The sequence below is a fragment of the Lithobates pipiens genome, unplaced genomic scaffold (assembly GCF_037356315.1).
Source record: "Lithobates pipiens isolate NorthernLeopardFrog02 unplaced genomic scaffold, aLitPip1_a1.2 Scaffold_18, whole genome shotgun sequence".
NCBI classification, from domain to species: Eukaryota; Metazoa; Chordata; class Amphibia; order Anura; family Ranidae; genus Lithobates; species Lithobates pipiens.
In genome coordinates, this window is record NW_027507758.1 from 526954054 (window position 1) to 527098232 (window position 144179).

General features: G+C 44.1%; 1 protein-coding gene across 1 annotated transcript; it reads right to left on the reverse strand.

Annotated features, from left to right (window-relative positions):
* Positions 1-1015: 1015 nt before the first annotated feature.
* NTSR2 (neurotensin receptor 2) lies at positions 1016-71963 on the reverse strand. Its single transcript, XM_077488800.1, has 4 exons — positions 70917-71963; positions 45473-45749; positions 3044-3134; positions 1016-2157 (listed from the first exon to the last, which is right to left on the reverse strand). Exons 1-4 carry the CDS (start codon positions 71547-71549, stop codon positions 1956-1958), a joined length of 1203 nt encoding a protein of 400 aa, XP_077344926.1. The 5' UTR covers positions 71550-71963; the 3' UTR covers positions 1016-1955.
* Between the last annotated feature and the right edge of the window lie 72216 nt (positions 71964-144179).

Here is a 144179-nt window from a genome sequence, read left to right on the forward strand (position 1 = left end):
CTCTGATCCCAAGTTAAGGACTGTTCAATGGTTGAAGTTTGCAAATAAAATCAATTCAAGAGGATCTCTTGTCAGTCTCAAGTTACTGGGTCATCTACCACAGGACATCCCCTAGATGTGCAACAAGAAGAAGCGCAAGGTAATGGTAAGCCCAAAAATAACCAGCAGCTCCTTCGGGGATTAGTGCTACACTAGTAATGTCAGTGATCTGCGATTTTTATCGGGACTGAGACATTGCGTCAGTCAAATCAGACACTTTTGGGACCATTGACATTTATACAGCGATCAATGCTATAAATAGCCACTGATATAAATGTCACTGGCAGGGAAGGGGTTAACACTAGGGGCGATCAAGGGGTTAAATGTGTTCCTATGTGAGTTCTAACTGTGAGGGGAATGTGGCTGAGTAGAGGAGAAGAGAGATCATTGTTCCTACTTGGTAGGAACACACAATCTGTCTCCTCTCCCCTGATAGAACCCAGATCTGTGTGTTTACACCCACAGATCCTGGTTCTCGCTCTGTCACGAGCAATCGCGGGTGCCGGCGGGCACGTGCATTGGCTCCAGGGACACACTGTGGGCATGCGCGCCTGCTATAGCTTCTTAAAGAGTCGGTGTACGGCTACGACGACTCCTGCAGCAGTGCCATAAAAATATAAGGTTTCTCCTGAAAGGTGGAAAACCTTTCAGCCTAACCCTAAGTCTGACAGGAAGCCACCCTAACCACTGCAGCAACTGCATAGTTATGTAATGGAAATAGTTGGCCCAGACAAACTAAGTCAAATTAAACATGGAAATATACTTTAAGCATATGATCTTTAAACCAGGGTAAATTGTTCAGCTCCCACAATGCACTGGAGGCTTTTCCAACTGATCAAAGGTTGTGCTGTTAGTAGGCATACAGAGGTGGGCGTAGAGTGTTTGGAGGTACTGGCACCATTGAGCTATGTGTCTTCACATTGGTTGCCCTACATTTGGACATTAAAGACTCCAAATAGCTCACAAAAAACATAAGAATGGTACAATAAATGTATTTGTAGGTGTGACCAGCGATCATTGTCCCAGTATCATTACACACACAGATCCTGGGTTCTTGCTCTGTCACGAGCGATCGCGGGTGCCGGCGGGCACATGCATTGGCTCCAGGGACATGTTGCGGGCACGCGCTCCTGCTATAGCTTCTTAAAAGAGCCGGTGTACAGCTACGACGACTCCCGCAGCAGTGCCAACCTGCCACAGTATAACCACGGCGGCTGGTCGGGAAGGGTTTAATCTGACTTTAAAGGTTGTGCTGTTAGTAGGCATACAGAGGTGGGCGTAGAGTGTTTGGAGGTACTGGCACCACTGAGCTATGTATCTACACATTGGTTGCCCTCCGTTTGGACATTAAAGACTCCAAATAGCTCACAAAAAACATAAGAATGGTACAATAAATGTATTTCTAGGTGTGACCAGTGATCATTGTCCCAGTATCATTAGTACATTTGCAGACATCCAGCTGTGTGTAACAGACCACGGAGCGATGAAGGAAGTGGATATATCCCAGTAAATGGAATGTTATATAGACTAGTACACTATATCTTTATAGGATATGAAAGTCCACCCAAACTGAGACAGATATTGGTAAGTTGATTTCTTCTTCTGGCTGCTTATTTCTGATAAGGGACGCTAGCAGAAAATTATCTGTACCCAGGTACATAATCCCCACCCACTCGTTATAACTAGTATGAAGGGGGTCCTGCCTTTTTTGGTAGACTGACCTTGTAAATCATCCACATAACCAAACCCCTAAGTTGGGTCTGAGCAGCACAGGTGGACTTCAATATAAATATGACCTTAATGACTGAAATGCACTAGTGTACCATATAAACACTTAATATAACTCCTTATGTAACAATATTTGTTCAGTTTGCTCAGAAAATCTTTACGCCATACAATAGACAGAGGAGGAGACATCAGTCCGGTCTGATGTGCGAGGAACTCGATTTTATGGAGAAATTGCCATTTTGTTTACTGCAGGATGGGCTAAGGGTCTCCAGGAAGAGTTTTCGGAAAGAAGAGGAGACCACATTATAAAGGACTGGATTCACAGCTGAGCTGATGTAGAAGAGAGTGTTGGTCAGCATATAGAAGTAATGGTAAAACGTGTAGAGGGACCTACAGGAGGAGAGCGACATGACAGTTATATGGGTTTTTATAATAACATACAATGACTCACAGTAGCATAAACCAATTCACTTTCATCAACGTGACATGGGAAAACATGTACATACTTAAAGGAGAATTCCAGCCTGAGCTTGTTTGGCTGGGCTTCTCCTAAGGGTCACAGGAGTGCAATTTGTTTTGCACTCCTGTGACCCGTTTTCAGCTGACTTCACACAAATCAGTCCAGGCACCGCATCATCTCGACTCTGCGAGTCTGTGTCCACCAGGTGCCTGGACTGATGGCCTTCTCAGTCTCTTAGCGAGCCGCTGAGATGGCCGCTCCCCACCCCTCCACAGCTCAGCGCTCCAGTGAGCATGGAGGAACAGAGCAGGAGAGCTGCTGATTGACAGGCAGCAGCTCTCTGCTCGGGGAGCCGAGAGAACGGAGCCATTGGCGATGTTCGATGGCTCGGTTCTCACCGCAGACACCTGGGGACAGATGCAGCATCATTTCGATAAGTATGATTATGGGGAAAATGGATTCCCATACAAGTCCAGCCAAAATATTTTACTTTGTCTCATTTAGAACAGGAAAGGATTGGAGCCTTTGGGTTTTCATTGCTGTCGGTCTTCCTACTGGTAAATGATAAATGGCTTATCCGTCTTCCTAGACACCTTTTCTTTTAAATTAGAGAGTGATGGTCTGAATAAAAAGAGTTTCTGCTCTGCTCTGTAAACTCTGTCCCCTTTAATAAATGTTTATTTGTAAATATGCATTTAACATAAAAAATAAAATATATTGTTTAAAAACATCTAAATGTTTTTTTTGACAGGTTGTGTCATTCTCCTGACTGTGCTGTGAGACACATTAAATAGGAAGTTATCTAATAACACTTACCCAGACCATTCATCATCTGGGATGTAGCAGAACATTAGTCTTCTGGCATGATATGGTAACCAGCACACAATGTAGGCTATCACAATGGCTCCTGTGGGTTAGAGAAAATATTTTGTTAGACAAGACGTTGTATGAGATGAAGCATAAAAAGATACCTAACTACTGCTGGCCTATTTACATCTGTCACAGATTAGGCTGCCCCGTTGAACCATATAAACTCTTCTGTTTTATTGATGTAACAACTCATGCTAGCCAATTCATAATAAGCTTTATTTCTATTGTTATAATTGTGTATTATAAAATCACATCAACAGCACAAACAGCACACTAGCTTAGTGATTTGACACTTCTGCACGGCATGATACTATCTGCATGGATAGATTCAACATTAAAGGTTACAGATTTCACCATGTACACCACCTCCTTCAGATTCTGAAATATTACCAGGGACAAATTTGGAATTTGAAGGTGTAGACAATCAATAAAAATGTATATTAGAAAATAATATTATTTGTTATACAAATATAAAAGGAAGACAAGTAATATAAAAAAAAGAGCACAATAGAGCTCAGTAGTGGCTATACAAAAGAATAAGTGCCTCTACATGTTTCACCACAATCGTGGCTTCTTCTGGAGCTTTTGTAGGACCTTATTACATTACCACTCTTTAAGAAGGTCACGGTTTCCGAGGAATCCTCAGAGCCCGTCAAGAGCTCTAATGAGGTGTCTGTGTACCGAAAATAACCCTGTATTCACACCCTATTATATCCAGAAGTTCGACAAACTAATGGACTGACATAGGTATCCTTCCCAAGATGCACACTTCATACGCTAGCAACAAACTTCAGAAAAATGCCACCTGAATTTATTTTCTGACAGGGCCAATGTTCCTTTGTTTAGTATCAATGTGATAACTATAGGCCAGAGAAGATCAAAAACAGCTCCTCTGTCCCACAGGGAATAACCCTTTTAACTTGGTTTCATGAATATACTGGAATCAGGGTAGTCGGCCACAGCCACTATCTGCATGAAGTTTGCATGTTCTCTCTCTGCTTGTGTGGCTTTCCACTGGGTACTTATGTTTCCTCCCACACTCCATAGTTATGCTGGCAGTGTAACACTGGGCAACACTTACTGAGTTGCAGAACTTTATTTGTCCACAAGATTACAGTGCCAATTAGTCTTGCATAGCTATGACTGGACTGCAATTGCCAAAAACGGTGTGTGAGAGATGTCTTGAAGAAGGATCCTAATTAAAGCCCTTTATAGGCCCAAACTACAAGGTCCATAAGCACCTCGGGGCAGGAGGGACCCTATAAAAGTAAAATCCTGGAAAGTAGCCGGGCAGCTGGTGGAAGCACGCCAACTGGGAAGAAGTGAGAAGGCCGTGCTGTATTGAGCTTTGCTGGGCTGAGCTGTTCCAGGCGGAACTGTGCTGAGTTGTGCTGTGCTAAGCTGTGCAGTGTTGTTAGAGAGTTGACTGCTGTGCTGAACAGGGTGACCAGGAGACTGATTTGACCAGGAGCTGTGTTGCTGCTTAAGAGGGCCCCCCAATCATACAGACTACTTGCTGCCATTAGAGGACTGCCGCAAAGGAAACCGGTGAGAGTGAGCCCAAAGCTACCATTATCCCAGAACCCTTGATTTGCTTTCCACCAACTATCCTTTGAAACTACCCTTCACTTTTTGCCTTGCTGCACTAAGGAGTTTACCCACCTACTGAGCCTAACTTTACACCAGACTGTTGTTGAACTACATCCCCCTTAAGTCAGCTACAGTTTTTCTGTGCACTAATGTTTAAAGGGCCCGAACATTGCGACAGAAGCTCACCTTGAAGACTGCCCATGTCACTACATTCCTGAAGGCAGAACTGGGTTGCTGTTATTAAGTTCAAATCTCAAGCCTAGCCCCTTTTGTCTGATAGCCTTCAAGTGACTTAGCCTGTTACTTCTCTTTATAATCCTCCTGGTTCAATTGAACTCCCTTGGTCACCTCTCATTTGGAGAACTACTGTTTCCACACCTAGTACTGCAGTATAAGCTGAGTTTGACTTTAGAGGTACCTCTGTTGGGTCCATTGTATTTATGCTTGTGTTTATGTGCATTGATAATATTGTACTAATCTGCTTTGTTATATTTGTGATCCTAAAGTCATTGTAAAGTCTTGTTTTTTTTTCTCTCTAAAAATAACAAACATGTTATTCTTACCTGCTCTGTGCAGTGATTTTGCACAGGGTAGCACAGATCCTCCTCTTTGGCTCTCCTAGCCCCTCCCTTCTGTTGAGTGCCCCCAAAGAAAGCAGCTTGTTATGGGGGCACCCTAGCTGAGCAGCAACTCCCTGTGTCCATTGAGTCACAGTACCCCAATTCGGTCTTGCCCCTCTATCCCCTGATTGGCTAACTGACTTTGATGGACAGGAGTGGGAGCCAATGGCGCAGCTGCAGTGTTTTAGCCAATAAGGAGGAGAGTCTTAGACGACTGAGGAACTCATAGACAATGCTGGAGAGAGATGGGGCTCAGGTAAGTATTAGGGAGGCTGGGGCGGCTGCTGCACATAGAAGGTTTTTTATCTTAATGCAACGAATGCATTAAGATAAAAAAAACCTTCTGACTTTACAACTCCTTTAACTTGCCACTACAGTGTGCTTATCTTTCCAAAGAGCAATGTGTGCAATCTTTGTACATCTGAAAATAAAAAAAGATGCCTCTATGTGCAGAAGTAAAACTTTATACTTTACAAAAGGGTTGAAAACACTTACAAAAGGGTGGATGGGTAGGAGCACATCATATTAGTAATAAGGTAGGTTATCCGGCAGTCTGGTAGTCCCAAGGAGTTTTAGGGACATCTGGAGGTGTAATTCTATGGTAGCATATTCTGAAGTGGCAGATGGAAGCCACAACGCTCCCTGATACTGGCAAGGCAAGTAGGTTGTCTGAGACAGCATGGAAGCCGAATCCAGGAAGTAATGTCAACGGGACGTGATCAAAAACCAGCGTGGACAGCAACCCAGAAGTGATGTCATCAACATGCTTTTACACGTTTCGGAACAGCTAATTGGTTCCTTCTTCAAGCATTGACAAAGGTTACTAGAAGCAGAGCTTCTTATGGTCTGTGGGCAGGCTTTGGGTGGGACTATGAGCTGACATGAGCAGGAAAAAGGGAAGCACTAAGCTTATAAAATGACATAATGAATATAAAAACAGCGTACTGGGGACACAAAAAAGAAAAACAGAAGACTGACATACAGGGCAAACGGATGCAAAAACAGCAAGAGTGATGCGCAATGCAATTCAATTAGCTACTATCACTGCATGCAGAGTATGCAGAGCATAGCAGCTTAATAGCACCTCATTCGTTGTGTATGTATACATCAACAATAAACACCAAAATAGTGAACAATATACATCAATGGATCTATGGTATATTACATTGAATATATATGATGAGGAAGAGAATCATTAAAATATATATTCTAAGGAGTATATTAAAAAGTTATGAACGAGGAACCATATATAAAGGCAATATAAAATGCTGTAAATATATGTATGTATATATATATATATATATATATATATATATATATATATATATATATATATATATATATGCATGGCCATATGCACGCAAGCACATGGGCCAAAAAACATGTACGCATACATACTTACACATCTCAAAAACACATGGGATATTATTGTCCACTATGGGACATGTGGAATAAAATGATAAGCACTAACGGATATGATCAGCACTATATGAAATGAGTATGTTACATAGTCATTGTGAGGGAGAAAAAAAAGGGAAACAATACTAGAGTAACACACTAATCTTAAAATCCTTGTTTAACCCTCCAGGAGTTAACCCTGCCATTATGTCCAAAGAGAAAATCCATTACATTTCTCTTTGGCAGAGCTCGTGGAAGTGCTCAGTGGGAGGGAAGTCTCTAGGCATTACCTCAATAACCCAAACTCTCAAACATCAAGATATTTGTTATGGTACTCGAGGAAATATCTAGGGACACTGTGGGTGTCCAGTTCCTCAGTGATGAAACGGCGATGTTCGCCAAAGAGCTTCCGTAGTGGCCTTATCGCTCACCCTATGTAGAAAAGGCCACAGGGGCATGTCAAACAGTAAACTACATGGTCGGTTGAACATGTGTGAAAGCCCTTGAGAGGATATGTTTTTCCTTTTACACAGAAATCCTTCTGCCCATGTTTGACAAAATGGCAAGTCTTACACAAGGGTTTTCTACATTGATACATGCCTGTAATGGCTAAAAATGTTGGGAGGGAAGGTGGTGGATTCTTTCTCAGTTTACTAGGTGCCACCTTGCTTTTGATGTTAGGTGCTTTTCTATAAACAAATTTAGGCTTATATGACTGGGTGGGGAGGAGATGCTGGTCTTGTAGGAGCAAAGGCCAGTGTCTACGCACAATATTTTCCATCTGTTTATGACGAGAATGGAATTGAGTGATAAAGCATAGTTCGTCCTTATTTGTGTCTGTCTTGATAGGGAGACGTGGGAAGGAAGATATGTCTATGTAATGAGAGTAAGCTGTTTCCACAATTTCATCTGGAAAACCCTTTTCAAGAAATGTATCTTTTAGCAGCTTACGCTGGGTGTCAAAGTCTATACCTCTGGTACGATTCTTTTTAAGCCTACAGAACTGGCTTTTGGGTATATTATTGAGCCATTGGGGATGGTGGCAGCTCTTATAATGAAGGAAGGAATTGCCTGCCATTGGCTTGGTGTCAGTTCTGGCATGAATATCCTAACCAACAAAATATAACTCTAGGTCAAGCAAGGCCAATTTCTCCTTAATCATGACCAAAGTGAAGGTCAGATCCATGTTGTTATTGTTACAGTGTGCTACAAAATTTGAAAATATAGATGCATTTCTATCCCAGATAATGACCACATCGTCAATATACCTGCAATAAAACACGATGTTGGATGAAAAGGGATTGTTGTGCCAGATATGAGAGGATTCCTACTGTCCCATGGTGAGATTTGCATATGATGGCGCAATGTTTGCGCCCATAGCTGGCCCATTTACCTGTAGAAAAAACTCATCATCAAATTTAAAATAATTATGAGTGAGGCAAAAAGAAGTTGCCTCTATGATGAAGGCAGCTTGTCTAGGGTTCAGCACGGGGTCTTCATAGATGAAGGTCTGTAGGGCACATAATCCTACATTGTGAGTTATGGAGGTGTATAGCGTTTGGACATCGAGGGAGACCTGGTATGAGGGTTTCTAAGAATAAGGGGAAAGGAGTTCAAGCAGAGGTGTGCCATTCCTTATGTATGACGGAATTTATTGAGCAAGTGGCTGGAGGAATTGATCCATATATTATGAAAAGCCACTGGTAATGCTACCCATGGCTGCAACAATCGGTCGACGAGGTGGATTATCCAGGCTTTTGTGAACCTTGGGCAGATGCTAAAAGTAGGGGGTTTAGTGAATAGCCTTGACCAAGAAGGAGGCATCCAGCTCAGTAATGATATTATCACTAAGAGCATCTTTAAAAGGGAGGTGGCCTCTAGGGTGAATTGGGGTTAAGGGATCAGTCTTTAATTTAGTATAGGTGCTAGTATCAGACAAGAGCCTAGTTGCCTCTGCAACATAATCAGCTATGTTTTGTACCACTACCCCCTCCTTTATCTGTAGATTTAATGACCAAGTCATAATTATTGGTCAAGGTATCCAAGGCAATCTTCTTTAAGCGTGTAAGATTATGGGTCATCTTATTTCTATTTTTGGCTGAATTACACATGTCCAGAATATCAGCGTAGACAATGCGATAAAAGGCATCAATGTAGGAGCCTTTAGAATGGGTGAGGTAGAACACATATGTAGGCCTAAATTGTGTATTCTGGATGGGTGGTGAAGTCACAAGATGTTGCGTACACAAAATTAAGTTGCTCTCGGTGTCTGCGACAGGAAAAGAGGAACATGGGCGATGGTAACCGGAATCTGTATTATGAAAATAAAGTTCCTCCAAAAGGGACAAACTGGTGGGATTATCATCAGTCATAGCGATAGTATCATCAGGTAGAGGATCAGCAGGAATGGAAGGGACCTTAAGGTTGTTGTTCTTATGTTTAAACAATCCACATTTTCGTAATATAGATTTTTTCTTGTGTCATGATTTATACCCTAAGCTTTTTTTGCTATTCTCAATTAATAGTATAATTTTGCAGTCTGGGTATGTTTCATGTTGTGCACTATTGGCATTGTATTTGAGAAATGATTTATACACAAGGCTCTTATAAACAAAATGTACCTCCCTTTTACTGTGTGATATGATTAGCACAGATAAAATAGGCTCCTCGTGGTGCAATAGGTTTATAAAAAAAATAAAAATAAAAGCAACAAAAACAGAAGGTTAAAGCAGCAGGGAACACTGCTTTGAATACTAAAAGAGGAATAAAAGCTTTGTTAATTATATAGGGGTCCTAAACCATGATATTATGAAGCTTAGTTTGCTGTGATTATCTTGGTGGGTAGCCTTTTAAGGGTCAATCTAGATACATCCTATATTTACATTTCGGCGTGGTACAGTTAAACCCCCGTCTTATGTCTGTCAGTGGGGAGAAAGTACATGTAAATTCTAATGACCTAAAATTACCTTTTATTTGCTTACAGCACAGTGCATAAACTTGCCATTTTTACATTTTTTATGCAACTTCTTCTTTCTGGCAGCCTTTTTTGCAGCCACTTGCTGTCTACATGCACGCCAACAGTGGTTGCATGGAATATCTTGGGGGGGGGGGGGGGTTTCCTGATGGAGAAAACAGTTGTCCATGCCTGTTTACTGAGTTTTAAAATGGTTATTCAAAGTCTCAGAAGCCTGTGTGACAGGGTGACAACGTAGGTATACAACTGCATACCATTCAATGAAAGACAAAGGAGGACACATGGATGAGGATGAGAAGTGGCGCCTGTACAAGCAGTGGCAGAAAAGCTGACATGGTTACTCTACGCAGAATATATGGTTTACGTATACTTTGTACACAGCTGAAGGAGCGGGCTGACCACTCCTGTTATTATTATTATACAGGATTTATATAGTGCCAACAGTTTGCACAGTGCTTTACAATATTAGGTCAAACAGTACAGTTCGATACAGGAGGAATCAGAGGGCCCTGCTCATTAGAGCTTACAATCTAAATAGGATGGTCAAGTGATACTGTCAAGAAGGTCAGCCCAGCCACCTGTCCGCTACTGAAGGTTCGGGCTGCAAAGCCCCTGTCATGAATGTCTGTCAGCGCACGCGGGTGCGCGTTAACGCAGGTGGGCGCACGCGGGTGCGCGCCAACGCAGGTGGGCGCACGCGGGTGCGCGCCAACATAGGTGGGCGCACGCGGGTGCGCAGATGTCCTGGTGGGCGCACGCGGGTGCGCAGATGTCCTGATGGGCGCACGCGGGTGCGCGTTAATGCTATTGGGCGCACGCGGGTGCGCGCTGGTGTTGCTGGGCGCTCGCGGGTCCGCGGATCCGCGGGAGCGCGCGCGGGCGCGCGGGAGCGCGCGGGAGCGCGCCGTGACGGCCCTTGGCGCCAAAGGGGTTACTTAAGGGGACCTGTTGCCTTGCCTCCTTGCTGTCCGGTCTACAGCGTTCCTGTCGTGACCCCTCTGCTCCTGCTTACTACTTGCTCGTTCCTGTGACCCAGCTTATCCTGACGACCCCTTGTTTGCTGCCTGCCTCTGACCCCGGCTTGTCTGACGATTCTTCTGCCTGCTGATTCGGTACTTACCTGCCTGCCTGTTCCTGACCCGGCTTGTTCACCACGTTATCCAGTCTGCTGTCCCTCCACGGTGCCAGTCTTCCGGTATCCTGCCTTACCTGCTTACGGGTCTGCCGTGAGGAGCCGTACTACAGAACACCTCCCCGCTGCTCCAGCATGTGCGTCTTCTGCTGATCTCATCGCTTGCTGGTCGCTGTTCCTGCTGCATCTGCTCCTCTCCTGCACCCGGAGCTTTACACCTGTGTCCTGCTTGGCACTTGTGCCCCTTCCGTGCTCTAGAACCTCTGTATCCTCTACCAGGAGTTCCTGAGCCGGAGGAATACGAGTAGCCGCTCCCAGCATCCGTGGGCTCAACCACCAGGTACGTGACAGTACCGGACAGCCATGTCCGAGCCCACGTCGGGAGCCTCCCCGATGGATGAACTTTGCCGCCACCTTGCCGGTCTCACTCAGGCTGTGAAGAACCTACAAGAAGGGTACAACCGTCTGGAGGGTCAAGTTCAGGCTCTGTCGGCATCTTCACCACCTTCATCAGGTTCAGCTCCCCCTCCGTCCGTGGTAATGATGCCACCCGAACCAAGGGTCCCCACGCCTGAGAGGTTCTCAGGGGATCGAAGCAAATTCAGGGCATTCCGTAATGCCTGCGGTTTATTCTTCGCCTTGCAACCCCGGACTTTCTCTCTTGAAGCCACCAAGGTGGGGTTCGTCATTTCCTTGTTACTAGGGGAACCTCAGTCTTGGGCCCACCGTCTTCTCGAGCAGAAGCATGCCTCTCTTGATAACTTGGACTCCTTCTTCCTGGCAATGTCCCAACTTTATGAGGACCCTCAGTTGACAGCTACCGCAGAAGCGGCCTTGCACTCCTTACAGCAGGGCCGAAGACCTGTAGAGGACTATGTAACTGAGTTCAGGCGGTGGAGTGCCGACACCAACTGGAACGACGCCGCCCTGCGCTTCCAATTTCGTGCAGGTCTCTCTGAAAACTTAAAGGACGAGCTGGCCCGTGTGGGCATCCCAGAGACTTTAGAAGCTCTCATTAACCTCTCCATACAGATCGACAGGTGATTAAGAGAACGGAGATCAGAACGCTCTGCCGGTCCTTCCCGTCCAGTTTGGATGCTTCCACGAGTCCCCAGTTACCCTCAGCCAGCTTCCTCTGCTCCGGTGTCTTCTTCCTCCGATTCTTCCGAACCTATGCAACTTGGTCTCCTACGGCCCTCTCTCATGCCGGAAGAACGTCTGCGTAGGAGGACTAATAATCTATGCCTGTACTGCGGGGAACCAGGACACTATGTAAGGACCTGCCCAGCCAAGCTCCCTAAGTGCCAAGCCACTACCCCTGTACCTGTACCCACCTTACCTGATTATGCTTCTCATCTGGCTGTTTCCGCTCTCTTACAGCTTCCAGGAAGGAGTATTCGGGCCACCGCAATTATTGATTCTGGAGCCTGCAGTGGCTTCATGGACTTGACCTTTGCCATCAAGAACCACGTTCCCCTGCGTCCACGGGCGAAAGGACTTTCAGTACACTTGGCCGACGGATCTGTTCTTAAGTCCGGGCCAGTTACACAGGAAACAAGACCCCTGTTGACTACCATCTTGGAGAACCATCAAGAACTTTTATGCCTGGACATTATTGATTCTCCCTTATTCCCAATCATCCTTGGCATGCCCTGGCTGAAGGCCCATAACCCTCAAGTGGACTGGTGCACCGGGAAGATTAACTTCTCCTCTCCCTATTGCAACCAGCATTGCTTGATTAAGCCTACCGATATTCCCCCTTCTTTGTTGTGCCTGGAAGCTGACAAGGAGATTCTCCAATCTGTTCCTGAGGCCTACCACGAGTTTTTGGACGTTTTCAACAAGAAAGGTGCCGAAACTCTCCCGCCACATAGACCTTACGATTGTCCGATTGAGCTCCTTCCGAGGGCCGAAATCCCTTTCGGAAGGATCTTTCCTCTAACTGAGCTGGAGTTGGGCACCTTGAAGACGTATATTGACGAGAACTTGGAAAGGGGATTCATCCGACCTTCTACCTCCCCCGCGGGAGCCGGAATCTTCTTTGTAGAGAAGAAAGACCACTCTCTGCGCCCCTGTGTTGATTATCGGGAACTGAATAAAATAACTATCAAGAATCAGTACCCTCTACCTCTGGTACCTGAACTATTCCAGAGACTAGGGACGGCGGCGGTATTTACTAAGCTGGATCTCCGCGGGGCCTATAACTTGATTCGTATCCGAAGCGGCGATGAGTGGAAGACTGCCTTTCGCACCCGGTTCGGGCATTTTGAGTACCTGGTCATGCCCTTTGGACTATGCAATGCACCTGCTACATTCCAGCACTTCGTGAATGACATCTTCAGGGACTATCTTGACTTGTTTGTTATAATTTACCTTGATGACATCTTGATCTTTTCCTTTTCTCTGTCCGAGCACCGTGAGCACGTCAAGAAGGTGTTAATCAGATTACGTTGTCATAGCCTGTACGCAAAACCAGAAAAATGTGTGTTTGAACAGCAGAGTATTCAGTTTCTGGGCTTGATTATCTCTGTGGAAGGCATTCAAATGGACCCACAAAAGGTTTCCGCCATTCTGGATTGGCCTGCTCCCTCTGATAAGAAGGGCGTCCAACGTTTCGTGGGCTTCGCCAACTTTTACCGGAAATTCATCAGGGGGTTCTCTACCATCATCTCCCCCATCACGAAGCTCACGAAGCAGGGCTATCGGTTCCACTGGACACCCGAAGCCCAGGAGGCTTTTGTGGCCCTCAAGAAGCTGTTCACCTCGGCATCAATCTTGAAGCACCCTGATCCAGCTCTACCCTACATCTTAGAGGTCGACGCTTCTGAAATTGCGGTTGGGGCTGTTCTTTCACAGAGGCAAGGTTCCAAGGCCCTCCTGCATCCGGTGGCATTTTTCTCCCGCAAGCTTTCGGAAGCTGAAAGGAATTATGATGTGGGAGATCGGGAGCTGTTGGCTATCAAATCGGCACTCGAGGAATGGAGGTACCTTCTGGAAGGAGCAGCACACCCCATCCTCATTTTTACAGATCACAAGAATCTCGAGTACCTGAAGGTCGCTAAGAGGCTAAAACCACGTCAGGCCAGGTGGGCACTCTTTTTTACTCGATTTTCTTTTCATATAACCTACAGACCTGGGTCGAAAAATACCAAGCCAGATGCCCTCTCGAGGATGTTTTGCGGACCTGAAGGCTCTTCTCCCCCGGATACTATCCTATCTTCCGGGAATTTCCTTTTACTTCAGGAAGACCTGTTGGACCAGATTAAATGGGCCTCTCTCCATGCCTCTCCTCCTTCTGGTGTCACTCTGCAGGCAAGAGACAATCTTTTGTGGCATCTGGACAAGATCTTTGTACCCCAGGGGGTACGGGTAGCTGTTCTCAGCGCCTGCCATGACCATAAGTTGGCCGGTCATTTCGGGGTAATCAAATCACTCGAACTCCTGCAGCGGACCTTTTGGTGGCCACAACTGGCAAAGGACTGCAAGAATTATGTGGAATCCTGCACGGTCTGCTCAAGAAACAAGGGCAGCAGATCCAAGGTCTGGGGTCTGCTGAAACCTCTGCCTGTCCCTGAAAGACCATGGAGGATGATCTCCATGGATTTTATTGTTGAACTGCCTCTTTCTGAAGACCATTCTACCATCTTCGTAGTTGTGGACAGGCTCTCAAAGATGGCGCACTTCCTTCCCATGAAAGGTACCCCCTCCGCTGCTGAGACTGCTAAGATATTTGTTAGAGAAATTGTGAGGCTTCATGGGATCCCTGTGGACATTGTCTCTGATCGGGGGGTACAGTTTACTTCAAGATTCTGGAGGGCGTTATGTGGTTCCCTGGAGATCAACCTTTCCTTTTCCTCTGCTTATCATCCGCAGACTAATGGCCAGACGGAAAGAACAAATCAAACTTTGGAACAGTACTTACGTTGCTTCTCATCTTTTTCTCAAGATGATTGGGTCTCCCTCTTACCTCTCGCTGAGTTTGCCTACAATAATTCCGTCCACTCCACCACCAAGCAAACCCCTTTCTTTGCAAATTACGGATTTCACCCCCTGTTTCTAACAAATAATCTCCCGGAATGTTCGGTACCTGCCGTTCAGGAAACTTTGACCTTCTTCAGCAACAACAACAAGCTTCTTCGGGAAACAATGTCCAGAACTCAGGAATATTACAAACGGATCTTTGACAAAAAGAGGAGAGGGGAACTTAGCCTGGAGCCTGGAGATCAAGTTTGGCTGTCAACCCTGAACCTAAAGCTGGCATGTCCCTCCAGGAAACTGGGTCCAAAGTTCATTGGTCCTTTTCCGGTTAAAAGGAAGATCAACAGTGTAGCATACGAGTTGCAACTACCAGAGTCTTTCCGGGTCCATCCGGTTTTCCATGTGGCTCTTCTTAAACCCGCTGTCCCAGATCCCTTCGTTGGCAGAGACGTTGGTCCACCTGAACCTGTCCTGATCGACGGAGAAGTCGAATTCGAAGTAGAGTCGATTCTGGACTGCAGGAAGAGACGGGGACAGGTCCAGTACCTCGTGAAATGGAAAGGATACGGTCCTGAAGATAATTCTTGGGAGCCGGAAAGTAATATCCATGCTGAAAAGCTCATCCGGGCCTTCAAGGGAGCGCACCCAGCTAAGCTGGCCCAGTTGGGCATCCGGGGGCTGCCCCTTGGGGGGGGGCAATGTCAAGAAGGTCAGCCCAGCCACCTGTCCGCTACTGAAGGTTCGGGCTGCAAAGCCCCTGTCATGAATGTCTGTCGGCGCACGCGGGTGCGCGTTAACGCAGGTGGGCGCACGCGGGTGCGCGCCAACGCAGGTGGGCGCACGCGGGTGCGCGCCAACGCAGGTGGGCGCACGCGGGTGCGCGCCAACATAGGTGGGCGCACGCGGGTGCGCAGATGTCCTGGTGGGCGCAGATGTCCTGGTGGGCGCACGCGGGTGCGCAGATGTCCTGATGGGCGCACGCGGGTGCGCGTTAATGCTATTGGGCGCACGCGGGTGCGCGCTGGTGTTGCTGGGCGCTCGCGGGTCCGCGGATCCGTGGGAGCGCGCGCGGGAGCGCGCCGTGACGGCCCTTGGCGCCAAAGGGGTTACTTAAGGGGACCTGTTGCCTTGCCTCCTTGCTGTCCGGTCTACAGCGTTCCTGTCGTGACCCCTCTGCTCCTGCTTACTACTTGCTCGTTCCTGTGACCCGGCTTATCCTGACGACCCCTTGTTTGCTGCCTGCCTCTGACCCCGGCTTGTCTGACGATTCTTCTGCCTGCTGATTCGGTACTTACCTGCCTGCCTGTTCCTGACCCGGCTTGTTCACCACGTTATCCAGTCTGCTGTCCCTCCACGGTGCCAGTCTTCCGGTATCCTGCCTTACCTGCTTACGGGTCTGCCGTGAGGAGCCGTACTACAGAACACCTCCCCGCTGCTCCAGCGTGTGCGTCTTCTGCTGATCTCATCGCTTGCTGGTCGCTGTTCCTGCTGCATCTGCTCCTCTCCTGCACCCGGAGCTTTACACCAGTGTCCTGCTTGGCACTTGTGCCCCTTCCGTGCTCTAGAACCTCTGTATCCTCTACCAGGAGTTCCTGAGCCGGAGGAATACGAGTAGCCGCTCCCAGCATCCGTGGGCTCAACCACCAGGTACGTGACAGATACTGTAAGAGTCCAAGGCTTACTACGCATGCACCAATGGCGCGTTGCTACAAGAGGAAATCTGTACCAACTGAGCATGCGCCAAAGACGCCTTAGTGCGCTAACCAACACCTGTACAAAAGATGGAAAAAGGCAGGAAAATGCCCAGGATGTGCACAGGAAGTGACATCAACCTGATGGTAAAAGGTGGGAAAATGCCCAGGAGATAAACAGGAAGGGACTTCAAACTTCCTTATGCCCAGCCCAGACATTAACAAATTGCTGGATTATCTTCAGTCCCCCCTTGTTCCTGTGCTAGTGTGTGATCTGTCTGAACTTGTAGTGACCTGGAAACCTATTTGACTACTCTTGATTGCTGCTTGCCATTAACCTCGGATTTGTACCTTCACCATTCTACTTCTTTGCCCCTTTTGTACTCAGCTGCCAGATTGGAACCGACCCCGACTTGGATCTCAACTTGGATCTCAACCATTCTTGTTCTGATTAACCCTTTTATACTTTGTTGCCCAAACTAAACTAAGGCTTGCACGGTGCTCCGAACCCCTGGCACCCATGCCTCTCAGTGTCCCACCAAGTCTCTGTCTCCATCTCCAGAGGCTTCAAGGACCCGAAGTCCAAGGGAGACCTCCCCACTACTTCGGTCTCACATCAGGTACGTGGCTCTTGTGACAGATACAAAAATTATTCCTTTCCCACCCCATGCCACTGTGATCAGAGCGGCTGTGTGTGAAATGCCTTGCTCGTACACCCTCCTGTTAGCAGCGGTGAGCCTGTGAGAAGGAGACTTAATGATGCTACAGGGAAGAGAATCATGGGATATGCAGTTTCTGGCCTGAAGAAGCTATATACACTAGCAAAACCTGTTAAGAATAAGGTTTTTTTTTACAGTTATCCATTATATCCTTGAATAATTTGGTCTGATCTTAATGTTTATCATTAGGATTGCTTAACTGTTTCACCCTATGTACAAATAAAACCTTTTTATAATACATGCTATAGTTTCATTTGTTTTGGCACCTTTAAAGTCCCCTCTCTTCGAATTTTTTTCAGTGTTTATGCAGTGTATTTAGTATTTTGTATTTAGTATTATTGTGGTCTTGATTAATTGCCATATTATAGCCCAGTATTCACATCAGCTAGTTTAACACATTCAAACATATTAATTTTCAGTATCTCACAAAAGTGAGTACACCCCTCACATTTTTGTAAATATTTTATGATATCTTTTATGTGACAACACTGAAGAAAAGACACTTTGCTACAATGAAAAGTAGTGAGTGTACAGCTTGTATAACAGTGTACATTTGCTGCCCCCTCAAAATAACTCAATACACAGCCATTATTGTCTAAACCGCTAGCAACAAAAGTGAGTACAGCCCAAAGGGAAAATGTACAAATTGGGCCCAAAGTATCAATATTTTGTGTGGCCACCATTATTTTCCAGCACTGCCTTAACCCTCTTGGGCATGGAGTTCACCAGAGCTTGACAGGTTGCCACTGGAGTCCTCTTTCACTCTTCCATGATGACATCATGGAGCTGGTGGATGTTACTTTGCTCTCTTCCACCTTCGGTTTGAGTATGCCCCACAAATGCTCAATAGGGGTTAGGTCTGGAGACATGCTTGGCCAGTCCATCACCTTTACCCTCACTTTCTTTAGCAAGACAGTGGTTGTCTTAAAGGTGTGTTTGGGGTTGGTATTATGTTGGAATGCTTCCCTGCGGCCCAGTCTAAGAAGGGAAGGGATCATGCCCTTCAGTATGTCACAGTACATGTTGATATTCATGGTTCCCTCAATGAACTGTATCTCCCCAGTGCTGGCAGCACTCATGCAGCCCAAGACCATGACACTCCCACCACCATGCTTGACTGTAGGCAAGACACTGTTGTCTTTGTACTCCTCACCTGGTTGCCGCCACACACACTTGACACCATCTGAACCAAATAAGTTTATCTTGGTCTCATCAGACCACAGGACATGGTTCCAGTAATCCATGTCCTTGGTCTGTTTATCTTCAGCACACTGTTTACTGAACTGTTAATATGTTTATTTTATTTACATTTTTGTGATGTGGGAGCATGTGCAAGGTGTCAGCAGCAGCTAAGGTATTTTTTTGCATAGTGATTATTATATTTCTGGTATTTATTTTTGGGGCAGCACAGGAGTATTGGTTTTTAATTAACTAGATAAATCCTGTATAGTAATAACGGTAATTTATGTGCAGGTCAATGATACGCAGTCCACGTTATTGTATTGTACCCATGCTATGAAAGCCAGCCTCTTCTATATATTTTTAACAAAAAAATATATTCTCCTCACAGAAGCTAATTATGTATTTTCTGGCATTCTAGCTCATCTGTGCCCTCACAATCCTATGAGAATTAATTCTCTTGGTATTATTATCTAATTTTCAGTTCCAGTCTACAGAATCTCGTTTCGAGTTTCTGTAGAAAAAAAGGTCAAGATGCTCAATAAATTTCTTAGCAGAAAAAAAGCATAGTGTAGACTTTCTAAAAAGATTTTAGTTCCCAATCCTTCTCTGAATCGTTTAGATGTTCATTAGAATGACTGTATATGCAACTTCTTGAGGAGGGGGACTCGCCATGTTTGGAGGAAGAAAAATGCTGACTATGACCCTAAAAACACCATCCCTACAGTCAAGCAGGTGGAAACATGATGCTTTGGGGCTGTTTATCTGCTAAAGATAGGACTTTGCTGCACTGAGAGGCCAATGGACAAGGCCATGTATTGTAAAATCTTGGATGAGAACCTTCTTCCTTCAGCCAGAACACTAAAGATGTGTAGTGGATGGGTCTTTCAGCATGACAATGACCCAAAACATACTGCCAAGGCAACAAAGGAGTGGCTCAAGAAGAAGCACCTTAAGAGCATGGAGTAGTCTAGACCAGCCTCCAGTCTCTAGACCTTAATCCTACAGAAAATTTATGAAGGGAGCTGAAACTTCAAGTTGCCAAGCGACAGCCAAGCAATCTTAAGGATTTAGAAAAGATCTGTAAAAAAGAGTGGACCAAAATCCCTCCTGAGATGTGTGCAAGCCTAGTAAGCAACTACAAGGAATGGCTTACCTCTGTGCTTGCCAACAAGGGTTTCTCCACCAAGTACTAAGCCATGTTTTGCTTGGGGATCAAATACTTATTTTACTCAATGAACTGTAACTCAATTCATAACATTTTTTATCATGTGCCTTTTTTCTGGATTTTTGGTTAAAATTCTGTCTTTATCATTTAAAATACACTTACACTATCATTTAAAATACACTTACACACTTTTCAAAAATACAGACCCTTTATTTCTTTGTAAGTGGGCAAATTTACAAAATCTGCACGGGATCAAATAATTATTTTCCTCACTGCATAGGCCAGTGATGGCGAACCTTGGCACCCCAGATGTTTTGGAACTACATTTCCCATGATGCTCAACTATACTGCAGAGTACATGAGCATCATGGGAAATGTAGTTCCAAAACATCTGGGGTGCCAAGGTTCGCCATCACTGGCATAGGCCCTTATGTGTCGGGACACTGAATTATGTTTTACTTACTACCAACCCCTGTAGATTAATTGGCTGCCAGTTCTCTAATTAGAAACAGCCATCTTATTTTCACAATAAGGATGGTTTATTTTATTTTTTATATTGGAATCGGTTTACTTTAATTTATTTTCAGTGCCCACAATTTTTACGCAGCACTTTATGTATTGTACAATCATATCAGTCTTTTCCACCCAAACTGCTTACTAAAGAAGTTCAGCATGCACACTTTTCAAAATATTCCCACTTAGCTTGGTAAATTTGGTGAAAATTTACATTGCAAAGAATAGTCCCATTACATGCAAGAAAAAAAACAGTATGTATGCTTGCACATGATTAATGATATAGTATATGCTAGCAGAGCTTCAACTAATTCACTGTGCTAGGGGAAATTCCCTTGCCAAGTCATGTCTCCCTTTCCTGCTTACCGTTCACAAGACACGAAGGTCCAGACTCCATATTTTAAATGGACTGGAGACAGGGGCGGACTGACCATTCGGGCACTGCCCAAGATCCCCATGCCACTAAGGGGCCCCATCAGCCTCAATAAAACCAGGGACAGTATGTAAAAATTTGTGTTTTAAAAAAAAAAAAATCACAAGATTATAGCTGCCCTGCCTCTCCAGTAACTTTGTGTGTATGTGTATTCTGTGTGTGTATACTGTGTGTGTATGTTGTGTGTCTGTGTGTGTATACTGTATGTGTATGTGTGTATACTGTGTGGCCCCATAATCTATTGCCTGGGGGGCCCATAATCTTCTATTGCCTGGGAGCCCCATAATCTCCTATTGCCCAGGGGCCCCATAATCTCCTATTGCCCGGGGGCCCCATGAGTTGTCAGTCCGCCCCTGCCTGGAGAAGAGGGACAAGGATATGCTTCTGTAGAAAATATGGCTGCTGCGAACCTAGTAAAGTAACTTTGCCCAGAGTTAGGCTTTAAGGAATAAGTGCACATTCAAAGGGCACCTATGGCTTTACACCCTTGCACTATAGACCTAAACTAACCCATCCTCCTCCTCCACAGAGGCATACTTACCTCCATCCACAGCTTCTGGTGTTTGTTTTGCACCGCATGTCTGACTCCCCTGGCCACACCTGCGCATTGCTGACCAATAGACTTCTTAGGCTGTCTCCAAAGACAATTATGGGGCTGTAATGTGCAGGCATTGTCAGCATGCAAAAATTCACTGGAGGCTGTGGCCATCACCATGTATCTGTGGAGGAGTAGGGTTGCATGGTTTAGGTCAGGGCAAAGGTTCACAAAGAATAAGTGCACTTATTCTTTAAGAAGTACATAACTGTACATACTATAAGTGGTCCATACAATGAACTTGGTGTTGAGTTATTTACTTTAAGGTCATCACAGAGGACAAGGGGGCACTCTTTATGTCTGGATGAAAAGAGATTTACTCTCCAAATACGGAAAGGTTTCTTTACAGTAAGAGCTGTAAAAACATGGAATAGACTCTCTCAAGGGCTGTTTCTTTCCAGCTCAGTACATTGCTTTAAAAAAGGCCTGGATTATTTTCTAAATGCCCATAATATAACTATTATTATTACTATATTTAAAGGTAAAGTTGATCCAGGGAATATCGGATTGCCTCTTAGGGAATCAGGAAATAATGCTTCCCCTGATAGAGCAAATTGGATCATGTGGATATTTTACATAAATTGTGTATATGGAGGTTTTCGATTTGTGTGCGTTTGTGTTTTTTTTTGTTTTGTTTTTTCTTCTATGTAGGTTAAATTGGATGGACTTGTGTCTTTTTAAAGCAGACTAACTATGTAACTATATGCAAGCCCCAGCAGTCAGTAATTTCTCTCTCCTCTTTGAACTACTGTATTTTTCCTGGCAGCAGAAAATACTGACATAATGATAATTATAACACAGCAGGTATACCTGTTACACAGTACAGTGAAAAGCCGTCATACATTAACATCTAATAATTAATTTCATCTTCATAAGTGGGTCACCAGCTGCCTAGATACAGCATATATTAATCAGTAATACTAACAATAACCAATTAAAATAGTCTTGGCAAAAATATATATAAAATTACATAGAAATGCAATAGTTGCCACCATTGTAAAACCATTTCCAGGGATACTTCTGAGTTGAACGGACACTATGGGCTTAATTTACGGAAGACGTATACCGTAAGCTGTTCACTTAGCAAAATTAATGAGGTAAATCTGCGCTAGCTTCAATCATCCCATCATGTGCGAGGAACTTTTTAAAATTTTTGTTTTGTGTAATTGCGTTATATTCGCAAAGCTAATTTTTATCACATTCCCAAAGTTAAAGTTCACTCCAAAGTGATCATGTTTTACTCTTTTAGTGAATCAATCCTTGTTATCCAAGTTACCCAAAATGCTGTCTTGGAGGTCAATGGTACACTACTGTTCCATTGTATAAAATACATGTTTATATTTTAAATACTTATCTTTAAATATCTAAAATCAGTGCTGTGTTAAAACATTAGGAAACCAAATAAAATACATATGCTGTATGTAAACTGTTTAACCTGGCACAGGAGGTTTTTTTTAGGTTGCCCTCTGAGCAGGACACCAGTGTTAATTTTGGCAGCAAATTTTGACTTAGTTTTAGTCTTAGGACTAAAATGCCATTTTAGCTTTAGTCCCATTTTAGTCCTCTGCAATGTTTTAGTTTTAGTCATATTTAGTCGACTAAATCTCCAGTAGATTTTAGTCTACTTAAATCGAATGGGTTTAGTTACATTGTAATGCATTACTATATTTAAGCATTTCTCTACAATTTCCAAACTCATTATATACTCCTGGAGTGAAAAATCCAATAGGTTATTATTCATGATATTAAGGTTTGAACATGCACTACAGACACAGATTAATAATAACAATAAAAACTCTGCATGATGATGCCACTATGCAGTGCACATTTTACATGAACTTGTCGTCTTTAAGAAAATATATAATGTTTTGAGGGGGGGGGGGTGTTTATGTAATCTTCAGGCCTACATTTATTTTTTTAAGCATGGGTGCAAAAACAGCTCTGGCAGCAAAAGGGTTAATCCTGCACAGATCTGTGCTGCTCTCCCGTAGTGGACAAGCTGTGAAGCCTATTGACAAGGAGCAGGTCTCCTTCAGGGGGCCTCAGTATGAAGTGTTTTGTTGTGGCAGTGTGTGAGAGGGTTAACTACGCAGTCCAGCCCCCACCATCCTAATAGAACATCCCCCTTCAGGCTGCAGATAACAGCCATTAATAGTCTAACCTTCCTCTGACAGTTTCCTATCTACAAACACCGGGCTCCATCCAGAGGAAGCAGGCGGAGCTCTGTGGATCTAGAGCTTTGTTAAAGCGGGACTGTACTGGGGAAAAAAATATTAAAAGCCAGCAGCTTTAAATACTACAGCTGCTGACTTTTAATAAATGGACACTCACCTGTCCCGGGGTCCAGAGATGCCGGCAGCCGAGGCCGATCGATCGCTCGGCTCTCGGCTGCTGCCTCCACCATTCTAGGTGAGGGAATCAGGAAGTGAAGCGAATCGGCTTCACTTCCCAGTTCCCTACTGCGCATGTGCGAGTCGCGCAGCGCAGTAGGAATTGTCTGCGCTGTCTCTGGGACCCGTGTGTGTCCCAGCAGACAGCGCGGCAGGACAGGAAGAGGCATAGACTCCCACGGGAGTCTATGCCCAGAAGTGGGTGTAAATACCTGTCTTTGACAGGTATCTCCACCCCCCTCCCCCCTGAAAGTTGCCAATTGTGACACCGGAGGGGGGGAGGGTTCCGATCAGCGGAAGTTCCACTTTAGGGTGCAACCCCGCTTTAAAGTCCTCAGATGGCATTCAAGGCTAAATATCTTGTCACGTTCTCGGACTTCAAAGCCTCTTGAAAATGGATTATAGGCAAGTAGAGAAGGTAGATACTCTTACCAGATAGGTTGGACACATCCACCGTATAGTAGTGTGTCTTACGAGCTCATGGGGGGGCTCCAGCCACTCACCCCAATGCACCGACCAGATGTTATCTTCCTCTTAGGGTTCCTTACGGTATCCAGATGGGGAAGATGAATAGGGTTTCCGTACCTTGAATTACTGTAGAATTTGGTGCCAGAAGTCTCGTGAGGATTCACCATAAAAGGGACAAAATATAAAAAAACACCTTGCATGGTGAAATACAACCAATGATGGTTTATTGAAAAAATTCTGATAGACAGAACTTAAAAAATATTAAATCACGTGATACATAAAAATAAAAACAATTGCAATGTGGGGAGCAAACAAGTGCCTTATATTTTTTAAGTTCTGTCTATCAGAATTTTTTCAATAAACCATCATTGGTTGTATTTCACCATGCGAGGCGTTTTTTATGTTTTGTCCCTTTTATGGTGAATCCTCACGAGACTTCTGGCACCAAATTTTACAGTAATTCATGGTACGGAAACCCTATTCATCTTCCCCATTTGGATACCGTAAGGATCCCTAAGAGGAAAATAAAATCTGGTCGGTGCATTGGGGTGAGTGGCTGGAGCCCCCCCATAAGCTCGTAAGAGACACTACTATACGGTGGATGTGTCCAACCTATCTGGTAAGAGTATCTACCTTCTCTACTTGCCTATAATCCATTTTCAAGAGGCTTTGAAGTCTGAGAACGTGACAAGATATTTAGCCTTGAATGCCATCTGAGGACTTTAACAAAGCTCTAGATGCACCAGAGTGATTCATTTTGGGACTGTTCTTAAATATTTTATGGACTTTTCCATTCACTTGTTTGTTAGTCAGATATGCACGTTCTTTTTCACCTATTGAAATAGGTGCCTTTAAGCACTGCACTAATTTATATATGTTAATGTGAACTTGGTTTGTTTGTGCGCTAGCAGCTGGGCTGTGCTCCTCACAGAAATTTTGTAGTTTCACTACTTCTCGTCACTTTTTTCACTTTTGAAATAGCGCAGTGTTTTCTCCTTTTTGTTCTGGAGCTCTGTGGAACCCGGAAGTTCTGAAGATAAACGTCCTGCCTCACATTTTCATTTAGTGTTCATTTGTTGATGAAAACTCACTTGATTTTTATCATAGTTTTTGTTAGTGGATGAAAATGTGGTGTACTTTTCGTTTAGTTGCCATGACAAAAACATTTTCATTGAAGAACTTGCCACTGCTGGACACCAGTGTCCAGGAAGCCTATACTCTATGGGTTTGATTTACAAAAGGCAAATAGGCTGTTCACTTTGCAAGGGAAGTTGCACTTTGCAAAGGAAATTTGTGAACGAGGTAAAACTCTGCTGACTTCCAGCATCTAAACAGGTGCATAGAAAAATGCTGTATTTTTTTCTAATTTTCTTTGCATCTGTATGGGTATTCTTTGTAAATGTGAAGTTCACCATATTCACTAAGCTCTGGAGCCAATTCTTTTTGCAAAGTGAACAGCCTATTTCAAAATTTCCTAGCACAATTACCAGCTAGCCTGCAAAAATAAAAGAAAAAAACAAAACAAAAACATTAAAAAAAAAATTAACCCTGTCTAACAGTTCATGTTAAAACTGAGGGTTTAGTTTCAAACATCTGCAGCTTGTTGGCTAAACAGCCTAGTTGCCTTTTAAAAACCAACCCATATGCTTCCAAGACATACCCTGGCCAAGTCTCTTATATGATAATGCCATGTACACACGGTCGGACTTTCCGATGGAAAATGTGCGATTGGATCGTGTTGTCAGAAAATCTGATCGTGTGTGGACTCCATCAGACTTTTTCAGTCGGAATTTCGGACACACAAAGTTTGAGATCTGGATGTAAAATTTTGTGACAACAAAATCCGATAGTTTAAATTCCGATCGTGTGTCGGCAATTCCGACGGACAAAGTGCCATGCATGCTCAGAATAAATTACGAGACGAAAGCTATTGGCTACTGGCCTGTTTATAGTCCCGTTGTACGTGTTCTACGTCACCACATTCAGAATGATCGGATTTCCTGACAACTTTGTGCGACCGTGTGTATGCTAGACAAGTTTGGACCAAAATCCGTTGTAAAAAATCAGACGGATTTTGTCGTCGGAATGTCCGACCATGTATACAGGGCATACCAGTTGCCAACTGCCTTTGGTAAGCTTTCTTTAGTTTTACCATAAACATCTCAGTTTCTGTATAGGGATTATAAAGTCATATTGATGATTTTTCTTTCCTCTTCTTGGTATGGAGGTGTGTGGCTGTGCAGCGCAGTTGCAGCTGGTGCTCAAAATTTTTTGGGGGGGGGCGCAAACAAAACAAAAACATCAATTGCAGCCACTGTGCCATCAAATGCAGCCACTGTGCCCATCAAATGCAGTCACTGTGCCATCAAACGCTGCCACTGTGCCATCAAATGCAGTCACTGTGCCATCAAACGCAGCCACTGTGCCAAACGCTGCCACTGTGCCCATCAAATGCTGCCACTGTGCCCATCATATGCTGTCAGTGTGCCCATCATATGCTGCTAGTATGCCCAACTGCCCATCAAATGCTGCCAGTGTGCCCAACTGCCCATCATATGCTACCAGTTTGCCCATCAAATGCTGCCAGTGTGCCCAACTGCCCATCATATGCTGCCAGTGTGCTCAAACGCTGCCAGTGTGCCCATCAAATGCTGCCAGTGTGTCCATTAAATGTTGCAGTGTGCCCAACTGCCCATCATATGCTGCCAGTGTGTACATCAAACGCTGCCAGTATGCCCATTAAATGCTGCCAGTGTGCCCCTGCCCACCCGCCGTCTGCCCGGCACTTACCCTGTGTCTGTAGGGTAGCGGGTGATGGCGACAAGCGGGGTCCTTTATGCGTCTCCTCTCCTGCCTCATCTCCCATCCTCTCCTCCTGATAGACGTCCAATAGCGGCGCCTGACGTTTCAGACAATCAGGTGACAGGTTACAGACCTTAGCACCTAATTGGCGGAGAGGCGGTTGAGTGTTAGCAAAGCGAATAGTCATTCGCTTTCCTAACGCAGCAGAGTGGACTGTGAGCGCCAAGCATGGCACTCGCAGTTCACCTTTTTTGAAGCTTTAATTTACTTGGGCCGTGCGTTCCACGGAGCTTCAGACGTCACTTCCAGTTTCACTCTGGCACAATTCAGTTAATAGACATGTGCACACTGAAATATTTTATTTCGGAATTTTCTTTTCGTTCGAAAAATAAATTTATTTAATTACTCCTGAAATTCGTTTTTATTTATTTTGTTAAAAATTGCATTCGTCCGAAAATCCAAATTAAGGTTGAATCTGTCATTGAAGGCTTATGGTGTCTGTCGAATGTGCAAAGAAGATTCGACGGAGCAGCTAAACTGTATGACGCTGTATAGTTTAGCTGCTCTGTCTAATCTTCTTAGAACTTTCATAAGCCAAAGATTCAACGTTTGTATGTTTTTTGATGCTTTGTCGAATCTTTGTAGTTCATGTTGAATGTATATAGTTCAAACAGAAAATGGACTGTCTAAGACAGTTATTTGCTTCCACTTCTGGGCATAGACTCCCACGGGAGTCTATGCTGTTTCCTGTCTCAGCGTGCCGTCTGCTGGGACACACACGGGTCCCAGAGACAGGGAGGACCATTCCTATTGCGCGACTCACGCATGCACAGTAGGGAATCGGGAAGTGAAGCCGCAACGCTTCACTTCCTGATTCCCCCACCGAGAATGGTGGTGGCAGCAGCCGAGAGCCAAGCGATCAATCGGTTTCGGCTGCCGACATCGCTGGACCCCGGGACAGGTGAGTGTCCATTTATTAAAAGTCAGCAGCTTTAGTATTTATAGCTGCTGGCTTTTAATATTTTTTTTGTAGGTGGAATCCTTCTTTAAGTTGAACTGTAGCTTGCTTCACTATTGTTCTGCTGCTGTGCTTATGCTTAATTGCTAAATAATTTAGGTTCTCTGACAAACGGACCAACTAAGATTGACTGTCTTCTGAAACGATTCAGTGTGTGTGTCTCTCTCTGCTAGCAATTGTAAGTGAAAGTAAGTTGGCTGTACGTGTGTACTTAGTTCTAGCTATTTTACTGCTCCTCGTCTTTGGTTACAATCAGCCAATAACATTCATTAGGCATGTGCAATTCGTTTCGTAACGAATCGAAATTCGGCCGAATTTTGCATCTTTCGGACATTCAGATGCATAAAAAAATAACGAATTACAACCAATACGAAAGAAATATAACGAATGAATTCGAATGCATTCGACATCGAATTCGAAAACAATTCTAGTCAAATCGAATTTGAAAACAAATTTGAATAAAAATCGAAAAAATCTAAATCGATTTCTAAAAAAGAATACAGTAAAATAGAATATAAAATAATAACACAATAGAATGAATATATATATATATATATATATATATATATATATATATATATATATATATATATATATATATATATATATATATATACATACCATCTTCCGAAATTCTAATTTCCTATAGAATGAATTAGAATAGAAAAGATTTGAATACAAAAGAATAGACTAGAAAAACAATTGAACAGAATAGTATAAAATATTATTTTTCTATTTATTTTTACTCTATCACTGAGTCCAAGCCTTATTCTTCAAGGGGAAACCCTAACCCCAACCCTAAACCTAACCCGAACTCCAAGTTGGGGATTGTCCACTTGCCACATCACTTGCCACAACACCTGCCACAAGTGCCATGACACCTGCCACGAGTGCCACGTGACCGGCCACGAGTGCCACATGACCGGCCACGAGTGCCACGTTACCGGCCACTGGTGCCACGTGACCAGCCACGGGTGCCACGTGACCTGCCACGGGTGCCACTTGACTGGCCACGGGTGCCACGTGACTGGCCACGAGTGCCACTTGACCGGCCACTGGTGCCATGTGACTGGCCACGAGTGCAACGTGACCTGCCACGAGTGCCATTTCACCGGCCACGGGTGCCTCATGACCTGCCACAAGTGCCACATGACCAAGTTGTGGACTGTCCACTTGCCACATCACCTGCCAAATGTTATGGGGTTCCTAGCATCAAGTGACCCCGAGATATGTATCTTGGGGGCCACTTACAGCTAGAGTGTGGCCCCTGAGATATGTGGCCCCAAATTCGGAAAAATGTCATTCTCTGATATGGACAATATGCCAAGCACTTTTTCTGTAGCAGAGAATGACATTTTGTGACCCGAATTTGGGGCCACATATCTCAGGGTCACTTAGTGCTAGAAACCCCAAATTTGGTGATTTGGTGAAATCATTATATACTAAATTCGAATTTTGGAAGATGGTGGTTTTATAATATATATATTTCTTTCCGACATTCGAATTTCGTATAGAATGAATTTGAATTTGAATAGAAAAGATTAGAATGGAAAAAGAAAATAGACTAGAAAAACTGTCTAGAATTGCTCTAGAATTGATTACATTTTAATCTCCCAGAATGTGATGACGTCCCTGGTGGAAGCCTCAATTGGCCTATTTACATTATCAGACCACGCCCCGACGAGCTGTGTGATAGAGTTAGGGGAGGCGGAACCAAGGGAATGGCAATGGAAGTTAAATGAAACATTATTGAAAGATAATGAATATAAGGAAAAATTACAACAAGAACTGGATGAAATAGGAGAAACAACACCTTTTTGTATATGGGAAACACACAAATGTGTCATGAGAGGAATATTTATCTCCTTGGGAGCACATAGAAAACGCAGATTGAATGAAACAATCGAGAATTTGCTTAAAGAGATTGGAGAACTAGAAATAGTACATAAAAAATCACAAGCTTGCGTGAAAAATTAAATCTCCAACTAATAGAAAAAGTGAAAGCAAAGTTAACTCAAGGGAAGCGGAGATTTTATGAATTTGGGAATAAACCAGGGAGATTGCTGGCAAATGCCCTAAGAGAAAGTACAACTAGGAACTCAATTACACAAATTAAGACACAGAGAGATGAAATGGTTAATACATCGCAGAAAATTGCTCAGGTATTTAAAGAATATTATGAGAGGCTATATCAGCTGGAAAAGAAACCTACTTTGGCAGAGGAGTTAAAAAAGGGAGAAATAGCTAGAGAATACATTGAAAGGACAGAAATGCCAAAAATAACAGAGGAAATGGCCAGAGAAATGGACGTACCAATCACTCTAGAGGAATTTGTAAAAGCATTAAAAATATTGAAATTAGGCAAGTCACCAGGTCCAGATGGATTCACTCTGTCATATTACAGAATGTTTGCGGAGAAATTGGCTCCGAGATTTATGGAAGCCTATAACTCAATACGGGGAGGGAAGCAAATTCCAACAGAAACGTTACTCGCGCATATAACAGTAATACCAAAAGAAGGAAAGGATCCCTCTCAGTGTCCCAGCTACCGACCTATTTCGTTGTTTAATGTGGACCTTAAACTGTTCACAAAGATATTAGCTATGAGATTGATAAATGTGATACCGGAATTAATACACCCAGATCAAGTGGGGTTTGTCCCAGGGAGAGAAGGAAGAGAAAATACACAACGAGTGGTGAACACAATCTTCCTGGTACAAAAACTGCATAAGTCAACGGTGATAGTATCTGCGGATGCAGAAAAAGCATTTGATCGGGTAGATTGGATATTTTTAAAAGCGGTATTACAGCATATAGGCCTGGGGGAGGGGATGCTGAGATGGATCCTTAACTTATATTCAAAACCAAGTGCTAGGGTGAAAGTGAATAATAGATTATCAGAGCCATTTTCCATCTTAAATGGAACACGCCAGGGATGTCCGCTCTCACCCCTGATATTCATTTTGACAATAGAAACTTTTTTAAGGAAAATACGTGCCAATGTGAACATCAAGGGGGTAAAAATAAAAAATGAAGTTCAGAAGTTGGCAGCTTATGCAGATGATTTGATCTTTTTTGTAACGTCCCCAATTACATCTCTCCCATCTTTACTAATGGGGTTACGCGAATATGGGAAAATGTCTAACTTCAGAATAAATTATGGAAAATCAGAAGCTATGGGGGTAGAAATAGATTTGTCTCAGTTACAAGCGATATCCACACAATTTGATTTTAGATGGACGAATTCATATATAAGTTATTTAGGAACCAAAATGCCAAAAAATCTAAATGAATTGTTTGAACTTAACTATATTCCATTGGTAAGACAGATTAAAAGTGATCTTCAAAAATGGGATAAAGAGATCTTTACGTGGTTTGGGAGAACCAATATTATTAAGATGAATGTGATGCCAAGACTTCTATACATAATATAAACCATACCGATTAAGATCCCTCTAAGCTTTTTTAAGGATGTTAGATCAAGATTTATGAAGTTCATCTGGGCTGGGAAACCAGCAAGAGTACGTCGAGATAGCTTAGTACTCCCCAAAGGAAAAGGAGGGATAGGACTCCCAGACCCAATAAAATATCAGGAAGCTTCACATTTAGTTAGAGTAGTGGAATGGTGCAGGCTTAACAACGAAAAACTGTGGATACAGACAGAACAAGCAGCGATAGATATCCCATTGGAAGGATTAGTGTGGATTCCAGATACAGAAATCTCAACAGGAGCGAGAAAACATCCAACAATAGGGGAGACATTACGGATAACGAAAAGAGTATTTAGAAAAACATCTATTTCAAGAATTCCCAGTCCGCTTCTTCCCATTTTGGGTACCCCGGCATTTTTACCGGGAATAACGGATCCAAAATTCAAAACAATAAGAGACGGAGGTAGGAGCAGAATTTGTCATTTCTCGGTAGGTAATTGGTTAATGACAAAAAAAGATATTGAAAAAGAAATTACACTAGAGCAGGGCTGGTGAAAGGATTTTTGACACCCTAGGCGAAAACCTAATTTTGCTGTACCCCCTTGCCTCCACCCCCTTTGTCCTGCCCATGTATACCCCACCTTTTTAATTAAGCGCCCATCAAATGCAGCCTCACCAGTGGCCCATCAATGTAGCCTACTAGTGCCCATCAATGAATGTTTGCTTGCTTCCATTCATTCGGGAGTCGGGACACATACACCGTCCTCTGTCGCCACCGTGCCTCTGACACTATGTGCAAACAGAGCGGCAGCTGCCTGCTGATGCTGAGCTTTAGTTGCTTGTTCTAGAGAGAAGAGATTAGGAACACCAGTGACTGGGCGCCCCTAGGCAGCAGGGCACCCTAGGCGGCTGCCTAGTTTGCCTAGTGGTAGCACCGGCCCTGCACTAGAGTTAGATCTCTTCAGAATGAGGCAATTAGAAGCCTCTATTAGATCTAAATCAAAAATATATGTAGAAATAAGGGCATTGACTAAGTTTGAAGATCTCTTCGAAAGGAGACGAATTGAGACATTTGATGTCTTATTTTTATAGTATGTTAATAGAACAGGAGACTCCACAAGAATTGCCCTTTCTGCAGGCTTGGGAAAGAGACTTAGGGACTACGTTTTCCCCAGAACAAAAGGATAAGATGTTGCTGTTTAATCAAAAGGCCTCGATGGCAAGCAGATATCAAGAAGGGGGATATAAGATCCTCAATAGGTGGTATAGAACACCAAAAGTGTTACATCAAATTTATCCCCAGATATCAGAGACATGTTGGAGATGTTTGGGAGTGGAGGGAACATTATTACATATTTTTTGGGAATGTCCAAAAATAAAAGTGTTCTGGGAGATGGTAGTTGATACTATTGTTATGAGAACAGGAATTGACCTGGGAGATAAACCGGCAACTTTTTTGTTGCTGGATATTCCAATGGCAATAGAAAGATTTAAAAATTCTTTGCTGAGACACCTATTGATAGCAGCAAGGGCATGTATTCCGGCGCTGTGGAAAAAGAGCAGCCCTCCAGCTAGAGCACAGTGGTTTCAGAGTATTGCAGAAATCCAACAAATGGAAAATTTGACAATGACAATGAGAGATCAAGATGAGAAATATCAGAAGATTTGGGCTCCATATCTAAAATATAGAGAAAGTATGATGTAGAACATTTGAAATATGGTAGAGCTGGCGAATCATGGGGGGGGGGGATAAGAGGCGAGGGGGTGGACTATTATGAAAACTTTTTTGTTTTTTTGTTTTTTTGTTTTTTTCCTGGGAGGGAAGGGTGAGGGATGGGGGAGGATGATGTGAAATTGAGATATAGATTGAAATGTTATAAGATATAACTGTTAAAGAAACTGTAGGTATATAACAAAATGTAATGTGCAATAAATAGAAAGAAAAGATGGAAAAATAAAGAATTTATAAAAAAAAGAAAAGATTTTAATAGAATATAAAAGAATAGACTTATTCTAAATCTTTTCTATTCAAATTCGAATTCATTCTATATGAAATTCGAATTTGAATGCCACGAGTGCCACGTTACCGGCCACAAGTGCCACATGACCTGCCATAGGTGCCACTTGACCTGCCAGGGGTGCCACGTGACCTGCCACGAGTTTCACAAATTTGAATAGAAAAGATTTCGAATAAGTCTATTCTTTTATATTCTATTAAAATCTTTTCTATTCAAATTCTAATTCATTCTATACGAAATTCGAATGTCTAAAAAAAAAAAAAAATGATATAGACATTCGAATTTCGTATAGAAAGAATTCGAATTTGAATAGAAAAGATTTCGAATAAGTCTATTCTTTTATATTCCATTAAAATCTTTTCTATTCAAATTCGAATTCATTCTATATGAAATTCGAATGTCGAAAAAAAATGATATTATATATATATATATATATATATATTTTTTTTTTTTTTTTAGACATTCGAATTTCGTATAGAATGAATTTGAATTTGAATAGCAAAGATTTTAATAGAATATAAAAGAATAGACTAGAAAAACAATAGAAAAGAACAGAATAAAATATAATATATTCTCTTCTATTGTTTTCTAGTCAACTTTCTATTTTATTATAATCTTTTCTATCCAAATTTAAAATTAATTAATTAAAATGTTTTAATTCATTCTATTTGAAATTCGAATTTCAGAAGATGGTTGTATATTCTTTCTATTTTATTCTATTAAATTATATTTTTTTTGTAAACTTTTCTATTTGAATTAGAAATTTTGGAAGATGGTTAGTTACTTACTTATATATATCTGTCACATCAACTTCTCATACTTGCAGTGTACCAGTACAAAAAAAAACACACACATCTTATTTAATTTATATTTATCACATCAATGAAGTTGTCAGCATGCCTGATTGAAGAAGTCACGGATATCGATCTTAAGGCAAGTACATATGCTGTATGTCATTGTACACTTGCCACGTCACCTGCCACAAGTTGTGTATTGTCCACTTGCCACATCACCTGCCACAAGTTGTGTATTGTCCACTTGCCACATCAACTGCCACAAGTTGTGTATTGTCCACTTGCCACAACACCTCCCACAAGTGCCACGTGATCAGCCATGAGTGCTAAGTGACCGGCCATGAGTGACACTTGTCTGGTCATGAGTGCCACCTGACCTGCCATGGGTGCCACGTGACCTGCCAGGGGTGCCACGTGACCTGCCATGGGTGCCACTTGATCGGCCACGGGAGCCACGTGACCGGCCACGCCTGCCACGTGACCTGCCACGAGTGCAACGTTACCTGCCACGGGTGCCACGTGACCGGCCACGGGTGCCACGTGACCTGCCACGGGTGCCAAGTGACCTGCCAGGGGTACCACTTGACCTGCCACGGGTGCCACTTGACCGGCCACAGGTGCCACGTGACCTGCCAGGGGTGCAACAGGAACTGCCAGGGGTGCCACGTGACTTGTCACGAGTTTCACGTGAACAGCCACGAGTGCCACGTGTACCACGTGACCTGCCACAAGTGCCACATGACCTGCCACATGACCAAGTTGTGGATTGGCCACTTGCCACGTCACCTGCCACAAGTTGGGGTTCCTAGCACCAAGTGACCCATAGATATAGGCAATATGTCAAGTACTTTTCTGCAGTAGAGAATGACATTTTGCGACCCGACTTTGGGGCCACATATCTCAGGGTCACTTATAGCTAGAAACCCCAAATTTGGTATGCAAACACAATAGTACTAGCACTACAACATATCCATGGTTTCTAGCACCAAGTGACCCCGAGATACATGGCCCTAAATTCGGGTCATAAAATATTTTCAAATCATGTTGAAATCATTTCGAATGCGGTTGAAATAATTTAGAATCATGTTGAAATAATTTCGAATGCGGTTGAAATAATTTCGAATCATGTTGAAATCATTTTGAATCCGGTAGAAATAATTTCGAATCATGTTGAAATTTCGAATCCGGTAGAAATATTTTCGAATTTGGTTGAAATATTTTCGAATGTGGCCGATTTTTCAAATTCGGTAGAAAACTAAACGAAATCCGAAAACGAATTTAAGGAAGTTAACGAATATAACTAAACGAAATTAATGAATTAACGAATTAAAACGAAACGAAACTAAATGAATTTTTTCCTTTTGCACATGTCTAACATTCATCATCATCATTATTTTTATTTTACTTTCCCCACCCAATTCCAGCAGTGATCTTTTTTCTCTATGTCGACTCTTTTCTCTCTATGTCGAATCTTTTCTATCTATGTAGAATAATCCTGGACTAATAGAGTTAGGGTTAGGCACATTCGACCACAGGTTCGATAGACATAGATTGTTATTGTCAGCGTCATGTTGAATCTACTATCTATATCGAACTGTTATCACAACAAAAACTAAAATAAAGCATTTGTTTATGTCGGATCTTTTGTTTTTCGGAATCTGCACTTTCGTTATTGTTCGTTAAAATGATAACGAAAATACCAGGAATTTGGACGAAAATGCATTCGGACGAAAACGAATGCACATGTCTACAAGTTCATTAAATGAGCTTGGAGGTGTGAGTTTGATAAAAGACATTTTAAGTTGCTGTTCTTAATGTAGCCAGGTGCTGAGTTACAGCAATATCGAGGTGGAGGCATTGCCCTTTATTCTTCTCTCCCTCTACTAAGATAATGTCAGGCCTTCCTTTTTCTGAGCTCTGTGCTCAGCTGTCGGTTAATTGCCATCACTCTTCATTCCATAGTGACTCACCTGTTCTTCATTTCCTGCTCATCAGCTAGCCCTGCTAGCTTTTTAAACTGAATAGATCAGATCTTCTGTGCTTTCGCCTTTGTCAACATATCCAGACTCTCTCTGCTGTTTTTTCCTGTGAAAGACTTTTGCTTGGCTGACTTACCTTCTGGTTCCTGATAATGTTTGCTGCACTCGACTTTGCTGATCCCTGGACTCTTGTTTCTCTGGCTTGCTCCGACTACCCGACCTGGTTACCGAACTTTGGCTATGTTTTGACTATGTTTGCTCTGTTTATACCATTTTATTAAATAGTGTGATTTTTACTGCACTTCTGTCTCAGTCTGATTCAGGGTTCCTGACAGTAGGCGAAGGCCATGAATTCGGAAGATGCAGGCAATCCACTTGTTGGTAATATTTTTTCCAGATTGGATGAGCAGGATCCCCGCATGGATTAGTTTGCCATAGCGTTACAGACGCTCCTGAGTCAGGCCGCGTACACACGGGCGGACTGTTCGCTCAACTTTGTCCGCTGAACAGTGTTTCAGCGGACAGTCCGCTCGTGTGTGGGGCTTCAGCGGACAGTTTCAGCGGACAGTTTGACGAACAAAGTTTTTCGGAAATTCCGAAAAACTGTCCGCTGAAACTTGGTTTGAGCGGACAGTCCGCCCGTGTGTAGGCCACTTTCGAAATGAGCAAACTGTTCCCGCTCGGAGGAAAGTCTGCTCATTTCGAGCGCGTCTCCAGGTAGGCGGGGCCCGCGACGGAGACGTCGCGGGCTCCGCCGCCTGGAATGTACTTAAAGGGGAACCCCAACGCCGAAAAAAATCGGCGTGGGGGTCCCCCCAAAGTCCACAACAGACCCTTGTCCGAGCACGCTACCCGGCCGGCCAGGAAAGGGGGGCGAGCGAGCGCGCCCCCCCTCCCGAGCCGTACCAGGCCGCGTGCCCTCAACATGGGGGGTGCCTTGGGGAAGGGGGGGCCGCGCGGCCCCCCCACCCCAAAGCACCTTGTCCCCATGTTGATGAGGACAAGGGCCTCTTCCCGACAACCCTGGCCGTTGGTTGTCGGGGTCTGCGGGCGGGGGGCTTATCGGAATCCGGGAGCCCCCTTTAATAGGGGGGCCCCCGGATACCGGCCCCCCACCCTATGTGAATGAGTATGGGGTACAATGTACCCCTACCCATTCACCTGTAAAATAAAAGTACCCAAAAAAAAACACAACACACGAGATAAAATATTTTATTGCACAGCTCCGGGGGTCTTCCGTCTTCGGGGGTCTTCTCGCCGGACTCCTCCGCTATCTTCTTGTAGCTCTTTTGCTAGCGGAGGAGTCCGGCTTTCTTTCTCCCCGCCGCCGGCCTCTTCTCCTGACTTCGGGGGTCTTGTCCCCCTCTTCGGTTCTTCTGCCGGGCCACCGCGCCTTCTTATAGCTTTTTTACAGGCGGTGGCCCGGTCTTCTGTCGCCGCTGTCGCCTTCCGGTCGCCTTCCGTTCTTCTTTTTGTTCTTCTTCGTCTTCTTCTCCAGGAGATGTTGACACGTCGAAATGAGCGGACTGTTGCCTCGTGTGTGGGCGAGTCCGTTCATTTCAAAAGTTGCGCGGACTTAGTACGACGAACAAAGTTTGCCGTATTTGTCCGCTCAAAAAGTGCCGTGTGTGGGCGTGTTCGTTCATTCAAAAGTTTGAGCGGACTGTTTGACGAACTTCGTTTCGGCAGACAGTCCCCGCGTGTGTACGCGGCCTCACACTGTTCACCTGGATCCTTCCACTGAGGCTGTTCCGGTACAACCTGTGTTGCAGGCCATCCCTGCTGATTCCTTGTGCAGGTACCCGCCTCGGATTACCTCTATAACAGTTATGTCATTTTCTGCTCTGCTTCCCCAGCAAATTGGGGGCGATCCAGTGCAAGCCAGCGGGTTTCTCAACAAGGTTGGGATATATTTTGAGATGCTGCCCCAGGCTTTTCCCACAGATAGAAGCAAAGTAGGCTTTGTGATTTCTTTGCTTTCTGAGAGAGCCTTTGCCTGGGAAAACTGTCTATGGGAAATGCAAAACCCTGTCATCCTGATTTACCCTGAGTGTATGGCGTCCTTTAAAAGAGTAATTGACATTTCCACACGCTCCACTTTTTCTGCCAAGAGCCTCGTGTCCATCAAACAGAGTACGGGACTGTTGCCGATTATGCCATTGAATTCCATACTCTGGCAGCAGAGGTTCCTGGGAACAATGAAGCCCTCGTTCCTGCTTTTTCTCATGGTCTCTTGGATACCATCAAAGATGAGATAGCAGTCCAAGACATACCCACAGAGCTGGAGAGGTTGATCAGGTTTGCTGTTCTCATTGACTCCAGACTCCGAGAGATACCTTCCTTTAAGGAGCATTTGCTGAAGTCTCCAGTACATTTTGCTCCAAGATTTGCAGTCCCATCCATGTCTCCCTCACCTCCCATACTTCCTGGTACCGAGTCTGCCAGTGAGGTAGAACCCATGCAATTGGGCTTCACACGTCTCTCTGCAGATGAAAGGGCCTTTAGGGGGAGGGAGAGATTGTGCCTTTATTGTGGCCAGGCAGGTCACTTCCTGAACTTTTGTCCTACCTCTCCGGGAGAACGCTTGCACCTGAGATCCTGTAAGGAACAGACCTTAGGTGGCATTATTTTGTCTCCAGTTATCCAGAAGGATAAGCCCCGAGTTTTGGTGACCCTTTCTTAGTCTAAGTCATCCTTCAAGATACAGGCTCTAATCGACTCTGGGGCTGCAGGCCTGTTCATTGATGGTGCCTCTGTGTCTAAGCACATGAGCTTCGTGCAACTCCACATTGAGGATTTTGAATGGAGACCTCTACAGCCTGCCAATTTGACTCATGAGACTGCTCCATTGACCATGGCCGTAGGGGCTCTTCACCATGAGATAATCCAATTCCAAGTAACTTCCTCACCTCATTTCCCAGGTGGTTATTGGCTATCCTTGGTTACAGAGGCACAACCCCTCTTTTGATTGGTTTCATGCTGAGGTTCTTTTCTGGTCGCCACAATGCAGGAAGACATGTTTTCAGAAAGTGGCTAAGGTCTTGTGCCCCTCTTCACTCTCCCACCTGCCAGAGGATTAACGCAAATTTAGCGATGTCTTTGACAAAGGTCAAGTTGCTAGTTTTCCTCGACACTGGTCATATGATTATGCAAATTACCTTCAACCTGGTGCCATACCCCCCCATGGATGGGTTTACCCTTTGGTTGTCTTGGAGGACAAAGCCATGGAGGAGTATGTTGCTGATGCTTCGTTCGGAAATCCTCTTCTCCCGCTGGTGCTGGTTTCTTCTTTGTGAAAAAATAAGAGTGGTGAACTGAAACCTTGTATTGATTATAGGGGTCTCAATCGCTTCATGATTAAGAAAGCTTATCTGATTCCATTGATTACAGAGTTATTTGACCACCTCAAGGGAGCAACGGTTTTCCATTATGAATACATTGTAATGCCGTTTGGTCTTTGCAACGCTCTGGCACTTTTCCAGGAATTTATCAATGATGTCCTCCGAGATTTGTTGCAGGTATGTGTGGTGGTTTATCTTGACAATATCCTCATATTTTCCAGTTCCCTAGAGAGCCAACACACAGATGTCTGTCGTGTGCTTTAGAGGCTGAGAGATAAAAACATTGTATTGTAAATTGGAGAATTGCGAGTTTCATCGTGAACAGGTTCAATTCCTGGGTTATGTCATTTCCACTGCTGGTTTTTCGATGGACTCGATGTGGGTTTATGTCCATTGCAATATTTTCTTGGCTTTGCCAATTATTATCAGAAGTTTATTTGTAACTTCTCTTCTATGGTCAAACCCCTTACTGATATGACCAGAATGGAATTATGAGATTGGGGACAGAGAGTTGTTAGCGATCATTTTAGCCCTGAAAAAATGGAGGCATCTCCTCGAAGGTACCACTGTGCCGGTTCTTATTCTGACTGACCATAAGAATCTCGCATTCTTGTCTGAGGCTAAATGCCTCTCTCCCAGAAGGGCGCGATGGGCTCTTTTCTTGTCAAGCTTCAATTACATAGTTTCATTCTTACTCGGTACTAAGAATGTAAGGGCTGATGCATTGTTGCAACAATTTTCCTCTACTTCCAAGATGGAGTCGGTTCCTGTGACGCCTCCCGATCGTATTTTGGCTAAGGTTCATACAAGTCTCACTTCACCTTTGGGTGACAGAATTCTTGCCGCTCAGGTCCATTCTCCTCCTGAGAAAACTTGTGACCGTTGCTTTGTCCCTGAGAGTCTCTGCACTGCCGTGCTCCAGACCTACCATTCTCCCAAGGCTGCTGGCCATCCAGGGAAGCATCAAGTCATTTGGGCTATTTCCAAACAATTCTGGTGGCCTAGTCTACGCGCTGATGTAGCCGCCTTCATAGCTGCTTGTTTCGTGTATGCTCAGTGTAAGACACAACGACACCTTCCAGTAGGCCTCCTACAACCCATACCCAATGTAGAGAGGCCTTGGACCCACCTGTCTATGGATTTCATTGTGGAGTTATCCAACTCTCAGGGCAACACAGTTATTCTTATGGTGGTTGACCGGTTCTTGAAAATGTCTCATTGTATTCCTCTTAAGAACTTGCCCACGTCCAAAGAACTGGCTTGCATTTTTGCTCGGAAGATCTTTCGCTTACATGGGCTACCGAAGGTTATCATCTCGGACAGGGGTAGCTAGTTTGTGCTCAGGTTTTGGCAAGACTTTGGTGCATAGTTGGAAATTCAGCTTTCTCCTCTGCGTATCACCCGCAATCCAATGGGTCAGCAGAACGAGCCAACCGGCCCTTGGAGCAGTTTTTACATTGCTACATTTCTGACCAACATAACAGCTGGTCAGATCTCTTACCTTGGGCGGAGTTTGCTCACAATAGTGCCATCAATACCGCTTCCAGATTGTCTCCATTCATGGTGATTGTCTCCATTATGGTTTCCAACCATCCATGTTGCCTGACTCATTTGTTTCTCAGAGCATTCCTGCATTGGAGGAGCGGGGAACAGGGGGGTCTTATGCTATGTTAGTGCCATTGGGGCTCTGTTTAGATGGAGGAATACTGACATAGAAGAACTATGGTGATTTTATTTTCCATATAAATATATATATGGGATAGTAGATGGATAGATAAATTCACTGTATGGACTGTGTCAACATACAGTTTCTACGTGAAGTTCTTCAGACATGCTCCTAGTGTGAATGAATATATGTACACATAGGTCTGTATGTGTTTTATTTATTGAAGTTTTTACATTTCAAATTTTTTTTTATCTGATCCTTTTAGATGGAAGGTTTTTCACTAGCCAACTCTTGCATCACGAAATGTATGAACTATCGTCTATCGTAAGGATTTGGGTTTCAATTATGTCTGACTGCTCTACTCACAATGGGTTATTATGATATCTGAAGAGGAAGACTTCAGCTGTTTCATCTCAGTATCAATTAGTGTGAGTCTACCACTAGTGGATGTGTGTGTATATTTATCTCATTATTATCTGTTTTAAGATCAAGCTATGAGTAAGCACCTGTAACCACGGTGTGAAACGTGTGAACGATCTTTCTTTTTTATTCTTTGCTGTATGGACTGATACTATTAAATATATTTCATTGGAGTGCGGCCGTCTGGATCCCTTTTTTCCTAGGATCATCTCTGTGGTCTTCGCTCCATTTGGGTACAGGCCCAGGTACAGGTACTGACCGCAGATACCTACCTGCTTCTTCCTACTAAGTTGGGCACAGGGTCTGGCTTTCACCTCACAACCTCCGACTCTGTGTTCCTTCATTAAAACTGGCACCACGGTTTATTGGGCCTTTCCGTATTCTCCATAGGATCAACCCAGGGGCTTACGCTTTAGAAATTCCTTCTAATACGCATATTTCAAATATATTTCATGTCTCCTTATTAAAACCTTTGGTATGCTACTGCTTCACCACCTCGATAACACATCCTCACCCTGTTCTAGACATGTGCATTTCGTTTCGTTCCGAATCGAAATTCGGACGAATTTTCATTATTCGGACATTCGGATGCATCCGAATGACCGAATTACAATGCTAACGAATTCAAACGAAATGCAGCTAGAAACCCCAAATTTGGTATGCAAACACAGTAGAACTAGCACTACAACCTCTCCAAAAAAAAAATGAAATAGATAGTATCTATATTCTATTCTGCACTACAACATCTCCAAATTTGGGGTTTCTAGGTCCAAGTGACCCCGAGTTACGGGGCCCCAAAGTCGGGTCGCAAAATGTCAAGCATTTTTCTGCAGCAGAGAATGACATTTTGTAAACCCGACTTTGTGGCCACGGATCTCGGGGTCACTTATAGCTAGAAACACCAAATTTGGTATACAAACACAATATACCTAGCACTACATTACTAAATTTGGGGTTTCTATCACTAAGTGACCCCGAGATACATGGCCCTAAATTCGGGTCCCAAAATATTTTCTATACCGCTTGAAATAGTTTCCAATGCAGTTGAAATAATTTTGAATCATGTTGAAATCATTTTGAATCCGATAGAAATATTTTCGAATTTGGTTGAAATATTTTCGAATTGATTTCAACATGATTCGAAATTATTTCAACTGCATTGGAAACTATTTCAACCGGATTCGAAAATATTTTGCGACCCGACTTTAGGGCCATGTATCTTGGGGTCACTTGGTGCTAGAAACAAATTTGGAGATGTTGTAGTGCTAGGTCTACTGTGTTTACATACCTAATTTGGGGTTTCTAGCTATAAGTGACACAGAGTTACGGGGCCCCAAAGTCGGGTCACAAAATGTCATTCTCTGCTGCAGAAAAGTACTTGGCATATTTCCCATATCTGAGGTCACTTGGTGGCAGGTGATGTGGCAAGTGGACAATCCACAACTTGGCTATGTGGCACTCGTGGCCGGTCACATGGCACTCGTGTCAGGTCACGTGGCACTCGTGGCAGGTCACATGGCACTCGTGGCCGGCCATATGGCAGGTCACGTGGCACTCGCGGCCGGCCACGTGGCACTCGTGGCAGGTCACATGGCACTCGTGGCCGGCCATGTGGCACATGTGGCAGATTTCTAGGTATAAGTGACCCCGAGATACGTGGCCCCAAAGTCGAGTCACAAAATGTCATTCTCTGCTGCAGAAAAATGCTTGACATTTTGCGACCCGACTTTGGGGCCCCGTAACTCGGGGTCACTTATACCTAGAAACACCAAATTTGGTATACAAACACAATACAACCAGCACTACAACATCTCCAAATTTGGGGTTTGATGTGTCATTGTCCACTTGCCACAAGTTGTGTATTGTATTTGTCCACTTGCCACGTCACCTACCACAAGTTGTGTATTGTCCACTTGCCATGTCACCTGCCACAAGTTGTGTATTGTCCATGCTAATAGTCTGCAGGAGATCTGCTGAACTAAAGGAAATGGCTGTTCTAATGCAAAAAAATAAAAATGAAATAGATGCTAATAGTCTGCAGGAGATCTTGTTAAAACAAATGGTAATCTGAAAAAAAAATTTTAAATGAAATATATAGTATCTATATTCTATTCTGTTCTACTGTTCTAATCTATTCTCTATTTCTATTCTAATCTTTCTTATTCAAATTCGAATTCATTCTATACGAAATTCGAATGTCGGAAAGAAAGAAATATATATATATATATATATATATATATATATATATAACCATCTTCTGAAATTAGAATTTAGTATATAATGATTTCGATTTTAATAGAAAAGATTTTAATAGAATATAAAAGAATAGACTAGAAAAACAGTAGAACAGAACAGAATAAAGTATAATATATTCTATTCTGTTCTGTTCTATTGTTTTTCTAGTCTATTTTCTATTTTATTATAATCTTTTCTATCCAAATTTAAAATTCAAATTTCAGAAGATGGTTGTATATTCTTTCTATTTTAGTCTATTAAATTATATTTTTTTTCTATTCTGTTCTAATCTTTTCTATTTGAATTAGAAATTTTGGAAGATGGTTAGTTACTTATATATATCTGTCACATCAACTTTTCATACTTGTCATTGTCCACTTGCCACAAGTTGTGTATTGTATTTGTCCACTTGCCACGTCACCTACCACAAGTTGTGTATTGTCCACTTGCCACGACACCTGCCACAAGTGCCACGTGACCTGCCACGAGTGCCACATGGCCGGCCATGAGTGCCACGTGACCTGCCACGAGTGCCACTTGACCTGCCATGAGTGCCATGTGGCCGGCCACGAGTGCCACATGACCAAGTTGTGGATTGTCCACTTGCCACGTCACCTGCCACCAAGTGACCCCAGATATGGGCAATATGCCAAGTACTTTTCTGCAGCAGCGAATTAATTTTGCGACCTGACTTTGGGGCCACGTGTCTTGGGGTCACTTATAGCTAGAAACCCCAAATTAGGTATGCAAACACAGTAGACCTAGCACTACAACATCTCCAAATTTGGGGTTTCTAGCACGAAGTGACCCAAAGATACATGGCCCTAAAGTCGGGTTGCAAAATATTTTCGAATCCGGTTGAAATAGTTTCCAATGCAGTTGAAATAATTTCAAATCATGTTAGATGTATGCTATGCATGAATCTATACATTCTAGATACATTCTAGGTTCCACAGTGGGCCACCTTCCTACCATCTTGGGGCTCCCCCGTGGTGGTGGAAAACCATGGCCTGGTTGCAAGTGCGACCTTTGCAACCTTGGTAGTTCCGCCACTGGCTTCAGTAGTTTTTTTTATTTTTATTATTTTTTTAAATTTATTTTTACCATTTTAATTCATGTAATATTTTTTTTACAATTTGACTTTTTTATTATTTTGGGGGCTTTGATGAAATATCAGAGGTCTAAACACACCTCTGATGTTTCACCATTGAGACAGAGAAAGGAGATATGGATACAGCCCTCCATCTCCATCTCTGTAGCCTCAGCTGCACAGAATGAATGGACAGAAACAGCTCTGTACAGAACTTCCTGTTCATTGACAAATCAAAGCATAATCCTGTATCCATTCAAAAAAGGAAGGCTCGAAAGTGAAAGTGCTCTCAAGGCTCATGGGCTCACCTTAACAGAATCCCAGGACTGCACCACATGTGAGGTTTTGCTGCAAACATTAGAGTAAGAGCAATAATTTTAGCATAAGAGCTCCTAGGTAACTTTAAACTGATGAGCTGCAAAGGTTTTTAAAGTGTCACCTATGGAGATTTTTGGGTACCATAGTTTTTGCAATATCACAGGCACGCACAAATTTAAAAATTGACATGTTTGGTATCTTTTTACTCAATAAAATCTCATCTTTTATATTTTTATATTTTAGACCTTGCATTCTGATGCATAGTATGCTTTAAATGATCATTCAACCCAGAGGTGATATTTTGGATAGAAATGGTTGGGTTTTATACCAGCTTCTTCAGAAAGCTTCAACATTTTCATGCAAGGTCCACTTTAAGACATTTAAATGGCAAAAGAAATTGACTGATTTCCTTAACTGAGCATGTAAATGCTGTGTTGCAGTGACTGTATACGGTTGGGTTCACTGGATACCGTGAGGTTCTTCTTACAGCTGGTTCCTCCAACGGGAATCCTGGTTAGATTGCTAGGTGAAGACTGAGACTTTCGCAATTCCTTGGAAGCCCGAGGGCTCTTGCAGGAGGAATGGACGATCAGACTTGAGCGAGAACGCAGGGACACAAGATGGCTTACTGTGATGCAGTTCAGTCCACCAATCAGTGTAACCGGAAGGACAAAGGAAACAAATGCATTGACCTAAAATGATAGAAAATAAACTTAGAATGGTCTATGGCAAAGAACAGAGGTTCCAACCTGTGTCAGTTCCTGACTCACATTCAAATACTACAAATGGTAACAGGTCATGCAAATATGAAAATAATAACATTTAAAATAGTAAAATGCAAACTGAAGTTTGTGGACCTTTGTGCTGTTCCTGGCTCAGTCTAAGCTCTCAGTGGTGAGTGGTGAGTATGATACCTCTTTTATTGCAGAGAACATCCATCTGGAATCCTTTTTGTGACTGACAAGGACTATGGAATAGTTAGAAACCCTGACAGGTTTTTTCAGTTGTTTTCCTTATGTCTTTTTGAGACATAACAAAAAGTGTAAAACTGAAAAAAATTAAAGAAGAAATTTTCCTCACCTACTGTTCAATAACAGCAAGTTTGGACTTTCCATCACTTTCTGTCCCAGTGCTAAAAAGGTTACAAATATAAATTAAGAGACAGTAATAAAGTGGGGACATAGTAATAATAAAAAGTGACTCTAACTCTTTCCTACATAGTTTCTTTAGCCCCCCCCCCCCCACACCGATTGGACTTGTCATGCGATTAAATTGTTTCAAATCGCATAACAAGTCGTACCCTATTGTCTGCAATGAAAGCAGTCAAATTGGTGCTCCATTAGTACTCCAAGTCCATCAGAGTGAAATTTGTTCTTGCAGTACTTTTTGTAAGTTCAGGAGCGGCTTGCATAGACCTCCGTGCATGAAGTCTCAGATGCCTTCCAAGTAGCACTTGAAGTAGTGGCAATTTGAAATCGTGCTACTTCAAGTCAAGTAGCACAATTTCAATATCACGATCGATATGACCAGGGGATTAGTGAAGCATTTTGATTAAAGAAGCACCGAGGCTACACACAGTTTACAGCACTGTGTTCCGGGTTCGAGCCGAGACTTTCCTGTCTCATAACTTAAACACAATAGAATCTGAGTGGTGCTCAGCCATTCATAGAAAACAATTTATTCTAGCAATGAATATAAAGCTTCCTCTGATTGGCTTAGTCAGGAAGCTTTGTATTGATTGCTAGAATACATCACCTTCTTTGAATGGCTGAGATAGACTCTACTGTGTTCCAGGTATGAGACAGGAAGGTCTCAGCTCAGACCTGGAACACAGTGCAGTATGCTGTATGTAGCCTCAGCTACATACAGTTTATACTGCACATCCAGCAGCTGCACATGTCAGTGAGGGACATAGTTCAATTCGGCCAGCTTGACCCAAACAAACTATGTAAAGTGTAACAAAAGCTGGAGTTCAGCTTTAAAGCTTGTAACTCAAAAGAAGTTAACATACTTTGGAGAAGAAGCAGAAGAGCACTTTATGGCAAACTGCACCATTTCAGCCCACTGGCCCAGGCCCAGCAATCCATGCGGTCATTAGTTATACAGATGTAGTGCCCTTCTATAGTTAGGATGTGAAATTAAATGTACTGCAGTTCTTGGCTTCACCGTGGTAATTGATTATTTTGGTCTGTTTGGGGCTTCCTGAGCTATAAATTTGATTCTTCCCACCTACCTCTGAAAGAAGTTTCTAGAGTATAGGGCAAAGTGAGTCAAATGTTTTGTGTGAATATATACCATGCCCCAGCCAATCCCTGAAAGAAGGCATCCAGAAGGTGGCTAGAGAGGTGATAAATGTTTGGGAGGTTTTGCCAGACTGTTCTTTTTCCTCCAGGGAGGGTTCCAGTTCTCGTGGGGCTTCTATCCCTATAGGCAGCTTTACTGAGACAAGAAATTTCAGTCTGCACCTCAACAGTTGCTGGGCTGAGGACCTGGAAAAGATTACTGGTGGGCACTGCACTGAAGTCCTGGTCTGGAGAATGTTGCTGTTATCTCCCTCAGTGAGGATCTACCTGTAGATGCTTGGTAGCATATAGTTTCTAGGACACTGTGAGTAAAGACCTTGCTAGAGACAAGAGCCAGAAGGGAACTAAGTACCAGAGGTTGCTAAATGGACTGTTGCTGTGAGGTCCTAGACATAATGGCCATTCTCTGTTGCCCCTGGGAAATCCGCTATTAGATTAGTGAGTTGGTTAAGTTTGTCCTCCCATTACTGTTATTGATTGTTTTGGAGTATCCAGTGACCCTGAACCCCACTCCTGTTAAAGGTCTTCAGCAATAAATATAAAAATTACATCCTCCCATACTAAGCTTGAATTGTCATTGTGCCTGGGACTGAGCTTGTGTAACTGGCAGCCTCTGTGCTGTTGAATTTTAGGAAGTGGGTCATACCAAGATAGGGTGCAACATGGGCATACAAAATAGAACATTTCCACACACACTGCAGTAAGAAAGAAGAAATTGGACCCAGTTAGAAATCTGGCCTTTTAGTTTCATTTTTTTATGTATCCAGTAATTAGTTAAAAGGTAAAAGAAAATTGGTTGCAATTGGTTATTGGAGTTCATGCATCCTTGTTGCCCTTTGGACTATCATATTTATTAGGCTATTTTCTGCAATTAACACTAACTTTTTTTCTACTCTGACTGGAGGACAGTTTTTTTCACACAAACATTATTAAAAACTGGCATGAATGAGGCAGCTGGTGCAGTAATTAATTCTGCACTTAGGAAGGTTATGTGTCATATTTGCACATAAAAAAGCTCTTCAGCCATCTGAATTTATTAAAAAAGAAGTAGGGATTAGAATTGAATCTCCAGAGATAGCTTGTAGGGGAAGTAGTAGAAATGGTGATTCCTCTGCCTTATGCCAGTCACCTGCTACAGTGACATCGAGGAAAAGGCACAGACGTGCAATCTGTATCCATGCATTATCTCCTTCCTACTGACAGCAGCAAGAATGGCCACAATCTGCCATCACAATTGAATATGCAGTTCAGTTATGGTCAACAATCCTCAGTAAAGATGCTGTTGGATTAGAAAGAGTTCAGCGAAGGGCAAGGAAATTAATAAGGAGGATGGAGGATCTCAGCAATGAGGATCGATTAAATACATTGCAGTTATTGACTGGAGAAGTATGGGAATTCAAATAAATTGGATTTTTATATACAGCTTACCTGTAAAATCCTTTTCTTGAGAGTACATCACGGGACACAGGAGCTTCATTACATAGTGGGTTATATAGGCACCTCTGGTGATTGGGCACTGGTTGACCCTAATTAAGGAGAATTCCTCCCCTATATAACCCTTCCCATATGGGAGGCACCTCAGTTTTGTAGCAAAGCAATAAGAAACCACGTAAAACCCAAGAGGGGCGGGAGCCCTGTGTCCCGTGATGTACTCTCAAGAAAAGGATTTTACAGGTAAGCTGTATATAAAAATCCCATTTTCTTGATCATACATCACGGGACACAGGAGCTTCATTACATAGTGGGATGTCCCAAAGCAATGCTCAGATTGAGGGGAGGGAGACACAGATCATAATTATAGACCGCCAGGGACCGGAGGACCTAAACTGCAGCCTGCAGTACACTGCGCCCGAAGGCGATATCCTCTTGCCCTCTGACATCCACCTGATAGAATCTGGTGAATGTGTGGACTGATGACCAAGTTGCAGCCTTACAGATCTGAGCCAGGGAGGCCTGGTGATGCACTGCCCAAGAAGCACTTACAGCCCTCGATGAGTGCGTTTTCCCTTGAAAAGGAGGAATCTTCCCCTTTACATTATAGGCCTGAGAAATAACCTGTCTAATCCACCTTGAGAGAGTGGATTTTGACGCCTTCTGGCCCTTCCTGGGGCCTTCCGGCAAAATAAACAAGCAATCAGTTTTCCTTATCCGAGCAGTTGCTTGAAGATATATGCTGATTGCTCTAACCACATCCAAAGTGTCCAAAGATCCTTCTTCTGCGGACTGTGGGTCCGGAAAAAAGGATGGTAGGATTACGTCTTGATTCAAATAGAATCCTGAAACCACCTTAGGTAGAAATGACCTGTTGGGACGCATGACCACCCGGTCCTTATGAATAATTAGATACGGCTCCTTGCTGGAAAGAGCTGCTAGCTCTGATACTCTTCTAGCCGTAGATATGGCTACCAAGAAGACTAATTTTTTAGTCAGGAGAACTAATGAATCCAGATGCAAAGGTTCAAATGGTTGCCCCTGCAAAGCCGAGAGGACCAAATTCAGATCCCATGGGCATACCGGAGGTTTGACTGGCGGCCTTATCCGCATAGCCCCCTGGATGAAAGCCCGCACCAAGGAATGTGATGCAAGTGGCTTCTGAAAAAAACACTGACAGGGCCGAAATCTGCACCTTGATAGTGCTCACGGCCAAATTCATTTCTAGGATGCCATTTCCTGAGTTCACACCAGGAAACATATGCCCTCCAGATTTTGTAATAAATAAGCCTGGAGGCCGTCTTTCTGGCATTGACCAGAGTAGAAAGGACTGGCCCCGAAAAGGCCACGGTCTCTCAGAATGTGGGTCTCAGCAGCCAAACCGTCAAATTCAGACTGCGTAAAGCAGGATGGTAGATTGGACCCTGTGAGAGCAGGTCTGGCCGGAGAGGGAGGATCCATGGCCTGCCTACTGCCAACTTCATGATCTCCGCGTACCATGGTCGCCTGGGCCACCAAAAGGACCGACTTTGTCTCCCTCTTGACTCTTCCCAGGAACCGCGACAGAAGCGGGCTCAGGGGGAAGGCATAGATCAGATTGTACTGATCCCAGGGAACTGTCAGAGCATCTGACCCCTGAGAAAGAGAATCTCTTGTCCTTGACACAAAATTGTCCAGTTTCCTGTTGAACCTGGATGCAAACAGATCTACGTCTGAAGTACCCCACCTGTGACATATGTTCCGAAACACGTCGGGGTGCAGAGCCCATTCTCCTGGGCACAACTGCTGGTGGCTCAGAAAATCCGCCTGCCAATTTTACAATCCTGGAATGAAGACTGCAGAAAGACACAGAACATGCTTTTCTGCCCAGACAAGTATGCGATTCACCTCTTTTGGGGCCACCAGACTCCTGGTACCGCCCTGGTGATTGATATAAGCCACTGTTGTGGCACTGTAGGACTGAACCCAAACTGGGAGACCTCGTACTCTGTAAGACCACTTTATGAGAGCCATATAAACTGCCCGGATCTCCAAGATATTTATGGGCAATAGCTTCTCGATCGCAGACCATTTCCCCTGCGAGCACTTCTCCTCCAATACTGCTCCCCAGTCTGACAGGCTGGCATCTGTTGTGATAATCTTCCATGGAAGAGGAAGAAAAGTTTTGCCCTTCAGCAAATTCTTGGTTTGTAAACCACCAGACGAGACTTTGCGTGTCCCTGGGGATAGACACATAGGAAGATCCAAGGCTTGGGGCTTTCTGTTCCAAGCCGCAAGGATGCATCTTTGCAGAGGCCTTGAGTGGAACTGGGCGAATGGGACGGCCTCGAAGGAGGCGACCATTTTCCCTAACAGTCTCATGCACAACTGAATGGGGGAAGATCTTCTGCCCAGAATTAGGCGCACCAGATCCCCAATGGCCAAGGCCTTTGGCCTTGGAAGAAACACCTTGCCCTGAGCGGTGTCGATGATTATGCCCAGGTATTCCAACCTGGTGGCAGGCTGTAGGGATGACCTTTCTAGGTTTATGATCCAACCTAGGCGTTCCAGGTGTTCTAGCATTCTAGTGACGCTGTGGTTCAGGAACGCTGCTGTTTTCTCTATGAGAAGCAAATCGTCTAGATAAGCCACGACAGCTATACCCTGAGCTCTTAGGTTTGCTAAGAGAGGGTCCAGAATCTTTGTGAAGATTAGAGGGGCCGTAGCAAGCCCGAACGGCAAGGCCACAAATTGAAAATGGCACCGCTCTACCGCGAACCTTAGAAATTTTGGGTGTGCGGGAAAATTTGGCACATGGAGATATGCATCTTTTATACCTATTGATGCCATAACTCTCCCCCTTGCAGGGAGGAGACCACAGTGCGGATTGACTGCATTCGGAAGGACCGGATGCGTAAAAACCTGATCAGATCCTTCAGATCTAAGATAGGTCTGACACTTCCATTTGGCTTTGGAATGGTGATTTGAGTAAAACCCTGAACCCTGTTCTTTTGGGTCCACTTCTACTATCACCCCTTGGGATAGTAAGTGATCTAAGGCCTGAAATAGCGGTTTTTGCTTTACTGGATCCTTGGGGATCCTTGACCTTAGAAAGCGAGAAGGTGGAATCTCCTGAAACTCTAGCCTGTAGCCCAGAGATACCGAAGAGATCAACCACTTGTCCCGGATCTCTTACCGCCAGGCTCCTGCAAATCGCAGGAGCCTTCCCCCCACACGGCCGAGCGGGGGCGCCCCTTCACAAGGAAGCTTTTGGGCTCTGCTTGGCAGGCTTTCACCCCCAAGTCTTTTCCTGTCCCTAGGCTCGGCCTTGAGCCTTTCCTGTAGAGGAGGGATGAGAAGGCCGTCGCCACTGCTTAGAGCTTGATGCTCCGGGAGAGAGAGCACGCCTGAATGAAGGACGCTTGCTCCTTTTGACTGGAAGGAGAGTAGATTTACCCCCTGAAATTTTTTGGACGAATTTGTCTAATTCTTCTCCAAACAAACGTTCCCCTTTAAACGGGAACCCAATCAAATGCTTCTTGCATGACAGCTCAGCTGCCCAATTGTTTAGCCATAGGGCCCTTTGCATGTGTACCAACATGAGGGACAAACTTGATGCTTGTTGGACAGAATCCAAAATCGCATCAATCATGAAACACAGAATATGAGGCAGTTCTGCATAATTTTCTACTTCCTCACTGGGAAGGAGCCCAAGCATCTGCTTAACCTGTTCCTTGAGGAACTGACACAACCCCACGGCTGCGACTGTAGGTTGCACCACAGCGCCAGTCATGGAAAAGGAGGCTTTTAATAAGGTTTCCAGCTTCTTATCAGTTGGATCCTTAAATACCTGCACATTATCCAAGGGACAAGTTAGGTTTTTATTCATGCAAGAAACAGCCGCATCAACAGATGGGACCCCCCACTTCTTGGCGACACTTTCCTCCAGAGGATAATGCATAGAAAACCTTTTAGGAGGAGCAAACAGTTTATCGGGATGTCCCCAATCCTTATACAACAATTCATCCATTAAGGGATGGATTGGAAAGGAATAGGCAGTCTGTGGGGCTTTCCTGACTCCCAGGGAAGAAACAGAGGACGTAGCGACTTCAGCAGCAGGCATTCTGAATGTGGTACGCACCAATTCAGTATAATACTGCACCTGTTTTCTGAGCGCCTGGGAGGAGGGGACTCTCTCCTCTTCCTCTGATTCATCCAACTGCTCATGATCCCTGTCCCCAGATAGGGATCTCTCCTCTTTTTCAGAAGAATCATCTGAGAGAGGAATTTCAGCAGAGGGAGGGGATCTACCCCTTTTCCTGCTATCTTTCAGGGAAGCAGAAATAAAATTCATGATTCTCCCTTCAAAACCCTCCAATGTAGCCCTAAGGGAGTCCTCAGTGATATAAACCGGGGCTGACACATTAGGAGAGGCTGCAAAATCTGACAGGTGCACTGACTTGTCTTGAGAGGCTGGCTCCAGTCTTGCAGGGGGGGATGGTAACTTACAGGCACTTTTAGAACCCCTGGACCTAGGCGGTGATTTACCAGTGCCTTAGCTACCTCCCCCCGAGACCCTCTTACGAGGAGACATAGTCCTAAGCTACAAAGCAGAGGTACTAGTACAAGTGCAATCACTGTTGTGCTTAAAGTCTCACAATAAATATAAATGCTTAAACTGCACAACCTGGTGCTGAGTAGGTGTCTAAGGTTTGCCTGGATCCAATCCCCACGGGTGCTTACTGCCCACAGCTCCTGTGTCTCCACTTACAGCCCCCTGATGCTCTGGGCTTTTTTAAAACTGCCGCCTGGCGCCTGCGCAGTTCAGCGCCATGCACACCAATGCAACCACACTCCCCCTCCTCCATAAGGCCAGGAATGCGCCCGGCGTGCGTGCCGGGATCCAGGGGGGGGGGGAAGGAGAACTCCACCGGAGCTGCGTGGGACCCCCAGACTACGTGGGACCCCTGTGTTACCTTGTTGTGGCAGGGATTGCAGTGGAGACGTGAGACAGCTGGAGAACCAGGCTTCACTGAGCATGTGTACTGAAACGCATGTAAGTATGCATCAAGCTGCTCTTACTCCCTTTAGTGGTGGAAACCAGGTAAGACATACAACTACTCACAATGAAGAAATCCATCATATAATAATATATATAGGATTAACTTCCCTTACCTGTCCCCGCCGCAGGAATTGCTGAACCAGACAAATTCCAGCCTTCACCCATCACGGCGGGCAGTGTTAGCCAACCTTCAGGTTTATCTGGGGCTCTTTCTCAGAAGAGCCTCCTACCTGGACCATGTAAAAAGCTCTGCCAGAAACTTTCATGCGCTCGGTGTAAACAGTACACCAAGTCTGGTTTTCCCAGAGCCCAGTCTTCCAAAGGAGAGGACTTACAGGCCAAACCTCGCTTCTTCGGCTGACGAGGCCCAGGTACCATACTATCTTGGGAGTCAAATATCGGCCCAAGGTATGGATCCGGTTTGTTGTAGCCCTTAGGCCCCTGCAGGGACCTGCATAGAGCTAAAGTTTTACATGACCAACCACCATAGACACTGGCGAAAAAACTGAGGTGCCTCCCATATGGGAGGGGTTATATAGGGGATGAATTTTCCTTAATTGGGGTCAACCAGTGTCCAATCACCAGAGTGCCTATATAACCCACTATGTAATGAAGCTCCTGTGTCCCGTGATGTATGATCAAGAAAATAAATATTTATACTTACCTAGGTGGATGCAGCATTGGTCCGATGCTGCATCTATCCCCTGCCGGGAAAGTTCTTCCTCTTAGCACAAGGGAGTTAGAGGGAGAGCACCTCTGTCTAGATATACAGTATGCCTGCCAGCTGGGGGCCATACCAGCAGAGATCCAAGCCTGAGACTGGGAGTGATGACACCCAGGGGTAGCGCTGCACCACCCACATCACAACACCTGCACTGTTGCAGCAGGGAGACTGAAGCATCCACTCACCATCCACTTCCCACCACTCATCACTATAGGCTTTCAGGGAGATACTGAGGGTGCCCTTCTTCTACAGTGAGAGGTCACTGCAACATCCCAGGGGCTGATGAGAGGGCTTTTCACCCATAGCTGATCCTGCTAGCAAGGACTAAGTTACTGAGAGCAGGACACCAAGTGTACCCAATCTATATCACACTCCATACCGCACTGACTCTAAACCTAGACTGCACCTATATCAACCCTATACTGCATTGTACTGAACCTTTACCGCATCTGAACCACATCTACCTTGCATCTGTACCAAGACTGTCCTGTACCTATATTTTAGGGAGATTACCCGGGACTGTCGTTAAGTTCAATGATGCTCTTAAAGGGCCACAATGATAGCTGTGAGAAGAACATCTTTTGTTCCCCTGCCCTTTCCGCTACCATCCTCCTTTTTTTCGTACACTGCATACCTAGTTGATCTAGAACTAGCATCAACAATATAAATGCACTCTGGCAGTATAGTTCCAGCACTCGGTAGATTAAACTTTGCCACTGCACTTGAGGTGGCCTTGCTACTGTTTATGCTGAACTGAATGCCAAATGTCCTCTTATGCCTAGTCCTTACTGTTAATCACATTGTGTGCTACATTGTTATTACCATTGTTAATCCATTTTATGCATGCATAGTTACCAACCCTATTGGGTGATAGTATATTCAGTTTGCCTTTACTAGCTAGTTTAGTGCCTGTTTTCTTTAATAAAGCACTACTATTGGGTGTTAAGTATTATTTTCAGTGATTTCCTGTGATATTTTATGTTTGTACACTAAACCTGGTGTGTCAGAAGGGCTGAGGTTCTTGAGAAGGTTAAGGCAAAGAACACATGACCCATCCTATCCAGTGGCTCCTACGGCATTAGCACTATGGGGGATATGATTACAATGTACAAATGATGAGGTAGAGGTAGCTGAATAAGCAATTTGCAGCTAGTAGAGCAGCCCTGTATTGTTAGAACAGGCCTGTTGGCAGCCGGGCAAGAACCTAATAGCACATAGTTTTTCCTGAAGACCCAGCTACTATGAGGAGTCCCTTTCCAATGCCTACCAGAGTATTCCAGTTCTAGTAGAGTGGCCCTTTGTCCTTGGATCCCTCCAGATATTCACATGGATTTCACTGAAAGGGAAAATGTTTGGGATAATCACAAGTAGTTCTCTGTGTTCTGAACTGTTCCAGTGAAGTAGTGACTGTCAGGTAGATTCTCAGTTGCTAAAAAGTCTGATAGAGACTATGCTATGAAACCACATTACCCCAACTGAGGCATAGAGACAATGCTGTGAAAAGTCAATGTTTCTGCAGCTTTCATAATAAGTTTCATATTATGATGCAATGTATATATATGCTTTGCCATTCTTAGTCTGTTTTGCATGATTATTTCAACTTTACAACTCTTCAGTTAGTTGTACTTTACAGTTACCCCCTGTCGGATCATTCTGTCAATTATGTATTCTGTTATAGCCGTTTGATTTTTCTGTCTGGAATGGGAAAACTGAGAATTATTAGATGCACTTGAGCCTCAAATGACCTTATTTTGGGTATCAGAAACGGAAATCGTGTTGCCAAGCTTGTAAGTCATTGCAATGCCATCGTTTTTGCATACCAACACAAAATTTCCCCAGTGCTCCATCCAGTTAATCAGCACATAAAGCTTAATTAAACTGTATCTACCAGTTTAGATGAAAACAGAAGTTGTGTACATTTGCAAATATATGTTAAGCCACACTGCTGCACCAAGGAACCTCAGCAAAATGTGTTCCCCAATTCTAAGTGATAAGAACCTGACATTAAATAGCAATGCCTACATCGAGAGCAGGCTTACCTTGTGGAGCTAGCCTTATCCTTATTCAAGGCACAGCAAAACACTAGAAGTCTGGGATCACTTAGGGCAGCTGAAATCCCCCAGAGTATTGCACCAAACAAAGCAAAAATAGCAGGCACTGAAATTAAATTTCAAATAGCAAAGGGAAGGTACTTATTTTTTGATTCTGGATGAAATAAATGCAAGACTGCTCTTTGTGATTATTTACAAGGATTTGTGATCTGATTCTACAAGCAGAATATCTACTACAGTGGTAGACAACCTTGGCCCTCGAGCTGTGGTGAAACTACAAATCCCATCATGCCTCTGCCTCTAGGAGTCATGCCTGTAATTGTCAGGGTCTTGCAATGTCTCATGGGACTTGTAGTTTCAAAACAGCTGGAGGGCCAAGGTTGCCTACCAGTTGCGTAACTAGAACCTTCAGGGCCCCGATGCAGGAAACCTTGGAGGGCCCCCCCGACCTCCAGACAGGGCTCTTTTCTCCGAGCCCGATGGTGGAACACCAGGGCCCAGTCCCCAGTGGGTGGCTGCATATAAAGGAACCAATTTAAAAAACATAAATTAAAGCCACTGTGCCCATCAAATGCCACCACTGTGCCCATCAAACTCTGCCGCTGTGCCCATCAAACTCGGCCGCTGTGCCCATCAAACTCTGCCGCTGTGCCCATCAAATGCCACCGCTGTGCCCATCAAATGCGCCACACCACAGGGACTGGTGAGAGGGCACTGCCCATTGTTCACACTGCTAGCGCAAACTGGCTTACTGGAGGACATTAAGTAGACTGCATCTATACCACACCTGTACCACACTTATACTGCATAATGGTTTGCTAAAGCTTTCAATAAATACAATATAAATTCAATAAATACACAAATGCTTTGTAACCACTTTAAGACTGGGCCTCTTTTTAGGTGTAGTGTTTTTCTAACATCCTAGAGAATAAAATGGCAGTCATTGCAATACTTTCTGTCACACAGTATTTGCTCAGTGGTTTTACAAGCGCACTTTATTAAAAAAAAATAATAAACTTTTGAATAAAAAAAAAAAGGCAACGGTAAAGTTAGGCCAATTTTTTTATATTGTGAAATATAATGTTACGCTGAAGAAAAGCATCCCTACAACATGATGCTGCCACCACCATGTTTCACAGTGGGGATGGTGTGTTCAGGGTGATGTGCAGTGTTAGTTTTCCGCCACACATATCGCTTTGCTTTTAGGCCAAAAAGTTCAATTTTGGTCTCATCTGACCAGAGCCCCTTCTTCCACATGTTTGCTGTGTTCCCCACATGGCTTCTCGCAAACTGCAAATGGGACTTATGGCTTTCCTTCAACAATGGCTTTCTTCTTGCCACTCTTCCATAAAGGCCAGATTTGTGGAGTGTATGACTAATAGTTGTACTGTGATCAGATTCTCCCACCTGAGATGTGGATCTCTGCAGCTCCTCCAGAGTTACCATGGGCCTCATGGATGCTTCTCTGATTAATGCTCTCCTTGCCAGGCCTGTGAGTTTAGGTGGACTGCCATGTCTTGGTAGGTTTACAGTTGTGCCATACTCTTCCCATTATTGCATAATGCATTGAACAGTGCTCAGTGAGATGTTCAAAGCTTGGGATATTTTTTTATAGAAAGAAAAAGAACTGCGCTAGCCACAAAATACCCAATATGATTAGGGTATATGAAAGTGCCAGACCCGCACTGTGGGTTTTAGTATCTAGTGTCTCAAAAGACCACCTCCAAGCGTGATATAAACCATATACAGATAAATGCAATTAAATTCAAAGAACAAAAAAAATTGAATGTGTATCAATAATGTGAATTCCCCGAGCTCAATATATGTGTATCAAACTCTGTGTATAAACCCCTAAACCATGAGGTTAAGAATATAAAGCATATATATTCACTCTTAAGCATAAATGACCTATCGAAAAAATATAATAAATCTGTGTTCAGAAACACTCTATGTAATGTCCATATATCAAAAATGAAAAGTTAAATTAAAATAAAAATAGAAAGTAAATGTCCATATAGTGAATGAACACCAGTGGTACAAAACTTCAAATGAGGTACGGCAGTAAAGAAAAGTTCCAAACGGCTAAACTCCAAATACACGAATTGAAAATCTTCTCCAAAGATGTGGTGTGCTTATCCCATCACCGAAATAAATGAATCAGCTCCTTACCAGATCCAGACGACCCCCCGCTACAGAGGGTCACCACAAGCAGTAGCAGTCAAAAGGGTATCCGGATAGCGCCTCCTCCTCAGATGGTCACGAATCTTCCACGCGATGGGGCTATGGCTGTTACTCACTCCCAACTCGACGTGGTGTCACATAAGGGAAAACATAGGCTCCAGATAGTGTAAAACCAAATGACTTTAATTCTTAAAAGCGAACGTAAACACTTACATAAAAGACTTTAAAAGCAGGTTCAAAACAAAGACGTGCACCGGCCGGATACACGCCAACGCAAAGACCAACCCGTCCTTCCTGGTCCACAAAAAACGAACACGACTTGGGGTGACGTCGACACGTTCGCACCGCCCTACGCGTTTCGTAATAATTTACGTCGTCCAGGGATATTTTTTTATAACCTAACCCTGCTTTAAACGTCTCCCCAACTTTATCCCTGACCTGTCTAATGTGTTCCTTGGCCTTCATGATGCTGTTTGTTTACTACGCTTCTCAAACAAACCTCCGCGGGCTTCACAGAACAGATGTATTTATACTGAGATTAAATTACACACAAGTGGACTCTATTTACTAATTAGGTGACTTCTGAAGGCAATTGGTTTTACTAGATTTTAGTTAGGCGTATCAGAGTAAAGGGGGCTGAATACAAATGCACGCCACACTTTTCAGATATTTATTTGTAAAAAAAATTTAAAACCATTTATCATTTTCCTTACACTTCAAAATTATGTGCCACTTTATGTTGGTCTATCACATGAAATCCCAATAAAATACATTTATGTCGTTGGTTGTAACAAGACAAGATTTGGAAAATGTCAAGGGTTGTGAATACATTTTCAAGGCACTGTATATGATGCACTATCCTGACCACTCTGTATGGTGGGAGTGCAACATTAAGGAGTGTGCAAAGTACATAACAACATAAAAAGTTTGGCAGTCAGGAGTATGTAATGAACAGCACAGCTAATTGAATAGTGCTTATTGAATCTGCCTGCAGCCATTTGCTGTCAACCACAAGGGAGGCAGACCTGATGACTAGTCTCAGAGTTTCCCATCAGGTCCTGTGCACCCTACAACAAAACTCCTCATCTGCTGTGCCTGTATGTGTGATGGAGACAGTGACCTGAGAATAAGGTCACAACCCTGAGCTACACTGAGGATGGAGTGTCTGGTATAGACTCCTGCTGGCCACCTCATATGACAAAATCACGTACCTGTTTCCGACCGGTACGTGAATCTGTTACAGGCACCAGCATTTGCAATGCATAGATAAAATGGAATTCTAAATAATGTCTACAGCGCTCTTCATGAAATCCAGAGAGTGGGAGGCAGGATTTGGAATTTAAGTTATGGGCCCACACGTGGGCACCCTCAGAATGGCGGTACCCACCTAGGTGCACCACTGCTTTATGTTATGAAGTATCACTTCTTTTAACATGTCAAAGTATGCTTATGTTCCAGCATTAAAAATGAGCTGCTTTATTTTGTAAAGTGCACTACTCTGTTAATATTCAAGTTAAAAGCGCCAGAAGCTTTTTTAGAGGTATTAAAACATCCGAATTTATAGTTAACAGGGCAGCCATCAGAAATTTTGGGGCCCCTTACACAGCTTTAGACCTGAGCCCTCTGCCCCCCCCCCCGAGCCTGACCGCCAACATTCCCCAAGGCTTGCCTTTGGGCCATCCTACCAAATCCGCACATCGGCCACCTCACCTGTACGCACTCAGCCCCCCCCCAAACCTGTATATTTGTCAGCTCCCCTCACACCTGTATATATGTCAGCCCCCCACACACACCTGTACATATGACAGCCCCCCCCCCACACACACCTGTATATTTGTCCCCCCCCCACACCTGTATATATGGCAGCCCCCCTCACACACACCTGTATATATGTCAGCCCCCCATACACACACACCCCTGTATATATAGCAGCCCCCCACACAGACCTGTATATATGTCAGCTCCCCATACACACATGCACCTATATATATGGCAGCCCCCATGCACCTGTATACATGTCAGCGCCCCCTCCACACACTTGTATATATATGTCAGTGCCCCCACACACCTGTATATATATGTCAGTGCCCCCCACACACACCTGTGTATATTATGTCAGTCACCCCTCCACACACCTGTATATATGTCTGCGCCCCCCCCCCCCCCACACACACCTGTATATATGTCAGAACCCCCCCACACACACACCTATATATACGTCAGCGCCCCCCAAACACACCTGTATATATGTCATCCACCCCCCACACATGTATACATGGCAGCCAAACACACACACAGCTGTATATATGGCAGCCCCAAATACACAAATCTGTACACACACAAGCCTCTTGCCCCTCCCTGTATACAAACATCTCCCCTCCCATTCCTTAACAGCCCCTACTTGTAACTTCCTACCTGGTCCCAGCTTGTATTTACAAAGCTGACATATTGCTGAGAAGCATAGTACAGGCAGATCACTGTCACAAGAGGGGTGCACATGCACATAGTAGTCATAGGTGGCAGTAAAGTGCACAATGTCTAAAATTAATGACACAAGAACTGCAGAAACTGTGAGATCGCTTCTACACTGCACAGCACGTATCCCCTTCACCCGTCCTGCATTCTTCTGGCCCAGACGGGCCCCTTACAGTTGTAACGGCTGTACCCCCCTGATGGCAGCTCTGATAGTAAATCTCTACAGGTAATTGGCAATTCCTAGAATAGTTTAAAGCTGTTATTCCTTTTCAAGTGGTCTCAAGTGAGGAATCGCTGCAGTCTGGTTTTGTTCACTTGAGTAAAGAATGTTTATTGTTGTTCAACTTGTCCTGTTCTCAAGTTACTTGAGGACAAGCTTAAAGGGTTGCAATGCATGTATGGCATTGGAGAAGCATCACTTTTAAGTTGGAGTGTTGCCTTAGCACCAGCCTTGTGATAAATGGCAGCCTCAGTCCACCTTTGGAGGCACTAGCAAGTGGGGGTCCCCACATGGGTGCAGTATGCCCCACTCACAGGCCTCCCTAAAGATTTGAGACTCCTTAAAGCTGCTCTCTCCTTATATTCCTCTTGAAATCAAATTGAACAACATTTCTTTTTCTCTGGAATTTCAAAAATCCGGCAAAATTACATGGTGGATCATGGAGGGATTACGTAGGGTATAATGCCCTGTACACGCGACCGGTTTTTCCCGCCGCAATAAACTCTGAAGGTTTTTCAGACGGAGTTCCGACGGAATTCCACTCAAGCTGTCATGCATACACATGGTCACACCAAAGTCTGACCGTCAAGAACGCGGAGACATACAAAACGTATGATGGGACTAGAAAACGGAAGTTCAATAGCCAGTAGCCAAAAGCTTCCGTCTTGTAGTTGCTTAAGAGCATGCGTAGTTTTTGGTACGTCGGAACAGCATACAGACGAGCAGTTTTCCCGATAGGAAATGGTTCAGTCGGAAAAAAATAGAACATGTTCTCTTTCTAGGTCCATCAGAGTTTTCGACGTAAAAAGTCAAATGGGGCATACACACAGTCGCAATATACGATGAAAAATTCCCATTGGACTTTTTCTGTCGGAAATTCCGCTCGTGTGTACGGCGCATAAGATATAATAATTATACAGGGGGCTGTGATTTCCCCTCTCTGTAATCTACCCACCATGCCCAAATGATTCTGCAACTTCCATCTTAAATTACACTGAATCCCCAATGGCCCTTACTCCTTTCAAACATAAATTCCTCCATGATTCCTTATCTAAAGGTATTTTCCTTACAGGATATAGCTCCCTGCTGGAGACTGACTCCCAATATCCCCTGCCATAATTTTCTCTCTTATGCCTGGTAATTATGCTGGATTATAAATAGAGGTGTAGAGGGATGATCTACCGTGGTTCTCAAATCATAATTACCTCTGCCCTGAATTTGGATTTTTTTTCTTTGCATGTTGCATAGCGCTATATATACACTTCAGAGTCTCTTTGTGTTTACATGTATCAAGGTTGCAAATCTTTTTCAATAAAACCTATTGAAACATAAAACATGGCCAAAATGCTTAATTTCACAATGTGCATCAACGATGAATTATACATTGGGATATTTTAAAAATGAGCCTAACTTGACATCAAGTCCTCAGAAGTTTTGCTAAACAACATGCATAGAAATTAAAGGTGTATCTTGGAGTTTGTGGATAATATTTACACTGTTCTGTGTACATGCAGAGTGCATGGTAATGCACACTGGCGGTGTGAATGGGCCTCAGAGTTTCTCTTTGCCCTTCACACTAAATTACATTGCATAGATGCAAACAAGCCATACAGGAAAGAATGTTTTTTTTTATTACATGCAGTTTGATGCAGCAAAATGCAAGGGTTTTGCTGTTCTAAAAATGCCAAATGTGAATAGGCAATAATTTGATTTCCTTGGAAACTCTTGAACTGGTCACAAACAAAAACTTAAGATGATAAATTGGTAACAAGCTTTAAAGTGAATATTTACATGTGTCATGCCCACATGGCTGTTCATCACTTCTTTATGCATCCAAGCTTTGTGAAAGAATGTTCCACTTCCAGAAGAGTTGGATGCCAGTGTCCATTGTTCTCCATGGTTTCTTCCACCAGTGACTACATTACTGCAGGACACAAGGACTGGTGAAAGAATCCACTCAGCCCAGAAGTGTACCAGATGCAGAAGATCTTTCAGCAAGCCTAGACCTATGAGAGCCATCTTAACTGGTTCGACACAAGTCGATCTGACTTTGAAACAAGTTCCTGCACTACTTTGATCTGACTTGGACACGATTTCAGTAAGTCACATCCAAGTCGGAACATCGGGGACTTGTGCTCTGAGGATCTTAAAGAGGAACCCCACGCCAAAATAAAAAAACAGCATGGGGTCCCCCCAAAATCCATACCAGACCCTTGTCCAAGCATGCAGCCCGGCAGGTCAGAAAAGAGGGGGGTGAGCGCCCCCCCATCAGGACCATACCAGGTCACATGCGCTCAACATGGAGTGATGGGTACTTTTAGGCAGGGAGGGCTCTGTGCCCCCCCACCCCAAAACACCTTGTCTCCATGATGATGCGGCCAAGGGCCTCTTCTCAACAACCCTGAGTGGTAGTTGTGGGGGTCTGTGGGCAGGGGGCTTATCGCAATTTGGAAGTCCCCTTTAACAAGGGAGCCCCCAGATCCCAGCCCACCCATGTGAATGAGTATGTTCTTTTTTTTTATATGAAGAATGTCACCCATCGTAGCTCTGTGTCTTCTCCCTCTGGTGATGTCTTCTCCCTGCGGTTCTTCTCCTTCTGCTGCTGATGTCTTCTTCCACCAGTTCTTCTCCCTAAACTGCTGATGTCCAGGGGCATATTGGGATGGTGACATTATAAGGGGGTGAGGTCTCTGAATGACATCAGCAGATGGTAACAGCCCATGTCTATACAAGAAATGGCAGACAGTGGAAGCTGACAACAGCAGGAGCTAGCATCAAGAGAACAACCAGCAGAAAAAACAAAGAAAGGAGACACTTTGTCAAAAACATGTGTATTGTTTTTATTTATTTTTTACACTTGTTTGGTGAATGGGTAAGGGTACAATGTACCCCATACTCATTCACATAGAGAGGGCTAGATCTGGGGGCTCTGACCCTTGGTAAAGGGTGCTTCCAGATTCTGGTAAGCCCCCTGCCTGCAGACCCCCACAACCACCACCCATGTTGAGGACATGTGGCCTGGGAGGGTCCCCCCCTCCTGACGCCTCCTGACCTGCTGGTCTGCATGCTCGGATAGGTTTCTTTCAATGGATATTGCTCTCTATTTACAGGAAGGCATCTAAACGTTAGGATATAAAATATGTAAGAGAGCTGTTTTAATTGCCAAACGATTTCGATCTCTGCCTATCCAGATCTAAAATCTATACAGCCTTACCAAGATTCAAACAGATGACTATGGAATAAAGAAATGGCCACTCTTCATCCACAGTCCATTGATCCAACAATGAAACAGCACCCACAGACTGATGAGGTCCTCTCTACTCACTCTGTTGTCTTTTGCTACTAAGATGCTCAATGTCAGCATATGTGCATGTATCACAGCAGATTGGTTTCCAGTGCTGCATTTCATGGTCCCAGGCTGAATGCCCCCACACAGGGGATTCCAAATAAAATTCAGGTCATTATACTGCTTGCATTAAAATATATTTAAAGTATATGTTCAGCCAAAGGTTTTTAAAATTAGTATTGGATAGAATTTGGGAGGATTAGAACCCCCATTGGTTTTTATGGCTGTCTGGGTCTTCATTAAAGCAATTTTTTCCCAGTTACTGTCATGATGACAGCAGTTTTACCAGTGAGGAAATAAGGGAAAACCTCCAAAAGGGACACAGAGAGAAATAATAATAATAATAATAATAATAAAAAAAAGCTAAAGAAGAAAATGGGAAATTAAGACAGGGGGTTTACTTAAAAGGACATTTGCATTGCCATTTGTCCAGCAAATCTGCAAAAATGAATGTTCCTTAAACAATTTTCTCCTCTGAACAAGCGTTCTTTTATTATGGACAATACCTCATTATGGCCACTAGATGCAGCTGATGACCATAACAAATAAATTCAATTTTGTAACTTTTTAACAAGAACTGCAATGTAACAATTCTTTAGAATTTTCAAGGGTTACATTGTTTGGCCAATTTCCTCAAGTGTTATTTTTAGAATTGTTACATTGTATCTCATTATAAAGCCCCGATCTATGTTCCTCAGCCATTATGTTGTACTTTACTACAGCTTAGAATAAAAGAACATTCCTTCAGAATAAAATATGAAGTGGTTCTCCTGTGCTGCTGAATTCCCCCCTTTTATTGATGCAGGCAGCCAGCACTGATATGTGAGTCACACTTCAAAACCTTTACAACCCCTTAAGTATGGCTGTACCTAATCCTTTCCCCCTCTATATAAATATAACATATACAATCCAATTATATAAATCAATAACTATTTTCAGTGCACTGTGTTTTTTCCAACCACCTATACAAAACCAGAAATTCATTAATATAGAGGTATGAATTTGTGCTTGGCATATTGCACTGAAAAGAATTATTCATTTTTATATGTTTGTATATTTGGATGTATATGTTTTTCATATTTATTTAGAGGAGGCAAAAGACTAGGTAGCGCTGCATTTAGGTTATGATTCGTTCAGAATAGAAAATAGCAACATTCAATTTTGTCCAATTAGTACAGAATGTACATGTAGATTCGCTGGACAAATGGCTATGCCAATTTTTTTTATAGAAACATCCCCAAGGGTTAAAGATCTTAAATCTTTACTGATATATTAGTTAGCATTTAGTTATTAGTTAGATATTACACAGCAAAAAAAAAAAAAAAAATGTGAGACCACCAATGTTCCAGAAACACTATGGTCCCCTTCCTCAGGGGGACAGACCAGGTTCTGTTACTGTTAGAAATATGACAGACCCATGTCCTAAGCAGTGCCGAAACAAGGTCATCTATAGCCCGGAGCAAACATGCCATAATGCACCCCCCAAGATGTATAAGCATTATGTGTCAGCATAACCCCCCCCCCCAATTTTTTTTAAAACATTGAGCACTAATCTGCAGTCTTAGCTCATCCCCCTAGCACAAATGCCCCTCCCAAAAATAAAAATAAATCACCCCTCCTAGCACAAATCCTCTACCCTTCAGATCCCTTAAATTTCCTTTCCAAGTACACATCCTCTCCTTCCCCCACTCCAAACGCTCCCTCCAAGCACAAATACTCCCCAATCATCCACAAAAATCCCTGCCCCTCCAAAAAAAGAAATTCCCTTCCTAGCACAAGTCTGCTCCGTTCACACTAGCTGATTTCAAAGTTGGCCAATTTTCACTGCAACTTTGAAGTTACTTTGATAAGACTTCCACACTGTCTGGCATTGAAGCTGTGTCAAAGTTGGACCAAAGTAGTGCAGGAACCTTTTCGGAAGTCAAAGTGACTTCAGTAGTGTCAATTGGAACACTCTCATAGAGATGCATGGAATTTCTCGTGTCCTGCGCCTTTGGGTCTCTAAGTCACAGAAGTATGAGTCTTCTCCTCCCCACCCTACCATATCACCTCTTCTAGCATAAACCTCCCAAAATCTTCCTTCCTAGTACAAATCATCCTCCTCGATCCCCACTCCCAATACAAATCTTTCTAAATCACCACTCCTAGTCTTCCCCCTCCCATATTTCCTCTCCTAGAACAATTCTTACCCTGTTGCCCCATATTTCCCCTCCCAACACAAATTCTTCCCCCTCAATCTTCTTGTGGCATTCCCTGTCCCAACCCTTCAGCCATTCCCTGTCCCAACCATGGTTCTGGGCATACTTCCCTGAATGTACAGGGCCCTAAATGCGAGTACCACTTAGTACAGTGCCCAGCCACATCAGACCACTTTGGACGCTGCACCTGTGCCTCCCAAGCACCCAAAAATACACATGGGCCAAGCCAGTGTGCATAAGGTCTAAAATGTAAGGAAGTTGTACTGTGGTGGTAGGTAGGTTGGGACACCACTATGTACCACACTGTGTTCTGTGCATTACTGTGCGTTACATTTATTACACTTATATTGCAATGCAATTGTGGTACTGGGCCCTGAAAATAATTGTACAGAGATTGTACAGTTTCGATTTATGTATGTGTACAAATTACCCATTCAAATTAATTTCCAAGTTTTAGAAACAGCATGTTGTGAGCTGAATGTCAATTTTCCAATAAAGGAAAACATAATTCTACATTTGAGGTTTTAGTATTGTAAAGTACATAAAAATCACTGTGTTCAGAAAAACAAAATCAATGCCTAGTTATACTTTGCATCAAATCCCCTGCTTTGCCTATGTCAACAAATTATCAATAATTGGATATCTTGTTACAATTACACAGCTAGCTAAGATATTATGTAGACAATACAAAGAAAGCAAAAACATTGCTAGAAAAATAAAATTGAGCAAGTGAGAAGCAAGGAGAAATGTAAAACACAAAAAGAACTTCAATACCAGGCACTTATACACCTTCCTGCCCAGACCAATTTTCAGCTTTCAGCACTGTCGCACTTTGAATGACAATTGCGTGGTCAAACAACAATGTACCCAAACTAAATTTTTTGCTTTTTGTTCCCACAAATAGAGCTTTCTTTTGGTGGTATTTGATCACCACTGGGATTTTTATTTTATGCTAAACAAGTAAAAAAGAAAATGACAGAAAATTTTGAAAAAAAAAAATAATTTTTTGTTTCTGTTACAAAACTTTGTAAATAAGTAAGTTTTCTCCATCGCTTATTGTCACTAGTGGGGCTGAACTGACGGGCACTGATAAGGTGGCACCAATGAGGTGGCACTGATAGTCACTGATGATGGGCACTACTATGCGGCACTGATGGGGCACTGATAGGTGGGACTGATATGCAGCACTGATGGGTACACATAGGTGGCACTGATGGGCACTGAAATGCGGCATGTATGGGCACTGATAGGTGGCACGGATTGGAACTGCTAGTTGGCACAGATGGGCACTGATAGGTGGCATGGATGGGTACTGATAGAGATACTGATGTACACTTATTGATGGAACGGATGGATGCCAACCAGTGATGCCCATTGTAGCCACTGATTGGCAACCATTGTGGGCACTGATTGGCATCCCTGGTGGTCTAGGGTGGCAGACCTGGTGGTGACATCCCTGGTGGTCCTAGTGGCGTCCCTGGTGGTCCAGTGTGGGCATCCTCGGGGGGGGGGGGGGGGGGGGGAGGGGGCTGCACTGATAATCAATCGGCTCTCCTCTAGTCACGTTTGACAGACACAAGTGAGGAAAAGCTTATCAAAGGCTCTTCCTGTTTACACTGTAATCAGCCATGATTGGACACGGCTGATCACGTGGTAAAGAGACTCTTTACCTAGATCGGTGTTGTGGTGTGTCAGACTGACACCTGGGGGCGCGCAGCAGCTTGATATTCTGCTGGACATCATATGACACCTGGTCAGGATATTGAAACCACTTTGCTGCCATCATTTTGCTATATGGCGGGCAGCAAGTAGTTACGGTGAATATATTAGACGAAAAAGTGAAGAAAGTTTGAGGAAAAGAGGAGAAAGAGGAAAGGGTATAAAAATATGGGAAAAAGGGGGAAAAAGAGAGAGAGAAAAAGAGAGAGAGAAAGAAAAGAGAGGAAAGAGGAGAAAGAGAGAGAGAAGAGAGAGAGAAGGAGAGAGGGGAGAGATAGAGGAGAGAGAAGAGAGAGTGAGAGAGGAGAGATTGAGAGAGAGAGGAGAAGAAAAAGAAGAGACAGAGAGAGAGTGAGAGTGAGAGCGATATGTGACAGCGTGTCACAGACTGAGAGGGACATGAAAAAAGGATTTAAAAAACCTTTACATAGACTTATGCCCATTCCCCTTTATATTACCCATTACCACCCCCACCCCTTTTTTTTTCTATACAAACTCAACTGCTTTGGCAATGCTAACATGTATTTGGTCCTGTCAATAAAGCTTATTTGAAAAGTTGAGAGAAGAGAAAAAAGAGATGAGGAGAGGGGAGAGAGAGAGAAGAAGAAAGAGAGAAGAGAGAAGAGGGAAGAAAGAAGAGGGAAGAAGAAAGAGAGAAGAAGAGAAGAGAGAAGAAGAGAAGAAGAGAAGAGAGAAGAGAGAAGAGGAGAAGAAGAGAAGATAGAAGAAGAGAAGAGAGAAGAAGAAAGAAGAGAAGAAGAAAGAGAGAAGAGAGAAGAAGAAAGAGAGAGAGAGAGAGAGAGAGAGAGAGAGGAGAGAAGAGAGGAGAGGAGAGGAGAGTATGTGTAAAGGAGATAGAGAATGTAAGTGGTGGAGTTCTCTTTCCCTACCTCAGTCTTATATTCTCTTCCTTTATCCCACTTATTTCTCTTTCTCTATCTCACCTTAGTCTTCCCTTGTATCAAACCTTTTTTTCTTTTTCCTTCCATCTCTCCATTTGTCCCTCCTTTTGTCCTTTTCTGTTCTTTCTAGTTCTCTTTTTTTCATTTTCTCTATTTCTGTTTCATTTTCAAGTTCTTCCCCTTTCTATTCTTTTATTCTTTATCTTTTTCTTTTATTCTCTATCTTTTTCCTTCTATCAGAGATCAGAAATAGAACAAAAACAAGATAGAGAGAGAAGGAAAGGATAGAAAGGAAAGAACTGAGTGAGACAGAAATAGAGAAAGGGAAAAAAGGAGAACTAGAAATAACAGAAAAGGACAGAAGGAGGAAAAAATTGAGAGATTGAAGGAAAAAGAAAAGAAAAGTTGGATACAAGGGAAGACTAAAGTGAGAAAGAGAAATATGTGGGATAAAGGAAGAGAATATAATAAGACTGCATTCGGGAAAGAGAAAAAACACAGAAATAGGGGTTACGAGACATAGAAAAGGGAGAAGGTGGAAAATATGAGAGGTAGAAGGAAAAAGGAGCAGAGAAAGAAAGATGGACAAAGGGGGGAGAAGAGGGTAAGGCTGAAATTGAGTAATAGAGCAGGATGGAGATAATGAGATAGACATAGAGAAAGGGTGAAGAAGGCAAAAAATGAGGGGGGATAGATTAGATACAAATAGAGAAAGGGATCAAGAGAAAAAAGGGATAGACTATAGTGAGAAATAAAGAAAATGAACAAAAAACAACTAACTAGTAGGGATTTGAGTCACGGAAAAGGGAAATGGAGGAAAAAGAGTGAGAAGAAAAACCAGATGGAGAAAGAAAGAAAGAAAGAAAGAAAGAAAGAAAGAAAGAAAGAAAGAAAGAAAGAAAGAAAGAAAGAAAGAAAGAAAGAAAGAACGATAGAAAATGGGAAAATACAGAGACAGAAATGAAGAAATAGAGTAAGGTGGATAAAAGGGGGAGAATAAAGGAAGGCAGAAATAGAAGAACTGGAATAATACAGGGAAAAGGGAAAATGAGAAACAAGAGCTAGAAAAAGAAAGATGGTAAATGGAGGGATAGAAGTGGAAGGATAGAGTGTGATAGAAACAGAGAAAGAGAAAGGAGAAGGATGGGTGGGGGGAGGAGGAAAATCAGAGAACTGGAGAGGATCTGAGTCACAGAAAAGGGAGACGAGCAGCAGACAACTTGAGACAGTAGCACACCTGTTGCTGAGCGTTCAATAGACAATATTACCTGGATGAAGATCTTCAGAGTAGCTGTAGACACCAGCCTAGTGCAGATGAGTGAAGAGGGATCAGGCTCTCCATCTGGGCTCAGGTTCTCATACTTGATCCCCATTATAAAAGCCATGGGCAGGGCAAAGATTAGGGAAGAGACCCATATGGCAGCCAGAATCTTCTTAGTCCTCATTTTGGACATGACCCTCTTAGCCCTCATGGGGTGGCAGATGGCCAGGTACCTCTCACAGCTCAGGCTTGCGATATTCAGCACAGTGGCATAGGAACAGATGTCACGGAAGAAATAGTAACCTCTGCACACCGCATCCCCAAACACCCAGGGGTAGTGAAACCAGATGAAGTTGTACAACTCTATGGGGATGCTGATCACCAGAATAAGGATGTCAGATAGTGCCAGGCTTACAAGGTGGTAATGCACTGTGCCCTGCAAGCTGTGCAAGCTCTGCTTCTTCAGCACCAGCTGGATGGTCAGCACGTTGCCGGTTGTGCCCACCAGGAAGATGAGGATGTACAAAACAGTGATGAAGACCTTAGATAATAAGTTAGTGTTTACCCCCAGTGGGTGAGATGAGTCTCTGGTGGCATTTGGCACCTCTAATCCCCAGGTGAAATTCTGTAGTGCCAGCATCCTCAGTGTCTTCCAGATCCACACACATACACTGTTGGATGAAGCTCTGGCAATGTTAGTCCTCCTCCAGCTGTAGACCCCACGTCACTCCATGCCCTCCAGACAGGGTGCTGGTGTATATAAAGCACTCAATGAATCATGCCACTTATTAATTAAAGCACCATACCTGCTGACTTCTCCAAGGGCTGCAATGCCTGTGCAATCATGCCAGCCAGTTTATAATGATTCCCATAATAACAGCAGCTCCTGATCCAAATGCTGGCTCATATTTAGCGATCCAAAGTAAATGCAGAGTACATTCATAATAATACTGAAGGATGACATATTCTGATATCCAGCAGGCACACATATTAAATCTTTCTCCAGGAGCTGTATGTAGGGTAGGCAGACTGATTGCTAGAAAGCTGGGGACCTTTTAGCCCTTGTGCTATAATAATGCAGGCTGACAATAAAAGAGGCAATTACATCTGATGTGGTTCCCCTGGTTAGAAAAGCAGATTATAAAGAGAACAATAAATAATCAATTGTAAATGGTGAGTGCTGGGGACATTTATCAGAAATTTGAGCCTTGCTTGTTAAATGCTGATTGTAATTAAATGCTAATCCGTTTGATACATGTCAGAATTTATAGGTGCGTTTTTAGTAATGACTGTAGAAGGTGACAGGGCAGGTGCTTAGAGGTCGGATATGGCTTCTCATCAGTTATGGTAAAGCATATTAATGAAGTGCTGGGTTCCCCACTTGGGATGGCACTGCAAGTCCCAGCACCTCCTGGCAGTTCCACTGTAGATAGCTATCCTCCCAGTGCTTACTTCTGTGTTAGTACAGTGATATGAAGGGGTTACTGTAGAGAGGTAATATAGATTAATTTGCATTTCCAATACAGAAATGAGTGTAATATTTATAGGCTGGTAACCTAGGTAAGAGATCAAAGAAGGGCATGAAGATTTTTTAATCCTTTAATGACAGATAATAATCCAGATTATAGTTTTAATTTCTAGGTAAAGCTGGTCATATACAAATAGATGATTGTCATATTGATGCCAAGGTAATCAGGTGTTCAAATCTGAATAGGGTGTAATTTGTGGAAATCTAACATAAGTTTATGATGGCCAAAGTGACCACTTTATTAATTATTATTAAACCTGGCTGTAAACACTCTGTATACTTTATATACAATATCTCCAAAGGTGAGTACACCCCTCCCATTTTTGTAAATATGTTATTATATCTTTTCATGTGACAACACTGAAGAAATGACAGTGTCAATTTTCTGTCCGCTCAAAATAACTCAACACACAGCCATTCATTTCTAAACCGCTGATAACAAAAGCCAGTACACCCCTAAGTGAAAATGTCCAAATTGGGCCCAATTAGTCCTTTTCCCTCCCTGGTGTCATGTAACTCATTAGTGTTACAAGGTCTCAGGTGTGAATGGGGAGCAGGTGTGTTAAATTTGGTGTTATCCCTCTAAATCTCTCATACTGGTCACTAGAAGTTCAACTTGGCATGTCATGGCAAAGAACTCTTTGAGGATCTGAAAAAAAGAATTGCTGCTCTACATAAAGATGGCCTGTGCTATAAGAAGATTGCCAAGACCCCGAAACTGAGCTGTAGCACGGTGGCCAAGACCATACTGCAGTTTAACAGGACATCACAAATCTAGTGATTAACCCTTTGGAAGTATCTCACCAAAAATGCAATTTCAGTTGCAGAGTGTCTAAAATCAGATTTGTATCTTAGTGCAGACATAGTTACATAGTTGGTAAGGTTGAAAAAAAACCTGTGGTGTGTGAGTGTGCTTGTGTTTATGTCAATAGTACATAGTATCTAACAAGAAAGGGCACACATATGGAAATCTGAGCTAGTTGCACACCTCCTAACTAGTGATGGACGAACTTCCGACGGGACGTTTCGCGAACGCGAAATGCGAACGGACCCAAACGTTCGCGAAACCGAACGTTCGCCGCGGGCCCCATTGACTTCAATGGGAGGCGAACTTTGCAAACCTTCATGTCGAATTTGCGGCCACGTGGTAATTATTAGGGGGTAAAACGTAGTCCCACCATCTGGACAATGACATAATACATGTATGAGGTGAATTTGGGATCGATAACTACAAGCATTTTTATTTTATTTGGGAAATTGTTCTAACAATTCAGGACTATGGAGCTAATGAAGGCAATGGAGGAGAGGGAAGGTCAGGGACCAGGGTAGGCAAAGAAGAGGGTGCAGGAGATGATCACCAGCAGCGTGACATACCGGAATGACACATGCACCGTGATAGAGGCATCTGACAGCAGCACCGTAATACAGAGCACTGACAGCAGCACCGTGACATACAGCGCTGACAGCAGCACCGTGACATACAGCGCTGACAGCAGCACCGTGACATACAGCGCTGACAGCAGCACCGTGACATACAGCGCTGACAGCAGCACCGTGACATACAGCGCTGACAGCAGCACCGTGACATACAGCGCTGACAGCAGCACCGTGACATACAGCGCTGACAGCAGCACCGTGACATACAGCGCTGACAGCAGCACCGTGACATACAGCGCTGACAGCAGCACCGTGACATACAGCGCTGACAGCAGCACCGTGACATACAGCGCTGACAGCAGCACCGTGACATACAGCGCTGACAGCAGCACCGTGACATACAGCGCTGACAGCAGCACCGTGACATACAGCGCTGACAGCAGCACCGTGACATACAGCGCTGACAGCAGCACCGTGACATACAGCACTGACAGCAGCACCGTGACATACAGCACTGACAGCAGCACCGTAAGCAGCCCCAGGAGGAAGTCAGCACAGCACAGGGATGGTGTGATCCCCTCATAATAAGAACCCCCAGGAGGAAGTCAGCACAGCACAGGGATAGTGTGATCCCTTCATAATAAGAACCCCCAGGAGGAAGTCAGCACAGCACAGGGATATCATAAGCAGCCCCAGTAGAAATATGACACCGCTCAACCTCTTCAAAGAGGAGGGTAGGGGCATATAGTACGGTGTGCTTTTTTGGGTCAAGGAAGTGAGCCAAATGAATTAAGAAGGTCTGTGTGCTTGATTAAAAAAATAGTTTATAGACATATACATGGTCTACTGGTCACATGTGTTGAATTCCTCCGAGATCCATGCCTCATTCATTTTTAGAAATGTGAGGTAGTTAACACTGTGGTGAGCTAGGCGAGTACGCTTATCGGTCACAATCCCCCCTGCTGCGCTGAACGTCCTTTCGGACAGGACACTGGATGAGGGGCAAGCCAACAGTTCGATTGCAAATTGGGCAAGCTCTGGCCAGAGGTCAAGCCTGCCCACCCAGTAGTCTAGGGGTTCATCACTCCTCAGAGCGTCCACATCGGCCGTTAACCCAATGTAGTCGGACACCTGACGGTCTAGGCGTTCCCTGATGCTGGATCCGGATGACACCTGTCGATGGGTCGGCTGAAAGAATGACCTCATATCCGAAGTCACCAACACATCTTCAAACCGGCCTCTTCTTGCAGGCGCTGTTGGATTGGTACCCGCAAATCCTTCTCTGGGAGTGGGAATTGCTCCTCTGCCAGCGCACGCAAAAGCAGAATGCAGCATTTCTCGAAGCAAGGCCTGGAAGTGCTGCATTCTGACAGCCCTCTGCGACGGCGGTAACATTTCCGCCATTTTGTGTTTGTACCGGGGGGTCTAAGTACGTTGCCACCCAGTACTGGTCCTTGACCCTCATGCTTTTTATACGGGGGTCCCTATTAAAACACTGGAGCATGAAGGCCCCCATTTGCACTAAAGTGGAAGCGGTGTGGTGGCCTGGCTCCTGCTCATCATCCAGGATAATGTCGTCCTCTTCATTCTCCTCTCCCCATCCTCGCACAACAGGGATCCCAGAAAGGTTTAAAGCATGCTCTTCTTGCTCCTGCTCATCCGCCCCGGCACCATCCTCCTCTGACTCCTCATCAGACTCCTGTTGTTGACTTGTCTCAGATAGAGTAGCCCCCCCTGGGAATTCATCCAGCATTGCGACTTCCTCATCTTCCCGCTCCTGCTCCTCCACAGCCTGATCAATGACACGACGCAATGCACGCTCCAGAAAGAAGGCATAAGGTACCATGTCACTGATGGCGCCATGGCTGCGACTGACCAGTTTGGTGATCTCCTCAAATGGCCGCAGAAGTCTGCATGTGTCGCGCATGAGCAGCCACTGGCGCGGTGAAAAAAAACCCAGCTCCCCAGAACCGTTTCTTTCGCAGAGTTCATACAGGTAGACGTTAACTGCACGTTTCTGCTGGAGCAGCCTATCAAGCATATAGAAGGTTGAGTTCCATCGCGTCGGGCAATCGCAAATAAGACGTCTGACCGGCAGATGGTGTCGCCGCTGAATGTCAGCAAGGCGAGCCATGGCCGTGTAAGATCTTCTGAAATGGGCCGAGATTTTCCTTGCCTGCCGCAAGATGTCCTGGACCCCAGGGTATTTGACAAGGAATCGCTGCACGACCAAGTTTAAGACGTGTGCCATGCACGGCACGTGCGTGATTTTGCCCTGTTTCAATGCGCTAAGCAGATTGGCACCGTTGTCACACACCACTTTACCAACTGTCAAATTGAGCGGTGTTAGCCACTCATCTGCCTGTGAACGCAAAGCTGAAAGGAGTGCCGGGCCAGTGTGGCTCTTTGCTTCCAGGCACAACAGACGCAGCACGGCATGGCAACGTCTCACCTGGCATGTGGAATAGGTTCTGGGGAGCTTGGGCGGTGCAGTGGAAGAGACGCTAGCAGCGGAAAAGGAGGAGGCAGCTGAGGAGGAGAGGGAGGAGGATGGAGTAGGAGGAGGAGAAGAAGAGTCAGGCCTGCATGCAATCCGTGGCGGTAAAACCAAATCTACACGGGTGCCACGGGTTACATGCTTGACGGCCGTCAGAAGGTTCACCCAGTGGGCAGTAAAACTGATATACCTTCCCTGCCCGTGTTTGCTAGACCACGTGTCTGTGGTCAGATGTATCTTGGCACCGACACTGTGTGCCAGAGATACATTCACTTGCCGCTGAACATGGCCATATAGCTCTGGGATGCCCTTCTCTGAGAAATACTTCCTTCCTGGGACCTTCCATTGTGGTGTTCCAATGGCCACAAATTTGCGAAAGGCCTCCGAGTCCACCAGTTTATATGGCAGTAGTTGGCGGGCTATGAGTTCTGACAAGCCAGCCGCCAACCGTTGGGCAAGAGGGTTATCCGGCGTCATCATTTTTTTACGCTCAAACATTAGGCCCACGGAAGCCTGCCTTTTTGCAGAAAAATGTGAGCTTGGCGTGATGGAAGGTGGAGTGGAGGACAATTGTGAGGAGAGAGGAGAAGGAGAAGTAGAAGACGAGGCTGGACGGTGAGAGCCTGCAGTGTGGCTTTGTGTGTTCCGTTGCTCCCACTGGGCTCGGTGATGGCTGCTCATGTGCCTTCTTAAGGCGGTCGTCCCTAGGTGAGTATTGGGCTTACCGCGACTAACGCGTTGACTGCAAAGATTGCAGATGGCAACGCTATTGTCAGCAGCGGACACGTTAAAAAAAGCCCACACTGCGGAGCCATGTGCCGGTGTCCTGGGAGCGCCAGATGTGACCGTACATGGTCGATGACTCGCTCCTGATACATTTGCAGTCTGCTTTGTCCCTGCTGTGCAATGTAAGTCATTGCTGCTTCTCCTCCCTATCTGCTGGTCCATATCTCCCTCTGAACTCCCCTCCTCTTCCTCTCTTGTGGGCACCCACGTGACATCACTAGACACGTCATCATCAACGTCACCTTCCCCACCGCTATAAGTAGAGATCTCGGAGTAGGCAGCAACACCGGGGACCAACCTCCTCCTTGGGCTGATCTGGGTACTGGCGTCAGACTGCTGAGTAGCGCTTGTTGCTACCTCCTCTTCCTGATCCAATACCAAGAGTGGCTGCGCATCAGAAATGTCCTCTTGATATGGATCGGAAAATAATTCCAGTGACTCAAGCGGAAGGTATGTGGTGGTGGTGGTGGTGGTCGTGTTGTTGGTGGTAGTGTCTTTGGGGTGCACATAGCAGAGAGTGAAGAAGAGGGTGCAGATCGAGAGGATGAGGAGGGTGCAGAAGAGTAAGGCTGAGCGAGCCACTCAACCAAGTCTGGTGCATCCTTTAAAGTAATTGAACGCACCTTCTGCAACTTCCCACTTTGGCTCAAGCCTGTTGCTCCTGCCCTACCCCTACCACCCCTGCGGAAGGGCCTGCCTCTTCCTCTGCCTGTCATTTTTTAAATGACCCTGTGACAAAACTCTTAGTCCCTATACCGATGAAGGACTGCTGCAGTATAGGGCAGCGGTCAGCAGTGGTGCACGTCAACCCTATCTATTGTGGACCGATAGCGGTCCTTACAGAACAGCAGACTGTACCGCACTCAAGCCTATGTACCGTAGCACCCTATACCAAGTTACCAGTCCTTATAAGAACTTTTGTGGACCAAGCAGGTTGTGTATTAGTGTTTAGCAGACTGTACGTCAGTCCCTATACCGCTGAAGGACTGCTGCAGTATAGGGCAGCGGTCAGCAGTGGTGCACGTCAACCCTATCTATTGTGGACCGATAGCGGTCCTTACAGAACAGCAGACTGTACCGCACTCAAGCCTATGTACCGTAGCACCCTATACCAAGTTACCAGTCCTTATAAGAACTTTTGTGGAACAAGCAGGTTGTGTGTTAGTGATTAGCAGACTGTACGTCAGTCCCTATACCGCTGAAGGACTGCTGCAGTATAGGTGAGCGGTCAGCAGTGGTGCACGTCAACCCTATCTATTGTGGACCTATAGCGGTCCTTACAGAACAGCAGACTGTACCGCACTCAAGCCTATGTACCGTAGCACCCTATACCAAGTTACCAGTCCTTATAAGAACTTTTGTGGACCAAGCAGGTTGTGTATTAGTGTTTAGCAGACTGTACGTCAGTCCCTATACCGCTGAAGGACTGCTGCAGTATAGGGCAGCGGTCAGCAGTGGTGCACGTCAACCCTATCTATTGTGGACCGATAGCGGTCCTTACAGAACAGCAGACTGTACCGCACTCAAGCCTATGTACCGTAGCACCCTATACCAAGTTACCAGTCCTTATAAGAACTTTTGTGGAACAAGCAGGTTGTGTGTTAGTGATTAGCAGACTGTACGTCAGTCCCTATACCGCTGAAGGACTGCTGCAGTATAGGTGAGCGGTCAGCAGTGGTGCACGTCAACCCTATCTATTGTGGACCGATAGCGGTCCTTACAGAACAGCAGACTGTACCGCACTCAAGCCTATGTACCGTAGCACCCTATACCAAGTTACCAGTCCTTATAAGAACTTTTGTGGACCAAGCAGGTTGTGTATTAGTGTTTAGCAGACTGTACGTCAGTCCCTATACCGCTGAAGGACTGCTGCAGTATAGGGCAGCGGTCAGCAGTGGTGCACGTCAACCCTATCTATTGTGGACCGATAGCGGTCCTTACAGAACAGCAGACTGTACCGCACTCAAGCCTATGTACCGTAGCACCCTATACCAAGTTACCAGTCCTTATAAGAACTTTTGTGGAACAAGCAGGTTGTGTGTTAGTGATTAGCAGACTGTACGTCAGTCCCTATACCGCTGAAGGACTGCTGCAGTATAGGGCAGCGGTCAGCAGTGGTGCACGTCAACCCTATCTATTGTGGACCGATAGCGGTCCTTACAGAACAGCAGACTGTACCGCACTCAAGCCTATGTACCGTAGCACCCTATACCAAGTTACCAGTCCTTATAAGAACTTTTGTGGAACAAGTGAGTTGTGAATGTTTAGCAGACTGCAGCAGAAGGGCAGCAGTCAAGTATAATATCCTTTCTATATTTGGAAGAAAGAATATTATACATGTACAAGCCTATTACTGTACCACTGATACCAGTCCTGAAAAGAACCTTTGTGGAACTAATAATAACAGCAAGTCTTTAAAATTACCCTCACTGCCTGACAACACTGCTTCCTTCCTGTCCCTATACAAATTGGCAAAAAAAGAGAACGATTAGTGGTTACTGGAACAGCTCTTTTGTGGACCTTGATAGTAACAGCTAATGATGATGATGATGATGATGATGATGAAAGACTAATCTGGCTGTCCCTGTAGCATACACCGTCCTTTCCCTTTCTCTAAACTAACAAAAGACACTCAGGCTGCTGCAAGAATCAGCAGCACAGCAAACCTATCAACACCTAACACCTATACCAGTCCTGAAAAGAACTTTTGTGTACCAAATAGCTAGTGGTTTATCTCTCCCTACTCCACACAGGAACCTGTCCCTATCGTAACAGAAGAAAGAATGTAAAATGGCCACCGGATCGGGTGTATTTATAGGTTAGGGGGAATGTACAAGTGTCCATGTGCTGTCATGTCTCAATTGGCTGTCCTGTATCACATGATAAACGTGTCACCAAAGGTTAAAGTTCTTGTATACATTAAACACGTAAGTCCGCCGCGGCGAACGACGGAAAAAGGCGTTCGAACGTGCGGACCGCGAATGTCGGAAATTCGCCGCGAAACGACCGCCGGGCGAACCGTTCGGCCATCACTACTCCTAACAAATATTTGGAAGGATCGAAAAAAATCCCAATGGGGCTTTATAGCAGCAATGAGAAACAGATGCTTTCATAAAAATTAATTGATTTTATTATCAAAAACAGTAATCAAACTTTATAGGAGTACAAAAGTTTAAAATATGAGCTCTAGTGTACAACATGCAAAAAAATTGGTAGGGGAAATCACATTCATCATTTTTATATAATTCTATCCAGAAAATTATTATAGTAGATTTAAACAATATTCCATAACATATAGATTATATGAACATTTGATATAGAAATACTCCAATGCATTTCAACCTTGGGGAATGTACTGTCTTCTTCAGGGGGTTTCTCACATTTCTGTAAGTATATCAAAGTGACAGAAATGTGAGAAATCCTGATGTACCTGTAGGTACAAGTGGTAGTAAAGAGTTTACCAGCACTTTAACCAGTTGCCGACCGCCGCACGCCGATGTACGTCGGTACAATGGCACGGGCAGGCATAAGGACATACATGTACGTCCCTTGCCTCCCGCGGGTCGGGTGCCCGATCGGGCCCCCGCCCGGTGCCTGCGGCGGTCGGTATTCGTTCGGGAGCGATCCCGGACGAGGGGACGGCCATTCATTCATGGCCACCCCCTCGCGATCGCTCCCGACGAATAGAAATCCCCGGTGACATCACTTCCTCTCCTGTAATGTAAACACAGGAGAGGAAGTGATGTATTCTCTCCTCCGTGTCGGTATTTTTCGTTCCGACACGGAGGAGAGCGGATCAGTAAGTTGCACCAACACTCTACACACACAGTAGAACATGCCAGGCACACTCACACCCCCCCTTTACCCCCCGATCACCCCCCCAATTACCCCTGCCCCCCAGTCACAGTGACACCAATGTCATTTTTTTTTTTTTTTTTTGCATTGGTGTCATTTGTGACTGTAATAACTGTTAGGGCAGTTAGAGTTAGCCCCCTTTAGTTCTAATGTACCCCCCTAACCCCCCCAATAAAGGTTTAACCCCGTGATCACCCCCCGTCGCCAGTGTCACTAAGGCTGGGTTCACATTGCAGCGGTTTATGAGAACGAATGTGATTCGCACCGCTCTGCAGTGCAAATCACATCCGATCTCTGTGCGATTCGAGTTCAGCCATTCGCCGCACCCGCCGCACCCGCCACACCCGCCGCACCCGCCGCAAATTCGCACGGGACCCTTTTTTTGGCCCGCAGCAGAATCGGATCGCATGGGTGTTCACACCATGCGATCCGAGTTTGCAGATCGCACTGCGATATGCGAACTGATCTGGGGGTGTCAGTAACATTTCACTGACACTCCCAGCAGTTCGCATAGGGCAGTGTGAACTGCCGCCGGGAGGCATGCGATGCGGGAACCCGCCGCGGATTCGCGGCGTTTCCGCATCGCTCCAGTGTGAACCCAGCCTAATAAGAGATCATTTTTCTGATCGCCGTATTAGTGTCACAGGTGACGCTAGTTAGGCAGGTAGGTATTTAGGTTCGCCGCAGCTTTTTATAGCGCCAGGGACCCCCATATACTACCGCATAAAGCCCCCTGATTGCCCCCTAGTTAACCCTTTCACCAGTGATCACCATATAACTGTTACAGGTGACGCTGGTTGGTTAGTTATTTTTTTATAGTTTCAGGGCACCCGCCATTTATTACCTAATAAAGGTTTAACCCCCTGATCACCCGGCGGGTGTCATTTGTGACTAATAACTGTTAGGGCAGTTAGGGTTAGCCCCCTTTAGTTCTAAGGTACCCCCCTAACCCCCCCAATAAAGGTTTAACCCCGTGATCACCCCCCGTCGCCAGTGTCACTAAGGCTGGGTTCACATTGCAGCGGTTTATGAGAACGGATGTGATTCGCACCGCACTGCAGTGCAAATCACATCCGATCTCTGTGCGATTCGAGTTCAGCCATTCGCCGCACCCGCCGCACCCGCCGCAAATTCGCACGGGACCCTTTTTTTGGCCCGCAGCAGAATCGGATCGCATGGGTGTTCACACCATGCGATCCGAGTTTGCAGATCGCACTGCGATATGCGAACTGATCTGGGGGTGTCAGTAACATTTCACTGACACTCCCAGCAGTTCGCATAGGGCAGTGTGAACTGCCGCCGGGAGGCATGCGATGCGGGAACCCGCCGCGCATTCGTGGCGTTCCCGCATCGCTCCAGTGTGAACCCAGCCTAATAAGCGATCGTTTTTCTGATCGCTGTATTAGTGTCACAGGTGACGCTAGTTAGGCAGGTAGGTATTTAGGTTCGCTGCAGCTTTTTATAGCGCCAGGGACCCCCATATACTACCGCATAAAGCCCCCTAATTGCCCCCTAGTTAACCCTTTCACCAGTGATCACCATATAACTGTTACAGGTGACGCTGGTTGGTTAGTTATTTTTTTATAGTTTCAGGGCACCCGCCATTTATTACCTAGTCTCACTAGTGTACCCCTAAATTTAGGGGTGTCTACTTTCCAAAATGGGGTCATTTGGGGGGGGTTTGTGCCATCTTGGCATTTTATGGCCTTCAAAACTGTAACGCCCTTAGAAAGCCTGAAGGCGGTGCTTGGTTTTCGGGGCCCCGTACGCGGCTAGGCTCCCAAAAAGTCCCACATATGTGGTATCCCCATACTCAGGAGAAGCAGCAGAATTTATTTTGGGGTGTCATTTCACATATGCCCATGGCATGCGTGAGCAATATATCATTTAGTGACAACTTTGTGAAAAAAAAAAAAAAAAAAAAAAAGTTTGTAATTTTCCCGCAACTTGTGGCAAAATATAAAATATTCCATGGACTCAACATGCCTCTCAGCAAATAGCTTGGGGTGTCTACTTTCTAAAATGGGGTCATTTGTGGGGGTTTTGTGCCATCTTGGCATTTTATGGCCTTCAAAACTGTAATAGGTAGTGAGAAGTGAACTCAAAAATTTACGCCCTTAGAAAGCCTGAAGGCGGTGCTTGGTTTTCGGGGCCCCGTACGCGGCTAGGCTCCCAAAAAGTCCCACATATGTGGTATCCCCGTACTCAGGAGAAGCAGCAGAATTTATTTTGGGGTGTCATTTCACATATGCCCATGGCATGCATGAGCAATATATCATTTAGTGACAACTTTGTTAAAAAAAAAAAAAAAAAAAAAAGTTTGTAATTTTCCCGCAACTTGTGGCAAAATATAAAATATTCCATGAACTCAACATGCCTCTCAGCAAATAGCTTGGGGTGTCTACTTTCTAAAATGGGGTCATTTGTGGGGGTTTTGTGCCATCTTGGCATTTTATGGCCTTCAAAACTGTAATAGGTAGTGAGAAGTGAACTCAAAAATTTACGCCCTTAGAAAGCCTGAAGGCGGTGCTTGGTTTTAGGGGCCCCGTACGCGGCTAGGCTCCCAAAAAGTCCCACATATGTGGTATCCCCATACTCAGGAGAAGCAGCAGAATTTATTTTGGGGTGTCATTTCACATACGCCCATAGCATGTGTGAGCAATATATCATTTAGTGACAACTTTGTGTAAAAAAAAAAAAAAAATTTTTTTTTGTCATTATTCAATCGCTTGAGGCAAAAAAATAAAATATTCAATGGGCTCAACATGCCTCTTATCAATTTCCTTAGGGGGTCTACTTTCCAAAATGGGGTCATTTGGGGGGGTTTTGTACTGCCCTGCCATTTTAGCACCTCAAGAAATGAGATAGGCAGTCGTAAACTAAAAGCTGCGTAAATTCCAGAAAACGTACCTTAGTTTGTAGATGTGACAACTTTTGCGCAAACCAATAAATATACAATTATTGACTTTTTTTTTACCAAAGACATGTGGCTGAATACATTTTGGCCTAAATGTATGACTAAAATTGAGTTTATTGGATTTTTCTAATAACAAAAAGTAGAAAATATCATTTTTTTTCAAAATTTGCGGTCTTTTTACGTTTATATCGCAAAAAATAAAAATCGCAGAGGCAATCAAATACCATCAAAAGAAAGCTCTATTTGTGGGAAGAAAAGGACGCAAATTTTGTTTGGGTACAACATTGCATGACCGCGCAATTACCAGTTAAAGCAGCGCAGTGCCAAAGTGTAAAAAGACCTCTGGTCATTTACCAGCAAAATGGTCCGGTCTGAAAGTGGTTAATGCCGCGTACACACGTAGCAAACTATCCGGCGGACTTAGTCTGGCGGACTTTCCACTGGACTGTCCACCGGACTTTCCGAACGAGCTACTTGCCCCCACACGGCACTTTTTCAACGGACTAATACGGCGTACTAAGTCCGCCAGACTTTTGAAATGAACGGACTCGCCCACACACACGGAGGAAAGTCCACTCATTTTTAGCACGTCTCCAGGTAGCCGGGGCCAGCGAAGGAGGCGTCGCTGGCCCCGTCACTTGGTATGGACTTAAAGGGGAACCCCTACACTGAAAAATCAGCGTGGGGGGCCCCCCCAGGTACATATCAGACCCTTATCCGAGCACGCTACCCGGCCGGCCAGGAAAGGGGGTGGGGACGAGCGAGCCCCCCTGGGGGGGTGCCTTGGGGAAGGGCCAAAGCACCTTGTCCCCATGTTGATGAGGACAAGGGCCTCTTCCCGACAACCCTGGCCGTTGGTTGTCGGGGTCTGCGGGCGGGGGGCTTATCGGAATCCGGGAGCCACCTTTAATAAGGGGCCCCGGATCCCGGCCCCCCACCCTATATGAATGAGCATGGGGTACAATGTACCCTTACCCATTCACCTGTGAAAAAAAGTAAAAAAAAAACACAACACACAAGGGTTAAAAAAGTTTATTGCACAGCTCCGGGGTCTTCTTCCGTCTTCGGGGGTCTTCTCGCCGGACTCCTCCACTATCTTCTGCTCTTTTGCTAGCTCTTTCACTAGCGGAGGAGCCCGGCTTTCTTCTTCGCCGCCGCCCTCTTCTTCCGCCTTGGGGGTCTTGTCCCCCTCTTCGGAAGTCTTGTCCCCCTCTTCAGTTCTTCTTGCCGGGCCAAAACGCCTTCTTCTAGCTCTTTTACAGGCGGTGGCCCGGTCTTCTGTCGCCGCTGCCGCCGTCTTCTGTTCTTCTCTTCTGGAGATGTTGCCTCATCGTGGTCTCCGGTCACAATGGCAGGGACGCGGCGCATGGCGACTTATATAGGCACATCGCCGGATGATGTCCCCACCCATTATGATGTCACAGTCCCAGCATCCTCTGACTTTTCCACCGGATTGTTTGATCGTGTGTACGAGGCATGTCAGATTTTTTATACTTTTTTTTTTTTTTTTTACAATTCTTTTTTTTTAATTCAAACTTTTAACTTTATAATTAAAAAATAAATACATTTACAACTCTGTGTGTGTGTGTGTGTGTGTGGGGGGGGGGGGGGGGGGGTGCTGGGCTTTGGTGAGATATCAGGAGTTTAAACAGACCCCCTGAAGTCTTACTTTTGAGACTGAGACGGGTACTGAGGACAGGGATTCCACAGTCCCTTTCTCTGCAGCCTCAGTTGCACTGAAAATGAATCAACAGGAGAAGAGGCTACTGCCCATTTATAAACTGAGACATAGTAAACACAGTTTACTATGATCAGTTATGAATGAATACAGTGAGTGATCAATATCAATAACTCACTGTGTTCACTTAGAAAAGGAAGGGACTGGTAAATTACATATTTACTGCCCCCTTCCTTGCTCTCCATCCTGACAGATTCCCCTATGTGCCCACAACTGCTGCTGGTAGGAGAGGAAAGGAGGGTGGCCGGCAGCAATGTGGGGGGGGGGGGGGTGTCCAGGCAGTGAGAGAATTCCAGATTAGTGCAGCAGATGGGGGAAATAACTGAACCAATCAGCTGATGCAGTTAGCACCACAAAAGATTTCCCCCACTCGCTGCAGTGATCACCCGCTCTATACACACATGATCCCCCTGGTGGAAATAACTGCAGGTGCATGGGTCCCACCAAGACAGTTGTGGAGGGATTTATTTCAGTGGCAGTGTCTGTGGGGTGACCGGGGAGTGATGTTGGGAAGGTGGAGAATAAAAACTGACTATGGTTCGATGTCCCTCTGCTGGAGGATAGGAAGTAGCTCAAAGTGATGTCTGTCAGCTGGATTTATGGAGTGACCGGGTGGGGGGTGAGGGTGAGAAGGACTCAGATACAGATGTCCATAATCAAAAAACTTCTGCGCTCATCTACTAATAGATAAAACAATATATAATACAATGGTACTGCTCAAAGAGAACAGCCTCCTGTTATAAGAGATACAATATGCAACCCCTAATCACTCTTTGTATCAGTTACGTTGCTGAGGGGGGGGGGGGGGGGGGGGTGCAGTCCGCACCCGGGTGAGATGCGCTAGAGGATGGAAACCATCTGAAAGCCCTGGCTTCCTTTAGCTGTTTTTTTTCAGAGACCCAAAACACCTCCAGCCAGCGCCATGGACGATTGGCCTGTGTCTGCCACCTCCTACCTTGCTGCCTATCACTATCTCTAGCCAGGCGACACGCCTTCACACTGCCCTCTCAGACCTCTCCTCTTCAGCTGCTGCCCGGGTGTAAAATGTACTTTAGCTGCCCGCCCTGTCCTGGCTTCGAGCTGGTGCAGTAACGGGTGGGGGGTGTGTGCCAATCTGATAACCATGGGGGGCATCTGCTGCTGTACACAGCTATAAAATAATATATATATATAATATAGCAGCTGTGTCCAGCTCAGGGTGGGCAGCTCAGTCAGCTACTATACCAATAAAATATAAAATATAATATAACTGTGTCCAGCAGCACCCCTCCCCCTCCAGGTTATCAGACACATTATCTATATTAGCTATATAATACACAGTGGGTATAGTAGCTGCCTGAGCTGGTCTAATGGGGGGAGGGGGGGGGTGCTGCTGTGTCCACCACCCAGGTATAGTGGGGGTGTCTGCAGCCCAGGTGTAGATAGACAGTTACCCACCACGCCCACATTAGATCCATCCGGCAAGCAGAAGGTCACAGCAGCATCTTGCCACCACGGTTCAGCAAGAAACGCACCTTGTTGTCGGCAGGTCACAGCATCTTGCCATCTTCCTTGGCTGCGGGCATCAGATCCCATCCAGCAAGCAACACTATGTCAGTAGGTCAGGACATCACTCCTGCACATGTATGTGGGAGCCCTCGGTTACGACACGGTGCACTGAAGGTTCGGCACAGTATGCCATACCTTCAGAGTGCATGCGCCGGTAAGGTCACCGGCTGCATCTAGTGTAAATATCTCCTAAACTATGCCTGTTTAGGAGATATTGATTTTACCTACAGGTAAGCCTTATTATACAGTAGGTGTACCTGTAGGTAAAAATCACAAAGTGGGCTTTACTACTAGGCTCCCTTTCTGTAGCGCTCCACTGTTTATCTTTTAAGTGTCATATCTTATATTGTTTTCCAGCAATCAGGGCCGCCATCAGGGGGTTACAGCCAGGGGTCAAGTCCTGGGGAAAAAAGTGTGGGAACTCCCACCCAAGATCCACTCCCCCACCAAAAAATAAATAAAAAATGATACGCTCACGAATGCTTCAAAAGTGGTATGTTTCATCCAATTTTCGTATTGCGTGTATGAAGCCTAAATGTTAGTACATAAAAAAAAACAATCTTCAATAAACATAAATACGGTATTTCTCTGAATAATCAGCATTCAGCATTCATTCCATTGCGCTTCCATGCAAATGTGAACATCATGTTCTGATCTTTATCGGGGGAATGTTATTTTGTATATAGAGTGTTTATGTGGTGAGTTTACACTTTTCATTGAACAGAGTTTGGATAACACAGGGTTAAATGGAAAGGTCATAAATTAACTGCACATTATCTGGAGAGAATGCTTGGGGAGATAGTGATGTGTTCCTGCTTAGAAGATGTATGTTAGCTTGGGTGGCTGCAAACTCTGCAGGGCTCCAACACACACTCGCTGCTATTCCAACCCTTCACATATTTACACATAAACTTCCCTCCTAGCATTAAACTTTGCCAGGTATTGTTCAGCTTACCACCCCAAACTGATGTTCCTCCCTCAGCTCACCTCTCTCCCTGCATGTCCTGTGAGCAGAATAGCTGATCTACCCGTCAGCTAGACCTAGACTTGATCTACCAGTCAGCTAGCTGTGATTGACAGGTAGGTCAAAGCGGAAGCTGTCATGGGGCCCCCTACTGGCAGTGCCTGAATGGTCAGGTGTGCAGCACTTACTATTGCGTGCTGTTTCGGTGGCTGCTGGTGTAGCACCTGCCACACAGCTCGCATACTTCAAAGTCATGCAGGACACGGCTGCTAATGGGAACTGAGTTCCTGTTGTGGAAAAAGTACAGGAACTCCGTTCCTATGCGTTCCTGCAGGACTTGAGCCCTGGTTACAGCCCACACTCTTGTAAGGGGCCCCAGAGCCTAGAAGGGCCCGGCTGTCTGGCGGGGATGAGAGAAGGCATGGAGAGGTGTATGAAAGCTCTGTGGCTGGGCTGGCTTTCAGAATGTGTGCGAGTCAGCAGCTGCTGCCGTGTCACTGACATCGGGCTCTTTGCTGCCACCTCTGGTCAATTCCAGCCTGTGCACTCCTCGTGTGTTTTGCACAAGAGCTGGGACCAGGAACAGCACCTTTCAAGTAAGGACTAATGTACAACTGAAGAGGAACAAGGGTGGGGCGGTGTACATGTGTGTGTCTGTGTACATATGTGTGTGTGCCTATGTGCATGTGTACATGTGTGTCTGTGTACATATGTGTGTGTGCATGTGCGTGCCTGTGTGTGTCTGTGTACATGTGTGTCTGTGTACATATGTGTGTGTGTGCATGTATGTGCCTGTGTGTGTTTGTGTACATGTGTGTGTCTGAAAGGGGTTCTAATCCTTCCACTCGCTACGATGTATAACTAGAAAAAAAATGTTTACCTATACATATACTTTAATTCCACACAATATTTCAGTTGTGTGACTGTGCTTGGATGAATCATGCTGTCCTGTTATATCTCTTAGGGACTGTAGTGGTTAGAAATCTCACCAAAATCCCCAGAACTGTCCACCTCTCATGGCCATTACAAACCTAGATGACAATGCTGGTCTCCCCGATGGATTCTCCATTATCTAGAATAAACAATACCTAGGAAGCCATCTGTAAAAATCCTTTCATTATAACTCTGTAGGAGCTGGGGATAGGCATACTAGTAGGATGGCATCTCTCAGTAGAGTCTACAAGTTATAGAAGAAGCTAGTAATGATTCCACACAGGTCCTCATCCAGAACTAATATTTAATTTGGCCTTTAGCTCTGGCATATATTTATATCCTTTTCCTCGTTACAGTCTGTAATGATTTAGATCTAGGCTGGCTCTTCACTATTTGTAGAACACACACACACTCCATTCTACAGGAGTATGCATATGTGCAGGAGCCTGTACTAGCATCTGCCAATCAATCTATTTATAATGATATATTATTAATCTTTATGTCTGTTGTATATGGCTGTGAGCAGGTAATTACTAACTGCCACAGTCAAAATTTATTGTACTGAAAGCTGAGCACATACAGGGGAATTAAAGAGGTTGTAAACCTCCGAAAAAAGCCAAATAAAACAAACCCTGAAAGACAAAGGCATCATGAGCTAGCATGCATCGCATACTAGCTCATTATGAAATACTTATCTCAGAACGATGCTCTGAATCGGCGTTGGCACTCTGAGTACACAGCAGACATCTTCCACCGAAGTTATTTCCGGGTTCGTGGCTCCGGCGCGGTGATTGGCCCAAAGCCACGATGACGTCACTCCCTTACATGCACGTGGGAACCACCGGTCACGGTATGAGTCCTGAAGAAATGGCACAGTGGCCCGTTTCTTCAGTGCGTATTCACTGGTGACATCGGCAGCAGCGCATTTCTGAGTGAAACAAAAACTAGTGCAAGTCTTCACCTGAATAACAAAGAATACAGTCGTTTTTAATAGGGTTGCACCAATACCACTTTTTTAAGACCAGGTACGAGTACTGATATACTTTTTTTCAAGTACTCGCCGATACTGATTACCAATACTTTTTTATGTCATGTGACAGTGGAATGTGTCATGAGTATTCTTTTTTTTTTTACAATTATTTTTTTAAATTATTTATTATAGGGAAGTAGACAGTGTCAGGGGTCTAAACAGACCCCTACCAGCTCCCCTTTGAGGCAGAGAGAGGGACTAAGGACACAGATTCCCCAGTCCTTTTCTCTGTAGCCTCAGCTGCACTGAAATGAATGGACAGGAGACAGTGGCTCCTCTCCATTCAGAAACGGAGACATAGTAAATACAAATTACGATCCTCAGTTATGAATGGACAGAGTCAGTGATAACTAGCTCTGGTCATTCAGAAAACAAAGGAACCGGTAAATGATAGGTTTACCAGATCCTTTCTCCACTCTCCATCCTGACAGGTCCGGAATGGGGGGGGGGGGGAGGAGGACAGAGGGGGACCAGAGGAGCATGGGGGACATGGCAGGGGATGGGATGAGCATGGAGGACCTGGCGGGGGTCTGGAGGAGCAATTAGGCCATGGCGGGGGACCGGAAATGGCGGAGGACTGGAGGAGCATAAAAGGCCATGGCGGGAGACCAGAGGAGCACAGAGGACATGGCGGGGAACCCTAGGAGCACGGAGGACATGGCAGGGGGGCACTGTCAGCTGCTTTATTGAAATCTATACAGGGAGATCAGTGCTTGTAACTCCCCCACTGCCTCAACGATCATCCCTGACTGCGCAGGTATTGGGTGAAGCATCCTGCAAATGCTCTCTATCAGCACTGGTAGCGATACTAGTATCGGTATTGGTGCAACCCTAGTTTTTAATATAAAAAACTACAGCAGTTTCTCTTCAGGTGTGACCCTGTCATACAGGCTTGTGAGCTGTCACAGAACATTGTAGGAAGGTGCCTAAAATGTTATCCATATTCTGTACCAAAGGGTTAATGGTTGAGGACTCAGAGGTTAACGTGTGTGATGGTGTGCCTTCCCCCTGCATGTGGCACTTCTTTTCTAGATGGGTTATATGCAGGAGGAGCGATGGTGCGGGGACAATTACAGAGTAGACAAAAGGAAAGAGAGAGGGAGGCGTCAGGTAGCTGCTGGTGCAGTTTTATTTTTTAATTACATTTTTCAAAACAAACAATCTGTATTGCACCTGCCACTCACTCATGTCTGGTAGGCATATCACAGTCTGTGAAGTACACTGTCAGCATTCTCCCGATCCATGCTGCTCTGATCACTGAATCACAGGAGGAAGCTGGTATAAAGATAGAGAGAGAGCTGCAGGGAACTCCAGTGACCTGTCAGCCTCTGATGATGGAGGCGTGGTTAAGCCTCAAAAACGTTCTGATGGTAACAGTGCCCCAAGCTATCTTACAGGTCACTGGAGTTCCCTGTGGCTCTTTCTATCCTTGTACCAGCTTCCTCCAGTGATTCAGCAATCAGAGCAGTGTGGATCGGGAGAATGCTGACAATGGACCTAGCAGACTGTGATATGCCTACCGCTCTGACATGTGTGAGTGCAATGCAGATTGTTTGTTTTGAAACATTTCATTAAAAGGAAAAATTCCTGCACCAGTGTCTACCTGGTGCCTCTCTCTTTTTCCCAGTTTGTCTCCTCTGTAATTGTTCCCTGCACTGCGATTCCCCTGCTGTCTGGGTCCCCCTGTGTGCTTGGGCCCCTTAAAGGAGACTCGGTGGTACCCCCTGTTGGCAGCCCTGGTATCCAGGTCTGAGGCAGAGGGAAACCCAGGCACAGCATTCAAATCCCGGACTGTCCGGGTCAAAACTGGACAGGTGGCAATCTTAAGCAGAAATGGTGGTCGATGCTGACTGAGGTTCTGTGGGGCGGCCTGGCACGTGGTGCACCCTACCAAGCAGCTAGGTCTCTATCTTTGGGCCTGCTGTGCAACAGAATGCTCCAAGAGACTGGGCCTGGAACCATGGTGTGTGGGGCCTTGCAAAGTAAGTGTGGTGGTTCCACTTTTTTCCTTCAGGCTGAACATGACAAAGTGTAAAGTGTGCAGTAAAGAGCTGGTGGAGAGACTCAGTCCTCAATGTTGCACCTCTCATAATGTTTGTGTAGTCGGTCCTGGGACAAGACAAGTGTCACTGGCAAGTGTAAAGGAGGTTATCCATCTGTATGTGAGGCCTGGAGAAGTAGTTTGTCTTACAGCCATGAGGGGGGCTGAAACCACATGAGTATCAGCGTGCATCTCTACATGAGCAGAGTCTACACAGAGTTAGCAACACTTTCCTCCCTTTATGCTCTGAGCTGGAATGGAAGGGATTCATATAGAGATCGGAGTGTCCAGTTCTCCTTCTGGGTGCTGTGCCTGTCACAACCAAAGCACAGAAAACGAATTTCCAAACTCATTATATACTCCTTGGAGTAAAAATCGAATAACATGTTATTATTTATGGTATTATGGTTTGAACAAACTACAGACACAGATTTAGTCATTATATAACATCTTTATAAATAAAGCCAAACATCCTTCCCTCACATTATCATTCGGTTTTTGTTCGTTAATGAAAATTGTGATTGATTTTCTCTAAAGTTCTTTTCAATTTAGGAAAAATTATAAGTCATTTTCGTTTAGTTTCCGTCACTGGAAACATGCCGCTGATGAAAATTATGAAGAAAATATTTTCGGCAACAAAATTAATACTGCTCATTAGGCAGGGCTGCTAGGAGCTTCCCAAGCCATTATGCACAATTTTGCATTGTTTGTTGCTTTGTAATACATACTATTGGAATATGGTTGGGATTCCCACTGACATCGATGGGACTTCTGGGTTAGAAACAAGTGAATTTTTTTTAGGCTTGAATGTTTTATAAAATTCTTATTCATGTGACCATGTGTACAGATGCTAGAGGTCATAAATCCTGCAGTACAGTGCATCACAATTTGCTAAAAATCACATTCAGCATATGAGTAGTATTATAAATGGAGACTCCTTTATGTGATATTGAGGGTTATTTACTAAAGGCAAATCCACTTTGCACTGAAAGTGCACTTGGAAGTAAAGTCGCTGCAGATCTGAGTGGGACATGCAAGGAAAATAAAAAACAGCATTTTAGCTTGCACATGATTGGATAATAAAATCAGCAGAGCTTCCACTCATTTCAGATCTTCCCCTTAGATTTACAGCAACTGCAATTCCAGGTGCACTTGTAGTGAAAAGTGGATTTGCCTTTTGTAAATAACCCCCAATGACTACATTAGGAACTTCTTTTTTTTTTTTTGCTCTTTTGTGTAAGCTATATGTGCTGTTTAGTCATAGTTAAACCTTTATTTAGTACCAGACCTTTGCTTAGTCCCGAGATCACATAATAACTATTTTATGTAATTAATAAGAATAATGACTTTTTTGTTGGTTTGTTTAAATATTGTATATTTAAACATTTGTCAATATACTATACAATATATATATATATATATATATATATATATATATATATATATATATATATATATATATATATATATATATATATATATATATATATATAAACATATATTAATTATTGAGAATATGTTGAATGAAGTCTTGCATTGACACATATTAAGTGCAGTAATGGTATCACATGCAATAGGCAGCTTCAAGCAATTTGAATTTCTGGAACAATGTGCTATGGAATCCTTCATATTGTATTTAACAGCAATCACCAAAGTATTGCTGCAAATAAACTGCTTTGCCATAAAAGTAAATGAAAGACAGAGAAAAAAGAGAAATACCCCAAAATACTGCAAGAGATAAGAACGAATTTAATGTTTACAGTTGATTTTTCTCCAGCGCTGCCACCTCTGCAGCAACACGTCAATTATTGCCGCGGTCTGTTGCTAGGCTATGGTAGCCTTTCTTTGGTATTACACTGCAGTACACCTGTGTTTTCCAAGGCTGTCTTTGGGAACCTCTAAAGGACTCAGCTATACACCCAGTTTTTGGTGGTGCTATTATTCAAAAGTTTAAAAAAGATTTAAAAGACAATCTGGAAAACAATAAACATAAAATCAATTCTATATCTTATATTTGTTGTTTTATTTAAAGTGGTTCTAAAATCACTTACCTGCTCTGTTGGTTTTTGACAGAGTAGCCCAATTCTCCTCCTCTCGAGTCCCCTGTCGACACTCCTGGCTCTTCCCCCCTTCTGAATGCCCCCTAACAAGCTGCGCGCTATGGGGGCACTCATGCGAGCTCTAACCCGAGTTGTGCTCTGTATGTGTCCATTGACACACACATTGCGGTTTGGCCCCAACCCATGCTCTCTCCTCAGGCTGTGATTGACAGCAGCAGGAGCCATTTCTATTCTGAATAGTTTAACTAGAATTACAATTATTCGAATAGACAATAACTCTGATGATTTGCATTAGGGCACATTCATGTTGGCAGTGCCTGAGCCACGGTTTTGCTGAACACCGGCATTTCACACCACTCCATTATGGTTGTCCCACAATGCGGGCACAGCACAATGTGCCTGCAGTTTTCGTGTAGGTTATCAGTGCTTTATCATTGACTTCCGTTATACAGCGCCTTGAGAAAGTATTCATACCCCTTGAAATTTTCCACATTTTGTCGTGTTACAACCCAAAACGTAAATGTATTTTATTCCGTCCTTGAAGGTTTTGCATAGGGGGCATGGAGGAATAATAAATTCCTTCCCTGCATGCTCTGATATTAAGGGTCTAATTGATAATAACAACGTCCCACATGTTTATTCTATGTGACCTTATGTTTATGTCATGATGAGATTTCTCTCTTACATGGTCCTGAATCGAATGTCATTCTGTTTTAGTGTTCATAACATATCAGCAAATTGTGTTTTTTTTTTATCTATAATTATAGCTTGTAATAACATGTGAATTTATGAACTGTCTTATGTTTTTTATTTATTTTGTATTTTTGATGTACTTGTGATAAGATCTGTGTCCCTCCGCTATCTATATTTGGCTGTTAATTTCTACTTGGGTGCTAATTTTACCATGAAATGTAACATATAACACAATACTGTATAATTTTACTAATCATTTGCGACCTCCGAGCTCCAGGGGGCTCTCCTCCTCTGTACTCCATTAGAGATGTTTTTAAAAAAGATAATCCCCCTTTGTAACTGAAAACGATATTTTTAGGCATATTTATTTGCCTGGTAAATATATTTTTTGCTCCCTTTGGTTCATTTGGTGTGTGTGCGAGGTAGTCACCCGGCTTGTTTAGCTCTTGGCGGCTCTCTGTGAGATTCCGGCCGATATTCCATTCTCTAGGCCACTCTCCATCCCGCTAACCCAGAGCACATGGGCAGTGCTCGGGTGAAGCCTACTGTGTCGGCGGGTGTAGTGGGAGGGACCCCGTTCCGACAATTATTTCTTTGACATGCACAGTCGGGACGGGGCCGTGCGTACACTGCTCGGGGGGCGGATCGGCTCCCGCCCGTCTTTCTCCTTCTCCTCCTCCATCAGCTGCTGCGAATTACTCGTGGCGGCTGATTGGAGGAGCTTTCCTATATATTCTTGTAGTAGCAGACCAGTCAGCATTCCACAGCTGTGCCAAAATATGCTCCTCTCCACTCGATTTTAGGTCGAGTGCCTCCCCCGTGTATACTTGATGATCCATATCTCCCTTGGGGCTTTATAACAATTTGTGGCTATATAACGCCTATGACCTTTTGTTTAATGTCATACATTGATGGAGACCCTTGAAGCTTGGTGGAGTCGCATATGTGCATTTTTTGACCTAGCCCTTTTTGTTTTTAATTAACGGCATACCATCTATACATAGCATTATTTGTTGATGTGTAAGTATACTATTATAAATGATATTTTTTCCCTCTATTTTTCTTGGCAAATTTGTCTATTATTCTAATGTTCTGCTGCTTTTATTCTAATAGAACCTTACTCCATACTGTAAATCTTCCCCTGAAGAAGGAGATCCTCAAGGCTCCGAAACGCGTAGGGAAACTAATACTATGACCAACTATAATGATGATCTATTTTGATATTTCATGTATGATGCTGTTTAATGGCATGATTTGCTTTTTTATGGCATGATTTTATTTAATTAAATACATTTTGTACTTTGTTCTACACGTTTTTTGTGTACGTGACTAAAAAGTCCACTCCCAGGGGAACTATTTTTTTCTCAAATGTATTTTATTGGGATTTTATGTGATAGACCAACATAAAGTGGTACTTAATTGTGAAGTTGAAGGAAAATGGTAAATCGTTTTCATTTCATTTCGTTCATTTCGTTTTCAGGTTTGTTAGGGAATCTTAGTGAACAAACAGCATCATGAAGGCCAAGGAACACACCAGACAGGTCAGGGATAAAGGTGTGAAGAAGTTTAAAGTGGGGTTAGGTTATAAAAAAAATCCCAAGCTTTGAACATCTCACAGAGCACTTTGTTCGTTCAATCCATCATTCGAAAACGGAAAGAGTATGGCACAACTGCAAACCTACCAAGACATGACCATTCACCTAAACTGACAGGCCGGGCAAGAGGAGCATTAATCAGAGAAGCAGCCAAGAGGCCCATGGTAACTCTGGAGGAGCTGCAGAGATCCACAGTTTAGGTGGGAGAATCTGTCCACAGGACAACTATTAGTCGTGCACTCCACAAATCTGACCTTTATGGAAGAGTGGCATGAAGAAAGCCATTGTTGAAAGACACACCATCCCCACCCTGAAACATGGTGGTGGCAGCATCATATTGTGGTGATGATTTTCTTCGGCAGGGACAGGGAAGCTGGTCAGAGTCGATGGGAAGATGGATGGAGCCAAACACAGGGCAAACTTAGAAGAAAACCCTTCTAGCAGGACAACGAACCTAAAAATAATAAAAAATAAATAAAAAAATTGTTTTAGATCAAAGCATATTCATGCGTTAGAATGGCCCAGTCAACGTCCAAACCTAAATCCAATTGAGAATCTGTGGCAAGACTTGAAAATTGCTGTTCAAAGATGCTCTCCAACCAGTTTGACAGAGCTTGAGCTATTTTGCAAAGAAGAATGGGCACATTTTCACTGTCTAGATGTGCAAAGCTGGTAGAGACATCCCTAAAAAGACTTGCGAAAGGTGGTTCTACAAAGTATTGACTCAGGGGGGCTGAATACAAATGCACAACACACTTTTCAGATATTTATTTGTAAAAAAAATTGAAAACCATTTATCACTTTCTTTCTACTTCACAATTATGTGCTGGTCTATCACATAAAATCCCAATAAAATGATTTGTTTTTATGATTTTTATGATTTTTGGTTGTAACACGACAAAATGTAGAAAATGTCAAGGGGTATGAATACTTTTACAAGGCACTGTATTAGGCAGTCCGAATGCATCCGAATGTCCGAATAAAAAAATAACGAATAACAACGAATACGAAAGAAATATAACGAATGAATTCGAATGAATTCGGTAATTCTTTAAAGATCTAATGAAACAAAAGGTCAGCTCAAAGTAAATCTTATAGTCCAATAGACAAAGGCAATATGTCAAGCACTTTTCTGCAGCAGAGAATGACATTTTGCGACCCAACTTTGGGGCCACATATCTTGGGATCACTTATAGATAGAAACCCCAAATTTGGTATGCAAACACAATAGTACTAGCACTACAACATATCCATGGAGTTTCTAGCACCAAGTGACCCCGAGATACATGGCCCTAAAGTCGGGTCACAAAATATTTTCGAATGCGGTTGAAATAATTTCGAATCATGTTGAAATCATTTCGAATGCGGTTGAAATAATTTCGAATCATGTTGAAATCATTTCGAATGCGGTTGAAATAATATCGAATCATGTTGAAATCATTTCGAATGCGGTTGAAATAATATTGAATCATGTTGAAATCATTTCGAATGCGGTTGAAATAATATTGAATCATGTTGAAATCATTTCGAATGCGGTTGAAATAATATCGAATCATGTTTAAATTATTTTGAATGTGGTTGAAATCATTTCGAATCATGTTGAAATCATTTCAAATACGGTTGAAATAATTTCAAATCATGTTGAAATCATTTCGAATGCGGTTGAAATAATATCGAATCATGTTGAAATCATTTTGAATCCGGTTGAAATCATTTCGATTCTGGTAGAAATATTTTCGAATTTGGTTGAAATATTTTCGAATGTGGACGATTTTTCGAATTCGGTAGAAAATAAACGAAATCCTAAAACGAATTTAAGGAAATTAACGAATATAACTAAACGAAATTAATGAATTAACGAATTAAAACGAAACTAAACTAAACAAATTTTTTCCTTTTGCACATGTCTAATGAGGGATGCAGGATCCCATTCTGTTATTCAGGTACAGGAGGGGTGGTTTGGGTGTAATGGATGTTGTATGCCATCATGCATCATCCTAAATATGGGTGCAGCATGAGACATGATGTAAACCATGGACTAATATAGCAATTAAAGGAAGAGTATGAATATGTGCAAAAAAAGAACAAGAAAAAATACAAAATATACAAAAATATCCCTAATTCCCAGGCACCAGGATTTACAGTGTCTCACAAAAGTGAGTAAATCCCTCACATTTTTGTAAATATTTTATTCTACCTTTTCATGTGACAACACGGAAGAAATTACACTTTGTTACAATGTAAAGTAGTGAGTGTACAGCTTGTATAACAGTGTAAATTTGATGTCCCCTCAAAATACCTCAACACACAGCCATTAATGTCTAAACCACTGGAAACAAAAGTGAGTACACCCCTAAGTGAAAATGTCCAAATTGGGCCCAAAGTGTCAATATTTTGTGTGGCCACCATTATTTTCCAGCACTGCCTCAACCCTCTTGAACATGGAGTTCACCAGAGCTTTACAGATTGCCACTGGAGTGCTCTTCCACTCCTCCATGACGACATCACGGAGCTGATGGATGTTAGAGACCTTCCATTTGAGGATGCCCCACAGATGCTCAATAGGGTTTAGGTCTGGAGACATGCTTGGCCAGTCCATCACCTTTACCCTCAGCTCCTTTAGCAAGGCAGTGGTCATCTTGAAAGTGTATTTGGGGTCAATATAGTGCTGGAATACTGCCCTGCAGCCCAGTCTCTGAAGGGAGGGGATCATGCTCTGCTTCAGTATGTCACAGTACATGTTGAAATTCATGGTTCCCTCAATGAACTGTAGCTCCCCAGTGCCGGCAGCACTCATGCAGCACCAGACCATGACACTCCCACCACCATGCTTGACTGTAGGCAAGACACGTTTGTCTTTGTACTCCTCACCTGGTTGATGCCACACACGCTTGCCTCCATCTGAACCAAATAAGTTTATCTTGGTCTCATCAGACCACGAGCCATGTTTCCAGTAATCCTTGTCCTTAGACTGCTTGTCTTCAGTAAATTGCTTGCAGGCTTTCTTTTGCATCATCTTTAGAAGAGGACAGCCATGCAGACCAATTTGATGCAGTGTGTGGCGTATGGTCTAAGCACTGACAGGCTGACCACCCACCCCTTCAACCTCAGCACTCATATGTCTATTTCCCAAAGACAACCTCTGGATATGATGCTGAACACGTGCACTCAACTTCTTTGGTCGACTATGGCGAGGCCTGCTCTGAGTGGAACGTGTCCTGTTAAACCGCTGTATGGTCTTGGTCACTGTGCTATAGCTCAGTTTCAGGGTCTTGACTATCTTCTTATAGCCTAGGTCACCTTTATGTAGAGCAACAATTCTATTTTTCAGATCCTCAGAGAGTTCTTTGCCATGAGGTGCCATGTTGAACTTCCAGTGGCCAGTATGAGAGAGTGAGAATGATAACACCAAGTTTAACACACCTGCTCCCCATTCACACCTGAGACCTTCTAACACTAACGAGTCACATGACACCAGGGAGGGAAATTGTTAATTGGACCCAATTTGGACATTTTCACTTAGGGGTGTACTCACTTTTGCAGCCAGCAGTTTAGACATTAATGGCTGTGTGTTGAGTTATTTTGAGGGGACAGAAAATTTACACTGTTATATAAGCTGTACACTCACTACTTTACATTGTAGCAAAATGTAATTTCTTCAGTGTTGTCACATGAAAAGATAAAATAAAATATTTACAAAAATGTGAGGGGCGTACTCACTTTTGTGAAATACTGTATATTAAAATAATAAATGTGCAGCGCTTAACCCCCCTAGCGGTAATCCCGAGTCTGGCTCGGGGTAGGAATATACTGATAGGAGCGGTAACCCCGAGCCAGACTCGGGATGGCTTCGCTCGATGCAGGGGAGGACACAGGGAGAGTTACTCACCTTGTCCCCTGGATCCAGCGATGTCCGCCGCGCTGTGTGAGCGAGCTGTCCTGCGCTCGATTCACAGTGCCGAATGCCGCCGAGCTCCGTTCCCTGCGACGTTACGGCGCACGGGAGCGGAGAACGGCGGCAAATTCAAAAAAGTAAAAACACACAAAACACACACAGCACTGTAATCTTACAGATTACAGTACTGTATTAAAAAATACACACCCCCTTTGTCCCTAGTGGTCTGTGCAGTGCCCTGCATGCACTTTTATATTATAAATACTGTTTTTTACTGCCTGGAATTTGGAGATTGTCCATAGCAACCAAAAAGTGTAAATTTTTCAGTGTTTTTGGATTTGATTACATTATTGAATAATTTTTATTATTCTTTATTATATTATAAACTTTATCATACCCGGGATGTCTGCTAGACTCTGGTTTGAACAGATTTAAGAGCGTTATTCCTAAGAATTACAGGACTACAAAATAAAAGCCAGATTTCCGTGCAAAATAATTGTACCACTTTCAGCACCTAATTCCAGACTGAATCATACCGCCAGGGAGGTTAATATAGTGACAAACTAATTATATACAACAAAATATTCAATACAGCAATCCAAGTGATGGTGAATTAGGGTTATATGCAACAGTATGAGAAGTCCATAAATGTGAGAAAGTCCTTCACGTGTATACGTTTATAGATGTACTATGAGCTCACCAAAAGTCAAAGAGTATCAAGCAGAGAATGATATCCACCAGATGACACCAAAGGATGCGATGAATGTCTACATGAGGGACCTTTCACCCAAACTATGCACTCAACAGAGATGAGACATATGCAAGCCTCAATGAACGATCATTAGTGAGTCATCGTCAGTATATCACATGTGCAGCATGGATATTTGCTTCCAAAAAGCAGCGAACTAGATATAAAAAAGCTCACCAGCCAGGAGCCCAGAGAAGGCTTATATAGCATATTTGGAAGCATAAAGAGTCCCGCTAGAAATTAGCTAGGTCAGTGCAAAAACATAATGAAAAATTATAACACGTGTTGCAAATGAATCCAAATTTAAAGTCCAAATGAATAATGCAAGAGTTACTTGTTAAGAGAATAAATTAGGTCTTCTTCATATGTGACCAAGATTGCAATACATCCATCACCATGTGTAAAGTCCACAGAAGACACCGCCACCTTAGAGTGATAAAATTGCCTGCATACCAATTAAAAGGGACCTTCAATTAAGAAAGGTCAAAAGCACTTGTGGCTAAACACCCACCCAGGGCCTTTCAAATTTGCTCCTACATGGTCCCTTTGGGCCAAGGTAGAGATCATCCAAACACACTCTCTCATGGTATCATAGTGTAAAAACGTAATGGTAAATTCAGTCTCGCCGGCCGGCACAGATGTCAGCACCTAGGCCCCTCCTGATGTGTTTTGTGCGCACGCACGTTATCAAGGTATTGAGGAGTATTCCTTGATAACGTGCATGCGAACGAAGCGCGCTGGGAGGGGCCTACATGCTGACGGCACGCCGCCGCGTCCATGTGCTCGTAGCAACGGCAGCCATTGTAAGTGTGCTGGCTTGTTTTTATTTGGTTGCAGTACATATATGAATTTTTATTTTTCTACAATAAATACTACCTGTGGTAGCTTTTTCTGAGCTCCTACCTGGCAGGCTTTTTTATATCTTGTTTGCTGCGGTTTGGAAGCAAATATCCCTGCTGCACAAGTGATAAACTAAAGATGATTTACTAGTGATCGTTCATTGAGGCTTGTATATGTCTCATCTGTGGTGAGTGCATAGTTTGGGTGAAGGGTCACTCATGCCGACATTCATGGCATCCTTTGGTGTCATCTGGTGGATATCATTCTCTGCTTGATACTCTTTGACTTTTGGTGAGCTCATAGTACATCTATAGATTATACACTCGATGGACCTCACATTTATGAACTTTTCTTATTGTTGCATATAACCCTATTTCAACATCACTTGGATTGCTGTATTGAAATATATATATATATATATATATATATATATATATATATATATATATATATATTTCGTTTGTCACTGTATTAAGAGATGCATATTTATTATTTCAACTTTTATCACAAGGTTTTGTACAATCACCTTGCGTGCCAGCTGCTATATTGTTTGGCGTGCTCATTATATTTATTGTTATTTACCGGGATCTATATGATTGTATCATCTCTGAGCCAACATCTCTGTCCAGGAAGTAAATGGTGACCATAGATGATGCCTGAAAAAGATGGTGCTGTCTATCTGGAAACAAAAGCAGATAAAAGCATTATGAGAGGACTATTGTGATCTTATTTGGAAGTAATAAATATCTGGATGTATTATCGCGCTTATACATTACTTAGCATGTATGCACCTAGGAAATGAAAAATATTTGCTAGGTTCACTTTAAATGGACTCAAATAATAAAAAGAACAGCCATTGCTCTCATTTACATGGTGAATAACACACACCAAAACAAGCAATTTACAAGCACTAAGAACTGTTAAATAACTCATCAGACCGTTCCATTCTTCCCCAAACAAATCTTCATCCAGAACAATTTGCGTGTCACCACTAATAGAGATGAGTAAAGGTTTATACAAATCAGGATTTCACAGCATCTTTGAAGATCCTACCCTTTGTGCTTCTTCAATTAGATGCAAATTATTTGGTGTCAAATAAAAAACAAACCGATTGCTGCCTGCAAAATTTCACTATAATACTAAATGAAGTTGACATGGATATTATATACAGTCCATTGCACTTCTATTAAAATGAGATAACTTTATGGCAAAGTAGATATTTGCCAGCACATCAAGGATCGGCACAAAGTGGCGTTCAATTGGGTAGTTTATTGCATGATCACAACACAAGAAAGGTGTACCTTTCTTGCGTTGTGATCATGCAATAAACTACCCGTTCAGGCGCCTCTTTGTGCCGATCCTTGGTGTGCTGGCAAATACCTACTTTGTGACTTGAACCAGTATCCAGCTGGTTGTTGCTGCAGCACCCAAATCTTGAGAGCTTATACTAGGAACGTGTACGATGGGAATATGAAGTATAACTTTATGGCAAAAACACTGCCAATAGCTTCAAAAGTGGTAAGAGTTAAACACAACTCATAAGTCCATATACAATAATGACAGCTTGCTTGGCTCCAGAGCAGCTCCCCAGGAGACTGAAGGTTGTCTGTAATAGAGTCAAATGGACACCAGAGGGAGCTTGAAAGTGTAGAATGTTCATGTTTATTATTAATCTCCTCCCACTGACGTGACACATATATGCAGCCTCTTGGCGGGTGAGCGTTAACGCAGGGAGGCCACATATGCGGCCCCGTGTAAACACTTTTCTGTGCTACATAGTTAGTCTAGTTGAAAAAAGTCCATCTAGTTCAACCAATAAAAGGGAAAAAAATCCACAGTTGTTCCAGAGGAAGGTAAAAACCCCCAGCAAATCCAATTTACTCCAGCGGGGGGGAAAAAATTCCTTCCTGATCCCCCGAGAGGCAGTTGGATATTCCCTAGATCAACTTTACCTATTAATGTTAGTATCCAGTTATGTGTATTTAGGAAAGAATTCATGCTTTTTTTTAAAAGCAATCTACTGAGCTGGACAGAACCAGCTCTTGGGGGAGTCTATTCCACATTTTTACAGCTTTTCCTGTGAAGAATCCTTTCAGTATTTGGAGATTAAATCTCCTTTCCTCCAGATTGTCCTCTGTGGTGACCTTACAGTGAATAACTCAACACCAAGTTCACTATATGGACCACTTGAGTATTTATACATGTTGATCATATCCTCCCTTAATCTCCCTGTTTTTATTGCTCCCCCCCCCCCATCAAGGCTACCAGTGTGAAAAAGCCCTTTCTCCACCCCGCTAGGCAAAAAGACTGCATATTAAGGGATATTTTTACATTTTCCCAGACTTGGGCTATAAGTCTAGGGGGCTTTAAGAGGCTGCAATACTTACCCTTTTTCTAGCCCCAGCAGGTTCTACATCTGTGTGAGTGGCTTACAGCCTCTTCTGTAAGCTGCTCCTGGCCACAGAGATACTCCTTACACTCAACCCCCCCCCCCCCCACTTTCGGCACCCCATCTAGGTGGCAGGCATTGGGTTGAGGTGGGCATCGGCGGGCATCTCGCAGCAGTGGGCATTGGCAGGCATCAGGCAGCGGCGGGCATCGGTCATCAGCGGGCATCAGGCAGCGGCAGGCATCGGCTCCTGTGTCTTCTCCTCCTCCCTTCCACTGTGTGTCTCCTCCCCTCATCCTAGGCAGGGCCATCTTATCCAGTGGCCACACCTGGGAACTGCACAGGTGCCCCATGTGCACATGGGGCCCCATCAGAGTGGGCCCAGACCTAGAGAGATGCTGCTGGCACTGGGGCACAAAGACTCCTCAAGCTTTGCCTCATCTCTCGTACTGATTGCAACACATTAATCCCTCTCCTCTTCACTTGCTCTCCTTCCATGGCTCACTCCACCTTCTTTCCCAAAGAGTTTCTTTCAATTATTTCTGCTACAAACGGCTCACCCTCTGCTTCTCCCTCTATCTACACTTTCAGTTTGCCGTAAGTTTGGACACTTTCACATGATCCGATCCTCCTCCCCTGTTAACTCCCCCCTATGTCCTCTCCTATTCATAAATCTGCACTATAAACAACACTGCAGCCTCTGATCTCAGCTCTGGGCATTTGGAAGAGATAAAAAGTAAGCAGGAATAGAAAGGGTGCAATACAGATGAACATGTAGACTGTCTTGCACTCTTTCTATGCCTGTTCACTTTTTCTCTTCCAACTGTCCTGCAGCCTAAAAAGTTTTCTGCAGCTATTTAAACTGCCCAGAGATGAGTAGTTTTGCTTTAGCCAGCAGTCTGATTGAAGAACAATCAGATTCCTACAATCCACTTGTAGCGATGACACTTTGGACAAGGTGTCCGTCATGTACAAATTTAGTTTTTGCCTCAGAATAGTAAAGGGGTTCTGAGGGTTAATTATGTAGGTTTAACTTTGACATCAGTTTGGCTGGTCTGTGTTAGAGTTCTGCCTGGTCATGTGTACAGTGAGGTGCACATGACAGGCTCAGAACCAGGCCTGGTTGGACGCTTTGGGTATCATCTTCCCCGGAGCCAATCAGTGGGTGCGCCAGGCCCGGCGGAGGAGTCTGGGGAAGGGTACTTAAGATGTTGAAGTGACGTGTTCTAGTTCGTTCATGAGGCCCTAGCAGTCTGTTCCTGAGTCTGGACCGGGGTATTCCCGTGAGGGGTCCTGGTCATGGGAGTGTTTGTCGCTCCGCAACATGCTTCGGTTGGCTAACCCCAATAGACCCGCCTGGTCTGGGGTAGGGATCAGTCTGTTCCTGAGTCTCAGAACCTGCTGGTCCGAGGTGCAGTAACTGAGGGAAGATTCAAGGCATCTGGGTGTGCACTCGGCTTGGAGGGGCACCGCAGCTCGTGTAAATGACCGGGGAGGACTCTTCGAAAGAAGGCCAACAAGCTGGCATCCTGAGAAGTGCCTGGTTGCTGAGTTGTGAAGGACACCGACGAATTCACGCTTTATCCAGTACTGCCAAGGAGACAGAGAACGTTCCAGGTACTGAGGAAAAAGGTTCCTGTTCACTTCTGTTACCAGTTACTCAAGGTCAAAGATTTCACAGGTTCTGGATCAAAGTGCTGACTGTCATAATCTCTGGCTAGAGATTTGTTCAGCCTTGAAGCACCCAGCTGCGAGTGGCTACTCTCTGGGTGGTATTAGAGACTTTCTGATATTAGCAGTTCAAGGTGCCTGAGTTTCTTCACCCTTGCCCTCTGTTCCTATACGAGACTGTGTTGTTGGATGTTACCCCTGCAAATAAAAACCTTTTCTAAAGGACTTTTATGGTGTCAGCGTCCAAAGTTGTTGGGTACTAACTCTGGGAACCCCTAGACGTGGAAGAACCAGCCAAGCGGAGGTAACCGGTAAGCACAAAAGTTAAGGCCACCATGTACGGGTTATGGCCACTTCACACACAATGGGGTTGATTTACTAAAGGCAATTCCACTTTGCACTACAAGTGCACTGCAAGTGCACTTGGAAGTGCAGTCGTTTTAGATCTGAGGGGAAGATCTGAAATGCAGGGAAGCTCTGTTGATTTTATCATCCAATCAAGTACAAGTAAAAATGCTGTTTTTTATTTTCCTTGCATGTCCCCCTCAGGTCTAAAGCAACTGAACTTCCAAGTGCACTTCCAAGTGCACTTGCAGTGCACTTGTAGCGCAAAGTGGATTTGCCTTTAGTAAATCAACCCCAATGTCCCCCACTAGGACATTGTATTCTGACATTAAGATCTGGCAGAATACACTGACCATCAGCTGCACTTAAATTGGTAGCATTCAACAGGCAACACTGCCCACTGAAAGCAACGTGGGAATTGGTAAAATCATGTCCTAACAACCTGTTTTTGCCACCCTCAAAAACACAAGTCTAAACAAAGCCAGTAAAAGCAGGCACTTGAGCCATGACTTTATCCCTGACCACTCATTTCAGGACAGTACATGTGGCAAAAAGTAAATAGCATGTCACCATGAATGGGGCTGCACCATAACCACCCTATAACCATGCAATGCACAAGGTTGTAACGCAGTGGGACACTGCTATGGGAGGGAAAGGGGTACAGAGGTTACTGCTATAGGAAAAAGGGGGGCAGAGGACACTACTGTGTTTGTGTGTGTGTGTGTGTGGGGGGGGGGGGGGGGGGGAGTAAAGGGGCAAAGGAAAATTTTATGAGCAGGGTCACATTCTGTGTGTAACGCACTCTTTAACCCTGCATTTTGAGCGCAACACACTCCTGACCCCTGCATTCTGAGCACAACACACTCCTGATACCTGCATTCTGACTGTAACACTCCCCTCATCCCTGCATTTTGAGCGCAACACACTCCTGACCCCTGCATTCTGAGCACAACACACTCCTGATACCTGCATTCAGAGAGCAACACACTCCTGATACCTGCATTCAGAGCGCAACACACTCCTGATCCCTGCATTCTGAGCGCAACACACTCCTGATCCCTGCATTCTGAGCGCAACACACTCCTGATCCCTGCATTCTGACTGTAACACTCCCCTCATCCCTGCATTCTGAGTGCAACACACTCCTGATCCCTGCATTCTAGCACAACGCACTCCCGATCCCTGCATTCTGAGAGCAATGCACTCTTAATCCCTGCATTCTGAGAGCAACGCACTCCTGATCCCTGCATTCTGAGCATAACACACTCCTGATCCCTGCATTCTGAGTATAACACACTCCCGTTCCCTATATTCTGAGTATAACACACTCTCGATCCATGTATTCTGAGCATAACACACTCCTAACCTCTGTATTCTGAGCATAACACACTCCTGATGCCTGCATTCTGAGAACAGCGCACTCTTTATCCCTACATTCTGAGCATAACAAAATCCTAATCCATGCATTCTGAGAGCAACGCACTCCTGATCCCTGCACTCTGAGCATAACACACTCCTGATCCCTGCATTCTGAGCATAACACACTCCTGATCCCTGCATTCTGAGCATTATACACTCCCCATCCCTGCATTCTGAGAGCAATGCACCCTTAATCCAGGCATTCTGAGAGCAACGCACTCCTGATCCCTGCATTCTGAGCATAACACACTCCCGATCCCTGCATTCTGAGAGCAATGCACTCTTGATCCCTGCATTCTTAGAGCAAGCACTCCTGATCCCTTTATTCTGAGAGCAATGCCCTCCTTAATCCTGCATTCTCAGCGCAATGCACTACTTAACCCTGCATTCTGAGCGCAACGCAAGCCTTAACACTGCATTTTGAGCATAAGAAAACCACTACTCCTTGCAATCAACTCCGATTTGATCTATTATGCTGCAGTCTCTTTAAACTTCAGATTACCACACGCTGTTCTCCTGATCACCCTGTCTCATCCTCCCTCCGACTTGTAATCAGACCAATTCACCCAGTTCGGATATACAGAAGTAGAGCACAGAGAGAAAAACACAATAATGTGATACTGCAAGCACGGAGTGATACTGCACTGTAATTGGCGATCCTACTCACAAAACCCAATCATATATCAAGTCTCTGATAGAGCGTCAGTCTGCCTAACACATGACACAGTGGCTGTGTTTGATGGCACAGTGGCTGCGTTTAATTGGCACAGTGGTTGCATTTAATGGGCACAGTCACTGCTTTTGATGGGCACAGTGGCTGCATTTGATGGGCACAGTGGCTGCTTTTTATGGCACAGTGGCTGCATTTGGGCACAGTGGCTGCGTTTGACAGGCATCGTGGCTGTGTTTGATGGGCACAGTGGCTGCATTTAATTGGCACAGTGGCTGCATTTGACGGGCACAGTGGTTGTGTTTTATGGGCACAGTGGCTGCGTTTTATGACACAGTGGCTGCGTTTTATGACACAGTGGCTGCGTTTGAAAGGCATTGTGGCTGTGTTTGATGGGCACAGTGGCTGAATTTAATTCGCACAGTGACTGCGTTTGACGGGCACAGTGGCTGCGTTTGATGATGCAGTGGTTGAATTCGATGATACAGTTGCTGCGTTTTATGGGCACAGTGGCTGCATTTAATTGGCACAGTGGCTGCGTTTGACGGGTACAGTGGCTGTGTGTGATGGGCACACTGGCTGCATTTACTTGGCACAGTGGCTGCGTTTAACACAGCAAATTACTTACAGGGTGAAGCCGAGGGTCGGGTCAGGTGCAGTGCAGTCACTCACAGCAAGTCAGGCAGGCTCAGTCAGGCAGCTCTTTTCAGAAGTCCTCCGCTCGCTCCCCTCCTATGAGCCTTGCTGTCTGAGTCTGAAGATGGCAGAAGTGGGTGGAGCTAGTCTTCCAGCTGAGCAGGCGGCGCGCTATGAATGCTGGGGAAGCTGCGGCGCACTTTAAATGCTGGGGCGGCCGTGGCCTCTGACGTGACTGGTTGCTAGGCGCCGGGCAGCCGGCAATTCTAGCAACCAGTGCAGTCAAGTGGCATGCCACAACTTTGGTGGCTCAGCACCCCTTCTTTGCACCAGCTTACAGCACTGAGGCGCAGTGCACCCGCCTAGGATCGGCCCTGCATAAGGGCCAGTCACTACCTGAAAAAATTAACACCTAGTGATGCTACTTTTGAGAGAACAGCAGAAAGAGACGGGTGGTTCCCAGACCAGTGGGCTGGTATTTTGATCCTTTTTCTCACTGGGGATCCCCAGAAGGCATATTTTGATTTGCCAGCTGCTGATGCCAAGGATTACCAATGGCTGAAGGCTGAAATCCTTTCCCGCCTTGGGGTGACTACTGCTATGCAGGCCCAAAGGGTACACCATTGGTGGTACCACCTGGACTGTCCGCCACGGGCTCAGATGACATGAGTGAAATAGCTGCAGCCCGAGAAGTTAACGGGTCCCCAAATGATGGAGCAGGTCATGTTAGACCGCTACCTAAGGTCGCTGCCAAATGACTTTTAGCGCTGGGTGAGTCACGGGGACCTCAAGACAGCAGATGAACTAATGGAAATGGTTGAGAGGCATACTGTGATGGAGGATCTGCTATGACCTGTCAAACCTCGAGGATCATTTCCAGTGAGGGGAGCCAAGTGATCAACAAACCAGGAGAGTCAAGGAGCACCCAGTCCAGCATCCCAGAGCTCTGCTCCAGCACAAAGGAATGAGGGCATGCTGTGATGGCGGTGTCACTCCCGGGGCCATATCCAGGCCCAAAGTCCCCTGAAGCAGGAACCCATGGAGTGTGGCGCTCTACGAAGGATGTGTTTTTATGCCCAGAATATCTATGCTGCCCACCTGGACCTGACCGAGGGGCAATTTGAATGTGACCTTTGGGTGAACCAGCTTCAGCGCTGTTGGACTCCAGAAGTATGGTAACACTTGTGGGTACCGGGGTAGCTGGGGAGGTGAGTCCAGTAGCAAGAGCCCTAAAGGGTGATGTGCATACATGGGGACACCAGGGAATACCCCCCTGGTATCAGTGACACTCACTACGGCCTGTGGCACAATTGTCCAGGAGGTTGGGGTGGCACATGACCTCATCCATGATATTATAGGAAGGGATTGCCCTTTATTTGTTGAACTTTGGAACTATGTAAGCCAAGAACTTTCAGGACAGCTGAACTGCTCTGTTCCCTCTAAGGGGCTGGATGCAAACGCTTTAGTGAACATTGATAGAGTTTCATCTTGGGCAGATGGTCCACTAGCTAAGGGGAACTCTGAGGGGAGAGAAGCCACTCTTATGCAGGTCATGGCTGGGGAGAACATAGAGGAAGCCTTCCCTCTGCAGGTTATGACTGAGGAGGATGAAGGAGAAAGCTCCTCTCATCTTGCCCATCCAGATCTCGAGGTGTCACGGGGTGCATTTTCTTCTGTTCAAAAGAGGCATCCCACACTGGAAAATGCCTGTTAACAGGTTACCATAATTAATGGGGTTTCACAAGTACCCGAGGCCGAAAAAGGTTTCCCTGTTTTGTGGTCATTGGTGAGCTGCTATATCCGGTTACCGAGGTTAGAGGAGACGCGGTCGACCAGTTACTGGTTTCCCAGCCCTTCAGACATACAATGCTCGACCTGGCCCACAATGACACATTAGGGGGTCACCTGGGACTGACAAGTCAGAGGCACGAATAACGGACCGGTTCTACTGGCCAGGAGTGATAGCAGAGGTAAGACGTTATTGCAGTTCGTGTCACACCTACAAGCTGACCGCACCGATGCCCCACTTGGAGAACCCATTGGTGCTGTTGCCCATTATTGAGGTATTGTTTGAGCGCATTGCGACGGATTTGGTGGGCCCTTTGGTGAAATCATCTCGGGGCCACCAATACATCCTCGTGGTACTCGATTATGTCATCAGATATCCAGAGGCAGTGCCCCTAAGGCAGGCTACGTCAAAAGTAATTGCCCGGGAATTATTGAATATGTTTTCTGGGAAAGAGTTCCCAAAGGAGTTCTTGACAGACCAGGGCACCCCATTCGTGTCTCGGGTGATGGCAGATCTGTGCAAGTTGTTCCAAATCAAACAGCTGCGCACATCTGTTTATCATCCACAGACAGGTGGACTGGTAGAGGGATTCAATAAAACGCTCAAGTCAATGCTTAAAAGGGTTGTACAACAAGATGGTAAAGACTGAGGCTGTCTACTCCCAGCACTAATGTTTGTTATTAGGGAAGTACCTCAGGCGTCCACAGGTTTTTCCCTGTTCGAGTTGGTGTACGGGCGAAGACCACGGGGACTGCTTGACTTGGTGAAGGAAACATGGGAAAGTGAGTCCTCTCCTCATAAGACAGTTGTAGAACATATAACTCAGATGAGAGAGAGGATTGCTAAGGTAATGCCTCTAGTCAAGGAGCACATGCAAAAAGCGCAGGAGGCACAAAGAAGGGTGTACAATTGGTCTGCCAAACTTAGACAGTTCCAGGTTGGGGATCAGGTCTCTGTACTTATACCTTCAGTAGAATGTAAGTTCCTAGCCAGGTGACAGGGACCCTTTGAAGTTGTAGAAAAGGTTGGGGAGGTTAACTATAAGATACACCAACCTGGGAAGAGGAAGCCCTATCAGACATACCACGTAAATCTCCTGAAGCCTTGGAAGGGCCGTGAAGAGGAAGTTGCTCTGGCTAAGGTTGGTTCTAAGCCCGCGGTGGGGGAGAACTCTGTCCCAATTTCCACCTCCCTATCCAAGATACAGTGGTGTGAAAAAGTGTTTGCCCCCTTCCTCATTTCCTGTTCCTTTGCATGTTTGTCACACTTAAGTGTTTCGGAACATCAAACCAATTTAAACAATAGTCAAGGACAACACAAGTAAACACAAAATGCAATTTGTAAATGAAGGTGTTTATTATTAAAGGTGAAAAAAAATCCAAACCATCATGGCCCTGTGTGAAAAAGTGATTGCCCCCTAAACCTAATAACTGGTTGGGCCACCCTTAGCAGCAACAACTGCAACCAAGCGTTTGCGATAACGTGCAATGAGGCTTTTACAGCGTCCTGGAGGAATTTTGGCCCACTCATCTTTGCAGAATTGTCCTAATTCAGTTACATTAGAGGGTTTTCGAGTATGAACGGCCTTTTTAAGGTCATACCACAACATCTCAATAGGATTCAGGTCAGGACTTTGGCTAGGCCACTCCAAAGTCTTAATTTTGTTTTTCTTCAGCCATTCGGTGGTGGACTTGCTGGTGTGTTTAGGATCATTGTCCTGCTGCAGAACCCAAGTTCGTTTCAGCTTGAGTACACGAACAGATGGTCGGACATTCTCCTTCAGGATCTCTTGGTAGACAGCAGAATTCATAGTTCCTTTTATCACGGCAAGTCTTCCAGGTCCTGAAGCAGCAAAACAGCCCCAGACCATCACACTACCACCACCATATTTTACTGTTGGTATAATGTTCTTTTTATGAAATGCAGTGTTCCTTCTACGCCAGATATACTTGGACACACACCTTCCAAAGAGTTCCACTTTTGTCTCATCGGTCCACAGAATGTTGTCCCAAAAGTCTTGGGGATCATCAAGATGTGTTGTGGAGAAATTGAGACGAGCTTTGATGTTCTTTTTGCTCAGCAGTGGTTTTCTCCTTGGAACTCTGCCATGCAGGCCATTTTTGCCCAGTCTTTTCCTGATGGTGGAGGCATGAACGCTGACCTTAACTGAGGCAAGTGAGGCCTGCAGTTCCTTGGACGTTGTTGTGGGGTCTTTTGTGACCTCTTGGATGAGTCGTCGCTGCGCTCTTGGGGTAATTTTGGGCGGCCGGCCACTCCTGGGAAGGTTCACCACTGTTCCATGTCTTCGCCATTTGTGGATAATGGCTCTCACTGTGGTTCGCTGGATTCCCAAAGCTTTGGAAATGGCTTTATAACCCTTTCCAGACTGATAGATCTCAATTACTTTCTTTCTCAATTGTTCCTGAATTTCTTTGGGTCTCGGCATGATGTGTAGCTTTTAAGGATCTTCTGGTGGACCTTACTGTGTCAAGCAGCTCCTATTTAAGTGATGCCTTGATTGTGAACAGGTGTGGCACTAATCAGGCCTGGGTGTGGCTAGAGAAATTGAACTCAGGTGTGGACAACCACAGTTATAGTATGTTTTATCAAGGGGGGCAATCACTTTTTCACACAGGGCCATGATGGTTTGGATTTTTTTTCACCTTTAATAATAAACACCTTCATTTACAAATTGCATTTTGTGTTTACTTGTGTTGTCCTTGACTATTGTTTAAATTGATTTGATGTTCCGAAACACTTAAGTGTGACAAACATGCAAAGGAACAGAAAATGAGGAAGGGGGCAAACACTTTTTCACACCACTGTACATACACAGCAGGTAAAGGAGTTCTTACAGAGGAATAGAGAGAAGTTCTCAGGACTTCTGGGTCTCACCAGGATTATTGAACATGATATTGTCACGGAATCCAATGTGAAGGTCTGAGTGAAACCCTATCGCATCCCCAAGGCACATAGGAAAGCAGTATCAGAGGAAGTCCAAAAAATGCTCAAACTTGATATCATTGAGGAATGGTAGAGTGAGTGGTCAAACTCATTGAGGTATCGAAGTTCGATGCATACCTAATGCCGAGAGTAGATGAACTGATAGAGAGGTTGGGACAAGCCTGATACATTACAACCTTAGACCTCACCAAAGGCTACTGGCAAATACCCTTAACTAAGGAAGCCCTAGAAAAGACTTCCTTTTCTACCCCAGATGGCCATTTCCAGTACAAAAGAATGTCATTTGGCTTGCATTCCGCTCCAGCTACTTTCCAGAGAGCTATGGACAAAACCTTACGACCACATCAGAATCTCTATAGAAAGAAGAGTTCACTGTGAACCTTGAAAAGTGTACCATTGCTATGAAAGAGACCAAGTACTTGGGGTACATTGTAGGTAGAGGGTTGGTAAAGCAACAGATGAACAAAATGGAGGCTACCCAATCCTGGCCCTGCCCAGTCATGAAGAAACAGGTGCGAGCCTTTTTGGGCATCATGGGGTACTACCGAAGGTTTGTCCCCAATTTGCCACTATTGCTGCACCTCTCACAGACCCGACAAAGGGTAAAAAGTGAGTTATGATGAAATGGAATGACAAGGTTGAAAAGGCATTCCAGGAGCTTAAAACAGCCTTGTGTCAGTACCCAGTACTGGTCGCTCCTGACTTATCGAGGGAATTTGTTGCTCAAACAGATGCCTCCAGTGAATTATTGGGAGCTGTTCTGTCTCAAGAGGTCAATGGGGAGGAACACCCCATTGTTTTCCTGAGTAGAAAATGCCAGAGTTACCAGGTGGTTTTTGGCATTGCAAGAGTTCAAGTTTGTAGTTGAACATAGACCAGGAAAGCAACACCAGAAGTCCTGGGGGAGGGAGGCTTGAAAGGCAGCAGAGGGAAATATGCACCAGTGTCAAGAAAGTGATAGAGAGAGTCTCACAAGCTGTGCAGCTAGTGTGAGCTCTTTGACCTACGGAGACGCATGCCACTGACCCCCTCTGGCTCACCTACCTGGCAACCTTGCTCTGGAGAAGCCTAATGCCACGTGCACATGACCGGACTTTCCGGCAGACTAGGTCCGAAGGGATCAGTCCGGCGGACAATCCGATTGTGTGTGGGCTAGTCCAATAGTTTTTTGAAAAAAAGATCAGATGGACCTAGAAATAGAGCATGTTTCAAATCTATCCGACGGAATAAAATCGGGAAAATCTGGAAAACCGTTCGTCTGTGTGCTGGTCCGACGGACCAAATAACACGCAAGGAAAGCTATTGGCTCATCACGTTCAAAACGAACGGACTTACGAATGGACTTAGTCCATTCGTGTGTGGCCAAGTCCGTTCGTTCGGAAAGTTCGTCAGGAACTCCGCTGAAAGTACGTCGGGAAGACCTAGTCTGCCGGAATGTCCAGTCGTGTGTACACGGCATAACCCTGCTTATATTACTAATACCAGGATTTTGGACCGTTATTTACTATGGCTGAAATAAGTTGTCATTTTGTTTTAGTTTTGATTGAAATAAATGAACTGTTTGCTTTCAATAAACTGGCTGGCGGTTATTACAGAGCTATCCCAGGTTACTCCAGGTAACAAGTGATCTATTCTGTTCAGGTTTCAGGTCGCAAAGTATATAGATGCACACCAGTATAGAAATAATATGAGCTTTATTTAATAAAAGCTTAGTAATAGTACATATATTCACTGAACAAAAATGTAATATCAGCAAAGGGCCAAGGAGTCTTGGTGCAATTGTGCACATATACCAAGGAATATATAGTTTTTAATACAGATAACTTCAAATGAATGTTGCAGCAAAGTCCAGGGGCCCCTAATGATGATCATGCTGCAGCCTACTGTCTTGGTGTTAAAGACCTGAAGACAAGAGCAGAAGTGATGGGTAGATCCCCCAGCTGTTGTTCAAACAGCCTGAAATGCAGCTTCTCACCCGGAGTAACCATGATGTGGCACTGGAACTCAAAGTTACCTATCTACTCTGCATCTTAGTTGCTAGTAGCTTATAATCTGCCATGCAACAGGACATATAACTACCAAATGGCCATTGGATGCCTAACCTGGCTCTAGCCTATACTGGTTATTGAGCCCTGAGCTAAAACTAGCTACACTATATAATTGCAGATCAGAAGAGGCAAGGTTAACTAGAGTAACAGGAGCTGCATATAAACTCTATTGCAATAAGCAAATTCAGCTACTAATATGCTAGAAGGGAACCACTATACACACACACACACACACACACACACACACACACACACACACACACACACACACACACACACACACACAGTAGCACAGATCTAGCTACCTGGGCATGTGAGATTAACAATAGGACATAGACATATCTGTCACTAGGATTCAGATGAAGAAGTTATGGACAGCTACAGTTAAACTATTGGAACATTGAAATACTGATAGTTCCTGCTTTTGATCTGGGTGAAATACAGTAGCAGCACCGTGTGTGGAAGGTCATGTTCACCAGTTCTAGATCTACTTCCTGAAAACTCCTCTTTATATAAAATATCACAGTCCTCCAATCAGGGTTTCTGACCCAGCTAGCAGGGACAAGAAGTGGAAATATTCACGTTGCTGCCTGCCTTAGTATATTAGGAAGAGAACAACAGGAATGGTCTGCAGTGAGATCTAGCTGCACAGGATACAGTATACTGAATATACTGCAGCTAACTGAATGAACTGCCTGCCTGTAGTATATTAGGAACAGAACAACAGGAACAGTTTGCAGTGAGATCTAGCTAAACTGGATCAACTGCCTGCCTGAAATAGATTACAAATAGTACAACAGAAACGTTCTGCAGTGAGATCTAGCTAAACTGGATCAACTGCCTGCCTGAAGTAGATTAGAACCAGTACAGCAGGAACGGTCTGCAGTGAGATCTAACTGAACTAGATCAAATACACACCTTAAGTAGATTAGAAATATTACAGCAGGAACGGTCTGCAGTGAGATCTAGCTAAACTGGATCAAATGCCTGCCTGAAGTAGATTAGAAACAGTACAGCATGAACGGTCTGCAGTGAGATCTACCTAACTGAATAGCTGCCTTCTCAAAGTAAATTAAATGACACTCTCTCTCTCTCTCTCTCTATCTCTCTATAACGCCAGCAACACCCTACACATGGCCCACATGGCCTTATGCAGCGGCGGAACTATAGGGGTCGATGCAGTCGCACTTGTGACTTGGCCCTGCCGTTCTGCCGCTGTGGGGGGGCCCAAGACCTGGCATCTCCCCTGCACCTCTGGCTGGCACTTTAGAAAGCACTGGGGGGAGAGGGGGAAAACGGCGATCGGCAGCTCTATGATGCCTGTGGGCGACAGGATCTGCCTGGGGCTTGTAGTTCTCTCTTCCCGAGTGTCAGTGTATACAGTGGAGAGGAAAGGGGAGGGGCCTCTGACCCTGACAGGTATCAGTTTTACTTTCAGTGAGTCGCTCTGCTTGTACACTGTTTCTGATACATGCCCTGGTCAGAGGCCCCTCTCTTCTCCACTGTATACACTCGGGAGAAGAGCTACAAGCCCCGGGGATCCCTTCCTGTGGACACCATAGAGTTCCCGATCTAAACCTCCCACCTCCACCAGCCAGGTACCAAGAAACCTCTGGAAGGGGGGGGGGGTCAGCTGTCTGGGTACCCTGATGTAAAGGGGGGCCCTCTGGGGACACTAATGTAAGGAAGGGGCCCTCTGGGGAGACTAATGTAAGAGGGGTTGCTCTCTGGGGACCCTTATGTAAGGAGGGGGCTCTCTGGGGACCTTTATGTAAGGAGGGGGCTCTCTGGGGACCCTTATGCAAGGAGGGGGCTTTCTGGGGACCCTTATATACGGAGGGCGCTCTCTGGGGACCCTGATGTAAGGAGGGGGCTTTCTGGGGACCCTGATGTAAGGAGGGGGCTTTCTGGGGACCCTGATGTAAGGAGGGGGCTCTCTGGGGACCCTGATGTAAGGAGGGGGCTTTCTGGGGACCCTGATGTAAGGAGGGGGCTTTCTGGGGACCCTGATGTAAGGAGGGGGCTCTCTGGGGACCCTGATGTAAGTGGGGGGCTCTCTGGGGACCCTGATGTAAGGAGGGGGCTCTCTGGAGACTCTGATGGAAGGGGAGGCTCTCTGGAGACTCTGATGGAAGGGGAGGCTCTCTGGGGACCCTAATGTAGGGGGAGGCTCTCTGGGGACCTTGATGTAGGGGGAGGCTCTCTGAGGACCCTAATGTAGGGGCAGGCTCTCTGGGGACCTCGCTGTAAGGGGGCTCTCTGGGGGCCCCTTATGGAAGGGGAGGCTCTCTGGGGACCCTGACGTAAGGGGGGGGGCTCTCTGGGGAACTTAATGTAGAGGGAGGCTCTCTGGGGAACCTAATGTAGGGGTAGGCTCTCTGGGGACCCTGATGTAAGGAGGGGCTCACTGGGGACACTGATGTAAGGGGGGCTCTCTGCGGATCCTGATGTAAGAGGAGGCTCTCTGTGGATCCTGATGTAAGGAGGGGATCTATGGGGACTCTGATGTAAGGGGAGGCTCTCTGGGGACCCTGATGTAAGGAGGGGCTCTCTGGGGACACTGATGTGAGGGAGGCTCTCTGGGGATCCTGATGTAAGGAGGGGATCTATGGGGACTCTGATGTAAGGGGAGGCTCTCTGGGAATCCTAATGTAAGGGGGGGATCTCTGGGGACCCTAAAGTAAGGGGAGGCTCTCTGGGGACCCTGATGTAAGGGGAGGCTCTCTGGGGACCCTAATGTAAGTAGGGAGGTTCTCTGGGGTCCCTGATGTAAGTGGGGGACCCGTACTCAGATATGTAATGACATTATATATATATATATATATATATAATATACATGGGTGTGCCCGCCCAAGTGTATGACTTTCTTTTCTTCGCTGCTATGGGCTCTAGCCCCAGATCTTTTGTAGACCTAGCAACAACCTTGGTGGGGGCCCTTCGTGGTTTCTTGCACCGGGGCCCTGAAAATGCTAGTTACGCCTCTGGCCTTATGTACAGAAAAGACCAAAAACTATACTCTCTTCTAGCACCTACCTAGGAGGTGCTACATATACTTTGGCAGAAGTGAAGAAAAGAATCTGTGTGTGTGCTGCAGGGTCCATTACCAGACTGAAGGTAAGCACTCCAGTGAAAGTACTACTATATTGGAATACCTTCAGTAGAACCTGAAGTTCCACTTTAATGCAATACATGCTAATGCAATAAATACTGAATGTCAACGTGCTTGGTAATAAATCCCAAGGGAAAGCAAGTTTGTGAAGAATCCCTTTTATCTCCTTACTCATCAAGCTCTGTGCACATACATAAGATGATTAGGCTCCCCATTGGCACCCATAAAATCGGTCCACTCTATTATTATAAGTATAAAGTACATACTGTAGATGCTTAGTTGAAACAGAAGCCTGCCACCAATCAAGTATACAGTCATGCAGCCCCCATACATTTTGACATGTAATTAACTAGCAGTCTAGCACTTTCTAGAAGGTAAAGGTTTACTACAGCACATTTTATGTTAGCACCCACAGATGAAAATGATGATAGTAAAGTATGGAGAGATAATTAAACTGGAGCTCTATTATTTCCGGTTCCTGAGGTCTGCTTTATATGATAATTACATAATCATATCTGATATTGTGGTGAGAGTCAGATTATTCATGTGGATTTAATGATCTTTTCTCACATTTTATTTCACACATTAATAATAACTAGCAAATATGTGCCATGTTCTTTGAACAAATAATTCTGGATTGGGTACGGTATAATAATCCTCCCCAAACGTCCATCATTATGATGAAGAGAAGACAAAAGGGATATGAAGGGCAGGTAGCACTAATGTGATGTTAGCTAAAATCTGAATAGTTGTGGTAAATGATGCCCTCTGCACATTCATGTTACCATTTGTACTGTTTATAGAATAAACGTGAAAGTGCATTTAAAGTGGTTGTAAACCTCAGATATGAAATATGAACAAAGCATATCCCCTCTATAGTGTGTATCCTTTGTTGGTGACCTATTAAAAACAAAAGAGAACAAATTTGCACAAGATAAATTAGCGTATGATTCAAATGAAGGGTACAGATTGCTATAGGAAGGTAGGAATAAGCGTTGAAATTACAATAGGAATTTAGCACATCAAGTTGCAGTCACCACTGATCCTAATGACTCTGATGATTCCTCTCTTTCTTTTGTATTTTTTGTACAGGCAATTAAGCATCATCAATTGTTTAAAGGAAAGGGATCACCAAAAACATAAACAAGAGGGTGATGGTCTTCAAACATCGGTACCTAAACGCACGATCACAGAATGTTTTTTCGTTTCCAAACCTCACAACACTTTCTCAAACTTTGTCTGCTCCTTCTGGTGATATGGCTGCAGCACCCTCTATTTCTTTTCAAACACCTATCTCATCTAAGGTGAGTCAGTCTAATATTGCTACGATAGCTGGAATCGATTTATGCACAGCACTGATTTTTTTACCACCCATAATGTTGGATCCCAAAAAGGGTTCCAACATGGATACACAAGAATCCAAAACACCTCCGAACCCGATAAACTTGAAGTAATAAATATTTCATCTCGTACTTTAACCAATGAACAGATTGAGGTATTGTCCTTAGGACTAACTTTTTGCCATACGCAGAAAATTGATGAGTTTGACTTAATTAAGATGTTCATCTTTTCACTCGTAAATGAATGTATAAGACAATATTCGATAAACATGATTCCATGCCAACAAGCCCCCCAAATGAGTTGTGGGAAACATTTTCTTTGGAAGACATTAAAGCCATTAGTGATCTAATGGATCTATGGGAGGAGGGTAACCCAGTTGATGGGTCCTTTCCACTTAGTGGAGAGAACATGGATCCTCTACACTCAAGTTCTAGTGGTCCTCCCATAGAGCCTTGCTTTCTCCACAATAATTATACAAACCTAAATGCCGGGCCTTTCCTCTTCTTCAGACTAATCCAAATATTTGGGCCTTCATACAGCAAATAGGGGATGAAATAAAAAACATTAGATGGAAGGCTCACTCAGAATTGGGTTCTTGAAAGTTTAAGACAAAATCCCTCTGAAGGTCCTTTGATGACTGACACTCTTCCTGAATTGCAATCCTGGGCTCCATATGAATTGCTGTGGCTTTGTGGCCAGTTTGGCGGAGTGACTGGTCATACGGACACCCAGGACATCATCTTGAGTGTGCAGATTGATACCCCTTTGGGTGTTGCTTCGTGCTAGGATGGCATCAATGTGGTTCCCTTTCTCCCCTATTATCTTTCTAGCCCTATTTTTGGAATACTAGTATGTGTCATTATAATGCTATAAATGATTAATATAGATATGTTGGGATTGTGCATACGGGGACAGTTTTGTAAGGAGTGCGGTTACCTAGGGGCGGAGTTGCCCCTTAATGGAATATTCAAATACTGTCTCTCCTCCCTTCTAATGATTGGTGTTTTGATTGGCAAGGTGGGAACATTTGGGGGAACTATGCGGGGTATGGTGGGAGATTGCCAACCTCCCATCTGTCCTTATGTGCTTCCTCTGATTGCCAGTCTTTACCTGGGGATCTCTGTCACAATCGCAGCTATTTTGCGAGAATCGCAAAGGGAACAAGGAGTTTCCAAAATGGCCATGGTTGTTTTGCACATGCGCAGAACGCCGTACCCAACTTGTCTTGATCACGTTAATCATGAGAGTTGACTCCTTGTCTCAATCTGAGACAGATGGGATGGATGGGGACAACCAATGGGTGTCCGCATCCCGGCGGTGATGTCAGATGCCGTGGTTATAGAGGGGATATTTAAACAACCTCATGGCGGCGGTGATGCTGATGCGGCTGCTCGCCGTGGTTGATTCCTGCAGGATGTGTTTTTTTGCAAATAGGTAAGCTGAGCCATGACAAGTTGTTTTTTTGGTAAAACTAATCATGGGAGCTTAGCATACCAATAATATCTGATTCAATCATTGTAAATACATAGAGGGCACTACATGCAAAAGAAAAAAATCTAAATCTCAAAATTAAAATGCTATTACAACATATGCGCACAATGATACATGTGATGAATCGAACACTAAACCACTATGATGTGAGATACAATTGTGCCAAATCGCATATAGAGCGCACACAGAAAAAAAAAAAATTATATTGAAAAGTCCCAATTGAGTGACCACAACAGTGGTAAATGCCTTCAAGTCTTCAAACTTGTAAACTTGAAGTATACAATTCTTCTATGTGAGAAAATTCCTTCACCAAAGAAAGGTTACAACACCCTACAGTGATGAGTTAAGGATCTGCTTACCAGATGTGTATGACTTCTTTAATAAAAAAGAAAGTAATAAAGGCTTGTACAGGATTGTGCCTGTTCACATGGAATGGCTGGATCAGGGTGGTAAAAAGACTTCCTCTCCCTATAGTTAGATGTAGGCTATATGAAAAACAATGGATGCTTCCATAGTGCATTAAAGTTTATTAAAACAATATAAAACCATATAGAAAAGCCAAATGGCCCCTTACATTAGTTGGTGCCAACCCGGCACTGGGGCTGCTCGCTCGTCTGGGGTTCGCTGTGCTGTGAAGCCATATGTCACCTCTGTGAACGGCGTGCATTCCACCCGGCGATGGCGGCAACCAGAGATGCCGGAAGTCCGATTGGATCACGTGACCAAGGTGACGCTCCAAAAATGATTTGTATATGGCATTGGCTGTTTGTCTGGATCCATTCTACCTTGCTGGCTTGTCACTGTCATTGAGAACGAGTGTATCTAGGTAAGATAAATATAAATGTTAGGTCTTCCGTGATGAGCTAGATCACTGATATAGATGTTTATGGCTACTCTCTATGGGGCTGATTTACAAGCACTTTGCGGAATGAGTTACGGTGCAAGCGGATGCGCAATGGCCGTTTTCATATTCACAAAGCATTTGCGCCTGTAACACAGCCCAATTCCCCATTTACTATCAACATGCCGACGCACAGGAGGCGCCGATCGGTGCGCTGTTATAGACCCGGCGCGCGCATTATTCAACTCAACTCAAATCAACTCAGAATTAAAAGGTGGAAGTGCCAATATTATGGGGGTGATGTGTGTGATGTGAGGAAGTATATTTATAACTGTACAAGTAACAAATATGCCCAAAATAGAACGAAAAAGTAACTTTCTCTGAGCAAGCTTGCTGCGCCTGCAAATACACTTGGAACTGCGCAAGGTCAATTTATGCACTGCATTTGGTCCCCTGAAGTTCCATACCAGGCCCACCAGGTCTGGTATGGATTTTAAAGGGGAACCCCATGCCAAAAAAATGGTGTGGGGGTCCCCCTCAAAATTCATACCAGACCCTTATCTGAGCACTCAACCTAGCAGGCCGCAGGAAAAGAGGGGGACCCCCCTCCTGAACCACACAAGGCCACATGCCCTCAACATTGGGAGGGTGTTTTGGGGGTAGCCCCCAAAAGCACCTTATCCCCATGTTGATGAGGACAAGGGCCTCATCCCCACAACCCTGGCCGGTGGTTGGGGGGGTCTGCGGGAGGGGGGCTTATCGGAATCTGGAAGCCCCCTTTAACAAGGGGACCCCCAGATCCCGGCCTCCCCCCCGAAACTCACTGTATGATGCTGCAATCATACATTCCTGGTCGAATATTTAAACTATAAGCTATAGTAAGATTCTAATGTTGTACGTCTTCTATGGGTTTTTTTTAAGGCTATTTGCATTGCACACAGGTCATGTTAGCATTAGCATTAAGAAAAAAAAATGCATGGGGGTCTCCTGAAATTCCACACCAGGCACTTCGGGTCTGGTATGGATATTAAGGGGAACCCCGTGTCAACAAAAAAAATGGTCTGGGGGTCCCCCTCAAAATTCATACCAGGCCCTTCAGGTCTGGCATGGATTTTAAGGGGAAACCCGCACCAAAAAAATGGCATGGGGGTCCCCCTCAAAATCCATACCAGACCCTTATCCGAACACAGCAACCTGGCAGGCCACAGGAAAAGAGGGGGGACAAGAGAGCGCCCCTCCTCCTGAACTGTACCAGGCCACATGCCCTCAACATTGGGAGGATGCTTTGGGGTCCCCCCAAAGCACCTTGTCCCCATGTTGATGAGGACAAGGGCCTCATCCCCACAACCCTGGCTGGTGGTATTGGGGGTCTGCGGGTGGGGGGCTTATAGGAATCTGGAAGCCCCCTTTAACAAGGGGACCCCAGATCCTGGCCTCCCCTTCTGTGTGAAATGGTAAGGGGGTACAAAGTACCCCTACCATTTCACCAAAAAAGTGACAAAAGTGTTAAAAATTATGAGACTTTTTGACATTTCCTTTATTAAAGTCTTCTTTCTTCTTCTTTCCTTCATCCTTTGGTGTCTTCCTCCATCTTCTTCTTCCTCCGATCCTCTGCTTCTTACCCCGGTGTTATCGTCCGGCATCTTCCTCCACAGTGTCTCTTCTTCCTCGCTTCGTTCTCGGGCCGCTCCGCACAATGGGAGGCTCCCACTGTGTGACGCTTCTTTTATCCGGACTTAGCCAGAACAGAGTGGAATGGCCTTATGTCTAAACTTCAAAAAGATTGTGGAGATGACCATGGGATTGAGCTGGAAATAGAGGTCTTGATACAGAAATTGAGAAAGGCCCTTGAACGCAAATCTAACCTGTTTTGACAGGTAAAGTTTTTGGTAAAGGTAAAGTTTTTGGAGAGGTAAATCAGGGAGAACATAAACCCTCAGGGATTGAGAGTTCAGGTGTTCCCAATTCCCAATTGAAATGATTGAAATCCAAAAACGAAACACATCTTTATGTGCACACCCCAAATTCTTGGAAAATTATAAATTATTAAAGGAACACTTGGAAAAGTATAATAAGGATTTGATTTATAGGAAAGATGTAAAATTTATTAGCCCCCGTACACACGGTCAGACAGTCCGACAACAAAATCCATCAGATTTTTTCAGACGGATTTTGTCCGAAACTGGTGTTGCATACACGCAGTCGGACAAAGTTGTTGGAAAATCTGATTGTTCGGAATGTGGTGATGTTATTTCATTACGACGGGACTACGTTCAGGGTAGTAGCCAATAGCTTTGGTCTATGAATTTGATCTGGGCATGCGTGGCACTTTGTCCGATCGGAATTCTCTACAAACGTTCAAAGTCCGATCGGATCATGTTGTCAGAAAATTTTATATCCAGCTCTCAAACTTTGTTGGTCGGACATTCCGACAGAAAAAGTCAGATGAAGCCCATACACAGTCAAATTATCCGACAACACGGTCCGATCGGACATTTTCCGTCGGAATGTCCGACTGTGTGTACATGGGCTTACAGACAAAATGGCATTCAATGGAAGATATGCATATAAATGACCTCAACGAGGAGGAAAACAAAATAGGAGAGGTAAATCATATCACAAAAATACACGGAATAATGATAATGATATATTGGAAGCCACTGATTCAGATTCCTCACTTGTTTCACAAATCTCACATTTTTCTCACTTTCCACAGTTTCCTAGAAGAGGAAGAGGTAGACAACGTGGTTCTAGAAAATGGCACAATGCGGGTAATGGTCACAATGGTGGTGGTAAGAAAAAACCAACAGAGGTTACACACGGAAAATATTCTGATTCAGATACTGGCACAGAAAGCTTAGTTGGTGAAGGGCCACGTGGTAATTGTGCGTACAAACACAAATAAATTATAAACATCTACAAGTTATAAATCTGTCCTCTTATACCCTGTCGCAAATAGAAACTGATGTCCTATAGGTTTGGGATTGCGTTTCTGTCCCACTTCAAAAGCTAATAGTTTTGAGATTGTTAAGGACTTGAACCTATTTCCTCGTAGATTGACATAAAATTATATGTATGATGAGAAGAGAAAAAAGAAGGCACATGAGAAAATTGATAAAGAACAATGAAAGGGTTGTACTGTGAGAGACTTCATGGTTCTCAAGGACCTAATGGAACTGCTCAATGAAAATGAGTCATCAGTTGGGGATTCTGCCTTGTGGGGCCCACTGGATTCGTGTCTGGTGACCCCTCCGGTGGTGCAAGTCTCCAATAGGGATGAACCGAACACCCCCCGGTTCAGTTCTTACCAGAACCTTTGAACGGACCAAAAATTCGAATGTTTGAAATCAAAAGTGCTAATTTTAAAGGCTAATATGCAAGCTATGCAACAGACAACACCAACAATAAGGGGTATCTTCAGGTGTATACTGTGCTGGAGGCACACAACACCCACTAACTCCTGCAGATGCCTGTATTAGAAAACACCAGCAATAAAGGGTAGATACAGGTGTATACTGCTCTGGAGGCACACAACACCCACTAACTCCTGCAGATGCCTGTATTAGAGAACACCAGCAATAAAGGGTAGATACAGGTGTATACTGCGCTGGAGGCACACAACACCCACTAACTACTGCAGATGGCTGAGAAAGAACACACTGTCCCTGCCTATCTCTTTCCCTGCACGCCAACACACTACACAAGGCCGCCGCGTTGGCGGCCTTATATAGTGTGGGGCGTGTACTAAACCCCCTGAGCTATAATTGGCCACAGGCATCCTCTCTGCCGGCGCTGTGATTGGCCAAGCATGTGGGGTCACAGTGCATGCTTGGCCAATCTTGAGCCAGCAATGCACTGCGATGGCGTAGTGCATTGTGGAACGTTCGTGCCACACGAATTTGGTGCGAACGATCCACAAAGTTCTGAATTTGCCGCACAGACGAACGGCCGATGTTCGATTCGAACATGCGTTCAAAATCGAACACCGAGCTCATCCCTAGTCTCCAACATACCTTCAAAAATGAAGAAAAATTCCCAAAAGTTTCCTCCATTACAAACAAAACCAAACATTTGGACCTTTTTTATCTTTGGTCACTTTGGAAAACAAAAAATTTAATTTTGATACTCCTTTAGATAGAAACATATCTTTTGAACAAAAACAAGCCATAACTAAACTGCATATGAATAAGGAAATAACAATAACAGTGGCAGACAAAGGAGGGACTGTAGTAGTGATGGATACAGCACGATACCGGGAAATGTGCCTGGACATTTTCTCAAATGATACATGGTATTGCAAGATTTCAGAGGAAATAATTAAGGAGTATAATAAGGAATTTGATGAAATGATCGATAGTGCCTTTGTCGATGGAATTATTGACAAAACCACTCTTAAGGCTATTCAGGTTCCACATGCTAGGACTCTGTCCTTTTATACTCTACCAAAAACCCACAAAAATTTGACCAGGCCGCCCGGTCGCCCAATTATATCGGGAATATGAGCCAAAATGGAAAAGGGTCTGGTAGATGCATGGCTACAACCTCATGGAATTAGTCTTCCTTAGTTTATCCAGGACACTCTGGACTTATTAAGGAAGCTAGATGACATTACTATACCCCCAACAGTATTTTGGTCTCCATCGATGTGGAACCCTCATACTGTTGTAATCCTCACAGATTGGAAATCTCTGATTGAAAGTTTCCTTGCTGAGATGGATCTATTAGCCAGGTCTTACAGTGTGTTCATTTTATGGTTGCTCTACCACATCCTTACCAAAAATGTGTTTACCTTTGATGATTCCCACTACCTCCAGGTGTCGGGTTGAGATGGGGACTTGTTGTGCCCCATTTTATGCCAACCTGTACCTGGGAGGGTGGGAACGTAACATCTTTGCATCTGTCCAACATTTTTATGTTGGAACAGGTACATAGATGATGTGTTTATGGTATAGGATGCCAGCAAGGAAGAACTAAGTAAATTTATGGATTATTTGTCATCAGACGGATTTAATCTGAAATTTACCATACAGAATGACTACAAGTCAATATCCTTCTTGGACATAGACATTTATAAAAAATCTGATGGAACACTAAGGACAAATCTGTTTAGAAATCCCACTGCAGGAAATACCATCCTCCATGCGTTGAGTCCCCACCCTTTACCCTTGATCAGAAGTATACCATATTCACAATATCTGTTTATCAAACGAAACTGCTCCAATAATGAGGACTTTAAAAAAGAGGCTGGGCTTCTCAGATCTAGGCTTCCGCAAAGGGGGTATAGCAAGACCACTCTTAAAAGAGCATACAATAGAGAAGCACCCAGCAGGGATAGACAGGAACTGCTGTTCATTGGCACTAATTAGAAAAAACTGGACACCTGTAAGGATTGCGACCACTTTTTCAGGTCATCGCCGAAAAGTAGAGGAGACTATAGGGAAATATTGGCATCTCTTCACCAGCGACCCAATACTAAAAAAGTATTTAAAGAGGAAGTAAACCCTTCCAAACAACTTGGACCTATAGGTAAGCCTAGATTAAGGCTTACCTGTAGGTCCAAGCAATATCTCCTAAACCTATATGGTTTAGGAGATATTTGCCCGAAAATGGGCACCGCTGTCTACGGCGCATGCGCCGTAGACAGCGGCGCGCAGGCGCACTAAATGCGGCAAATCCAAGAATGGATTTGCCAAATTTGTCGACTCCCGTGCGCATGCGCGGGAGTGACGTCATCGCGGCTTCGCCGTATGACAGCGGCGGAGCTGCGAGGCGCGACTCCCGTGCGCATGCGCGGGAGTGACGTCATCGCGGTTGCGCCGCTGTGATTCGTCTGAGCTGCAAAACGCCACAAGCAACATGGATGCGGCGGACTACAGGGGACAGCGGCGACTTCGCTGGCTCCTGTGTCAGGTAAGTGACACATAATGAGCTACTATGCGATGCATAGTAGTCCATTATGCTTTACCTTTGCAGGGAAAAAAAGAGGAAGTAAACCCATTAGGGTTTACTTCCTCTTTAAAGGACTACCCTCAAATTACATACAAAAAATTAGGGTGGTTGAAGGACCAACTGGTCTGTAGTCACTTTCCAGCACCATCGGGTACAGTGGCCATTGTGAGTACTGAAATTGGATCCTAGAGGGACTCGCATTCGCATTGCCGCTTGGAGGCACTCACGCCATAGAGCGCTATGTTGACTGTCAAACCAAGGTTGTGGTCTTTATAGTGTTCTGTAAATGTGGGGTGTTTTACGTCAGTAAAACTTTCAGGAACTTCTGTAGGAGAATCTATGACCACATCTATTACAATGGAAAGAACTTTCTATATATATATATGAGCAGATGTAAACAAGGCATTTCCCTGTTCTGCCTAGCAAAATGACGGGGATCTACTACTCCCTGTCATCAGGAGCAGTGATCTCTGTCATGTTGTAGTGAGCTCAACTCCCCCCCCCCCACAGTTAGAAAACACTGAGGGAACACACTTAACCCCTTGATCACCCCCTAGTGTTTAACCCCTTCCTTGCCAGTGTCATTTATACAGTAATCAGTGGCTATTTTTAGCTCTGTATAAATGTCAATGGTTCCAAAATAGTGTCAAAAGTGTCCGATCTGTCTGACGCAATGTTGCAGTCATGATTAAATCACAGATCGCCACCAGTAAAAAAAGATTAATAATAAAAATGCCATAAATCTATCCCCTATTTTGTAGACACTATAACTTTTGCGCAAACCAATCAATATACACTTATTGCGTTTTTTTTTTTTTTTTACAAAAAATATGTAGAATACATATAAGCCTAAACTGTGGAAGAAATTCGTTTTTTTTATATATTTTTTAGGGATATTTATTATAGCAAAAAATAAAAAAATATTGCTTTTTTTTCAAAATTTTCGCTCTTTTTGGGTTTAAATCGCAAAAAATAAAAACTGCAAAGGTGATCAAATACCACCAAAAGAAAGCTCTATTTGTGGGGAAAAAGAGAATGTCAATTTTGTTTGGGTACAACGTCGCACAAATGTCAGCTAAAGCGACGCAGTGCCGAATCGCAAAAGTCGGAAAATAATTGATATCTGGTGCTAGGCGGACATTATTTTAGCTGAGTGTTCATAAAAGTGATTGTTTGGCCATTAAGTATGATGGATCAAAGTCCTCCATATGAGAAATTAACAGTTTCGTTTGGTATGTTATTATAAGGATAGCATACATTTTTATGAGGTTTTGTGTGCCTTATATATTTATAGTCTGAAGCCACTAGTACCATTTATAGTCTGCACCAACTACTTCATGCCTCCACCAACAGGCACTTTTTTTATATCAAATGAGGGGTCGAACACAGACCCATCAAAGAAAATCTCAAGCACATGCACCCAAGTTACACAAACCCAACACACAAAAACCATGTTAAATGTTGTAAATTTGTCTTCGCACTTTTTGGACCAGTATGAGATGGCTGTCCTTGCATATGGCCTCACTTTTTGCCCTGACTCTGTTCTGGGCAGATATGGGGCCATCAAGGACATCCATATCTTTATACGTAATGTTTTATTAAAAAGCCTATATTCCAAGAAACAGGTCTTGGAACCTGGGTTAACTAATCAGGACACACAAGCTTTGGATAATCTTGTATCATTGTTGGAAGAAAATGAATATAAAAATGGAATCGACTCAATTGATATAGAAGCCCTCCTTACAGCTGTGGACAAGACACCCACTGCAAAGGCAAACATATATGCCATTGACCCTTCACTAAAAAAGAAGTCCACAATGTATCCTCCACCTAGCTCCAATCACAATGCAGCAGTTTTTCTCAAACTGGTATCAGCTGATATTCGGAAAATAAAAAATTTCTCTGGACCTCATGCCAATCTTAATAAACGTGAAAAGAAGGCACTTGATCTATTGGCCAATAACCACAGCATTGTCATAAAATCCTCTGGCAAGTGAGGCAATGTTGTGGCTATGGATAACACTCGTTACATCAAAATGTGCATGAAGATACTTAATAATTCCGAATGGTATCGACCCATACATGGATCGTTACTAGATACATTTGCAAGCTTTTTACCTGATGTTGGATGCAGCATTTTATCACAATGTTCTATCCAAGCAGGTTTTGGAGTTCATAAGGGTGGGATTTCCACAAGACGCCACCTTCTATGCCCTTCCCAAACTGCGTAAACATTAAGAAAAAAACCCAGGTAGACCCATCATATCTGGGTGTAGTAATTTGACTGAAAATCTCAGTTGTGTAGTGGACAGTCATCTTAAACCCATTGTAACTTGTCTGTCATCCTATGTACGTGACACCATCGACGTTGCCATAGACGTTGAATCCTTGTATTGTACCATCCCCCATCAGAAGGGCCTTGCAACAATACACCATGTGCTGTCACATTCCAGTGAATGTGAATCCAGGTATACTGACTGTATCTTGACTTCTTTGGAATTTATACTCCATCACAATGCCTTTTGCTTTGATGGCTCCCACTACCTCCAGGTACAGGGGGTGGCGATGGGGACTTGTAGTGCCCCATTGTATGCCAACCTGTACCTGGGGGAGGGAGAACACTCACTGCTTACCAATGACTCCCTATCCGTGTAAATGGGCCATGTACTTGCATGGTACCATTACATTGATGATGTGTTTGTCATCTGGGACGGACTTGATGATATCTTGCATGAATTCATGGCTTGTATTAATAGAAATTATTTGAATTTGAGCTTTACTATGTCACACAGTACAACTGAGATTACATTTCTGTATGGACTTGTTAAAAAACAACAGAATGGTGGCCTTTCCAGTGAATTGTATCAGAAACCCACAGCAGGGAACTCATTATCCACACATCAAGTTTTCACTCCAAACCCTTACTTGCATCAATTCCATATAGCCAGTACTTGAGGGCACGTCGCAACTGCTGAGATGATGCCAGCTTCAAAAATGAAGCTGATACTCTGAAAGATAAATTTTTGGAAAGGGGATATTTTAGTACATGCCTTAAGAAAGTATATCAAAGGACTATTGGTTTATCCCATCGGGACTTATTGAATGTTGATAAACAGTTCTCAAATGATGATACAACTAGGATTATCACTACCTGGATTCACTACTTGCCCCCTTTGTTCCTAACCTACCAGCTCTTGCCTACAGGAGGGCTACCTTGGTGGGTGACAAACTGGTAGAAAGTGAATACAAATTACACAAGAGTGATACATGCAAAACTTTGCATGTGGTAGATGTTCATATTGCCAGTATATGGATAAACGTATCCATATTAATTTGTCCAATGGACGTACATTTTGTCCTAAACACTATCAATATCTATCCACCATATGCAAACGAGACCCCGATGTACCCATCAGTCACCACATGGCACTAGTTCACCCAAAATCTATTCATAAAATAATTTTTTTGGCACTTGATCGAGTACACTTTCACTCTAGGGGAGGCGATTTTAATCTACGCCTTCTCCAATGTGAATTAAGATGGATATTTAATTTACAGGCTACCCTACCCCCTGGCCTCAATGAGGCATTTAATTTCAAGTCCTTCCTTCCTGGCTTTGTTTCAGGTGGTTGTGAGTTGAATTTATAATCCCTCAGCCCTTTCCTTGTCTTTTTGATCTTTGTTGATCTCTTTGGACAAACATTTTTTATGTACCATCTTTAGCCATTTCTTTATCATCTATTACATGTCGGTCCAATCCTAGGTGATGCTACATGATTCAATTTAAATCAGGTATTTTTTAAATCTGTTTGATTAGATTTTTTCAAGCTATATGATTAAATCTCAACAAGGCATTCTACAATTAATCTCCTTGTTAATATAGTCCCTTTTTCTCTTCTTCCTCTGTTCTGTGATGATATACATTACATACAGTTGTATTACTTGTTTATGAGAAAACATACCTTTATTGATATATGGGGTTATGATTATCAAGTTTAGTGTAATATGAACAATGTAGCTATTGGGTAATCATGTATATGCTACTACTTGCTGCCATGTATATATTTATTTTATTATTAATTTTTCTTCTCCCCCTTTTTTTGTTTGTGTCTGTGTTTGTGTTCAATCTATTTGTTCTTGTAAACATGTTGGCTGCCATTGCTCCACTCGGCCACAATGCGTGTCCAGGGCTGTGCCATGCTTCCTGCATGCCCGGCAGGTGAGCTCCTCCTGGGCATGGCTAATGGGCTGTGGAGGTCCTTGGCATCCCTGCTTGTGCAGGAGAGAGCCTTCGTATGTGCCCATTAGGCGCAATGCATTGCGCCGTTGTGGACTTCCTTTTCCGCCGGTGACACATGACGTTATCACGCCCTTCGGGGCGTGGCTACTCCGCATGCCTCAGCCTCAGGGAGACACCCTGAGTTTCCATCTCAACTGCTTCCAATTGCAGCTGATTAAGTGGAACTACCAGCAACATAAAAACAGGCTGCCTTGATTGGTCCTTTACACAGCTTTATACTATTTAAAGTGCTCACTTACACCCAGCGTTCTCTCAGTTTGAGGAGTGCTGATTGGCTGTTTGAACCGCACATGTTCCATCTCCAGTGAAAGGTAAAATTGACCAAAAAACAAAACAAACAAAAAAACATAATAATATTATTCTTGATATCACTAGAAAAAAAAAGCCTTTTTAAATACGTTTGGCAGAACTCTGTCAGTACCACCAGCAAGGCAGCTTCATTATTAACCCCTAGCTACATCACTAGCCTAATCTCAAAATATCAACCAAGTTTCTCTCTTCTGTCCTCCCAAGATCTCCCGCTCTCCAGCTCGCTTGTCATCTCCTCCCATACTCGCCTCCAGGATTTCTCCCGAGCTTCACCCATCCTTTGGAACTTCCTATCCCAATCTATCTCCTACTCTATCCACCTTTAAACAGTCAAAGAAAACCCTTCTCTTTAAAGAAGCCTATCTTGCTTCTAACTTGTACACTGTTCTTTACTTTCTCTATCAGCTCATCCCCCACAGTTATTACATTTTTTTTATCACTTGGCCCTCCCTCTTGGATTATAAACTCGAGCAGGGCCCTCTGATTCCTCTTGTATCAAATTGTATTGCAGTTGAAATGTCTGCCTTCATTTTGTAAAGTGCAAACTGTTGGCACTATATAAATCCCGTATAATAATAATAAAAATAATAATAATAATAATATCCATAATACCACTATTCAGTCCCTTGAAACAACAATGAATGCTTCTCATTTGCTTTTTTTCCCCGCAATGGTCAACTGGGCACTTGTTCGTCTTTTATTTTGTGCCATGACAGATACAAAATCCGAAGTTGAGGATATCTGAGCTACATACTACTATGGATGGAGACATCTGTGATCACTGATAGATGCCATTTTCAGTCTATTTAGGGTTGATTGGACTTGGAGGACACACTCTGTATCATCCTGGTCACAGATAACTGCAGCTCTAAATGGCTCTATATAAAGGATAAACCAATTGTGTTTATCACAAACATTCCCAATGTTGCTAAATGACTATAATGCCAGTGGATAACCACATCTGCCGTAATGAGAAAGCAATTGCTACCATACTGCTAAATATGATAGGATCGTTTGTGAGTCTGCTTGATCTTAAAGAGGGGTTGTTAGATGGATGCAGGCATGTGTTACAGTAATTGCTCTAAATTGTTATTTATCATGCACCATTGTACCAAGGAACAATAACCTTCCCTAACAAAGTATAATTCCGGTCTCATTTTCCCCATCGCACAGCAGTGTAACGTCTGTGGTCCAGGAACAGCTAGGATTCTTAGATTGCAAGCTCTAATGAGCAGGGCCCTCTGATTCCTCTTGTACCAAATTGTATTGTAGTTGTAATGTCTGCCTTCATTTTGTAAAGTGCTACGTAAACTGTTGCTGCTATATAAATCATGTGTAATAATAATAATAATTCTGATCAGAGCATCCCTCAGTTTGCCTTTTTTTGCTACAAATATACATAAGCACATTCTTAAAATATATACTGGGTGATTTATTTTATTTTTTTTGCTGGGAAATTGACAGTAACACCTACCAGTATGGACTGACATTTCTGATGCCTGGGTAATTTGCATAGAAAGGACGCTTTCTATATATCCCATGATTTTGGAATTTTAAGGAGCAATATCTGATCAGAAGCCCTTTTATAGCTATTTCTTTCTTTCACATTGTGCTTCTTTCTCAGAGTTGCTATAGAAACTGTGCTGCCTATAGCTACTGCTGTGGGATACCCAATTCTTAAAGTGGTTGTAAACCCCGACCAAAAAAAAAAACCCTGTAAGACAAAGGTATAATGAGCTAGTATGCATCGCATACTAGCTTATTATGAAATACTTACCTTAGATCTACGTTTTTGCAGCAGCCCAGCACACCGGTGTGATCGGCGACATGTCTCCCGGAGTTATTTCTAGATGCGCGGGCTCCTCGCATGGGCACGGGAGCCACCGGTTACGGCACGCTGTTGAAGAAATGCCACGAGCGAGCCTTATCTTCAGTGTGCATGCGCGGATGACGTTGAAGCAAGCGTATATGGTACATATCTCCTAAACCGTGCAGGATCAGAGGAGAAATTTCCGCAAAATACATTTTGCCTTTGGTAAAATCTAGAGCTGCATGATTAATTGTTAAGAATCGAGGCTGCGATATTTATTTATTTGTTTCCCCTTCGTTATCTTAACCACTTCAGCCCCGGACCATTTTGCTGGCTTAAGACCAGACCACATTTTGCAATTTGGCACTGCGTTGCTTTAACTGACAATTGCGCTGTCGTGCGACGTGGTTCCCAAACAAAATTGATGTCCTTTTTTTCCCACAAATAGAGATTTCTTTTGGTGGTATTTGATCACCCCTGCGGTTTTATTTTTTGTACTATAAACAAAAATACAGCGACAATTTAAAAAAAAAACACATTATTTTTTACTTTTTGTTATAATAAATATTTCCCAAAAATATATAAAAAAAAAACATTTTTTTCCCTCAGTTTAGGCTGATATGTATTCTTCTACATATTTTTGGTAAAAAAAATATCACAATAAGCGATTATTGATTGGTTTGTGCAAAAGTTATAGCGTTTACAAAATAGGGGATAGTTTTATGGAATTTTTATTAATATTTTTTTTTTACTAGTAATGGCGGCAATCAGCGATTTTTATTGTGACTGCGACATTATGGCGGACACATCGGACATTTTTGACACATTTTTGGGACCATTGTCATTTATACAGCAATCACTGCTATACAAATGCATTGATTCCTGTGTAAATGACACTGGCAGTGAAGGAGTTAACCAGTGGGTGGCAGTGTAGGGGTTAAGTGTTCCTAGGGGCGTGTTACTAACTGTTGGGGGCTGGGCTTTCTTTTAGTGAACACTGATCTCTGCTCTAATCACATGGAGCAGAGATCAGCGTCACTTGTTGCTAGGCAGAACTGGGAGATGCTGGGTCCCGCGGACTCGATCGCCGCGGTCATACCCGCGATTGTCTCAAGGGGGTCTCGACCGGCACGGTGGCACGCTCGCGATGGCAGGGCGGCAAATTTAAAGGGACGTACAGGTACGCCCATTTGCCTGCCCGTGCCATTCTGCCGACGTACATCGGCGTGTGCCGGCCGGGAAGTGGTTAACAAAGCATTTTTCCTGATTCTTTATATGCAGAGAATTTCCTGCTCAATCCGACAGCTGTCAAAAAACAAAGAAACAAAAAAAAACAAAAAAACATGCAGCCTGCCAAGTATCATAACATTCCTAAGTCAATCAGTTAACTATAAGACCCCTTTCACACTGAAGCGTTTTGCAGGCGCTATAGCGTTAAAATAGAGCCTGCACACCGTCCTAAAACAGCTGCTCCATTTACTCAAGTGTGAAAGCCCAAGGGCTTTCACACTGGAGACATGTGCTGGCAGGGCAATCGGAAAAAGTCCTGCCAGCATCTTCTTTGGAGCTCCTCCCCATTGAAATCAATGGGGCAGCGCTGCTATACCGCCACTAAAACACTGCTGCAGCGGCGTTTTTGCAGGTGAATTTTACCCCTTTTCGGGCTGCATCCACCAAGGTAAGTATAATTCTTTTTTTTTTTTTTTTAATTCTTATATTTCTCTTTTAATTAACCACTTTAATACCGGGCATTTTTATCCCCTTCCTGCCCAGGTCAATTCTCAATTTTCAGCGCTGTAACATTTTGAATGACAATTGCTCGGTCATGCAACACTGTACCCATAAGAAATGTTTGTACTTTTTTTCCACACAAATAGAGCTTTGTTTTGGTGGTATTTGATCACCTCTGCATTTTTATTTTTTGCACTATTAACAAATGAAGAGCGACATATTTTTAAAAAAACATTTTTTTTTTACTTTTTGCTATAATATAAATAAAAAAATATATATATATATATTTTTTTTCAGTTTAGGTCGATATGTATTCTTTTACATATGTTTGGTAAAAAAATAGCAATAAGAGTATATTGATTGGTTTTCGCAAAATAGGGGATAGATTTATTATGACATTTTTATTATTTTTTTTTTTTTACTAGTAATGGTGGTGATCTTTTTATCATGACTTTGACATTGCGGCGGACATAACAGACACTTTTGACACTATTTTGGGACCATTCACATTTATACAGCGATCAGTGCTATAAAGATGCACTAATTACTGTATAAATGTCACTGGCAGGGAAGGAGTTAACAGTAGGGGCGATAAAGGGGTTAAATGTGTTACCTAGGGAGTGATTCTAAATGTGGGGGGAGGGGACTGACTTGGGGAAGAGACCGATCAGTTTCCCTATATAAGGAACACACAATCAGTCTCCTCTCCCCTGACAAGATGTGGATCTGTGTGTTTACACACACAGATCCACGGTCCTGCTCTGTAACTAGCGATTGCGAGTGCCCAACGGTCATTGCAGCCGCCGGGAAGCCAAGGACGTCATATGACACCCGCCCAGGATGGGAGATCCCATCTGCGGACGTCATATGTCTATGGGCCGGTAGAGAAGTGGTTAAACAAGCTCTAGTTTTAGTAAATCACTACAGTGACACCTCTGTTCACAAACGCTTCTTCTGTTCATGAACAACAGAACACGGGCAGCGGCCATCTTCCCTGCTCAGACACATTCATATTGAGAAGAACAGTGCAAGATGAGAGTCTTAGGACAACCTGTCCACTCAGGTAGGGGTTCCTGTCCCACTGACTACCATGAGGGTGGGAATCAAGGAAAAACAGTTCATATGAATTCTACAACTTTATCATTGCCCTCAGATGATCTTTTCCTGGATGCACAGTGCTGTTTTCTGGCCCCTAGATTAGTCATTTAAATGGGGGTTTGGGATTGTTTCAAACAAGTGTAGCAGTGGGCTCCTGAAGAGCACACGCTATGTGTTTTTTCCAAATTTAACTTTACCCAAACTACAGTTTGGTTTGGGTCTATTTGCCTAAATTTGACTTTAGTGTCAATCTGACTGGGCTGTGAGATGTTCAGCCTGGCCACAGGGGGGCACTGTCTCTGGTGGCAGGTGTGGAACTATGGTCTGGTTGGTCGTTTAATTTACTCTCTCTCGGAGTCAGGTCAGTGGGAGTGGCCCTCTCGCTGTGCCCTCTGGGAGAGGGTACTTAAGATGCGAACGTCACGTGGTTCTGGGTTTTCCGGTCCAGTATTCTGTCCTGATTACATGGTCCTGGTCCTCCTGACCAGCCCCCAGGAAGGCTATGGTCTGGGGTGCGGATCCACCCGACTTTAATGCTGGCTAGCCCAAGGCAAGGGAACTAAGGAAGAATTCCAAGGTGGATGGGTGCTGTCTCCGGTTCGGGAGAGACCCATTGAACTTCGAGCATTCCAGGGGAGGACTCTTTAGAAGAACACCACGTACGGGTTGGTTTTCTTAAAGTGGTTGTAAACCCTTACAAACCACTTTGACCTACAGGTAAGCCTAGATTAAGGCTTACCTGTAGGTCCAAGCAATATCTCCTAAACCTATATGGTTTAGGAGATATTTGGCCGAAAACGGGCACCGCTGTCTATGGCGCATGCGCTGTAGACAGCGGCGCGCAGGCGCACTGAGCGCGGCATTCTCAGCAACGGAGCTGCCGCACGTGTCGGCTACCATGCGCATGCGCGGGAGTGACGTCATCGCGGCTTCGCCGAATGACAGCGGCGGAGCTGCGAGACCCCACCAACAAGATGGATGCGGCGGACTACATGGGACAGCGGCGACTTCGCTGGCTCCTGTGTCAGGTAAGTGACACATAATGGGCTACTATGCGATGCATAGTAGTCCATTATGCTTTGCCTTTGAATGGAATGAAAGAGGAAGTAAACTCATCAGGGTTTACTTCCTCTTTAACAAGAGCCTGGAAGGGCTGAAGTAACCGAGAGAATCCGGTCTTGTGGATATCGCCAAGCAGGCTGAAAGATCCAGGTATCCTACAAGTGTTCTACAGCTTAGTTTCCTACATGTTCTGCAACAATATCGGTGATAAAGACTTTGTTCCTGAGTAAACACCTGGTTGGCTGCTAGGCTTTGTGAGAGAGGGACTGTCCAATCTGAGTGTTCATCCAGCTGCGAATGTTTATTCTCTGGATGCAGTCAAAGTAAGCAAGTTCTTTTACGTTTTTGGACTTTGACATTGAGAGTACCTGAACTTTCCTTTCCAACCCTCTGATCCCAAGTTGAAAGACTGTTCAATGGTTTGAATTTTTGCAAATAAAATCCATTCAAGTGGATCTATTGTCAGTCTCAAGTTACTGGGCCATCTCCATCTACCATGGGACATGCCCTACACGTGAAACAAGGAGAACGAAAGGTAACGGTAAGGCCAAAAATAACCAGCAACTCCTTCGGGGGTTAGTGCTACACAAGTATTAAATAGGAGCTATAGTTTTTATTTTTATTTTTAGATGTACACATGAAAGAGGTCAGCTTAAAGCGTAACTCCACTTTTGTTGAAAAAAAAAAACATGTCCCTCTGGGTGATCTACGTATATTGCAAGGATTATAACAACCTTTGTTGCAGATTCCTCCCTTTTGTTATTCTGAAGTAATCCATGTGTGTTTCCCTATTCCTCTGTACTGAGTGGGTCTAATGGGAATGGTTTCATAATTAATTGTCAGGTGTGCAGCTTCAGGGCACTAATGAGGAAATCTGCTGGGCCTGCATCCTTTTAGGCTGAATTCACACCTATGCAGTTTTAGTGCTTTTTGCATTTTGCGGATTTGCACTACAGTCCATTTATCATGGGTTCGTATGGAACACGTTCTCTAGTGCAAATCTGCAAAATGCAAAAAGCACTAAAAATGCATAGGTGTGAATCCAGCCTTAGACGTGTTCCTATTGAAAGTATCTCTCCAAAAAGGGCATTTTTGTTGCAGGGGATGCCTGAAATCTGATTTGTATCTTATTCAGGCCATACATGGTCGAGTTTCGAACTAATTTTCTTTTCCAAATTCGGCCAACCAAGCCTTCAATTTCACCTCATGTTGCTACAGAAAAGAATTTTTGTGGCCGGGAATCTTCCATTGGCTGACGGCTGTTTACCACGTGATCAGCTGTGATCCTTTCAACAAACCACAGTAACGAGATGTGTGTGAGAAGGAGATTGCGGTAACATCTCGTTACCGCCTACAGTGTACACCAACACACACTGATTGCCCCCCCCCCCCAATAAAGAGGACTTGTCATCACCCATCAAAGTACCTGTCATCACCCATCAAAGTACCTGTCACTACCCATCAAAGTACCTGTTTCAGTTCATCTAAGTACCTGTTAGAGTCCATCAGAGTACCCGAGTACCTGTCACAGTCCATCAGAGTACCCGAGTACATGTCACAACCCCTTTAGGGTAACCGAGTACCTGTGACAGTCCATCAGAGTATCCGAATACCTGTCACAGTCCATCAGAGTATCCGAATACCTGTCACAGTCCATCAGAGTATCCGAATACCTGTCACAGTCCATCAGAGTATCCGAATACCTGTCACAGTCCATCAGAGTATCCGAATACCTGTCACAGTCTATCAGAGTATCAAAGTACCTGTCACAACCCCTCAGGGTAACCGAGTACCTGTGACAGTCCATCAGAGTATCCGAATACCTGTCACATTCCATCAGAATACCCAAATAAATGTCACAGTCCATCTGAGTACCCGAGTACCTGTCACAGTCCATCAGAGTACTCGAGTACTGCTCAGTCCATCTGAGTACCAGAGTACCTATCACAGTCCATCAGAGTACCCGAGTACCTGTCAATTGTGATGGGTAGGAATGAAATGAGATGTGTAATTTATGCTCCTAGAACGCCTAAAGGTACTACTTCAATGTTGGGCCTCTGTATGTGGCCAGGCTGTGTAAACGTCTCACACGTGTGGTATCGCCATATTCGGGAAAAGTAGCAGAATGTATTTTGGGGTGTAATTTTTGCTATATACATGCTATGTGTTGGAAATATCTTATAAATTGACAACTTTGTGTAAAAATTTTTAAAAAAAATGTGTTTTCATTTTTTTTCCACGTTTTCCAAAAACGTCTGGAAAAAAAAATGACCCGTTCAAAAGACTCATTCTGCCTCATAGATTATACGTTGGGGTGTTTGCTTTCCAAAATGGGGTAATTTTGTGGGCAACTCCATTGTCCTGGTGCTCCAGGGCCTTCAAAAGTGTAATAGGTGGCTGTGAAATGAGATATGTCATTTATGCTTCTAGAACGCCTGAAAGTGCCACTTCAATCTTGGGCCTTTCTATGTAGCCAGGCTGTGTAAAAGTCTCACACATGTGGTATTGCCATACTCGGAAAGAGTAGGAAAATGTATTTTGGGGTGTAATTTGTTGTATGCATATGCTACGTGTGAGAAATAACATAATAATATGACAATTTTGTAAAAAACAAAACAAAAAAAAATCTTCATTTTGCAAAGGATTGTGGGAAAAAAATTACATCTTAAAAAAACTCACCATGCTACTTACTTGATACCTTGAAATGTCTACTTTTGTAAAAAGGGGTAATTTGGGGGTATTTGTACTTTCCTGACTTGTTAGTATCTCAAGAAATGAGGTACACCTGATGTACTGAAGGCCTGATCAGATGTGATCGATTTTCAGTGATTGGCACCATAGTTTGTAGACTCTATAACTTTCACAAAGACCAAATAATATATACTAATGTGGGTTATTTTATCAAAGATATGTAGCAGTATAAATTTTGGGCAAAATGTATGAAGAAACATTACTAATTAGCAAAATTTTATGACAGAAACAAAGAAAAAGGCATTTTTTTTTCACAAAATTTACGATCTTTTTTTATTTATAGCACAAAAAATAAAAAAAAACCACTAGTGATTAAATACCACTAAAAGAAAGCTCTATTTGTTTGAAAAAAAGGACGCAAGTTTCATATGGGTACAGTGTTGCATGAGTCATTGTCATTCAAACTGTAAGAACGCTGAAAATTGGTCTGGCAGGAAGGGGGTGTAAGTGCCCAGTATTGAGATGGTTAATATAGTCATATCATATGAGTGTTGATAAAAACTTAGCAGGATCTTTTACAAAAATCTCATTATTATGTCTTTCAAACCCAACAATATATCTAGGAGAGAGAGAGAGATGCAAATTTGGACAGGAATCGGATCTCATGGGTGTGAACACCCATGCAATCCAATATTGCTGCAGACCAAAAAAAGGTCCTGTGCGAGTTTGGTCCAAATGCGATGCCAATTCATCCATACTATATGTGTTACAACATGTATGGCTGTATTTGCATTGCACGGAAATCGCATGTGATGTGCACCCCAATGTGGTGTGAACCGGCCCTTACAGCAGATGTTTTTCCTTTTGGTATAAAGGATTTACATATGTAAATAAAAGCTGATCAATGTAAGCACCCCTGCCAGTGTTAACGTGGTTCTATACCCAAATTTGACATTCTTACCTACATTTAAGCCTATAATAAGCCTTACCAGTAGGTACAATTAATATCTCCTAAACCTGCATGGTTTAGGAGATATACCATTTGTAAGCAGCTGCTTGGTCCGGCAGACACTGCTCCAGCCACTCACAGTGACGGAACCGCGAACCTGGAGGACATGCCGAGGGCAAGATGTCAGCTCCCTCGGCGTGGACCAGGCTCTGATACGGGGGCTTCGTTCTGAGGTATTTTAGAATAAGCTAGTATGCGGTGCAATATTAGCTTATTATGCCTTTGCCTTACAGGTTTTTTTTTAATGTGCGGTTATACAACTGCTTTAACCACTTAAGCCCCGGACCATTTGCCTAGCCAAAGACCAGAGCACTTTTTGCGATCTGGCACTGCATTGCTTTAACTGACAATTGCGCGGTCATGCGACATGGCTCCCAAACAAAATTTACGTCCTTTTTTCCCCCCACAAATAGAGCTTTCTTTTGGTGGTATTTGATCACCTCTGCAGTTTTTATTTTTGTGCTAGAAACAAAAAAGCGACAATTTTGAAAAGAACACATTATTATATACTTTATGCTATAATAAATATCTACCAAAAATATATAAAAAAAATGTTTTCCTCAGTTTAGGCCGATACGTATTCTTCTACATATTTTTGGTTTGATGATTGGTTTGCGCAAAAGTTATAGCGTCTACAAAATAGGGGATAGTTTTATGCCATTTTTAGTAATAATTTTTTTTTATTAGTAATGGCGGCGATCAGCAATTTTTATCGTGACTGTGACATTATGGCAGACATATCGGACATTTTTGGCACAATTTTAGGACCATTCACATTTATACAGCGATCAGTGCAATTAAAAATGCATTGATTACTGTGTAAATGTGACTGGCTGTGAAGGGGTTAACCACTAGGTGGCACTGTAGAGGTTAAGTGTATCCTAGGGAGTGATTCTAACTGTGGGGGGGAGGGGCTGTGTGTGACACAACACTGATCACAGCTCCCGATTACAGGGAGCGGCAATCAGTGTACTTTTATTAGGCAGAATGGGGAGATGCTTGTTTACATTAGCATTTCCGCGTTCTTCCTCTCCGTGAGACGATCACGGGTATCATGCTCACGAAGCTCCCGGCGGCGCTCGTGCGCCCGCAACTCGCCTCTTAAAGGGCAACGTACAGGTGCGTTTTTCTGCCTGTATGTGCCCTTCTGCCGCAGTATATCTGTGTGAGGTGGTCGGGAAGCGGTTAAATGGTTTGTCTCATCTCTGTAACTGATACTTTCTGCTGGAGAATTTGTATTGAAAAACAAAAGACCTACTGCTCAGATCACCAGATGAAAAGAGAAGAAAGAAAGCATAAAAAGGGAAATGAATATAGCCATCACATCTAAGAAATGGTCTGCCACAATATAATAAATGATTACTTTTGGGTTTAATAATGCTTTAACAAAAAGGGATATTCTTTTGAGGACAGTGAGGTGCACATTTTTGACAGACAGGACAACTGGCTCAGACAGGTGAGGTGAGCCTTTCTGAAACCCATGGGTGTGATTATGTATTTAGAACAGGGAGATTTCAGACCTTTTCCATTTCTTTTCCTGAACTGGGCAGACT

Coding starts and splice junctions, on each gene's coding strand:
- NTSR2 (XM_077488800.1), bottom strand. CDS start 71,549: ATGCTGGCACTACAGAATTTCACCTGGGGATTAGAGGTGCCAAATGCC. Junction 45,750..70,916: donor CTCTGAAGATCTTCATCCAG/GTAATATTGTCT, acceptor CTATCATTTTAG/GTCAATGCATTTGTTTCCTT. Junction 2,158..3,043: donor CCAGATGATGAATGGTCTGG/GTAAGTGTTATT, acceptor CTCCTCCTGTAG/GTCCCTCTACACGTTTTACC.